At 38.1% G+C, this 144,179-nt stretch overlaps 6 protein-coding genes across 6 annotated transcripts in view; 2 read left to right on the plus strand and 4 right to left on the minus strand.

Moving 5' to 3' along the window:
• Window positions 1-23,767: 23,767 nt before the first annotated feature.
• Window positions 23,768-32,268, plus strand: LOC140242380 (neuronal acetylcholine receptor subunit alpha-10-like). Its single transcript, XM_072322116.1, has 6 exons — window positions 23,768-23,792; window positions 26,116-26,255; window positions 29,370-29,479; window positions 30,066-30,285; window positions 30,798-31,107; window positions 31,883-32,268. Exons 1-6 carry the CDS (start codon window positions 23,768-23,770, stop codon window positions 32,266-32,268), a joined length of 1,191 nt encoding a protein of 396 aa, XP_072178217.1.
• Window positions 32,269-45,782: 13,514 nt separating this feature from the next.
• Window positions 45,783-58,486, minus strand: LOC140242228 (uncharacterized). Its single transcript, XM_072321972.1, has 11 exons — window positions 58,344-58,486; window positions 56,601-56,704; window positions 55,481-55,588; window positions 54,653-54,717; window positions 54,077-54,169; window positions 53,242-53,304; window positions 51,957-52,136; window positions 51,027-51,122; window positions 50,126-50,262; window positions 48,895-49,015; window positions 45,783-45,941 (listed from the first exon to the last, which is right to left on the minus strand). The coding sequence occupies exons 1-11, from the start codon at window positions 58,355-58,357 to the stop codon at window positions 45,891-45,893; spliced, it is 1,032 nt and encodes a 343-aa protein (XP_072178073.1). The 5' UTR covers window positions 58,358-58,486; the 3' UTR covers window positions 45,783-45,890.
• A 5-nt stretch (window positions 58,487-58,491) lies between these two features.
• Window positions 58,492-111,419, plus strand: LOC140242227 (WD repeat-containing protein 3-like). The gene is made up of 25 exons (XM_072321971.1): window positions 58,492-58,502; window positions 60,897-61,080; window positions 64,929-65,138; window positions 66,781-66,899; window positions 67,734-67,812; window positions 68,595-68,690; window positions 70,604-70,741; window positions 71,419-71,520; window positions 89,355-89,452; window positions 90,430-90,534; window positions 91,909-92,139; window positions 93,392-93,485; window positions 93,814-93,915; window positions 95,292-95,380; window positions 95,928-96,069; window positions 96,485-96,541; window positions 101,456-101,668; window positions 102,009-102,062; window positions 103,756-103,884; window positions 105,272-105,433; window positions 106,726-106,776; window positions 107,202-107,245; window positions 107,810-107,938; window positions 109,205-109,298; window positions 110,010-111,419. Exons 2-25 carry the CDS (start codon window positions 60,922-60,924, stop codon window positions 110,163-110,165), a joined length of 2,853 nt encoding a protein of 950 aa, XP_072178072.1. The 5' UTR covers window positions 58,492-58,502; window positions 60,897-60,921; the 3' UTR covers window positions 110,166-111,419.
• A 9,280-nt stretch (window positions 111,420-120,699) lies between these two features.
• LOC140242381 (metabotropic glutamate receptor 1-like) overlaps window positions 120,700-144,179 on the minus strand; it is a 172,351-nt gene continuing 148,871 nt past the window's right edge. Inside the window, exons 6-8 of the mRNA XM_072322117.1 lie at window positions 130,144-130,267; window positions 122,291-123,209; window positions 120,700-121,861 (exon numbers count right to left, since the gene is read on the minus strand). Coding sequence (XP_072178218.1) covers window positions 120,700-121,861; window positions 122,291-123,209; window positions 130,144-130,267 — 2,205 coding nt within the window. The remainder of the gene's footprint in view (window positions 121,862-122,290; window positions 123,210-130,143; window positions 130,268-144,179) is intronic.
• On the minus strand, window positions 138,386-140,770 carry LOC140242993 (uncharacterized). The gene is made up of 3 exons (XM_072322733.1): window positions 140,588-140,770; window positions 139,990-140,118; window positions 138,386-139,177 (listed from the first exon to the last, which is right to left on the minus strand). The coding sequence occupies exons 2-3, from the start codon at window positions 140,114-140,116 to the stop codon at window positions 138,495-138,497; spliced, it is 810 nt and encodes a 269-aa protein (XP_072178834.1). The 5' UTR covers window positions 140,117-140,118; window positions 140,588-140,770; the 3' UTR covers window positions 138,386-138,494.
• On the minus strand, window positions 140,568-143,625 carry LOC140242849 (uncharacterized). The gene is made up of 5 exons (XM_072322600.1): window positions 143,065-143,625; window positions 142,204-142,551; window positions 141,515-141,726; window positions 141,155-141,251; window positions 140,568-140,689 (listed from the first exon to the last, which is right to left on the minus strand). The coding sequence occupies exons 1-5, from the start codon at window positions 143,219-143,221 to the stop codon at window positions 140,568-140,570; spliced, it is 936 nt and encodes a 311-aa protein (XP_072178701.1). The 5' UTR covers window positions 143,222-143,625.

The raw sequence follows: 144,179 nt of genomic DNA on the forward strand, positions 1-144,179 counted from the left end.
CCCACTTTGTTCTTGTTTGAGGATATGAATAGATAAAAGGGAACGATTTTTTTTTTTTTTTTGCCATTCATTCGTGTCTCTCATTGTGTTAAGTGTAGTCTTTTGTTATCATTGCTTGAAGGGCATTTGCAAATGAATGACTACATATCAAATTCCGCATTTTTTCCTTTTGTGCCTTGGAAGACAAAAACGAATGTCTTCACTCATTGTGTGTAAAATTTCGATCCTTTGTATCAACCTACCAGGTGGATAGCGAATTGAATAAACCTTTAATATTATGATATATTATGACACAAAGATTTTTTCATCAATATCTTCTATGAAAAATATGCACTGGAAAAAGTGTTTACTTTCCTTCTTTTTTCTTTTTTTTTTTTTGCTGAGGGCAAAAAACGATTTGTCCTCGTTTACATGTTATATGTGTTTCATGTTTCTCTTCGTTGTTACTGAACTTTCTCGTCTACTTTGTACTGCTCTCTTTTCTTCCCTGTTCGACTTCTTCGCAGCGATCCTCTGCTCATTATGATTTTGACAGAATCCATGTTCTTCGGCTTCTCCAGTGTCTTACCTCACTCTGTTGGTTTCTTATTTTCTCGCAGTATGCACTCGTTCCTGTCATTGAGGCTCGATCGGTAATACAAACTTTCATAGATATGTTCCACATTTATAATGGCTCATTTCCCGAATGCAACGTTTAGTTCTCTTTCAAATAATGACTTTTTTGAGTTATTTAGGCACATAAGGTTTGATTCAGATCCGGTTCGTGGAGTATCTAATTCACGAACAATTTTTTATGACAATGCTGTCGCTGAAAACTTAAATTCATCTGTAAATGATTTGCTTATGATTTTGGTGGAGAGTTTACTGAAAATATGTTGTGTAAATATATTACTGTGAATCAATGTAAAGATATGTACGAAAGTTTTTCTGAAGATACATTTTCTTTGTTGCATTTAAATATCAGGAGTTTGAATAAGCATTTTGATGAGTTAAAATTATTTTTAGAGACTGATGCAAATCACGCATTTTCTGTTATTGGTTTAAGTGAAACCTGGTTAAATTCCAACACTGAAAATTTTTTCAACATTGACGGCTACAATATGTTTGCCAATAACAGACCCGATAAGAGTGGTGGAGGTGTTGCACTCTACATATCGAATGCTTTTGAATGCATTGTTCATGATGATATTTCCAGAATGGATAATATTGTTGAATCATTATTTTTAGAAATTTACATCCCAGGAATTAGGAATATTGTGGTCGGCATTATGTACAGACCTCCAAACTCCAATATCAAGGATTTTTAACTTACCCTTCAGATTTGATAAAATCCCCAGTTTTTAAAAATAAGGATTGTTTCTTCCTCGGCGACTTCAATATTGACTTACTCAAGTTGGAAAATGATACTGCCGCACACGAGTTTCTTCAAACATTTTTGTCCTCTTCTTTTCTTCCGCTTATTTCGAAACCTACGCGTGTCACTGATCACTCTGCTACTCTGATCGACAATATGTTTTGTAATACCCTACCCCTTATTAATTCTTATATAATTCTTTCAGATATGACAGACCATTATCCAATTATGACTCATTTCGCGCTTAAAACCTCAGTTAATAATGTTAATTTTTTTTCATCTCCTTTATTGAGTCGTAGAGTCTCGTCTGAAAAGCTAGCTAGTCTTGATGCGGTTCTCGAAACTGTTGATTGGTCAAGAGCTTTTGAAAGTGATGATATTAATTTGTCTTTTGATTATTTCATGGAAACATTTAATTATCATTTGGATAATGTAATTGCGAAACAAACAAAAAAATAAACCAGATTATAAAAAGACACCTAGGTTGCCGTGGATTACAAAATCAATTCTTCGGTCGATTAACAGGAAAAATCGATTATATTATAGATACAAATTGGAAAAAAATGAGCGATCAAAACGTAAATATACTTCATATAGAAATACTTTAACTATGATTTTACGTTCTGAAAAGAAAAGATACTATTTTAAGCAATTGCAAAGATACAAGTTTGATATGAAAAATACTTGGAATGTGTTAAAGCAAGCTATGAATGTTTCGAGTAAAAAAATCTGGTTTCGACAACATTAAGTTGAATGATGAAATCATCAGCGACCCTGTTCACGTTGCAAATGATTTCAATTCTTACTTTTCAAAGATAGGTGAAAATTACGCCCAAAATATTCCTGCGTCAGAGCATCATTTTACTGAATATTTAGGCCAGCGCAATTCCAATTCTGTTTATTTTACTCCAACTAATAGACATGAGATTATTGATATTGTATCTTCTTTTAAGAACAGGAGGAGTTCTGGGTATGATGATATAGATAATTTCATTCTTAAAGGTGTTATATCTTCAGTTGCTGATCCACTTGTTCATATATTCAATTTGTCAATTTCTAACGGTGTGTTTCCTGACAAGATGAAACTGGCCAAAGTAATTCCATTGTTTAAGAAGGGTAATAAATCCGATGTCAGTAATTATCGTCCAATTTCATTATTATCATCGTTGTCCAAAGTTTTAGAGAAACTCATTTATAAGAGAACTATTGGTTTTTTGAAGTTGCATAATATTTGTACTAATTCGCAATTTTCGAGAGAAGCATATAGTACAACTCATGCTCTTTTATATCTTATTGATAAAGTGGCTCACGCAAATAAATCATTCTCATTTAATTAGTATTTTCTTGGACTTCTCCAAGGCCTTCGACACTGTTGATCACGATATTCTACTCCACAAATTATCACATTACGGAATACGTGGGAAGGCCTTGGAGTGGTTCAAGAGATATTTGGAAAATAGAAGACAGTTTGTTATAATCAAAGATAATTGTTCAGTAATAAGAGAAGTAAATTGTGGTGTTCCGCAGGGAAGTTTATTAGGGCCACTGTTATTTATTGCTTATATCAATGATTTTTGTCAGGCATCTGAAGTACTTTCTTTCATCCATTTTGCTGACGATACCAATGTATTTTTTTGCCCACAGTGATGCTAATTTTCTTGTTCAAAAAGTTAATTCTGAATTACAAAAAGTGAGTGATTGGGTAAGAGCCAACAGATTATCCTTGAATGCCCAAAAAACGAAATACATGATTTTCAGTAATACTGTTGATACTCTGAGTACAGCTATAGTTTTGAATGATATTCAGTTAGAAAGAGTTTCACATCTTAAATTTCTTGGAATAATTGTTGACGACAAACTTTCCTGGAAATTACATATTGATTATATATCCAACACAATCTCGCGTAATATAGGCGTTATAAATAGAATGAATTCGTATATTCCACAAAAATCATTACTTATGTTATATTCTTCATTGATATTGCCTTATCTTAATTATGGTGTTTTAGTATGGGGTAACACTCATCAGAATCTACTGGATAGAGTGTTCCTTCTACAAAAGAAAGCTCTCCGTGTCATCTGTTATCCTTCCATACCCTCCCACTCAAATTTGTTATTTTCCTCCAATAAGCTATTAAAAATTAAAGATTTGTTTTTATATAATTTGGAGCAATTTATGTACATGTACAGCAACGACTCACTCCCGTCCATTTTTGCTTCGATGTTTCAAAGAAATCAATCATTCCATGAATATCCCACTCGACGCTCCAATGAATTTCATTTACCTCTTTTACGAACGATGTTTGCTAAGAACACACTTATTTAGACTGGCCCATCTTACTGGAATTCCCTGAATAATGATATAAAAAAATTCCCCTCTATATATTCATTTAAAAGAAGATTAAAGTTTTCTTTATTGCAATTTTATGATCCCACAGAATTGAATTAGCCTGTTGGCTTATTTCAATTCCTTTTCTAAGAACTTGGCTTACAAGTGATATACCGTATTTTCTCGTCTCTCTTGTCCTGAGACACCTACAGAGTAGGTTTGATTTCATTTATATTATTTCTGCATCTATTTCTCTATACTTTTCTATATAATGGTATCCTTTTCACGCATTCCATCATTTTTTTTCAATGAATTCTGTCGAGGATCACTGGATCTGTTCTGTCTTTCTGTCCGTTGTATTTTCTTCCTGTTATATTAGTCTTGTCTCGTTCTGTCTTGTCTATGAGTCCCCCGTTATTAGTTTCGTCGTCCCAGTTTCGTTTTATGTTTACTCGCCTGAGTATGTATGTCTGTTTGATACTCTATCTTCCTAGTGGGCTTCCTGACTTTTTTTCTTTTTTACTTTATTCCCAGTCTTTCTTCCCCTTTTTGCATCAGTTCAATTTCTATTGACATTCTGTACTTGAGGGGCCCACATTCTACAAGCATTGTCTTTTTATTGGTTCCCTCCATTTTTCGATGTCTTACGTATTATGTCGTCTTTATCACTTCAGTCAATTTTCATTACAACGTATTTCTTATTCCAAGGTTCCTCAATTATATTTTTCTCAACTTACTTTGTTTTGACTATGCAACCTTATTCTCTGTTACCAAAGAAAGTGAAATGTTTATGTTCTTTTCGAAAAATGAAATAAAGCATGAATTGAATTGAATTGAATATATGATGGCAATGATGACGATGGACGACAGCGACATAACAATAAACATACAATTTCGAGGATATGAATAATGATAAATGTAATAATAGTGGAGAAAAAGACGACGAAGATGATGATGATGACACTTTTCAAGGTATACTTTAATTATACTAATTATACTAATTATACTAATTTAATCGATCAGAACCCGAATTCACAAAACAGTATTCTAACATAGTGACCGGTCCAATATTTTAGCAGTCGCAATGAATTTGCAAGACAGCTGGTTTTAACCTACTAAGTGACTGTGTTAAATTTTTCATATGGATAGGACAGAATGTTAGCGCTGTGTGAATCTATAATGTTAATAAATTCAGTTCAATTCAATTCAATTTTCATTACAACGTATTTGTTACCCCAAGGTTCCACAATTATATTTTTCTCAATTTACTTTGTTTTGATTATGCATCCTTATTCTCTGTTACCAAAGAAAGTAAAATGTTTATGTTCTTTTCGAAAAATGAAATAAAGTTTGAATTGAATTGAATTGAAAAAAAAAAATCATTGACCCCTGACCCAATCACGATCACTACCCATGACCCCCCCCCCCCTCCAGCCTCCCTCCTCTGAAACTCGTTCCACGGCCCCTAGTGATACACATGCTCGGTATTCTTCTGTTCGTCCTCACCATCGGTTTCATTAGGTGATCCGAGTATCCTCTCGGATCACCTTTTGTTTCTGTACAATTCTTTCTTCTTCTTTTTCTTATTTCTGCTCAAAAGTTGTGCAGAGGTCAGCTCAGAAAGTCCTCTGCCTATCAATTTCAAACTCATACCATATATGTATCATGTCCCAAAGACGACATATCTAATAAAATCAGAGTGATCAGTCGACCGTGACGTCACGGTGACGTCATTATATGAAATCACATTTTCATTCATATCTCATTAATGGAATGGAATTTTTCAATGAAATTTACGTCTCATATAATTCAAGTCAAGGTCATCCTACTCATATTCTCAAATTTCATCTCTACCCTTAAAACGTGCGCGTACGCGGGCGTTGAAAAATTTACATGTTTTAATCGAGCTTAAATTTTTTTCGCACACGTTTCAGACCATTTGGAGCATTTTTTTTTTTATTGAAAAACATTGGACGGACGCGTGCGCGCGCGCGCATATACACACGCACAGCTCATATGCAATAGAAATTTCCCGTTGTTTTACTTGGATCGGATGTCTGAAATGGCAAGGAATATTTCTACCAAGTTTCGAGTCAATCCGACTCAACATGACGTTATACGGGCCCGTCAAATTTGAAATTCCGCGCCCGCGTCAATGGCGATACAGTGCAACTATGCCAAAAACCGCCAATTTTAAATCCGATTTTACTCGTCGGGATGGACGGTGACCCCCCCCCCCCCCCCCATTTTCTTTACATATTCTGAAAGCTGATGAGTTGTACATGTCATTTAATGGGTTGGCGATGCTGGAAAATGATTAAAAGATATCAAATTTCTTAATAGAATTAAAAAAGTAAATTTTCAGAATGACGTCATCAAATTTCAAGTTCACTCGAACGTATCTTACTTATCCTTTGCCGATTTCCACCCAGATTTCAGTATGTTGTAGCTTATTAAATGTTTTTTCATAAGTGTATTACAAAATTTTGATTGAATGACGGCATCACCTCGTAAAAATGGATTGAAAGTAACCATGTCAAATTTGACCAGTTTACGTGTTATGTCTATGGGAGTGCAGTTTTTCTGGAAATGAGAATTGACATGGCTATCTTTTTCGCGCACTAGCTCACTTATCCTTCGGTGAATTTCTCCCAGATTTTAATATGTTGTAGCTGAGACTCTGGGCTATCGAAATTGTGCTCTCAGTTTTTTTCATACGACGTCGGCATCACGTCGAAAAACTTGGTTAAAATTGGCACTTGGCTTCGATGCAGCGTCATTTTGCTTAATACACAGGGCCTATGGAGGATGAAATAGGTCAGTCCATAGCGCATCCGACTTGTAATCCTAAGGTCCCCGGTTCGAGGCTCACCCCTGCCATTTTTTTTTTTTTTTTTTGCTTTTGTTTTAAACACTTTTTTCTTCTTTTTTATAGTTATATTCTCCCTTCCTAACTTTATCTATTTCTGATTTTTTTTATGCTTCTCCTTCAAATTTCTATACAATAACTTAATTTTTTCTTTATTTTTCTTTCTTTCTTCCACTTTCTGTGCAATAGATCAACAACATCAATGGCTATCAACCCCATGTTTTGCACATGTTTAGTTCATGTCACGAACATCATTTCGCAAAATAACAACTACTTCCTCCGACACCATCTTGGGTAGGTAAATTAGGGTCAAAGGTCAAAAGTGTTTAATCCTGTATCTTGGCAAATACACGTCGTATATATTTTTCTCACATTTTGCACATGTAAGGAACATGTTGCAAGAATCATTTCACGAAATAACAACCTTTTGCTCAGATGCCACCTTGGCTGTGTAAAATGTGGTCAAAGGTCAAATATACTTTATTCTGTATCTTCGTTATAGTGTATACGGAATTTGGTACCAAAGATGGCAGATCTGACTCCCTTTTCTAAATGAGAATCCAAACATCACAAGGCCAATGTCCCTAAACACAGATGAAACCTGTATGGTCATGCCTATTGTGATCAGGACTCAAATCATTGATTTCCGAATAGATCGGATCACCTAATTTGTCAGTGTTGACAAATTCCAAGTCTAGTTTTCATCTTTTGTTGCTACTGAAGGTTTCTGTAAATAGTTTCGCTCTCTGGAGGTCTTCTTCTGGTGACAGTAGTGAAAATTCTACCTAGTGCGCTGTCATTTCTAGCTGAAATCAGGTAATTTCTGCTCATAAGTTATAGCCTCTCCCTCGTTCTAGTATATGTATTATTTTTTAATAAACCATAGCAGAGTTTATATCCACTTTGCGTGGTTCATTTTCAGTGTGTTGATGTTCAGAAGCTTAATTATCCGCTCTCTGAAAATAACCGCATCGTTCATACAGATGGCTCTGTATCAAACTCAAACAGAATGAATGGTGGAGGTGGAGGTGAAGGATTAGCTCGTCAAGAATGATTGAAGTTGTGGCATCTTAAAAAAAAAAGATTTGACGGTTACAAATGTTTATGTGAAATTTTATTTCTTGAACTTGATCTTTCAGGTAACAAAAATATTGTAAGTGTATGTATTGGATGAAAACAAAGCCGAGAAAAGTATTTGTAAATGTTTCAACAGCTAATCGATGCACTAAAAGGAAACCCAAACCCAAACATAAATGCGGTTTGAGGAAAAACAGCAATATTAGTAGAACACATCAGCGAAAGTTTGACAAAAAATCGGACAATCTTTAATCTATAAAGGAAGTATATGGAGAATTCCTCAAAATTTTACTTTTCACGAAAAGTACACACTCCATCGACTTGTTACTGACACAATTATTGTTAAGAGCAATAATATTCCCCCTGCTGTCTGAAAGAGGTGAGTCAAGAGCCATTATCAGTTCTATTATGCTAAAAAGTGAAAACATGTTGAAGTTTTTTATATTTTCTTTATATTGCTGTCCATAATTACATCATGAAGTGTAATAGTCTCTATATCCAGCAATGACACTATAAACTTCATAACTTTTGAATAGATTGTCTAATTTACTGAAACTTACACTGATGTGTTCTACTAATGTTGCTTCTTTAAATCAATAGGGCCTACACAATTACATTCCATGGGCTTTGGTTGCCTTTAATACTGAAAGTAAGGTAGTATAATTATGCCATGGACGATTGTGGCGTAAATTTATTGAATACTAGTAATTCAGAAAAATATGCATATGATTGTAAACACATAGATTAATATTAATTAATTTCATCTCATTATAAACAACACATTCTCCTCAGCAAATAGCATCATTAACTGGCAATATTACTAGAAGTGATATACATGTACGCGTATAGTTAAACGTAGATATATGAAGAGTTTGTTTGCAAAAATCGATAAGTCCAAAATTGTCAAATGGAGATATTTGCGGTTAAAGGTCAAGAAAAATAAAGAGAATAATAAGAAAATTTTTGCTTCTTTTGACCATAACTTCAAAAATGTACCTTTATATGTAGTGACCAATATGTTATTTAAAAGGTATTATTTTGTACTTTATGACAGAGACCGTACTTCAAAATCTTCAAAAATGGACTTATCGGTTTTTGCAAACAAACTCTTCATATGCACATGGATTAATAAATATATATGTACAGTTGTATATACATGTGTATATTTGAAATATACGAATCATATATGTGTATGTATATATATATATATATATATATATATATATATATATATATATATATTAATTATATGGGTGTGTTTGTGTGTAATATTCACCCCGTATGATATCCCGGTACAAATTACTCCGATGTATACAGATCGTGTTCCTATGTCTTCAATTCGCTCATTCAAATTTCAGTATTGTTCTCAGAATATACACGTGTACTACTTTTTTTGATATCTTTAACGTTTATGCAACATTTCACTTGTGGTAACATTTACTTTTACGCTGATGAATTTGATTTAGTGATTTCCCATTCTGATTCATGTGATTTGAACAAAATGTTAATGACAAGTTGCTTAAATTATCAACGTGGTTTTCGCGATAACAGATTTATTCTAAACGTCTATCATCTAATATGTACTTTTGGAAGAAGATTTCAGATGAATTAAATTTTGTGGTGTACAGATTGATAATGTCAAACTTTCTGTAGTATATGCTATGTTGCGTTTAAGTGTTTATGTTGATTATACTGATTTAATTTGAACTGGAAAAGCAAAAAGCCATGATAAATAAGGGAATTTACAGACTAGACTGATTTACACGAAAATCCCTAGTGCTTATAGGGATCGTATAGTTTTGGTTGAGACCTAATTTCAGGTTTCTAACATTTTGGTGAGATAATGAGAAACCTCTTATGAAATATTAAAGAGCATGTAATTCTATGAGGAATTCAACGTTTATTTGATGAAAATTGGTTTTGAAATGGCTGAGATATCCAAAAAGAGCGATTCTAATAAAGTGTGGGACACACACTTTATTACGATCGCTTTGTTTTACTTTGTTTTTGGATGTTTCAGTCATTCCAAACCCGATTTTCATCAAATGAACTTTGAATTCCTCTTAAAATGGTACGCTCTGTAATATATCATAAGTGTTTTCTTGGTTTCTCGCAAAAAGTTAAAACCCAATTCTCATCTCCACCAATACTGTACCATCCTTATGCACACATACAAAAGTGTATAAACAAAGACAACGGACACCATGACGCGAAAACAGCAATGATTCCGATGAAAACAATTATATACAATAAAATTTTAATGTACAAAAGTATATTATGCTCCATTCATTGAATGGGAAATAATAGTGACAAAACAATTCAAGCTCTATATTGCATGAGGAAACAGGCCATAAGAATCAACACATGTACCATTAAGTAAAAAAAAAAAAAAAGAACTCATTCCATGTAGAAGTAACACGCCCTCACAAATACTGGGAAAATCCATCCAATGTTTGAGTAGACCAAGATAAATAGAGCAATGTTTGACTAGGCTTTGATAAATGGAGTAAACTCAAAATAAATAATATGGTGTCAAAACCAGAATTCTTTTTAAGGAACAAATTTAAGTATCACATCTGTAACCAAAATGCCCAGATTGATCGGATGATGTCATTTCTCCCCCCCCCCCCCCCAAACACACACACCCACACACACAAACATACTTTAGATTTTTCAAAAAGAGGGAAAAAAAAGTTGACTAAAAATGATTAAAAATCATAACAATCGTAACTTTCTGAAAGTTCCGCCCGGAGAATTGTCCCATCGAAGAAGGGAAAAGGGATGGCGATACAATCAAATAACCTTTGACCTAATCACAAGTACTACCCTTAATCCTCCCCCCCCCCCCTAACACACTTAATACACACACACATATTAAAAAATAGTAATAATAATAATAAAATTCTACAGCCACTGGAACAGTGTACGGTGGAAACTCAATTTAACGAGATCCCTGGGACCAAGACGATTTGATCTTTATATCAGATAGGTTGTTAAATCAGCAGTTAATAAACAATACAAATTAAAGGAAATAAATTCCTTGGGACCAGGGAAACTTGTTTATTATCAGGTATTTTGTTACAGCAGATCTCTTTATATCGAGAGTCCACTGAACATGAACATGACACCTTGCCCTGCCAGGAGGGGAAAAAATAAACTCTTCAAACGGTGCCAGTATTCAAATAAATATTTCACAGCGCTGACAGCAGTGAAATGAGCCCTGAAAGTTGATTTATTGAGGAGACCTAAAAATCATTTACCAAATTTATGAGGGAGCAAGAACTTTGTACTCGACCTACAGTACAAGCATCTTGTCATGCTTATTTGACAAGTTCATTTGGAGGGTACAATGAAGGTACTAAAATTCAGAAGACTCACAGTGAATAGATGATCAATGTACACGAGTAATAAAATAGTCCAAATATTTACACTATACGTTTGATTGCACTGTAACAGTACAACATTCTTTTCTTTTCTTTTTTGTAAAGACATAATACAGATGTCTAACATACAAGTACACGTAATCTTGGATGCAGTGAAAAAATCCCATGTAAAACACGCACCATTTGCAGCACAGATGATTACAGAGATACCAACCTTGTATTAAATCAGCATTGCAGTCTTCTGAGGGCTGAACTGTCATATTTTTGGTAGAAAAATAATATTTTTTTCATTCCTGGTTCAGACATGTGAAGTAATATAATTTTGGAAAAGCAGTATTTTTTTAATGAATCCTGCAGTATTTTGGCATAAACACACACAAAAAAACCAACAAATCGAAACATAAGACCTATACAAAAGAATGCAACAAATGGAACAGTTGGCATCTCCGTGACTACACTGGATATGGCACAATCAAATACTTGACATGATGATGCACACTTCAATAGAAAGGGTTACTCAGTTGAAGCGCTTACATTATGTAGAACAAGAACTTTGCAGTAGCTGAGTATTTTGGGGGTCGATGAAAAACAATGTACACAGATGTTATTCTAATCAGGAGATATACACAAGGCCACTTCACTGAAAAAGATGAAAGTCATGAATAATATTGAAATATGTTGCCACGGTAATGAGTGATGAGTGTTGGATCTCTACACCTTTTTTAAGCATACCAGTCATATTAAAGTAGGATCACTCGTTCTACCAATTATGTCTCAGCGCCATTTCTTGTCTGGATCAGTCTTAATAAGTGTATGTGATGCAAGCGTTCATACCAACGAAGAAGAACATATTAAAATATTTATATGGTGGTTGTGCACGCAAAAGAAAATGACAACATCACGAGCCATTACATTTTAATCCCCAGAGACTACTGCTTTTTAAACGTAATGCTTGACATTCATTGGCAGTCTGCACATGCTGGCTAAAAGATGGAGGCATAAAAATTTGGTGGATAGAAAAAAAAAAGATAAGAGACCAGGTTTTGGGTTTTGTTTTTGTTTTTGTTTTTGTTTTTGCTTTCTGCGGCAATGTAGTTTCACGCTTTCCATACAGATCCATTCCGAAAAAGTAACAGTCAGCATGACAGTTGAGACAGATACTAAAAACCAGGAAGTGTGTATCAGATTGGTTGATACAATTGTGCAGTCTTGATATTAAAGTAATTTTGCAAAGAATTTAAAAGACAACATAATTATTAAAGATAACTGTGATATGCACTCATTCAATCTGTACGTCTGTGCAATGAGAGTAACGACACAGCTACATACCCTAAGATAGGAAATTAACATTGACTCAAAAATATTTGCCCTCCCTGCATGGTTTGGGCATTGGAAGAGATTAATTCTATATATGTGGAGAACTTGTAAACTTTATAAGCTACGTTCAACTCTGGACAAAGAATCCACATCTACTTCAGTGTTGAAATACACTTATTTACAATCCATAACATGAACTAAAAAGAAATCAATTGTTCTTATTAAACATCTAATATACCTTTTATATTCCCCTCATAACATGCATACCAAACCACCATTACTAACAATCAAGGAAAATCAATGTTGAAAATAATTCATCAACACAGTGGACTATCCTTGTAAAGAATACTGATGTGACTAACACTTGTAATAACATACACTGTAAGTGCTGTTTCCTGTTGATTTTTTTTTTTTTTGTTTTTAACCCCAGTACAATGAAATGTTGATATATCAAAGCAATTTCACTGGTTCCAATGAAGTATGTCATAGCAAGAGTATGCTGTAAAATATCAATCAAAACATTCCCCCCCCCCAAAAAAAAAAAAATAATAATAATAACAATAATTAAAAAAAAAATATATATATATATATATATATATATATATATATTATAGGAGAATGCTAATTGCCTTTAAAAATCTAACGCATTGATTCACTCACAAACACCTTCCTTGGCTTTGCAAAATACCTTTGAATGTCAATACAGCATTATAAAGTTAAAACAGGACTTGTTACACATGACATTGTACTGTGTCGCAGTGCAAAATATTAGCTAAAGACAAATCCCAATTAATAGAATCAATTAAAAATATACTGTGTAAGTGATATATCTTGGAATCCTGCACAAAATTCCAGATTGGCATCAAATCTGTAGTGTATTCAAACACGGTGGCTGGGAAAAATAACACCTCATGATAATAATTCAGTTCCTCATTTGTTTTACCTTTTCGAGGGGAACAGCGAAGGATGCTGGCTACCAAATCGACTTCTATCATTTTACGGAGATTTAGAAGTCGATAACTTTAAAACTATATTGGCAGTGATCTACAATGTACATTTTGTTACTTGAAAATTGCTTAAAAGCAAAGGAAGATACACATGCTTCATTGATTAAAGAAAAAAATAACACTTCAAGGCTGAGAGTACATGTGTTTAGATACACAGGATTGTTTTTTGCCCTTATAAATTGCAAATTTCAATAATCATGAAATTCTGAAATGGCTAAGCAAACCTGAGAGAATTATCTCATAGCATGTGAAATTTAATCATTTTCTCTATCAAGAACAAGCAGAACAAATCTTGTGGAAGTTTTGATGTAGAAATCACTACCATGTCATTATTACGTACATTGGTGTCTATGAATCTTATAAAAGTTGAACAAATTTTAAACAGGCCTCAACATAAGGCCAAAAAAAAAAAATTGTTGCATTGGCGTAACCCGCCCGACCCTAAAAATTCCGCCGACCCCATGTTTTTTTATTATTTTTTTTTTGCTATCGATATCAAATATCTTGTTGATTGCGATCGCGATCGCACAAACCCGGAAGTGGAAACGGCTCTGGGGATATCGGATGTACGAGGGAGAGATCTAGCGCCTCGCATAAGCCTTCCTTGATCAGTACGTCATCTGTTTCCAACTATGGAAGCAGGAGCCCGTCAAAAACACGGATATACGTCGCGTAGCAATTCGAATTACTACGCGACGTAAATAATTACGTCGCGTCGTAATTCGAATTACTACGCGACGTAATTATTTACGTCGCGTAGTAATTCGAATTGCTACGCGACGTAATTCCGAATTACTGCTCAACGACTTAACGTCACGACATTAAATGAATCAGTGTCGTGTTGCAATTCCCAATGCTACACAACGTAAATAATTACGTCGCGTAGTAATTCCAATTACGACGCGACGCAAATAATTACGTTGTGTTGTAAATAATTGCAACACGACGTAATTCCGAATTACTGCTCAACGACTAACGCAGCGAATTAACGTAGCGACGTTAAATCAACCAATGGGATCGTTCGTAATAGCGTGTGAAAAAACAGGTAGTGAAGCGCATGCAATCCGCTCACTGCGTGCTGGTGAAAACCGGAGCTGACTATACAGCAGGGAGGTGGAAGTTCCTTTCCACCTCCCTGCTATACAGCGAGCCATATGCCATTTCGTTGACAGTACAATCCTATGAAATGTTTATAACCTAAATTATTGGGCCTACATTGTATCAGAAATATATGTATTCAAGGTATACCAGCTAACCAAGTACTCTGCACTGACAAACATGCTGTAGGAAAATGAGTGTCTAGCCCTTTGGCACGTGCACCGTGATGCATCACTGAGCAAATAACGAACGATTTCATTGGTTGATTTAACGTCGCTACGTTAATTCGCTGCGTTAGTCGTTGAGCAGTAATTCGGAATTACGTCGCGTTGTAATTATTTACAACACAACGTAATTATTTGCGTCACGTCGTAATTGGAATTACTACGCGACGTAATTATTTACGTTGCGTAGCATTAGGAATTACAACACGACACTAATTCATTTAATGTCGTGACGTTAAGTCGTTGAGCAGTAATTTGGAATTACGTCGCGTAGCAATTCGAATTACTACGCGACGTAAATAATTACGTCGCGTATTAATTCCAGTTAACGACGCGTAGTAATTCGAATAACGACACGACGTAATTATTTACGTACGTCGCGTAGCAATTCGAATTACTACGCGACGCATATCCGTGTTTTTGACGGGCTCCTGCTTCCATATCCAACACGGACACGTACTCTAACAAGATTTATTCAGTGTATACGTAGCATTCAGACTGCGATGTATTGTGCACAGTTTTGCCATAGGTTTCTTATGTGGAGAACCTACACGAATCTGTATATGTGGGATTGTAATAGAGATCGCCGTGTGCGATGAAAGATCTACATATGGGTCAATTTGCATCTATCTTATATAAGTCAAAATAGTAAAATATGAAGTGAAAACATTCAGGATAGGGATTTCAACATCTTTAAATTCTGTGAAGGGGTATAATTCCAGTAATATCGGCCTCATAAATGATTTGTAGAATAGATGAACACAGCACATTCGGTGCAGCAGTTGTAACTGTTTACTGAGCTGAGCACGAGTTTTACACGTAAAATGCAGGTAGCAAAAAAAAAAAAAAAAAAAAAAGTCCGCCCGACCGACCCTATTTGAAAATCTCATGTTACGCCAATGCAACAATTTTTTTTTTTTTTTTTGGCCTAAGTGGTAGTCTGGGCTCCGTCCCCTTTTCCTTGGTGCGACCAAGAGAGGGCGCAAATTTTCTGATTGCGATAAAATCGAGAGACTGCGCGCCCAACCTCGGCGTATCGCAATCCTCAGGTGTCACGCCCTCATACGGCTTGTCGCGTACACTGAATCACCCCTACGAGTAAAAAGAGTCCAGAAGCTAGACTAGGCCCCAGACAGTAGCCCCAAAGTGACCCACCCCCTATAAGTCCTACGTGCAAACACACACACACACACACACACACACACACACACACACACATTGACTTTATTCAACTGATAAGAGCAACGGTCAATTTCATTTGCAATGAAAGTAGTACCCATCAGAGATATACAAAACACCAAAGCCAGGTATTTTATCCTGTACGGGGCCCCAGACAGTAGCCCCAAAGTGCCCCCCCCCCCCCCTACACACATACTCACACAATAGTTTCATTCAGCTGAAAAGGGTCACGGCTAATTTCTTTTTCAATGGAAGTAGTACCCATCAGAGAAATCCAAAATAACAAAGCCAGTTATTTTATCCTAGCTGCACGGGGCCCCAGACAGTTGCCCCAAATTGCCCTTACCCCCTCCCCCCTCCCCCCCCCCCCCCTCCCACACACACACATTGATTTTATTCAGCTGAAAAGGGTCACGGCTACTTTCTTTTGCAATCGGAAGTAGTACTCATCAGAGATATCCAAAGCACTAAAGCCAGTTATTTTATCCTGTACGGGGCCCCAGACAGTAGCCCCAAGGTGCCCCCCCACACACACAAACACACACACACACACACACACACACACACACACACATATTGGTTTCATTCAGCCGAAAAGGGTCATGGCTAATTTCTTTTACAATGGAAGTAGTACGTCCATCGGATATCCAAAATACCAAAGTCAGATATTTTATCCTGCACGGGGCCCCAGACAGTATAGCTCAATTTAAGTGTTTTGCTTTATTCTCTTTATTGTCTGCATCTCTTCTTCTTCTTAAATATGCGCTCCTTCGTCTTCATTTTCGCGACAACGATAACGTCCTCATCATCATCATCAGTTTTCCTATTCTGGCAAACATTTTCCAGCGTATCGGCTACGTTCGATTTTAGAGCGGCGAGAGCTGAAGACATGCATAATGTAATTGAGTCTGGGAAAGCGTAGGAACAGCGTAGCTAAAGCGGCCACAGCGTTATCGAAGCAGGAATGAAGCGTCGTAGGAACAGGCCTTGATTTTATACGAGAGTAGAGAACTTAGTGAGAGCATCGTTAAAGCGGGAAAGTCGTGCTTTGATCAAGAAAGCGGCGCAGCAGCGGGACCATGTCGTCGGTGTCTAGTTTAGACTACTTCCCGTTCTTGTGCCGCTGATACTACGGTCAGAAAAACCTGGAATATAATTATATTACGCTCATCCCGCGGTATTTACACTGTCACTGCTCTCTCCCCGTTTGAGCTACGATTCAGAATAGGTCAATCTTGATGGGGAGATGGGGAAGAAATTTTGAACCAGTTCAAAATTTCTTCCCGATCTGTAAAATTGCCAGATCCAACCCCATCACCCAAACGCTGCTGCTACGATGCTCCCGGTCCCCGTACACTTTTGCCGCTCTCTCCCGATCTGACAGATTGAATAGATCGGGATGCAGATCTTGATAGTGGTATTACATGTGGGGACACTTTAGAAACACTCCGTGTGGGGCCCCGTACAGCTATATAACTGGTTTCGGTGTTGTTGATACCTCGTTGAGTACTACTTCCATTGCAAAAGAAATTATAGCAGTGATTCTTTTCGCTTGAAATGAAATAATACGGGAGCACTTTTCAGCTACTGGCTGGGGGCCCCTTAAAGAATAAAAATGACTGGATGGGTTTGTGTTTTACGTATCTAAGCTGTTAATTCCACTGCCAAGGAAAATAGGCATACGTGACTCTTTGCACCTAAAAACACTCAATTCATATGGGGTGGGAATACCTTGGGGCTATACCTGTCAAGGGCCCTGCATCCATGCCAATTTTGCACCTCTTTTAATCGAATTCTTTAATGTTGAATTAAATTTAGCAAAAATTTCGCCTAGATGACATGGTAGTTCAATGTCATAATCTCTTCATTCAAATTCATTTTGAAACATTCACATAACCTCTAACCTTATTCTAAATAACACTTTTTTTCAACTGAAATCCATATAAAAGACAAGCACCATTCCACTATCCGTTTATTCATAAATTCATAATGATATAGTCAGTGATCACATGCTGCGCTCGTTCATTCAAATTGATTTCTAGCCATCCAATTTAACATGTTCTGCAGTCAATTAAACATATATGTTCATGCTTGACCTCCTTCCTTATTTTCTTTCATCGTAGTTATTGTTTTGTAAGCATCATAACATTTCATGTTTTCGTATTCGTTTAAGAGACTTTGACACCAGGTTTTTTTTGGGTTTTTTTTTTTTTTTGGTTTTTTTTACGTACTTTTTGAATCCGAAGAAGTTACGAGCGCTTTATTACGAGCGGTCGGCCAGTTCCAGGAAGTCAAGGTTATGATCCTCAAATCTTTTTTTTTAATAATTCTTTCTACGTCTTCTAGAGATATACGTCTGTATCTATTGTGCTGTCATAACTATAAAAAATGAAGTTAATCTGCATTACTGGTACACGTATAGACCTATAATGACATGTGAAAGAGAAGGAGCGTTACAGAACAACCAAATTCAGTTATACTAGATATTAAGAAATATGACACTTTTACTGCCTTATAACAGTAATTTATAGATGAAACGAAAACACACGTAGAAAGACACGTTAAATGATTAAAAAAAAAAAAGAAATAGCATGATTTGAATTTGAATGAACACGTTTGGAATTTGACTGTCTTTCGCGAAATTTAATGACTGAAATACCCTTTTCGGCAAGTCAAGGCGAATTTGAATGAACGTAGGGTACCAGCCAACTTGAATACCCATTTTACGAATTCGAACCTTCTATCAAATGAACCGACAAAAGTGCGAAATTTGGTGGGAAAACCTAACTGGCTTTGATGTTTTGGGTATCTATGATGTAAACTAAGACCTACTTCGATTGTTAAAGAAAAACAACTATGACTCTTTTCAGCTAAATGATGTCATAATATTTATGTGGGGGAGGGGCACTTTATGGCTACTGTACTGGGCCCAGTACAGGGTGAAATGACTGGTTTTCGTAATATGGTCATCTCGGTTGTGCACTATACAAAAGTATGCTTCCTTTGCAAATTTCTTGGGTGTTTTGCTATACTGTAACCTATAGGATCCCGTATACAGGATAAGATGACTTGCTTTGATGTTTGTGATATCTCTGTTCAGTAGGCCGTGATATTTACGTTACAAAAGCATTTGTAAGACCATTTTCAGCTGATTCACAGTACATGCCATTGTATAATGGATAGGACACTGTGGAGCTACTGTCTGGGGCTCTGTACAGAATAAAATAACTGGCCTTGGTGTGTTGAATATCTCTGATACGTACTTTTTCCAGTGCAAAAGAAATTACCCGTGTTTGGGGCTATACTGTCTTGGGCTCCGTACAGGATAAAATAACTGGCTTTGGTACTTTGGATATCTCTGGTGGGTAATACCTCCATTGCAAAAGAAACTAGCTGTGACCCTTTTCAGCTGAATGAAACTAATGTGTGTGTGTGTGTGTGTGTGTGTGTGCGTGTGTGTGTCTGTGTGTGTGTGTGTATGTGTGTGTATGTGGAGACTAAGGGGAGGGGCACTTTGGGGCTACTGTCTGGGGCCCTGTACACGATAAAATAACTGGCTTTGGTGCTTTGGATATCTCTGATGGGTAATACATCCATTGCAAAAGAAATTAGCCGTGACCCTTTTTGGCTGAATGAAACTAATGTGTGTGTTGTGTGTGTGCAGGGGTGCACTTTGGGGCTACTGTCTGGGGCCCCATACAGGATAAAATAGCTGGCTTTGGTGTTTTGGATATCTCTGATGAGTATAGTACTACTTAAATTGCAAAAGAAATAAGCCGTGACCCTTTTCAGCTGAATAAAATCAATGTGTGTGGGGGTTGGGGGAGGGGGCATTTTCGGCTAGGCACTGTCTGGGGCCCCGTGCAGGATAAAATAACTGGCTTTGGTATTTTGGATTTACTTCCATTGCAAAAGAAATTAGCCGTGACCCTTTTCAGCTGAATGAAACTAATGTGTGTGTGTGTGTGCCGGGGGGGGGGGGGGGGGGGGGGACTCCTTTGGGGCAACTGTCCGGGGCCTCGTACTGGATAGAATGACTGGCTTTGGTGTTTTTGATATCTGTAATGGGATCTCCTTCCATTGCAAAAGAAATTAGCCGTGACTCTTCTCAGCTGCACGAATAAAATCAATGTTTGTGTGTGTTTGTACGTATGGCCTATGGGGGGCCCTTTGGGGCTACTGTCTGGGGCCCCGTACATGATAAAATAGCTGGCATTGGTGTTTTGGATATCTCTGATGGGAACTACTTCCACTGCAAAAGAAATTACCCGTGACCCTTGTCAGCTGAAAAACACCATATTTGTGGGGCCCTTTGGGGCTACTGTCTGGGACCCCGTACCGGATAAAATAGCTGGCATTGCTTTTTTCATGATATTAGTACACCCAAAGGAACAATATCCACCAACTTTTGTCCGTGACCCCCTTCGGCTGAATAAATCCATTTTCGGGGTCCCTTTTTGTGGTCCCTAGGCTTACGGTACAGGATGTGACTTGCCAGCAATTCATTTTATTGACCCTTGGCCACATCCTTATACGATGAGACCATTAAAAAGTGTGACCCTTTTCAGCTGAATAAATCTTCTGGGCCCCCGGTCTATAGGCCAGGGTCAAGAAACAGGTGTTTTTATACAAAGATGCACAGGATAGAGTGTGTTAGTGAAGGTGCGGCGCGCTCGAGAGTATTGACAGTGGTGCGACATGCACGAGGCGCAGCCGAGTGCATGTTTGCAACCGTTGTCAATACTCGAGAGTGCGCCGCACCTTCACTAACGCCACGAAATAATCCTGTGCATCATTTGTTTTATGAAATGGGTCGAAAACTAACAGCATTATTCACGTACCTTTGTGGGTCAATACCAGTTAGCTACATGTAGCACTCGCTCAAAAGTCAAGATGTCCGAAGATGTTCGTCCCAAACATTTACGCACGTCGCAGTGTCGCACTCGGAAATCCCGCACATAAGTACTGTACGTACGTATAAGAGTATACGTACGCCATGCGCCACGTGTTATGCACAAGAAAGGCCGCCGGCTGTTGTGGCAGCCCGCGGCCCGAACTAGAAGTTGTTTACAGGATTGACAGCGCGTATATAGCGCGTGACGCACTTGTAACAAGTGATTGAGTGCGCACTGCTAGTGTAAACATTGTGACGCACGTCAGGCCAGGGAGGTGGAAGAGAGATTCTTCTTAAATAGTGCATTTACTAAGAAATTAATGCACGCACACGTGACTCATTTCAGCGCTTCCAATTGGCTACATTCTTGAACCCATTTTATAACTTTGGTTTTTAAGTCATTGATTGCCAAGATATACACTGGCATTATTTACGGGGGTGTAGCCTCTTCAAACGAGAGATTTGCGTCATGCGCCTGCGCGTACTACGCTAGCTAGCCCCAAGCGCACACGCTAAAACCTTAAGCGCAATGTACGCTGGGTAACAACATGGCGTCCAATTAGTTGGCCAGTATACAAATGATGCACAGGATAGAGTGCATTAGTGTAGGCGTAGTGCACTCGAGGGTATTTACAATTGTGAAACATGCACGAGGCGAAGCCGAGTGCATGTTGCACTACATTGTAAATACCCGAGAGTGAGCTACGCCTACACTAACGCCACGAAATAATCCTGTGCATCATTTGTTTTATAAAATGGGTCGAAAATTCGAAAACTAACATCATTTTTCAGCGTTTTTCACGTACCTTTGTGGGTCAAGACGTCCGAAGATGTTCGTCCCAAACTTTTACGCACGTCGCACTCGCGGAAGTCCCGCACATACAGTATAAGTATAATGGGGGGTTGGGTTTCCGGACACCCGCATGAAAACTTACTTATTTTACATAGAATATGCACCCTTTACCTTAAAGACTTGATATAGACTCCTCATATAGGCCTACTAGACAACATACTCTGAAAACGGCGTGAGAATTAACCTGCTAAATCGTTGGATTTGCTCTTCAAAGTGACTCCATGTACGCGTCCGGTCCCATAACCCTTGGTCTACTGTACTGTACAAAGTGTACGTATATGTATAGTATAGTACAGTATACGTACGTACGCCACATATGTTATGCACAAGGGAAGACAGGCCGGCCGGCCGGCAGCCCGAACTAGAAGTTGTTTACAGGATTGACAGCGCGTACGCGTATGCATGCAATTCATCATAGGAGCCGCCGCGCGCACAGACGATCGGCAATCTACCATAGGATTACAGGCAGTGCAATAGTACTGAAGTAAAGGAAGGAGGTGTGTCTCATTTCAGAGCTTCCTATTGGCTACATTCTTGAACCCATTTTATAAACTCTCTTATACGGCACTGACATTGTCTATACTACTGACAGAACTTCTATAGGCCTACAGCTCTATAGAAAGAGTCTCATTCAAGAAGTCACCTCATCATAGCTTTTCCTATTCTTTTATGAATTTGATTTGTTTATTTGCGTCATTTTCCTTCTGAGAAGATGGCTGGATAGCCCATATTCAACTGCACTATGCTGATCTTCCATTGGATCAAGCAGGACGTATTTAGGGGGACTGCTTTACCGCCGGGTAATGTACCCCACTCTTTGCGATTAATGAATGAATAAAGCTCGGGATCTTTTATGTGCATGAGTTGTAATTCTCTCTCACATGCAAACTTCTTTTATGCCCTATCCATGCAGGAACATAGTGTTTTGTCTCTTACAAGAGGGAACAGTATGTGGTTATATATATACGGCATTGCTCAGGTGTCGACGTGCTAAATCTCCATTGTCAATACATCATACATTTCACTCAATTCAAAAACCCTTGTTCCGCACACATTTATTAGATATCAAGGTTTGGACGTCTGGAACGCTCTATCCGATTCGTTAAGATTACTCTCATTTCTGAACTCCTATAAAGCTCACACAAAGAAAAATATGTTTTGACAACAGGGCCCTGATTTATGAAGAGTTAAAGTTGATTAGAAAGTTGATTTCAACTATAAGTTTATGGCAGACTGTGTAGTAAGGAAATTTATAACTGATTTTATCTTTTGATAAAGCGGGGCCCAGAACCACTAAAGTCCCAGAAATTACAGCAATTAAAAAAGATATTCAGGTCATGTGTATATACTATTACTTATCAAAAACAGACAAACAAACAAACAAACAAAAAAGTGACGAATATTATGTATACAGAGTGTATAGATAATGACGTATGATGTATCATTATCTTTCTTGCATGTTTGTTGGCTTAACGTGAATAGAAGAACAGCTGCTATTTATTGGTGATATGATACAAAAGGGCAGGGGGTTTTAAATAACTTTATTACTTTCATATCTTATCCCTCATCGATTGGGAGACAACCGTGATAATTCCTTGCCGAATGTCAAGAAACTCCCTGTATTGTGGTGCAATATAACCATTTCGCAACAAGATTACCTAAACTTCTGCAGTCTATCAGCAAATAATGTCAAATTCGAAGCCAAATTTGAAGTCTATAATCCTCTTACTCGAGTCAAGGTCTTCATTTAATACTATCCATTATTTTGCTCCCGGAGACCAATTCGGAAGTCAGTTATTGTATTTAATTCGTTAACAAGTGTTTCAAAACATTGGAATGTGAGTCAGAATAACTGGGTTGGTTCTAGGAGGTTTTATTATGCATAGATCACGTACAAACAAGATTAAAACCCGTTGGGGACGAGTCCCGGGTTTGCTCGGGCGAATGTCTATCAACGTCTGAGGAAAATATCTGCCTGTCCTCAACGGATTAAGCCGTAGTTTCCCTATGAAAAGAATGGTTATTATCTACAGATCTGTCCAGTAGGCCTACCAATGAAAGGGCGAAATCGTCATTTGAAAGCTGAGGTTGCTTCACGCAAGAGCTAGCAGAGACACTTTCAGTTTTGACAGAGCAGTGCATTCCATTGTTGTACTTTGCAGCGTGCAGTAATGTAGATCATGATGATACCCAGACCCACCATTTTACGTAAGTCGACCGAACTGCACAAGACCGTTTGGACAGGCACATTCTATAGTGATGGGTCACTCCTATGGGATTGCATGTTATCTGAGGATCCCAAAGTCCTCATCAGTTGTGATTTTCATGGCCTCGCTTCTTTCTATCTTTTCAAAGACAACGGGAAACGGCACTTTCAAAAATGTCTCTCATCAAGGCAATAATTGTGAGTAAACCAACGAAGAGTATGAGTTAACCAAATTCTACTTCGTAAGACCTCTTCTATCCGGACATGTCGGGACCAGCGCTCACCCAGATAAAGGATTTGGCCAGATATGAGAGACTCAATATTTGATACACGTAGCTGCCTACTCATTGGTAGCTACATGTGTACATGTACCAATTTTGCTTGAACATGTCACATCCTTATCAGCTGGTCTCCGTTCAGAATTCTCTGATAGTTTTCTCAGTGAACAATCCCCTGTACCGTGCCCTGGTTTAATGAAAAGTTTTCGGTCCATGTTCCTGTTAGGGATAGTGAATGTCTATGAATGCACGTATTCTAATAGATGAAAATTAGATGTGAATGTATGTTAGTTATATTGGGAACATTATGTCATTTATATGAGTTTGTGTAGGAATTTGTTTTAGTTTGAAAACCCCCTTTTCCCCGTAAAAATTAGATTAACAACAAAAAAAAAAATAAGCAAACAAACAAACAAACAAAAGCACGAAAAGATCGCATCCGGATAAACGGAGGTTGAATAGTAGAGGTCAGACTGTACTTTAATACTCTTTTGGACACAAAGAGAGCGTTATAAGATGCATGTATTTTTCTGGGTACTGCAATAAAATTTTCCGGCCCTTTTCATCTCTCACTCAACATCATTAAGCTTTATATCCAAGTTGATTTACTAACACCGTCAGATCAGCGCAATAAGTATAACTGTTGATGATTTTTGTTTCTCAACGCGTTACTGCATTCGGTAACGAAACCTCTGTACAAAATGTATTATCAGCAGGATTTATCAATTTTTCCACATCTTCAAATTCATGACATTCTCCAGTCGAGTTATTTTTGTTTCAACTGAATGACAAATTGCCCAACATAGACGTAACTGTGAGCTCTGTATCAATAAGTGTTTTGAGTAGTATAGCCATATGGCACGGAAGAATTTTCAGCACTAGCTGTCGAGCGGAAGTTTGTTGGTCTGATGAATGGATAAGACGCCTGTCCGGAGATCAGGAGGTCGTCAATCTCAATTTTATTTTCTGAAAGAGCATTTCTTCAATGTACTTCTTAAATTTCGGTTTTAAAAAAATGGGAAATTGCATTTTTAGCATTTTTTTTAAACAGATTACATTTTTCTAGAATAGTGTGAGTAGGTTTTTCTTAGAGACCCCTTTTCATTCCATGAAATCGTTTTACGCATTTAGATCTAGAGTTCTCGTAGACACATCCAGAAATTGTATTTACCTGTGACAGTTTCGACGATGGGCTAGCATCTTTTTCAAACTATGTCTAATCAGCAACTGAAAAATTAGAATTGTCGAAACTGTCACAGGTGAATACAACTTCTGGATGTGTCTAGAGAACTGTTTATCTAGTACATTTATCAACCATCTTTATGAACTTATCTCGCGTTTTAAGCATTGCTCATTTTCCACTCTGATAACTTTTCAAAGGATAGTGATACTGCATGCAAAGTTGGTATCCGTCATGAATAGGATGTGATTAATATATGTGGAAAATCTTAGCTTAATTGAGAATTCCAACATTGTGGTTATTGCAGAGTTTCACAATTTTTTTTTTGTCTCATTCTTGGCACAAAACACAAACTGAAAGCCTCTTTTTTTCCAATAAACGCTTTTCAAAACAGGTATGTAAGCCTATATTCTTTCTATGTTTAGACCGGTTAGGAAGATGCAATTGAATTGAGTAACACATAATTTCAAAGCTTATTACAGTCTGCTGTTTCTAGCATATCTGCCTTCAACTAAAAATACATTTTTGGCGACTTTTCTTGTATTTGTTGTAGGTCACAAATCATATTTGTCTTTTAGACGCAATCGGAGTTTACAAACATGATCGCCGTATTTGACAAGTTACGAAAACATAACAAAATCAAACCTTAGTTTTTGTTCGTATATGTAATACAATCTAGAATATATCCAGATTACAAGCAACATAAGGTCCCTTTCTCCACAAGCAAAAGAAAACAACAACAACAACAACAACAAACATACAAAAAAAAAACAAGGCAAAAGGGGCTTGCAAACAACATACATTGACTAAACAGTTTTGACATAATAATATTGCATAGGCCTACTTGGGGTTCTTGTCGGTTATCAGCCAACAGGGGATCGGAATACAACCAGTTGGTGAGAGACCTGCTGTCGGACTACGGCCTGCCAAGCAAGAGACCAGTCGCCAACACCTCTCAGACAGTAGACGTTTATTTCAGAACGCTGATTGTGCAGGTCATCGAATTCGTAAGTGCAATTAATATCGCATCAACTCTTGTCGATTTAATTCAAGTTTACTTCATATTTGACTCGATTATATTGGACAGAGTGAAATGAAACAAACAGAAGATTTTAAAGTAAGGATTTCATGGAAAGTTATTCATGTTTTCGCGAACTAATTTTATACAATCCGTTTCACATAAGTATAATAGAAAACTTACGAATAATGACCTGACATTATCCTCACAAGCATATCACCCTTTTATTTTCCTCCTTTTCATCGTATGGACATTGAAAATGGCATGTTTTATTCATATGTTCACGAATTGTAACAACTAAAAGATAAATGTCACGTCACGTCATTAGCATATTGACTGCATTATCTTTTAATAATCCCATTCTCATTTTAACTGATTGACAAATTGCCCTACATCGACGTAAATCAATCAGTTGCAATGAAAACATTTCGTCGGAAGAATTCATAAATTTGAAGACATTCCCATTTTTTCTTCATATTTCCCTCGCAGAACGAAATATCTCAGACGATTTCATTAAACGGATGGACTGCGTCTGTAAGTACATCTATTCTCTGTTGAAAGAATACTTCGATATAATACAAGAGTGATGGCATATCTTACGTCTAACACAAAAACAAACAAACATCAAATCCGACAAAATAAAACTCTTGGAACGTAGACAAGTATTATGATTGAGGACTGCTGGAAGCCTGTGTGCTACATGAGTTTAACATTTGTTAAAGGGATCGTATAGTTTTGGTTGAGAACTAACTTCAGGTTTCTAACATTGTGTGTGTGTGTGTGTGTGTGTGTGTGTGTGTGTGTGTGTGATACTGAGAAACATCTTATCAAATATAAAAGAGCATGTAATTCCAACAGGGATTCAACGTTTATTTGATGAACAATTTGTTTGATATGACTGAGATATGCAAAACAGAGCAATCCTAATAAAAGGTGGATGGGACCCATCTGTTATTAGCATCGCTTTATTGTTTGTTTTTGGATGTCTCAGCCATTCCAAAACCGATTTTCATCTACTCAACGTTGAATTTCTCTTTAGGTATGATCTATGCTATTTCAAAAGTGGTTTCTTGGTTCACTTTGTATCTCACAAAAACTCAAAAGGCCAATCTTCATATCCACCGATTCTATACTATCCCTTTATGTCTTAAGATGACGATACATTATCAGTTGCTCCACTGTAATAGTTGCAAATGGTTACGTCTTAATAACCTTAAGACAGACAAACATAATTTTAAGAAAGCAAGCTTTGAAATGGTACATAATGATGAAATCAACCGGTCGGGTTGTTCAAAACCCAACAGTCTGATCGACATGAAAGGTCTAAAGATATTCAAATAATTCGAAATTCGGGTTGTGATGGAGGGAATTAAACTCGAGCAGACTTCACAGCCGTTATTAACGGCCTAGGCCCCTCCGATATGCAGGCAGTAGAGTCCGATGCTTACCAACATAGGAACCTCAATTGGTCCGATTCAAAACCAAACAAAAACAAACAAACAATGTTAATAGAATGAAAATATATATAATAATCCCAAATAGATTCTCATGAGTAAAGTAAGCAATCTCTGGGCTGTGGTGCGCATGAATTGCCTCTTCAGAATACCTCGTGGCAGAATTATTACAGATTATACATTCATAACATGCATACAAGATTATCTAAAATCTCTGTGATCTTCATATAACACTCTGAGCTCTTTGGTATAATGAGTTCGATGAAGTTGGTAACCTTTGAATGCTGTTGAATCTGGGACAAACCTAAGAAAATGTTCAACTGTTTCTGGGACGTTACAATATTCACACGTACCCGACGCATGTTGGTTTATTTTAAACAAATTGTCATACCAACCTAAGTTTTCCATCCTGAGGTAATACAATCGTCTCAGCCCGTCTGTCATTCAAAGTGCATGAATAGGTCTGAGAAACCTTGATCGGGGGCCCGTTTCATAAACTTGTCATCAGTGACAAGTTGTCATAGATGTGACAAGCTACTGAAATCCTTGCATCTGATTGGCTGAGAGCAAATTTGTCATAGAAATGTGGCAGTTGTCACTGATAACAAGTTTTATGAAACGGGCCCCTGATCTATACGTTGATAGGATCTATACGTTGCGGTTGATCGGATCTGTACGTAGCCTTTTGTCAAGGCACTGTCACCCAGCCGAGCGCGACCGGGCCCCCACTCGGCTGCTCTCTTCACCATGTACAGCGAGAGAGCCTTGACAAAAGGCTAATCTATATCCGCTGCATTTAATACTAGATTAGAGACAGATTTAATATTAGAGTTCCGGCATTCAGGTAGCTTCATGGAGGTTTAGTTTTCATCATTAGGCTGTGGTTCAACGGAATGCATGAATCAACCCATCGATTTACTGTGGTGGCTTCAGATCGTATCGTCATACATTTTGTATACCTCTGATTGTAACTGCGTAGAGAGAGAGAGAGAGAGAGTGAAATAGTTGACTCAAAAAAGTAACAAATTTGCTAATTCGAGACAGGAACATTGACGTCAATCTTCAGAAACGTGTCGCGTATTCAAAGACCAGTTACAAATTTGGCGACTGAAAGGCCTTTAATTGGATTCTAAATAACCAAAAATGTATAGAAGAGCTAAAACCATGCGTTTCTTTGTTTTTCTCTTTACGAAATATCATAAAGGGATACTAAAACTAATCAAAACGAGGAGCCAACCAGGGACATGTGATTTATGTTATTCGATGGGTAAAAATAGGAACCACAACGATCTGAATGGAGTCAAATATCTTCGGATTGTGCTTAATAACAGAAGGGATGTATTGAATGGTGTTTAAATGGATATAACAGAGCAGATTAATTGTTGAACAACGTTGTGTGTAACCAGAAAGCTTTTAATTTACCACGATCTCGAGTTAACAAGGACATAACTTCCACGTCAAATAGGGGCTAACATTGCATGCGAAACCAAATGAAACAGATAAATGATAATAATGAAAAAAAAAACTGGTCAATTGATTATAACAGTTTTGTAGACCCGTTACCGAAGAACAATTGCGAGATATCTCAACAACGAGCAATTTTCTCATTGGAACCTTTTTTTTTTTCATTTGCCCGTTGTATAACTTAGGAGTGGAAAGATGAATTTTTGAAATGGGACCCTGCTGATTACGGTGACATCGACCACATCGTAGTGGACAGTAGTTTAATATGGAAACCGGATCTAAACCTCGTGGAAAAGTAAGCATTTCTATTATTTCATAATTCTTGCTATTACCATCTACAAACTGCTAAGGAATACTTTTAATGTGTCTTTGGGTTTACTTCTTTGTGTGTGTTAGTGTATTAATGACTGCGCGTGTGTGTGTGAAACTGCGTATCATGTATTTCAATCCTCAAGAGCTGATTATAAAATAAATTCAGAGTAAAATGCAAAATCTTATTTGAGAACAAATTTGCAATTCAAAACAACTCCGTATATTTCTTGAATAGCCAGGACTCAACATTATTATCATTTTTTTTTTCCTGGCGACAAGTTCTCTGCGGGCCACTATAATCTTTGAATTTGAAATTTGTCGGCCCGAGTAAGAAATGTATGCCGTCCGAAAGAAAAAAAAAATGAATCTTACCTGCCCAATAGGGACACAATTAACTTTTTTGATCTTTGGTGGCCCGACATCAATTTCTATAGAAGTCCCGGACCACCGGGCCAACGCCAATGTACATCCCTGATTTATCACTATGAATCCTTGTCCTATTGCGATTAGTTAGTGACAGAAATCCTAAATGTCCGTTGATCTTGACGCGATTCCTTTGTCTATGACAGTGTATCTCCCGGCTTCATTCAGCAAAATGATCAGCCTGTCTATATCTACAGCGACGGGACGGCCATGTGGTACGTGCCGACGATCACGACCACGTCTTGTCGTGTCAATGTTCGTTACTTTCCCTTCGATTTTCAATCCTGCACTCTGACGTTCTCCTCCTGGCTGTACGACAGCAGAGGTTTAAATCTCCTCTTCTTGAATGACACGGGAGATTCGGAGGTAATAATAATCATTATGCACTGCTTTAACTTACGTACAACATGATTATGAGTGTTTCATGATATCCAGCGAGGCGGCTACCCACGGGGTCTAGAATCCCGTTTTTCAGTTATTAATGAAGTCTTTCTTAAAGTTTATTAGCAATAACAGTTATAATTACGTGTATAGTATTCATAAGATTCGTGATTCCGAGGATTCGATTTTAGGCACGCTCCTTCTGTTTTCGAATCCACGAACCGTATTTTCTTTTCGGTTTAAGGTACCTTCGGAATATAGGAACCATAAGGAATCATAAGGAACCATATTTCATTTTTGACATTAAATTAAACCTAACGTTATACGTGTATTCAAGTAAACGACGGAACCAACGCTTTAGAGCCAGTAACGAATGTTTAATTTACATTGTACCATAACTGGACACGTTGCGACTATTCTTCTCTGTTGTTGATTGTTTTTCTCGTTATGACGGCATATGGATTGTATGTTTGTTTTTGTTCTTATCGTTGGATCAGTTCTTCGAAAATGGTGTCTGGTCCATAAGCATGACAGCCAAAGCTCAGGACAGGTATTACCCGTGCTGCATCCACCCGTACCGGCTCATAGTTTACACCGTTCACCTCCATCGCCATTACCAGCATTACCTCTTCAACATGGTGATACCCGCTGGGCTTCTCTCCTTCCTCAACGTCGCCGTGTTCCTCGTCCCCCCTGAGTCCGGGGAGAAGATTTCATTTGCTGTGGCCAATCTTCTATCCGCCATCTTATTCCAGCAGCTCGTCAGCGAGTTCATGCCTCCCCTCGGATCGTCCATACCTCTCCTCGGTGAGTCCACTAGAAATCTGGATCTAGTTTACCAGGGGACATTTCATCAAGCGTTTTGTCAGATTTCCTTTCTGACAAACTATAAGCTACTGAAATCCTTGCATCCTAATGGCTGAGAGCAAATTTTTCAGAAAAAATTCTGACCAAACCCTTGATGAAATGCCCCCAGGTCCTCAACAGAGACGTAGTTATTTTGTATGGCTATCAATTCTTTATGATAGTAGTAGACCTAGTACACTATTATGATAATGATATGATATGACATTATAGTATTATGATAATAGTACTTATGATAATGATAATATAATGTATTATCATCATTATTAGTAATATATTAGTCATTATCATATAGTAATACAGCAATCTTTATCCAGTGTAGCTAGCCTTTACAGGTACCCGTTAAAACATCTGGGTCGAGAGGGGCATGCACGGTAGGTAGACACATCTTGTCCACGGACTGAAGAAGGTAAAGCATTTGACGGGATTCGAACGCGGGACCTGACCGATTGAAAGTCAGTTTTTTTCCCCAGTGCCATTTAAGATATGCCCCCTTTCAATGTGCCGAGACGCATACGAGACATTGTGTTACATCGTTTTACGTTTAGGCGTGTTATGTTTAAAAGAAAGTATACTTATATTCTCATCAGCTCATCGTATAAGTTGTGCAAAAAAAAAAAAAAAAAAACCAAACAAACTCGCCTAAGATGAATAACGCGTTTTGTTGTTGTTGTTGTTGTTGAAAATAGAAACATGAAAATTGAAACACTTTTCACAGGTATCTACTTCATGTTCAGCGTTATGGCGAGCTATTTCTCTCTCATCGTTGCCATGGTCGTGCTCCGTGTTTACCACACAGAAGAATCATATCCAATGCCGCGGATACTGCGCATGTTCACCGGTATTGCATCATCGCCGAAAAATAATTCTGACCCTGTGACAATTAAGCAAGACGTCGTCACGAATGTTGCCGTCGCGGATGCATCGTGCAGTTGCAACGGAACAGAGACGGACCTCGTGGTGGAGAACGGAAGAAGCAGCGTCGAACCCAAGGAATGGCAGCGGCTTGCTCATCGCATAGACCGCTGTCTGTGTGTGGTTGTCTGTATTTGTACTGTAGCGGTAGATGTTTATGTGGTCGTCATGTATCTTGTGCAAGTATAAAGAGAAAACAAGAAGAGACAGGATTTTTTTTTTTTTTTGAGATTAAAAAAAAAAAAATCTGTCAAAGTTTTGAGCAGTATACAGATCAACCGCTCACGTCATTGTTGTGGGGTTTTGTTTGTTGTTGTTTTAGGGGTTTTTTGTTGTTGTTGTTGTTCTTTTGGGGTTTCGTTTGATGTCATAAGTGTAGTTGCAGGCCAGTTGAAGTGATCAATATGTATCGAATCCGTTCCTTTCAAAAGATTAATCTTTTAAGAAATTGATCCTAACAACGTAGCCCTAGTACGCAGGTAAACCATGGGACGGGTGGGGGCTCTTTGTTCCCCACACTTTTGACTTGTCAAAAATTAAAAGAAGAAAAAGGAACCATGACTTTACGACGATCGATGTACACACAGTAACAAAAGGAAAGCAAACATTTTTCAACTCATATTTCTCATAGAGTATTAGGCTAAACATTGATATTTATATACCAAGTGAAAGGCAATTTAATTGGCTATTAACATATTATAATTGTAGGTCAAGAAAAGGAGATACTTTAAGCATGAGTGAACACATTCATTTTTCTCTTCCAAGGCACAATAGTAAAAATTGCAAAAATGGACAAGTTCTCATTCATGCGCTTATGCTCTCCCGTATAACAATGAGAACAAAAAGACAAATCCATCAATGCAAGGAGAAACATAAATTAATTTGGAAAAAATACTTATTGATCTCTACAATGTATTTGTAGCCCCAAAGGTAAAGAAAGGCACATATAATCTGGAAAACAAAGACTCTTCTATCAAATCCAAATTCGAATGACTTTAGAAAAGAGGCAATTTGCACAAAATCTGTAGAAATTTAGAATGTTATTTGTTAATGAAGCACATTGAAAGTGATAACTGGTCCTTGAATTTGTTTCATGATTTCTTAAATTTCGAATTCATAAGAATGAAATAAAAAAAACAACTTTACATTAATAACAAAATTTGCAGATTACTGCCTATGTCGTTTGAATTTGAGTTGACAGAAAATTCTTACTTGCCCCCTTTAGTTTCCCACTTTGTTCTTGTTTGAGGATATGAATAGATAAAAGGGAACGAAAACTTGGGTTTTTTTTTTTTTTGCCATTCATTCGTGTCTCTCATTGTGTTAAATTAGTCTTTTGTTATCATTGCTTGAAGGGCATTTGCAAATGAATGACTACATGTCAAATTCCGCAATTTTTCCTTTTGTGCCTTGGAAGACAAAAACGAATGTCTTCACTCATGTGTAAAATTTCGATCCTTTGTATCAACCTATGTATAGAAAGGGTACACAGGTAGCACATATAGAAAGGGTAGCACATATAGAAAGGGTACACATATAGAAAGGGTACACAGGTAGCACATAGATACACATCCTATGGAAATATACTAATGATAAGATTCCTGTACCACCAGTATTTCTGTCTTCCTTTTTTATTGCCTATGTGGATTTTCAAGACGCCATTGCCCGTTTTACTCGCAGTAAATTTGCTACCGATGTGTATACTAGTCATTTGTGTGTATATAGCTATGTTTTTATTACTTTTGTTACGTCACTATGCCATAAATCTGGCTTTTTCAGTTTTCATACACTCATTTCTTTCTCTTCTATTATGCTCCGCCGAACATTTTGTGTACGTTTATCTTTTTATTTTTTATCGGAAGCCCACCGAGACATTCGAATCTTCGCTCACAATTCCTTGTTCTTCTCTCTCATCGTTACTGACCCTTCTAGCTCAACTTATCCTGCATTCTTTTATTCCCAGTTCCCTTCCTTCGCAACGATCCTCTATTAAAATTCAGGTTTTTATGCAACCCATGCACATTGCTATGTGCATCGATTATTTCCCGTGCTTTGTCACATTCCGTCTGCTGGTTATTCTCCCATTGCATATATTGGCACTTCCCCATTACACCTATACTGTTAATGCAGGTCTATATTTTAGGCAATCTCGTCTTTTGTTATGGCTGATCTCTCAAATGCACCCTTTCATTCCGTGCCAAATGATGATTTTTTTTTAATTGTGTAGGCTCACAACGTCCGAATCCGATGAGGCACCAATTACTCTAACAACTCCTTATGACAACTTAGTTGCCGATAATCTTAATTCAGCGGTAAATGAACTGCCTTATGATTTTACTAATGATTTAAATTTGAATATGTCATGTAATTACGTAACAGTAAATCAATGTAAAGATATATATTTTAGTTTCTCTAAAGACACATTTTCTTTGCTGCATTTAAACATAAGAAGTTTGAATAAGCATTTCGATGAGTTAAAGTTTTTATTAGAATCCGATGCTAGCCAATCACTTTCTGTCATTGGACTTAGCGAAACCTGGTTGACTTCCACTACGGAAGATTTCTTTGCAATTGACGGATACAATATGTATGTCAGTAATAGATCGGACAGAAGTGGAGGCGGTGTGGCATTTTACGTATCAAGTATTTACAAATGTATTGTTCATAACGACATTTCTAGAATGGATAACACTGTTGAATCTCTTTTTGTAGAAATTTATATCCCAGGATGTAGGAATGTGTTATTGGGCATACAGACCTCCAAATTCAAATATTTTAGATTTTGTGACTTATCTTTCAGACGTGTTAAAAAACCCAGTTTTTCGAAATAAGAATTGCTTTCTTCTTGGTGATTATAATATTGATTTGCTGAAAGCTGGAAATGATCATATCCCCAACGAGTTTCTCGAAACACTTTTGTCTTCATCCTTTCTGCCACTAATTTCCAAACCGACTCGCATCACGGATCACTCTGCTACTTTAATTGACAATTTGTTTTGCAATATCTTACCCCTTCCCGAATCTTTTATAGTCCTTTCAGATGTGACCGACCATTATCCAATCATGACCCACTTTACTTTGAAAACTTTAGTCAATGACGCAAAACCTTCATCTCCTTTATTCAAACGCAAAATTTCATGTGAAAAATTAGCCAGGTTTGATGCTGCTCTTGAAAATGCTGATTGGTCACGAGTGTATGAAAGTGATGGTGTTAATGAGTCTTTTGATAATTTTATGGAAATGTTTAATTTCCTTTTGGATGTTATTATTCCAAAGCAAAAAAGTAAAATGAATTATAAAAAGACACCTAGGTTACCATGGATTTCCAAATCAATTCTCCGTTCAATAAACAGAAAAAATCGATTGTATTATAAATACAAAATGGAAAAAACTGAACGAACAAAGAACAAATATACATCATAAAAAAACACATTAACCAGGATTTTACGTTTAGAAAAGAAAAGGTATTATTCTCAGCAGCTGTTGAGATACAAGTCTGATATTAAGAATACCTGGAAAGTTTTAAAACAGGCTATGAATATTCCGAATAAAAATGCAGAAATTGGTGAAATAAAGTGGGATGATGAAATAATTGATGACCCTGTTGATATTGCAAATATTTCTAATTCTTATTTTTCAAAAATAGGTGAAACGCTCGCTCATGGTATTCCGGCTACAGAACAGAATTTCACTGAATTTTTAGGCCAGAATAACCCAAATTCTATTTTTTTTAACTCCAACAAATAGACATGAGATTATCGACATTGTATCCTCTTTAACAAATAAACGAAGTTCCGGTTATGATGATATAGATAATTGTATCCTTAAAGGTGTCATATCCTCAGTTGCAGATCCCTTGGCCCACATTTTTAATCTGTCAATTTCTAATGGTATTTTTCCTGATGAAATGAAATTGGCTAAAGTAATTCCAATATTTAAGAAAGGTAATAATCTGGATGTCAGCAATTATCGTCCAATCTCTTTTTTTATTATTATCTTCATTGTCGAAAGTTTTAGAAAAAATAATATACACCAGAATTATTAATTTTTTTAATGTGCACAAAATATTCACAAATTGCCAGTTTGGTTTTCGAGAGAGACACAGTACCATCCACGCAGTTCTTCATTTTATTGATAAAGTTGTTAATGCAACCGACAACCATTCTCATTTAATTAGTATATTCTTGGACTTCTCCAAGGCCTTCGATACGATTAATCATAACATTTTGCTCCATAAGTTATCGCACTATGGAATACGCGGGAAGGCCTTGGAGTGGTTCAAGACTTATTTAGCTAACAGAAAACAGTTTGTTTCAATCAAAGATAATCATTCAGTTATAAGAGATGTTAAGTGTGGCGTTCCACAGGGAAGTCTTTTAGGGCCGCTGTTATTCATGATTTATATCAATGATTTCTCCACTGTTTCAGAGCTACTTTCTTTTATACATTTTGCTGATGATACCAGTGTTTTTCTTGCCCATAACGATATCGATGTTCTTGTTCAACAAGTAAATACGGAATTGAAAAAAGTAACCAACTGGGTCAGAGCTAACAAGTTATCTTTGAATGTTCAAAAAACAAAATATATGCTTTTCAGCAATACTGTTGATTCTTTGAATTCAGAAATAGTTCTGAATGATTGTAATTTAGAAAGTGTGTCATGTTTTAAATTTCTTGGTATTTTTGTAGATGATAAACTTTCTTGGAAAATACATATTGATCATATCTGCAAAATTATTTCTCGCAATATAGGTGTTATGAATAGACTTAAATTCTATATTCCTGAAAAGACCCTATTAGTGTTATACTCCTCTTTGATACTCCCTTACCTTAATTATGGAATTTTAGCTTGGGGCAATACTCATCAGACACTGCTGAATAGAGTGTTATTATTGCAAAAGAAAGCCCTCCGTATTATTTCTAATTCTCCGACACGTTCACATACAAATGCATTGTTTGACTGTTATAAGCTATTAAAAATCAACGAATTATTCTTATTCAACTTAGGTCAATTCATGTATATGTATGATAACAATTTACTCCCACCTATCTTTGGTTCTATGTTTCAAAAAAAAAAAAAATCAATCATTCCATAATTACCCCACCCGGCGTTCTAACGAGTTTCATTTACCACTTCTTCGAACGATTTTAGCAAAGAATACACTTATTTACACTTGACCAAATTATTGGAATTCCCTGAATCATGATTTAAAATCTGCTCCATCTATATACTCCTATAAAAGGAGATTAAAGTCTTTTCTTTTACAATCTTATAATGACGACTCGCAGAATCAGATTAGTTAATAGGCTTACTTTGTTACTCATCCGCAATATCGGCATTGCCGTTCTCTTTATTATTCTAGCTATTGCCCAAGCCATGATTATAAGATTTTCTTTAACCTATACTTCGCAGTTGAAGGGTTTGTTCTATATTCTTTTTTCTTCTTCTCTTTCTTCCTCAAACCTCCGAGGATCGTTGTCTGTGTTGCATATTCCTTTCTATTCTGTTACCTCTTTATCACGCTATAGTCTTGTTTCCTCTTGTGTCGTCAAGTCTGTTTGTTTCTTGTTTTTCCTTCTACAAGTAGTCTTGTTGCTGTCCCAGTCCTGTTACATGTTCATAACTCTGTTTGTTGTTGTTTTATGTATAACTGTTTGTTCGTCTGTCTCTTAGTGGGCTCCCAAACTTTTTTTTTTTGTTTGTGACGAACTTTTTGTGCGGATTTTTTTTTCTGTTTTCAATTCAATTTTTACATCGGGCTTCTAATACAAGAGGGGCCCACACTCTACAAGCTCTGTCTTTTTAGTGGGTCCCTCCGTTTTTTTCACACAGTGCATATATTGAAAACCATTTCACTTTCGTTATCTTAGCACCTATTGCAATGTATCGCTACTGTTAGTTTTTTTCCTATTATTGTTGTCTTCTCTGTACAATTGTATGCATTGTTTTTGTCACTTAAGAAAGTGAGATTTATGTTTGTATATTGTGGAAAAAACGAATAAATATGAACTTGAACTTGAACCTACCAGGTGGATAGCGAATTGAATAACCTTTGATATTATATATTATGATATGATATGATATATTATGATATGATATATTATGACACAAAGATTTTTCATCAATATCTTCTATGAAAAATATGCACTGGAAAAAGTGTTTACTTTCTTTCTTTCTTTCTTTCTTTCTTTTTTTTTTTTTTTTTGCTGAGGGCAAATCATTGACCCCTGACCCAATCACGACCACTACCCATGACCCCCTCCCCCTCCCCCTCAGCCTCCCTCCACTGAAACTCGTTCCACGGCCCCTAGTGATACACATGCTCGGTATTCTTCTGTTCGTCCTCACCATCAGTTTCATTTTCATCTTTTGTTGCTACTGAAGGTTTCTGTTAATCGTTTCGCTCTATGGAGATCTTCTTATGGTGAAAGTAGTGAAAATTCTACCTAGTGCGCTGTCATTTCTAGCTGAAATCAGGTAATTTCTGTTCATAAGTTATAGCCTCTCCCTCGTTCTAGTATATGTATTTTTTTAAATAAACCATAGCAGAGTTTATATCCACTTTGCATGGTTCATTTTCAGTGTGTTGATGTTCAGAAGCTTAATTATCCACTCTCTGAAAATAACCGCATCGTTCACACAGATGGCTCTGTATCAAACTCAAGCAGAATGAATTGTGGAGGTGGAGGTGAAGGATTAGCTCGTCAAGAATGATTGAAGTTGTGGCATCTTTAAAAAAAAAAGATTTAATGGTTACAAATGTTTATGTGAACTTTTATTTCTTGAACTTGATCTTTCAAATAACAAAAATATTGTAACTGTATGTATTGTATGAAAACAAAGCCGAGAAAGTATTTGTAAATGTTTCAACAGCTAATCGATGCACTGAAAGGAAACCCAAACCCAAACATAAATGCGGTTTGAGTAAAAACAGCAATATTAGTAGAACACATCAGCGAAAGTTTGACAAAAAATCGGACAATCTTTAATCTATAAAGGAAGTATATGGAGAATTCCTCAAAATTTTACTTTTCACGAAAAGTACACTCTCCATCGACTTGTTACTGACACAATTATTGTTAAGAGCAATAATATTCCCCCTGCTGTCTGAAAGAGGTGAGTCAAGAGCCATTATCAGTTTTATTATGCTAAAAAGTGAAAACATGTTGAAGTTTTTTATATTTTCTTTATATTGTTGTCCATAATTACATCATGAAGTGTAATAGTCTCTATATCCAGCAATGACACTATAAACTTCATAACTTTTGAATAGATTGTCAAATTTACTGAAACTTACACTGATGTGTTCTACTAGTATTGCTTCTTTAAATCAATAGGGCCTACACATTTACATTCCATGGGCTTTGGTTGCCTTTAATACTGAAAGTAAGGTAGTTATGCCATGGACGATTGTGGCGTAAATTTATTGAATACTAGCAATTCAGAAAAAATTTGCACATGATTGTAAACACATAGATTAATATTAATTAATTTCATCTCATTATAAACAACACATTCTCCTCAGCAAATAGCATCATTAACTGGCAATATTACTAGAAGTGATATACATGTACGCGTATAGTTAAACGTAGATATATGCACATGGATTAATAAATATATATGTACAGTTGTATATACATGTGTATATTTAAAATATACGAATCATATATGTGTATGTATATGTATGTATATATATATATATATATACATATATGGGTGTGTTTGTGTGTAATATTCACCCCGTATGATATCCCGGTACAAATTACTTCGATGTATACAGATCGTGTTCCTATGTCTTCAATTCGCTTACTCAAATTTCAGTATTGTTCTCAGAATATACACGTGTACTACTTGTCTTTTTTGATATCTTTAACGTTTATGCAACATTTCACTTGTGGTAACATTTACTTTTATGCTGATGAATTTAATTCAGTGATTTCCCATTCTGATTCATGTGATTTGAACAAAATGTTAATGACAAGTTGCTTAAATTATCAACGTGGTTTTCGCGATAACAGATTTATTCTAAACGTCTATAATCTAATATGTACTTTGGGAAGAAGATTTCAGATGAATTAAATTTTGTGGTGTACAGACTGATAATGTCAAACTTTCTGTAGTATATGCTATGTTGCGTTTAAGTGTTTACAGTATGTTGATTATACTGATTTAATTTGAACTGGAAAAGCAAAAAGCCATGATAAATAAGGGAATTTACAGACTAGACTGATTTACACGAAAATCCCTAGTGCTTATAGGGATCGTATAGTTTTGGTTGAGACCTAATTTCAGGTTTCTAACATTTTTGGTGAGATAATGAGACACCTCTTATGAAATATTAAAGAGCATGTAATTCTATGAGGAATTCAACGTTTATTTGATGAAAAGTGGTTTTGAAATGGCTGAGATATCCCAAAAAGAGCGATTCTAATAAAGTGTGGGACCCACACTTTATTACGATCGCTTTGTTTTACTTTGTTTTTGGATGTTTCAGTCATTCCAAACCCGATTTTCATCAAATAAACTTTGAATTCCTCTTAAAATGGTACGCTCTGTAATATATCATAAGTGTTTTCTTGGTTTCTCGCAAAAAGTTAAAACCCAATTCTCATCTCCACCAATACTGTACCATCCTTATGCACACATACAAAAGTGTATAAACAAAGACAACGGACACCATGACGCGAAAACAGCAATGATTCCGATGAAAACAATTATATACAATAAAATTTTAATGTACAAAAGTATATTCTTCTCCATTCATTGAATGGGAAATAATAGTGACAAAACAATTCAAGCTCTATATTGCATGAGGAAACAGGCCACAAGAATCAACACATGTACCATTAAGTAAAAAAAAAAAGAAAAAAAGAACTCATTCCAAGTAGAAGTAACATGCCCTCACAAATACTGGGAAAATCCATCCAATGTTTGAGTAGACCAAGATAAATAGAGCAATGTTTGACTAGGCTTTGATAAATGGAGTAAACTCAAACTAGATATGGTGTCAAAACCGGAATTCTTTTTAAGGAACAAATTTAAGGATCACATCTGTCCCCAAAATGCCCAGATTGATCGGATGATGTCATTTCTCTCCCCCCCCCCCCCCAACACACACACCCACACACACAAACATACTTTAGGTTTTTCAAAATAAAGGGAAAAAAGTTGACTAAAAATGATTAAAAATCATAACAATCGTAACTTTCTGAAAGTTCCGCCCGGAGAATTGTCCCATCGAAGAAGGGAAAAGGGATGGCGATACAATCAAATAACCTTTAACCTAATCACAAGTACATGTACTACCCTTAATCCTCCCCCCCCCCACCCTACACACTTAATACACACACACATATTAAAAAATAATAATAATAATAAAAAAATTCTACAGCCACTGGAACAGTGTACGGTGGAAACTCAATTTAACGAGATCCCTGGGACCAAGACAATTTGATCTTTATATCAGATATGTTGTTAAATCGGCAGTTAATAAACAATACAAATCAAAGGAAATAAATTCCTTGGGACCAGAGAAACTTGTTTATTATCAGGTATTTTGTAACAGCAGATCTCTTTTATCGAGAGTCCACTGAACATGAACATGACACCTTGCCCTGCCAGGAAAAATAAACTCTTTCAAACGGTGCCAGTATTCAAATAAATATTTCACAGTGCTGACAGCAGTGAAATGAGCCCTCAAAATTGATTTATTGAGGAGACCTAAAAATCATTTACCAAACTTATGAGGGAGCAAGAACTTTGTACTTGACCTACAGTACAAGCATCTTGTCATGCTTATTTGACAAGTTCATATGGAGGGTACAATGAAGGTACTAAAATTCAGAAGACTCACAGTGAATAGATGATCAATGTACACGAGTAATAAAATAGTCCAATTATTTACACTATACGTTTGATTGCACTGTAACAGTACAACATTCTTTTCTTTTTTGTAAAGACATAATACAGATGTCTAACATACAAGTACACGTAATCTTGGATGCAGTGAAAAAATCCCATGTAAAACACGCACCATTTGCAGCACAGATGATTACAGAGATACCAACCTTGTATTAAATCAGCATTGCAGTCTTCTGAGGGCTGAAATGTCATACAGTATTTTTGGTAGAAAAATAATATTTTCATCTTTCCTGGTTCAGACATGTGAAGTAATATAATTTTGGAAAAGCAGTATTTTTTAATGAATCCTGCAGTATTTTGGCATAAACACACACACAAAAAAACCCAACAAATCAAAACATAAGACCTATACAAAAGAATGCAACAAATGGAACAGTTGGCATCTCCGTGACTACACTGGATATGGCACAATCAAATACTTGACATGATGATGCACACTTCAATAGAAAGGGTTACTCAGTTGAACCGCTTACATTATGTAGAACAAGAACTTTGCAGTAGCTGAGTATTTTGGGGGTCGATGAAAAACAATGTACACAGATGTTATTCTAATCAGGAGATATACACAAGGTCACTTCACTGAAATAAATGAAAGTCGTGAATAATATTGAAATATGTTGCCACGGTAATGAGTGATGAGTGTTGGATCTCTACACCTTTTTTAAGCATACCAGTCATATTAAAGTAGGATCACTCGTTCTACCAATTATGTCTCAGCGCCATTTCTTGTCTGGATCAGTCTTAATAAGTGTATGTGTTGCAAGCGTTCATACCACCGAAGAAGAACATATTAAAGTATTTGTATGGTGGTTGTGCACGCAAAAGAAAATGACAACATCACGAGCCATTACATTTTAATACCCAGAGACTACTGCTTTTTAAACATAATGCTTGACATTCATTGGCAGTCTGCACATGCTGGCTAAAAGATGAAGGCATAACAATTTGGTGGATAGAAAAAAAAAAGATAAGAGACCAGGTTTTGTTTTTTGTTTTTGTTTTCGTTTTTGTTTTTGCTTTCTGCGGCAATGTAGTTTCACGCTTTCCATACAGATCCATTCCGAAAAAGCAACAGTCAGCATGACAGTTGAGACACATAATAAAAACCAGGAAGTGTGTATCAGATTGGTTGATACAATTGTGCAGTCTTGAAGTAATTTTGCAAAGAATTTAAAAGACAACATAATTACTAAAGATAACTGTGATATGCACTCATTCAATTTGTACGTCTGTGCAATGAGAGTGACGACACAGCTACATACCCTAAGATAGAAAATTAACATTGAATCAAAAATATTTGCCCTCCCTGCATGGTTTGGACATTGGGAGAGATTAATTCTACGTGGAGAACTTGTAAACTTTATAAGCTACGTTCAACTCTGGACAAAGAATCCACATCTATTTCAGTGTTGATATACACTTATTTACAATCCATAACATGAACTAAAAAGAAATAAATTGTTCTTTACATTAAACATCTAATATACCTTTAATATTCCCCTCATAACATGCATACCAAACCACCATTACTAACAAGGAAAATCAATGTTGAAAATAATTCATCAACACAGTGGACTATCCTTGTAAAGAATACTGATGTGACAAACACTTGTAATAACATACACTGTAAGTGCTGTTTCCTGTTGATTTTTTTTTTTTTTTTTGAACCCCAGTACAATGAAATGTTGATATATCAAAGCAATTTCACTGGTTCCAATGAAGTATGTCATAGCAAGAGTATGCTGTAAAATGTCAATCAAAACATCCCCCCCCCCCAAAAAAAAAAAAAAAATAGAATAAAAAGAAAAAAAATATATATATATATAAATTAAAAAAAAAATAGGAGAATGCTAATTGCCTTTAAAAATCTAACGCATTGATTCACTCACAAACATCTTCCTTGGCTTTGCAAAATACCTTTGAATGTCAATACAGTATTATAAAGTTTAAACAGGACTTGTTACACATGACATTGTACTGTGTCGCAGTGCAAAATATTAGCCAAAAACAAATCCCAATTAATAGAATCAATTAAAAAAAATACTGTGTAAGTGATATGTCTTGGAATCGTGCACAAAATCCCAGATTAGCATCAAATCTGTAGTGTATTCAAACACGGTGGCTGGGAAAAATAACACCTCATGAAAATAATTCAGTTCCTCATTTGTTTTACCTTTTCGAGGGGAACAGCGAAGGATGCTGGCTACCAAATTGACTTCTATCATTTTAGGGAGATTTAAAAGTCAATAACTTTAAAACTATATTGGCAGTGATCTACAATGTACATTTTGTTACTTGAAAATATCAAATTTGCTTAAAAGCAAAGGAAGATACACATGCTTCATTGATTAAAAAAAAAAACAAAACAAAAACACTTCAAGGTTGAGAGTACATGTGTTTATATACACAGGATTGTTTTCTGCCCTTATAAATTGCAAATTTCAATAATCATGAAATTCTGAAATGGCTAAGCAAACCTGAGAGAATTATCTCATAGCATGTGAAATTTCATTATTTTCTCCATTAATGAAGTCAATTTCGAAGCCATCATAAAATTGTATTTTTCACTCATTATAAAGAGATGGAAGATTAAAGTATTTGGATTAACAAAACAAGCAAACATATTAAATAGTGGAAATACATAAAATCTTTGAAAATAATCAAATACCCATTAAAAACAAAATCCAGTCAATAGGCAAATGTAAATTCTGCAGATTATCTGGCGATTTGTATCATGTAACATGCAAAAGCCTGGGAAAGCACATGAGAGTCATAAAGAAAAAGAATAAACAAACACTAAATACCACCACTAATATCATAGATGATGTGGCCCTACTGCAGGCTATTTATCCATCTGCTTCACTGTAGTCAACTTCAAGTGATCAAACATGCAAATAAAATGCATCAGATAGGTGGAATGGATACAGGGTCTACTGCACATCATAAACAAATCAAAGTCATGGAGTTCGATAGGTAAAATAAGGTTAATCATGATCAATTGTGTCGCTGAAACACTTAACCAGAGTTCAAACTGAAGGGGGAAAAATATCGCAGAAGTTTGGATTAATTGCACCCCTAAATGGCCCAGTGATTAGGCACAGCAAATGCCATGCATACAGTAATGTACATATGTGTAGATTTGGATTCCAACTTCCCACTTATTCTGAAGTACAGAACACTCTAATTTTCCATCACCAGCATTCTAGTCTTTATATTTCTGATTATACGTGCTTGTAAAAATGAGAAAGAGAAAGAGTGAAAGAGATGTGCATGAACAATACAGTTGGCTCAAGCACACATAAATCATACTCTGGAAAAATAAAGCACAAAATATAATCATATATATAATACAATGTATCTTCACAATATAAAAGCTAGACAGGCTCTTCGGCTGATAGCAAAGTACCATAGCCACTCCAGCTATTGACTGACAATAATGATCGATTTTATGTTTACTTGACAGCCCACTGTTGATGGGACATGATATAGATGGTGTTTGCATTGTACCTTCTGCTGTGCAGAATTCTCTCTCTCAGTCTTACTTTTACCTTTGGATTTGAAGAGTGACCACGGGTGCTTAACAGAAGAATTAAAAAGAAAGTGAAGAAAGTTGATCACAAATACTTGCATGAAATGTCCAGCACAGGTCTCTGAGTGTATATTCCAACAAACCAGCTGACCCAAGAAGAAGCCAGTTTTCAAATGTTTTCTTCGAGAGTGCACATGTGTTCACAAGATGAGACAGTGAGCGTGAAACAGGTGTTTCATGCGTAATCTAGTGCACTGCTACGTACATCACCAGGACACCGTCTGTTGCGTAATCTGAGGATTTCACCCTGCAGCAACGGTGTCAAAGGTCGTTGATCTTTCCTTTCCGCCAGCAGCACCCTCACCACAGAGCATTCTCACTCTTGCTTGCTCTGGCCTGCTCCAGAAGTGCCTGCACGATGTGAAATGTAAACATCATATATCATGTTGGTTTTTTTTTTGTTTTTTTTTTTGAGAGAGAGAAATGTCTGTGGACTAAGCAAGCATTTCACTCAATAACACACCTGCCAACTGTTCTGCTGTATACGCCATAAATAGCAAGTCTAAATTTTCGCAAATCGGGACTTCCCCAAGATTTAGCGAGTGTTTAATTCGTGGAGTACTGTACTTAACAGAGAAATGTATACATGTGCGTCACATTCATATCGGGCTCAGAGTCATTATTTTCGTGTGCTATTTTGCAATAAGTGCTATTTTGCAAATAGCACCTGACTTGCGAAATTTGCAAAAAATAAAAACATCAAGAAATATTCGGCATACACAGTATTTCATAGGAATATTTCCATTTTTTTTTTTTCAGGCAAGAAGAAGCTTCATGAAATGTTGTGTTTCTGTTTTCATGACCTTTTGTTGATAGTAATATTAGTTTTTTTCATTCCCCCCTCCCAATTGTTCCCATATCTTGAGCAGAATGGTAGGACTGTACATGGCAATCATAAGTCTACCATTCACCGCTACAGGAGAAATCAAAGTAGCCTCAAACAAAAATCTCCTGCCTGCTATAAATTATGATATCCTTTTAAAAAAATAGGCATAAACAGTTGTGTTATTCATAAGGAAAGTAAATTTTCTGCCCTGTATTCAAAAGCTGTCATACAAGAGTCTCTAATAGTAAGAAATACATTTATGTTCAATGAAGCATATTTAATTTATCAATTATAAACAGCTACAATGTATGGCATTGTGACACATGAGGCATACATGGGCCTACATGTACCTTTACTTGGATGCACAACATCTGCTCCTGCTTAGGGTTAGAGTTAGGGTTGTGACAGGGTTTTAGCTTTATATGAGTTTGATGTGAGGATTACCTGGCAGAAATACAGTTTATGGGGCTTTGTTTGTGAGTAGGTTTTATGTCTGGCTTTAAATAACATACAGATATTTTGTGGGAGCAATTGTCACAGGAGCAAATGTCATGGAATCTCCTTACTTATCTATCTCTGTTATACTTTGAATGGAACAATTTACCCATCTTCCTTGAAGTGTGACATTGGGCTACAAGCTATATCAGTTGCACGCCGGAGGTTCAAGACTGCAGTACACACCATACATTGTGTGAATCAGGACTTGCATGACAATCTCGCATGAGGTTAAAGTTGCATCCGAGAGCCAGAGCAAGGCAATGAGAAATCCAAACGCAATCAACCTCAGCTACTAAAGCTGACTTTGCACAAGTTAAACAAGTGCCATAATGTGTCTCGCCCATTCGCATACAAGAAATTGTACGCGAATGGGATATAACAGATAAAAAGAGATATAAAGGGGTAAAAATTTATGGCAAAAAAGAAACGTGCCATAAAAACTTAACATTGGGCCCTTAAAGTTCATTGACCCCTGCCTGTGACCTTTGACCTTGTGGTGACCATCCACTCCCCAAGGGACATCTACCAGCCAAGTTTGGTCACAAATGGAGTTATGGATCAAAAGTTATGACCCATAATAGAAACGCGCCATAAAAACGTAACATTGGGCCCTAAAGCTCATTGACCCCTAAAGTTCATTGACCCCTGCCTGTGAGTTTTGACCTTGAGGTGACCTTCATATATGGTAAGATGTGAAACTTTGTATGACCCCTCTTCCCTCGAAGTTTGATTGCAATTGAAGCCCAGAGTAAAGAGTTATTGAAGTTTTTGTAGCGTTACGGACAGACGGACGGACGACGGACGGACAGACGACCGATGGACAGACGCCGCAGGCGATCCCTTAGTCTCCCCTCACCTCTGGTGGGCTCGACAAAAATTGGTCAAGTTGAAGAAAAATTCTACCTTAGATGGATATAAGCATGAATATCGTAAAAATTGATAATCACATATCAGTCAAAGGATTTTCTTCCAGTCCCTTCAGATTGGACTTGGGTATGGTTGACTGAATCATCCCTTTTTCAAGAAGGAGACTGGGCAAGGTCATGCCATAGAGAATTAAACACTACCAAAAGCAATACATTCAGGCGACTCGCAAAATGCTTGAAAATGGAACCAAGGCTATGCATGTCATACAATCACTGTTAGGGCGACAAATCATTGTATAAAAAAATGCTGAATGTTCAGGACAGCCAAAAAACATGGCAGCCAAATGGTGTTGCATTTTCTTTGACATGCCACGATGGCTTTATTTCTTGGGTAAAAGAGCTAGGATTTGGACAGGACATCACTTACACAATTACTGATTATCTGACAATTAATCCAAACAAGCAATTGTCACCAAACTTTGAGATACAAGGTCTTGCCACCCTAGTGATGATAAGCAGTATTTTAAAGAAAACCAAACCCTAAAGAGAAATGTGGATTGAGTGAAAGCAGCAACATTAGTAGAACACATCAGTGAAAGTTTGAGAAAAATTGGACAATCGATACAAAAGTTATGAATTTTCAAAGTTTTGGTGTTGGAACCATTGGATAAGGACACTACTAGAGGTTATAACATCATGTGTGGACAATAATATAAAAAAAGAATAACGGTAATTCCCCAAAAATTCATTATTCATGAAAATTACACATTCCATCAACTCGATACAACATAATAAAGTTAAGGGTAGTAAGTATCCCCCCTGCTTTCTGAAAGCAGTTAGTCAAGTGCTCTTTCATTATGCTAGAAAAGTGAATTTTTGTGGAATTCCTCTTATATCCTATTTATATTGTTGTCCACACATGACGTCATAACATAACTAAGTAGTCTCCTCATCCAGCAGTTCCAACACGAATATTTTAAAAATTCATAACTTTTGCATCGATTGTCCAATTTTTTCTCAAAATTTCACTGATATGTTCTATTAGTGTTGCTGCTTTCACTTATTCCACATTTCTCTTCGGGTTTTCGTTCCCTTTAAGATGGGAGAATCTTACCTTCATCTTGGCTTGCTCTTTGAGCTGGTACTCGGTCATCTTCATGGTGGCCCTGTGCTCCAGGTCATCCTTCCTCTTCTCTTGTCTAATCCTCCTCCTCTCCATCACCTCGTTGTAGTCTCTGCATCAGGAGAGATATACGAAATTGTGAAGGAGGAAGTAGAAAACATGCTTTCATACAGCTGGCAAAGGAGTCTACACTGGAATAACTGAATTGGGCCTGACACGGTGGGTTATGAACATTGAAGAGCTATCTAAAACAGCCATTAATTTACTGCCAAACAAATGTGTCATCATCATCATGGATTAGCAGCTCGGACACAATGGAACCTTTTTCAAGACTTTTTTTTTGTTTTGTTCGTTGTTGTTGTTTTTTGCACTAATTCAGTAACCTTCACTTGCTCACAATCAAGAAGGTGAGGGTTAAAAGAAAAAAGAACTAATCCACATTGGCACAAATGATGAAATACATAAACAAGCAAGCAAACAGAGAAAAGATACTTGAACAATCAAATTCTCTAAACAATGTAAGATGCAACTGTTTAAAGAACAGTTAATGCTGGTGCCTACTGGGTAAAAAAACACACACATGAAATATATCTGATTTTTGAGTAGTTACATGATACTGCTCCTAGATATCATTACATATACACTATCCTTGCCATTCATATTGTGAGCCGCGCTCCATCATACAGTATACCACTGTGCAGATGATTGTAGATTTACAGTTTATGGACTTACATTTATACACTGTGGAATACACTGCCAGTGGAACTCTGCTCATTAGTATACCCACAGTATCAATTCAATTTAATGATTCTTGCGCCAAGTTGTTTTTATTGCAACTGACTGACAAAAATTGCCCTTCAAGAAACATTAAACTGAATCATATGCAGTATCTGCTGCTATACGTACGAGATCAGAACCATCACTTGCAATTATGGGTGGAAGTTTAGTGTAGTGGATATGAAGCATGCCTAGCAGTTAGGAGGTTGTGGGTTCAATTCCACATGAGTATGTATGCCCAAGACTTTCTAGCTATTACCCACAGTATCTTATATTCATTTTCACAAAGAACCTTTAAGAAGTTCTTATTTTCTTTTACAGTTTTTACTCCAAAATGTTACTACTCTAAACACATACAGCAAATATTCTATAAAATATGTACAAGTGCACAAGACAATCCATTGTTACAGAAACATTGAGAAACTGATTAAACAGTCCAACTTACGCTCCGCCCATAATAGATCTGTCCTCTACACCGAGACCTGGGCTTGACTCCCTCTGCTTTCTCTCAAACTTCCTGGCGTACCTCTTCTCAATCTTTGCCTCGCGTCCTGTGGCCTTGGGTGCCAATTCATCCATCACCTACAGATGCGCAGTGAAAATGGCAACAACATACCAATAAAATCGCACCTACAGACAACTGAATGGAAGGCACACACATAAAATGCGGGCGAGAGTGCAATGTACCTGTCATTAGTGGATATTGGACGATGTTGACATGCAGTTTGACAATAATGAGACTTTCAGACAGCAGAACAAGCAGAACAAATCTTGTTGGAAGTTTTGATGTAGAAATCACTACCATGTCATTATTACGTACATTGGTGCCTATGAACCTTATAAAAGTTGAACAAATTTTAAACAGGGCTCAACATAAGTGGTGGCACAGTGGCCTGTGGCCATAAAAAAAAAAAAAAAAAAAAAAAAAAAAAAAAAAAAAAAAATTGATGTCGGGCCACTGAATTTTGCAAAAGGCTATTTTTGGTAGCCTGATTGGGCAGCTTACATTCAAAATGGGTTTTATACATTTCCTTTTATTTCAGGCCACCAAAATTTAATCTTTAAAGATTTTAGCGGTACGAATGGGTCAAAAAAAAAAAAAGAAGAAATACTGTGGTGCCCTGTATTACATGATGCTGGTTAAATCTGCATAAAATTGAGCAGAAACGTACATAAATTTGCTGAGCATTAGAGAGGAACAGAGAATTAATCCTCTATGAACTTAGAAGAACCTTAGTGTGCACTTTTGATTGATTCTGAAAGAGAGACAGAGTGAGGGAGACACACAGAACGAGAGAAAAACACACAAACAAATGAACGTCTCAACATCCAACACATTCTCTTACCATCTTGTTGTAGCTGTTGAAATCTTTCCGCTCCTTTTGTAACCGTCTCCTTGCCTCTTCCCGGCTGTTCTCCTGCTCAACCTGTGACATGGACGGCTATGTTTGGGAAGTAGAGTTGGAAAAATACACAACCGAGCGCTGAATTTAATCACATTTATTGTTATTGAATTTAGTGATGTGTGCAGGGATGCCGACCTTGTAAAACATCATCGCAGTATTCAAGGGGCTGAAAAGGAATATTTCTGGTGGAAAAAGCAGCATTTCTACCCTTCCTCAATCAGACAATTTCTCCCAATGTAAGAAATTACAATACATTCATTACCTCTGCCAAGGAAGGAGATAATGTTTTCGTCGACATTGGTTTGTTGGTTTGTCTGTCTGTCCTTGTGCAAAATAACTCAAAAAGTTTTGAACGGATTTGGATGAAATTTACATGAAAGGTTGAAAATGACACAAGTAACAGATGGTTAAATTTTTGGTAGTGATTCCCCGATTTTAATGGATTTTATGAAGGATTTTTTATATTTTGGCAGGTAAGGTCAAAGAACTTGGGAGTTCAAGCTGCGCATATCTGAGGTTTGTATGCGTGCACAAAAGTGCGTGCTCAGGGAACTCTAGTTTCTGTTACGCTAGGGCTTGGGCTAGGGCGAGGCGCCGCACAACTGAAAGTTGATTACATAACAAAAGGCTTCTATATTGGGAGAGTGGGCTATTTTCAACAAGCATATGAGTGGAAATCACTGATCTCTATGGAAGAACAAGATCGGTGGTGGAAAAACCTGCTTGGTGAAGGTCTGCGCTTTCAGAGTGCTTTTCTAGTTCAATCTTTAATTAGTGAGGCTCGATCTCTTGGAAAAGGTAATTCATTCTGCAGCTACAATTGAAAGTGAAGCTTGACTTCTATGGCTGGAACAAAATGACTGAACTTACTGGTCTACTGGGTCCGATGAACCGGGCATCAGGCGGGACACTTTTGCTGCCTGCTTCCCGGAAGGAGCCCTTGCCAAACGTCGAGAACTTGGTGGGCTGAGGCGTCTTGAATGGAGACATACTCACGCTCCCGTCAGGACTCCGTAATAGCGTCGACGACGCCGGCAACTTGTCGGCAAACTTGTGGTCAAACGAATTAGAGATAAATATACAATGTATGTTTATTTGGCGGAGTTTTCACTAAGTTCTCTCGAATCAAAACAACCAACTTATTCTATTGTTTTTCTAATTTCTTTGATTAGTATCCCTTTAAGGACAGAATGAGTGAGGCATGGAAGTGATCATGTTGACAAAAACTCACTATTAATAGTTCTATGATTTAAATACGAAAACAACTGCAGAAGTTCGTAGAGTTAATAGACAAGTATGTAGTCTAGGGAACAGCAAGATGTAACATCTACAATTGCAATCAGCACGACATATGTTTCACTTTCATCATTTTTCTCTCCAGAATGTCTATCATGTATGTAAACAACACCACTACAACAATTACATCGTCTGTTGAGAATGAGAAGGGCGTTAAGTTGTCTTGAACACTATGGCCCGAATTCACGAAGGTGGTACAAACAAAACCATGGTCTAAACCATGGACAAAAACCATGGAGCGCCAAGTGTCAAACAGAATATTTCGTTACGAAATTGGTCATTTCGTCGACAAAATGACTGTTTCGTTAACGAAATTATCATTTCGTGGACGAAATGTTCATTTAGTTACAAAATGTTATCATTTCTTTACAAAATAATCATTTCATCGACGAAATGACTGATTTCGTAGCGAAATATCGCATGCAACACTTGGCATTCCATGGTTTTTGTCCATGGTTTAAACCATGGTTTCGTTTGTACCACCTTCGTGAATTCGGGCCTATGGGTTTAGTGACAACTTAACGCCCTTATCATTCTCAACCGACGACATGGTACTGAGACCTTGCCACATTCACAAAACAATTATTTACACATTTCTTCTCTTTAACATACAAAGATTCAGAAAAGGACATGATTCATGGAAAAAAAGGTGAATTGAATATAAAATGGAATGGATAATTGCACTACATACGAAAAAATATTTTGATGTTTGATATTAATTTACATTCATGCTACCACACTACTTTAAGATAATATCTGCAGGTAGGCTATGTGTGCTCATAAGAATGTAGAATTTAGTGCATCCAAATTAATGGTAGAATACATTCTAACACAAAACCTATGAAAGAGCTGTTATTACCTTCCACTTGTACTTTGTGAGTGAAGACTTCTCATCAGCTGCATCGATGCCTTTGTAGAATTTCTGGACAAAGACAAAGTTGGGATTTGTGAGTCAACTAATTTTTCTTGGTATTTCCACTGTTTACAAACTCTTGATCAGGTGTATAGGACTAGCATGCATTTTCTCATTTATTATTAAGGTTAGTGTGGTGCATAAAATCAAAAGTCATTGCCTTCAATTTCATGAAAGGCCGGATCTGTACAGCTGTCTGGAATACTAATCATGATAATATTTACAAAGGACATTTTATATTCTGTGGCTACTATAACAATACACTATACTTTGCAAAGCAAAATTAAAGTCGTAACATACACTGTACATTGTACATAGTTCAGGCTAGCTAGCACATTTAAGAGGATTTGTTTTTAGTCTGGTCTTAAACTCAATACTGTACAAGTCTGCTTTACAAATACATTGTGTAGAGTAAGATTATTCCACTTTATGGGAGCAGGACACACGAATACCTTGTTCATATATGCAGCTGCTGTACGCGAAATGCTAGAAAGATGTAAGGACAAACTATGGCATGCATGTTCGTTGCTTGAATTTTTTTTTAACATGCAAAAAACTTCTTTTCCACTATCATCTACCAAAACAAAAATACAATTTCATACTAATATATGTTGTATGCCAACTATTCCAAGAATGTACTGTAGATTATTTTCAATTCAAAATAGATTGTTACAAATTGTTTCATGAGACACAGCTTGTACAGTAGTTATCCAATTGCAACATGAATCAAAAAGTGAAAGTGATTAAAAGCAGCAAAACAGATTTCAGAGAGAGGTTTAACCTTTGCCAATTTTCCACCATTCCATTTCTTGACAAACTTCTTGAAGTAGGCCTTTGACTTGGTGGATTTCATCTCATCCAACGACTTGTTTTTCTGTGAAGTCAAATAAAGAAGTAAACACACACACACCAGTATAAATGGTACACATTGCATATGCACATCCACTCTTACTATAGACCTTAACTCAAATACTGCACATTTGCCTTTTTTTAAGAAACAGTACCAGGAAGAATAAATTACAATTGTATGTCAATTTTTTGTAAAGCTGCAATAACTTCAATAGCGGTTATGACTTTATGAAGAGAGCCTTTGCCAGTATTTCAAGCCCAACCAACTGGCTTGTTACAGTGGCTAGAGCTGCAAAATGTGACAAAACAAACAGTAAGAACAGAGATCATTAACTAGTCTGTTCTCTTTTTTTTTCCCCAATTGGCCATAAAACGAATGGGCTATCAAAATGAAAGTTCCAATTTTCACCACAATAACACGAAGTCTGTAAAATATGATGTGCAAAACTAAATTTGACCCCTTCTCCGGAATTACATATGATTGTAACACACAGTGATTTGTACTTGCCTCCTCCATAAGCCAAATTCTAAACTCTTTGCTCTTGCTGTAGTAGTCCTCTTTGGAAATCTTATCTGTGTTAATACAAAAAAAAATATTGTTTCCATCACAACAATATTCAACTGAATACAAAACATTGTAAAATAAATATTTCCTGTCCTCATTGTAGACTAACATTTATACTTTTGCTTTCATTCATGAATTTAGTGTACTTGATTTCTGTCTATATCTACGAAAAAAGGAAATACATTATTTTCAGATGAGAATGAACAATTTACAGCTTCATTCAGCAACCACAAATGTCTACCTAATACTGAGAAGGGGATTTTATCTGTTCTTCTTGAATGATGTCATGTCAGACAGATAAATTTGAGTTCTCAGAATCCATGAGATCCATCACAAATTGCAGTGGCATTAGACTAAGCTCAGAGTGAAAAGAGCAAAATGTCAAAGTTCTATATCAACTTTCAACCTCTGCCATTCTACCACACCTTTCTCCAAATTTACCAATCAAATGCCCTATTAAATGTACTTAACTTACATTTTAATATTGAAGATTGATGAATTTACATCTCATAACTCTTGCATTGCTGCATTGATGCTAAAATTTTGCAATTTAATGAACTTCTGTTGTCCAACCACTGACCTTCACAGGCTGGTCAAACCATACAAACTAATGCCACAGTCATTCTCAGTGTAATGCATCCACAGTTCTAAATAAGGAGCAAATTCACCATCACTCTGAAATATGACAATTTTTGAGCTTTTGCTGGCCATTGGTTATTAGCAATAAATATCAGTATGTATCCTCAAACAGGAAGTGCTTATTTTACTCACTTAGGGATTTCTTTTTCTCTTTCTTCTTTGCTTTCTTCTTGTCCTTCTTCTGTTGCTTTTTTGATGAGGCTTCTACCTTTTGTTTCTTTTTAATCTTGTAGTCATCCTCTGTGTGAAAACAAACAAAACAGGTGTAAATCTTTTTCAATACTCCAAGTGCATGAATTACACTTTCCATATTAGAAATTTGCAAATATGTACACATGTATGTACAGTCAATAGCTACAACACAGAAAAAGTATCAACATTTGCTTGCTACAGCAAATTTTCACGACAGAACTTTGTAGTCTTTAAGTGATTTTTGTACTTCACATATTTAAAATTTGGTTTGTTGTACAGTAGTCTCTGAAATAAAACAGCATTTTCATTGTACAACCTGGGAGAAGGCATCGTTTTAGTATTCAAGTTGCAGACTTAAAGCTCACTAACCCTGCACATTTAAGAAAAACTACAGTGCACGCCAAATATGTCACGAGGTTTTTATTTTCGCAAATTTTGCGAGTCCCATGCTATTCTTAACTAAAACTTAAAAACAAGCTAGATATTAACTCTCATCCAGACATGAGTATAGTGCATACGTACATTTCTCCGTTCAGTACTGTAATCCACAATCGTAAATTAAACCACTCATGGAATTATTGGAAATCAGGATTTGCAAAAAATTAGACTTGCTATTAATATGGCATACATGTATACAGTAGCTCAGCAAATAAAGAGGAAAAGATGAACTGTGAGGTAGGAAAAAAGAAGAAGAAGAAGACAGAGAGAAAAAAAAAACAAACAAACAAACAAATGAACAGTGGAACACAGTTCTGTTACCAAGTTCCGAGGGTACCGAGGTGTTTACAGTCTGAGATGTCACACCCTAACAGGGCTAGGGAACCATTCAAAATTTCCTGAAAGCCAGGTGTGCGAGAGTGAAGTGAGCAAGGGGAAGGGGATGGGGGAAGGGCAGGGGGAGAGCGTGAGAGAAGCATAACAGCAACTGAGTGTGCTACAGGCTGTGATGTGACAAAACCTTTCAGTTGTTTGTCAGTCTTTTATGAAAACAAACAAACAAACAAACAAACAAACAAACAAACAAACAAACACAAACAAAAACTGTAGATTGTCTACATACCAGAATCACTTCCTGAGCTGGAGTACGAGTCACTGCCGCTGGAATCGTCATCATAGCTACTGCTGCTGCTCTCATGTCGCCGCTTGGACTTGCTCTTCTTGTCTCTGACAATGTCAATGAGTAGATTCATTTAGTAGTCATTTTACCAGCTTTGTCCGTCAAATTTTTGACCGAGGGGTGCGTCAAAACCCCATCATTGTCGGTCAAATTTTTGACCGAGGGGTGCGTCATGGTACGTCACTTGGCTATGGAAAATAACACGCATTATTCTGAACCGAGGGGTGCGTCACTTGCTATGGAAAACTGCACGCATTTTTGCACGCTACTTATACCGTATACACGTACCGCGAGTGAAATTACAGTGAGCGTTTTACCGCGGCAAGTGAAAGTCAGGAAGCGTTTTGGAATAAGAGGGGAAAATGCTTGCCAGAATCTGGCAAACAAATAATTCAAAAGCCACCCTTTCTCCTCACATTTTCTAAATAATGTTCTGTGGTGACAAAGGCGAATTTTTGACAGTAAAAGAAGTGGCAGCAGAAGAAACTGCCTGCCGCATGCCATTTTCTGCTCGCGGGATTAGCCTGACGAGACGCGCGACACTGCGCTGCAGTATGCATCCACCGGACTAGCAATGGCCGCGTACACACAGCGCATCTGCACACATGTGATTGTCATGTATGGATTGCATGCACAGAATACACACTACAAATGTACGGAATACCCGCTTAGTATCGTAGCATGCAGCAGCGTGATGTACGGTGAATGACGGTACGGTGCTTACAGGGCCAGGGTAAGGGAAACTTGCCGAAACTTTGACAAATTATGTTTAAGAACCAAAAGAAAATGAAATTGCTTGAATAAAACGTATGCAAAAATCGTTTCAGTATTTTCGGGGGTGCGTCAAATGTACCGAGGATGTCCGTCAAAAAAGTGACTGTGGTGTTTGTCACTTTCAACGTGTTGTCCGTCAAAAAAGTGACTGTGGTGTTCGTCACTTGCAGCGTTTTGTCCGTCAAAAAAGTGACTGTGGTGTCCGTCAAAAACCCCGTGTGGTCAGTCAAAAAATGACCATGACGCACCCATGTCCGGGGGTAGTGGGGTGCGTCATTACATTGACAAGTGCATTAATCCAGGTTCAGGTAAATTTACAACATCTTAATTCTTAGCATCTGCTTAGCAGCACCTGCTTAGTGAATGAGCAACATGGATTTCGCCAGAAGCTGTCCACCAACACCCAACTTATCTCAGCAACACACGATTGGGCACATAGGGGGCCTACATGTCATGGGTTCCAATGCAGTTTGATGCAGATGACAGACTGTCTCAGTGTCTGTCATCTGCATTAACCAGGGCCAAGTACCAGCAGTAGGCACCGCTTCGCTTTATGTCTCTGCAATTATTAAACCAATTTAATTTACATCGTAGTAGATCCATCTAGCTAGTCTAACGTTGTTAGATAGATATTTGTACAACTAACACTTAGGCCCTAACTGTTTTAGGCCTTAGTGCCCTTTAGTAGAGATCTAATTATTTTACAGCTCCTAGTGCAGGGGTCTCCCAAAATCCAACACATTTTCAAGCATACGGGACTGAGGCAATGGTCGCATATTCCTAAAACATTACATCCAGCCAGCCCTGAAAGCGAACGATTTTATGAAGATCTTATCAAGAATTCAGAACTTCATAACCCAGTTGAAAGCACCCAACGCTGTTAAGGGACATGAATTTGTTGCGAGTACTCACTTTGCCTTCGGCATAACTAAATATTCATGGATCGGTTTACATGTCACGGTAATTCCAGTTTGAAGATTTCCCTCCCTTCGTCGTCCGCTATGGTATCTGCGAAAACTAAATAAACCACAATTTCATTATCATTTCAACGAACACGTGGGATCTGTATGGGTAAGTGACGTTCGATCGGTGCACGCCAACTTGTTTGGACGGCATCCTACATTTATTGACGCTTCTTGTAGAGTTGGTACGTAATATGTATTTCGTAATGAACTGATACAAGTGCAATTTTGGGTGTTTTATTTCTTATTTACCGTTAGTGCACCAGTTTTCAACAGGACCCAGATTTCGACACCCAGCAGATAATTCTTATAAAATTTTATACTCAATACAAATGTCTGACTTCAGCAATCAACCAAGTTATCAATCACATTTCTAGTCTTATATAAACACCGTTTGTCACTTGTCATCATAATCCGACGGTAGAATATTTAGGAGAAAAGCAACACAGTGTCAGCAGAAATGTTAATGTCAGCCATTTTTAGGGGTTCAAAACAATATGACGCATTTTGTATACATCGTCGTAAAATTAAATTCACCCGTGCCGGTTATCTTGCTTTAGTATCAGTTTGTCTGCCAAATCTTGATGTTTGATTTCATAATCGTCTTTGGTAATTTCATGGCTGAATTCGTGATAAATGAGCAAACTTGTAGAAAGAGTTGGCTTTGAGAATGTGGCACCAGATTTCGACATTCCCATATCAAGACACGTTATAGAGGAAACAACAAGTTCTTGCGCCGGTATGATTGCTACTTTGCGTCCACAATGCAGTGTACGCGTACTGTACGCGCCATGTGATTTCTGTGTGATGCGCGCTGTGATTGTGTCGAAAAATGATGCTGGGTGTCGAAATCTGATGCCAGCGACGGCGTGACGGAAATCGCGTAAATTGAACGCGAGTGCATTCAAATGGGAATTCGTTTAAGGCATATTATTATTGGCCTTTGTAGCTCAACTTCATATCGAAATTCCGAGGTAAAACGGTGCAGTATTGATGGTAAACAAGGAAATGTGCTAAAGTGTCGAAAACCGGTGCCCTTACTGTACCTGTTTTTAGTAGAAGTCAACTTCAACAGAAGTCAAGTGACTGTTAAAGGATAACGTGTTTTGTAACGTGTGGGACCACATGGAATCGTCGTAACACACCATCCTTGCCCTGTAGTCTGCTTACTGCTGCATGCTGCTGCCTGCTAAACTTTTCACCTGTACTACTAGTATTCACCTGTCTTGTCGGGCTTCTGGAAAGACAGAACTAGAAGTCTTGTAATGCCCTCCCACTTTCAGCAAGTTTCCACTGTAGGCCTATGTCAACCTGATGCTTCATCTATATTGCAGTAATGACTGCTAGTGCTACTAATCCATGAGTCATGACCCATGTAAATTATTCGCCTGAGTATGAGAACTTATTGTACTACTTGAACTCTAGTGCTGGAGTATGTAGCCTCCAGCTGGCTGTAATAAAGCTGTGATAAAGCTTGTGGCTGTATGCCCAATGCCCAACCTATTATGATTGTTCAAGTTTATTTTTCATTTGACTTGGGCCTAAATTTACAACAAACAATTCATTAAATTACATTAATCAGACAATAAACATGAACTTGAAGAAAAGAAAAATAAATAGATTTATCATTAGGGGGGCCCTAATTTTATTAGTACAGTTTATGTTCTACACTGCACATGTCTATGGTCCTTGCGTTAGAAGCAGTTATCTTGGAGCATGTACCGCAATTCGTATTTTTAATGTGTGTTTGTGAATATAGAGTAAATTTATTTTCTTTGTCTAGGCCTACATGTGAGTAATATCAGGCAAATTGTGAGATAAATTTTATTTCAAGTTTCTGTTGATAGAAAAACATTAGGCATTTAGGGTGTTGATGAATTGGACACCCAACCATACCACTTTACCAGGTATGAAACATGATCATCATGATGATAATGTACCGGTAGTTTGCGAATTGGTAATGATATGTGTATGATAGTACCTGGCCCTAGCCTAGCATATACGGTATGTAGAAAGTGCTATATGTGAGCATGGTGAGCATATCTCTCTTATCCAGCCAAATCAATTATCCGTATGCCTGCCCCAGTCCTGATTAGGCCGCATAATCGAGGTCCTTGAAGACTGTGTAAGAATGCCGATGTTGTTGCTGATGAGTGATGCCAGGATGGAGTGCAACACTGCATTAAATACTTGTAGCACCAAAAACATTTGCTTTTGTACAATCTTGAACTGATACTAAGTAACATTTTTTTCTATTTTTACCTATATTATTTATTTCATTTTTCTCTTTTGTGAGCAGCTGTACAAAAGAAGCTCATTTCCTGTATCTCATAATAAATCCACATTGACTCTTTAAATTTGATAACTTCTTGTACAGTACAAGAGGAGGGTTACTAGCTTATTTTTCTGTTTTTATTTTGTCATGGTGTGTTAGTGTGTTCTTCTAGTTGTTGTTAATAACTTTCAGTTGTTGTTTGTTTTGGTTTTGGTTTTGGTTCTTCAGAATTTATAGTCCAGTTGAAACAGAGATGGGACTGACAAAGCAGTATCTTCGTTTTGTGCCCAGTGCTGTGTTCGGTGTAGTCGGCACCACCACTGCTAATGTTGTCTTCACGAACAACCACCAGTTTGCAGCTGTTGCAGCTGTTGAGCATGTCTTTATATGGGACCTACGAAAAGGAGAAAAGGTGAGAAGTTGGTGATTCTTAAAGACACCCAGTCGCGAGGATACATGGACATATTTCAGCCGCGGGCGGCAGCACGTAAACTCGCTTCCGAAGTTGCTACGAAGCGAAATGTGTGTGTGCGCAAGACATCCCTAAAGCAATGTATCGCGCTATAGTATCTCGTTTGCTCGCTTGATTGATCTGAGCGCGGGGAGTACGTTTTGTGTAATGTGAATTGAATGTATGGTATACTGTATGTACTGTGTGATGCAATGTTCGCATGAGCTATAGTAGCTAGCTGCCTATACTTCGTACGACTACAGTGTACGCCTTCTCTTCATCGCACCGTCGATCGTCGTCACTCGTTAACTACAGTACGCTGTAATCGTCAGTGTTATATATAGGTAGGGTGGCCATCATGGACGATGACACATCGTCATGGGTAGCGGATATTACCGCCGAGTTGTCCATTCTGAACGCGGACGATTGGGTCGGAGACCCTGTGTCTTGTATGGTAGTCCTACTACATATCGACCACCCTTATTGAAACCGACCGCGTATAATTCGTGCACTGAACACTTAGTACACACTTCTCTGCGCGCAAAGCACATAAAATGGATTGGCTTTGAATGTAGATGAGGATGGTGTGGGAAAACGCGATAATTCATTGTTCATTAATGGTTTTAATCAAGGACAAAATTTCGAATGAATATTTTCACCGAATCGTAATGACAGCACAATGTAATGTCTATGGAAGTTTCTAAAAGGCTTCTAAAAAGCTTCGTACAACACGGTGTTCAATACAACTCGGTTTGCGTGCATTGTCAATGCGAAAACAGCGGTCGATCCTAATAACGCGATTTACCGCGGGGAGCTGAAACGAGGCCACGCAAGTTCGTCGGCGATATTTTTGCACTGAAACTTCGAATCGAAAACGGAACAACGGCATTTGATAGAGCTAGATTTTCTCAATCACGTAGGTCAATTTTTTTTTACGTGAATGTCAGTGTTAAATATTCTTATCAAGCAGATAAACATTAGGCGGTCGATTAGTAGTAGGTCCAACCATACTTGCCCTGGCGTGTGTAAATTCAGGACGGGGAAGCTGTGCCCGTGCAGGGCCAACGGCCACAGTTGCACTGCACAGTGTACCTGTGGCCGTGGTAAAAGGGGGCCGTGCACCAACCGACATACCTTCAAGTCGAAGTAGGGCCTAAACTAGAATCTATTATTGTTAGATCTATCATCTTTGAACCTATAGTTCCCCTGTTTAAACGTTAGAGTTCTACCAGATCTATTGGGTTAGACTACATGTATGATGGAGCTTGCGATAGATCTATTAATTTTTTAAAAATTTATTTGCAAATCCTAAATCATATTCTTTGGGAATTTGCATAACATGATTGATATGAAAAACTTCCCATTTAATGGGACTAATGACATTAAACTGCCCCAGCAAATGTCATTTCAATTACGGCATTATCATAATTTGACATAAATGAGAACTTAGAGAAGTTTTTCGCGGAATTATACATAGAAAAATAGGCCTACTTGTCGATCAAACGCAAATGCCCTAAAGTTACTGATACTAGATTAGAAAAAGTCATTCCACTTCAATCATTGATTCATGTGTAGACTTCTACTTACACATCATCTGGATCTGGATTCCTTGAAGTTGTTGACTTGGCCAGCTGGGGTTGCTTGATTGGCGTAAGCCGTGGCAACACAATTCCACCGTGCATGTCGTAACACGAATCTGCACATTCTAAATAAAAATTCCTGCAAAACTGTTCATGCAACTCCAGCAAGTGGAAAGCAAATTTTTCATCGGCACGCTGACGCTGAAGCCTCCCCCTCTGGTCTCTTACTTGTCCTCCAGCTAAGAACACGTCTCTCTGCGTTCTCCACTCGTCGATAGCGTCAAACAAGTAGATACGTTGCCTCGAGTTGGACGGCTGTTTGATCTCCATTGTGAGGTTTCATTACTAAACCAAAGCCAAGGCTAAGCCGAAACAGTACAGCACTTTTTATTGCAAACAGTACGCGCATACCACACACAATATTGATATTGACATACCGGTACCGACGACTTTCTATCAACTTTGTTATGTTACGATTCGGCCCAACGTACTGTAAGCTGTACGTATAACACATGCAGCTGACGCAGCAGACAACATTGCACGATGAGATCATAACAACCTGCCATATGGCCATATGCATTGCAACTTGCTATACATTCTTCATCAAAACATATTTATAAATATCAAATATCAAACAACGTAATATGTGAATAATTTATGATATTGTTATATAATATTTTCAGACATTTTGAAATATTATTGCTTAGATTGCTGAAATTGGCACCATAGTGCATATAAACAGAGACTGGAGCCAGATACGTACGTACGTACACCCGACAGCTCTCACTATGTTGTGTCGCGGACCGGGAGAGATTTTCATGCGCATGGCTGTTGTGCGGTTTTGTTCATGCACCCATTCGGCCCCATTCGGTAGGTGTTCGGGCGTCCATGTTGAAATTACAGTGGACAGCTCGCACGGCGCTCGTGCCCCATCAGGTTTTCGCTGGTGCGCTGCGTAGCGTCGTGTTCGGCATTCGGTACGTACGGGGGTACAATAACGGGAGGAGCAGCTTGTCGTGCTTTTCTACTGAGCTGCGAATCGCCTGCGACGACCGGCTGCCTTTAACCCAGTAGACTTTAGATGTCATGATATTCATTTAGATAGAGTCTAATTTTTGCGAATCATGGTTTCCCAACACTTTTACAAGTCATTAAATTTGAGAGCAATTGTTGGAGAAATCTGGAAGTGCATGCATCCATTCACACAGCAAGCATTCTAAGACTTGGGCCTATGTATTGCAGAGTGTCATGCACCTTGTTCATGTACTGCGCACCAGTACCAGTACACATACTTGCCAACATTTTCATTTGAGAAAGCGGTAGAATCCAGGATGCCTATGCGAGCAGCGCTAGCTTGAATGCTAATGAAATCATTCAAAAGCGGTAGTCTACCGCCAAATGCGGTAGAGTTGGCAAGTACACTATGAGTACATGTACATGCAGAATTGATCTTTGTATATATGTCTGTCATCACATTGATAGAATATGCATGGACCCGATGACAATATGGTTGGTAACAACATCAAAATTTGTTCAGTGATTGCCATTATTGTAGCCGTATAGGCCTGTACAGCCTGTGATAGCTGGCACTGCTGTACTATTGTGTTGTGATGACAACTTACTATCTAAGTTTCATGGTGAAAGGTATGCCTCTCATTGACTTAATGTAAAATAACCTAGGGATCTTACATCTTGGAGAAATCATCTATTAAACTGGAAATAGTGACAGATGAAATTATAAAATTGGATTTTGTGAAAAGACTGGTGATGCCAAATTTTCTGCTTGTTTTTTTGCGTGCTTTAAAGCAGCAGTGTTAGCTACTTTTGATGCTGTAGTATGTATGGAAACAGAAGGCGTGACTGAATTTATCCTTCAGCCAATCAACCTCCTACAAAAAAAGAAAAGAAAAAAAAAGAAACATTATGCTTGGATTGCATACTTGCCAACTAGTAAGATTTTTATCAGATTCAGTAAGATTTTTTACGTTAAAAATAGCAAAATCAGATTTTCTGTCAGAGAAATCAGATTTTTGAAAAATATTTAGATATAATATACCTTTCATGTGTATTTTCTGAAGATTTGACCGAAAGTAAGATTTTTAACTTCAGTTTGCATATAAAATAAGATTTTTGCAATCCACGAGTAAGATATTTCATCTTGAAATGTTGGCAGGTATGGGATTGCCACTTTATGGTTAAATCTGTATGCGTATCCAAATCTTTACACAGGTCCTAACACTAGAGGGCAGCAAACATGAAGTCACAGCCCTGGCTCGCAGTGAAAACCGGCCTGTGGTTGCCGTTGGTTACGCTGATGGGTCCATAAAGCTCTTCAGCACTGAGGACGGAGAGGTGATGGTGACTTTCAATGGTCACAAGACGGCCGTATCAACACTGCACTTTGATTCCCTTTCCCTACGCCTAGCATCAGGGTCAAAGGTAATAATCCCTACCTTGTCCAAAGTTTTGGAAGAAAGGGAGACATATGTTTGAAGAGTTTTATCGCAAACCGAGCTAACTCCATTCTTTATAAGTTGAGATATTTGCGATTAACCCTAACTAGGCCGGGCTATTTAGGTAGATTATAGAGCCGGGGGGGGGGGGGGGGCCTCCCAGGCCCCCCCTCCAGATCTCGGCCGTTGACCGCGCGATCGCGACGAAAATTGGCACACACATTGCCTATGATGTAATCTAAAGTACTACGAAGTTAGATTTTTAAAAAATTGTCATTTATGCTAAATTATGCTAATTTATGCATAATGATGCATGAAATCGGACAATTTGATATAAATCACTGAATAAAGCTCGAAATGGGCACATTTTTTTGTGTAAATATTCTTTTCAGTGTCCTAAGCAAATATAAGAGAAAAAAATTGAGCTATCCGAAAAAATTTCTTAAGTATTCTATTGTTTTTTAAATTTCTTATGTATTTCTTTGTTTTTTCGACTTTGTTTTTCATTGTTTTTTCGATGAAACTTGTTCGCGACATTGTTCTGAACAAGAAAATATGTTATTAATTGATTTTAATCAACAAAACCCAAAAATAATCATGCTTTATGAAATTTGACTGTAAGCACAGTTTCCATTGAAATTGTACACAAATTCACGTTTTTGAGCAATTTTTGGTCTGACATGCATGTACATATTTATGCGAAACTTCGGAACCGCGCGCCCGGGCATCGCAAATTTGGTGTCAAAAGATGCGGGAGACTCGACAGAAAAAAGTCATAAAACGTCGTGGCGATAGCTTTTCACGTTAGCGATACATCGCGCGGAACGTCGAGGGAGAGGCCTCGGAGGGCCCCCCCCGGCCTAGTTAGGGTTAAAGCTGCTTTAAAAAACAACAAGGAAAATGATAAGAAAATACAGGATATTTTGAATCATGACTTCAAGATATTCCTTGTTGTGTTACAAGTGAGATATCACTGGAAAGGTTTTACTTGTATTTCGCTCCATCTGACAATGGACTTACTTTCATGTTCAATTCATTTTTTTTTTTATTGTACCTTGTAATTTATCTTTTTTTTTTTGTAGTTGTAGTATTTTTGGAAGGAGATGATGTTTTAAAATGTTTTGTGTGTTTGTTTATGCGTTGAATGTCTTCTGTATTTGTAAAATCTGCTTGTTTTTATGAGACCATTTCCAAGAGAAAAATTAGTGTAAAAATTAGAGAGGAATTTAGAATGCTTTGTATTAAAGCTTTTCTGATAATGATATCTGAAAACGCTTGAAAGGGTCAACCACTCAGAGCAAAGATATTTGAAGCATAGTCTCACTTCTAATTTTTTTCTTTTTCTTATTGTAACTGGACAACAGTCACAGTTTAAAGATGGAGATAGAAAAGGCAAAAATGAATGTGAATTTATCTACCACCTTGAAAGAAGAAGATGATGCCTGCTTTCAATAATATGATTTCTGGTTTGAGCTCTGGTCCAGGAGAAGATTAGAGGATTTGGAATGTGCTGCAAAATGTAAAAGCTGCTTTGAACTATGCAGTGATAATGATTGTAATTTTACAGCTGTAGATAGGGATATTGCATTGATATTGTCATCTGCTACCCTTGCTCATCATTTTGACAGGATACTGACCTCATCATCTGGGATGTGGTGAATGAGAGTGGGCTCTACAGGTTGAAAGGTCACCGAGGCATGGTGACAAAGGTTGCGTTCATGTCGCAGCACAACATTGTCGTTTCCAGGTACCCTACCGCATTCTACAAACAAGTGGTTTTAGAATATGTGGTTTGTAATCATATTTGAAATGACCTTGACATCAGATTAACCTGTTGAGGACGGACTGATTTTGCTACAGCACACATTTTCCATAGACACTTGCCCGAGTATACTCGGGACTCATCCTCAACGGGTCAAGAAAGGCTCAAGTTATCTCTGGCAGTGTTCTTGAGAGGGGCATTGCTGTGAAATAGAGGGGCCAAAGTAAAAACAAAAGGACACACACACTCAAAAAAGCCAAAACAAAACAAAACAAAGTTTGAGCAATTTCTGATAAGAACAAGGAAGTTTGCAACAGTTTGAATGTAGGTAAGCCTGTGATGGAAACATTGATAAAGTGATCTTGTTCCTTGTCTTTTGATTGCTTAGGAAAACAATGTAGTCATTTGCTGCGTAGAAGAGATGATGATACAGTCGTTGAATGTCTGAATGAATGAGCTGTACTTCCTGGAAAATTTGTTGTAACATCATTTATTAAGGTGTATATGGAGCAGTTATGAAGAAAATGTCTTTTGCAAGAAATTATGATTTGCACTTCACTTCCCAAACAAAGTGGGAAATACTTTAGTATATATGTAGATTTTGACAGTTATTTTACTATCAAAGGTGACACAATGAATGGCAAGATTAGGCAGTTTACATTCACTTTTTATTGTATCTTTCTTTAGATTTGTCTAAACTTGTCTAAGTATTTCAGTTATTTATGTTTTCTATTTTACTGCTTCCATCGATTGTCATCCTTTTACCTCCATGATTCGTCTTTTCTTTGGATGCTTTTTCCTATTTGAAATATTGTCCAGTTCCAAGGACACATTTGTCAAGTTCTGGGATCTAGACACCCAGCACTGCTTCAAGACACTTGTGGGACATCGGAGCGAGGTAAGAGTTTCATCGTAATTCTCATTTATGTTTGTTCGTTTTTATGTGACCTTGAATCTATATTTAAATATTTTGCCTGACTTTCTATGGGTAATGATGATGGTACTGTATTGTGCTTCTGGTGTGTCTCTAATACAGACTGCTTTATTTTTCCTTTTTGATGTTTTATTGACATCAACGTCTGAGATAAACAAAGATTCTATTCTAGAAATTGTGATTTTAACAGTTTTCACAACTTCCCCATTTCTCATAAGATGTGTATCAGGTATTTCACACCTATACCACAGTGGAGATTGGATGTACAGTGTATCATACGTCATTATGTTCAAGCTGTTTTTTTGCATGGTTTTTGCATGGTGTTATACAGTGTATGAGTACAGGTGTAAGGTTGAGTGTATCATTCAGCAATGTGTTTTATCTAATTTACGCAGGGTAACAAGACACATTACATTTAATACTAATGTGGAGGTGTAATGTCTAATGCAGTGTAGTGTTCCAGCCTATTTACATGGCATTACATAGCAGTGTAGGCAGTGTAGTAGTGTACTAAAGGGGTATAAGTGTAATTCTCAGAAAGTAGCTGCAATTCCATCTTTTCCTGAAATGATGGGTCCCAGTGTCCAAGTTTCGTTATTCAGTCACAAAAATATTGTCTACGACTCCAAGATTTGTACAGACTTATCAATGTTTCAGATGCACCCTGTTACAACCAGACAGTTTTGATGAGAAACATTGCACACCAATGTTGTTGCATGGCAATTCACAACTCATGTTCTTCGCAGGTGTGGGATTTTGCGATCCTACCGGATGATCGAGGGTTGGTGACTGGAACGTCAGGCAGTGATCTCCAGGTGTGGGACATTACTTTCAAAGATGAGGTGAGTTTTTGTTTGTTTGTTCTTTTCCATCTGAGAGGATGGCTAGATAGTCCATATTCAGCTACGTTAAGCTGGTCTTCCATGGGGTCCAGTTGTATGTGAGGTGGGACCACTTCACCGGGTTAAACACCCTGCTCTTGCGATGAATGAATGGAGCGGGATCTTTTACGTGCATGAGTTGTTACTCTCTCACAAACAAGACCTCCATTTGTGACCCTGCACCTCAAAACAAACAAAAAGTCGCCAGACATGATTTTTTAGTTACGACCATATTCTGAAAGAGCAGACTTTAAGCTTTAAAATGATGTATAACTCAAATCAAATGGACTCTCCTAACCTATCTAAATATTGGAAAGAAAGCACAAACTCAGGAAAAGTGTGAACTGAGAAAAGAAGCTCTGAAGTATAGTGTCTATTCAAGCGCTTAATCTTTACCAAACCGTGCTGGCTGTGCGATGAATGGGACAAAAAACAGGAAGTAAACCACCAGAGTAACAACAATGAAGGGATTATCAGATTAGACTGAAATTAAGCATGCCTCATTAACACATTCTGTCCATAATTAATGCCAACTTTCAAAGCAGTAGAGCTATCCTTTTGAAAGTTATTGGAGTTGAAAGTGAAGAGTGTGGACAAGGTTTTTCAGAAATGAAAAAGGGATTCTAAAGACACACCTAATCACACTATTCTACCAAAAATGTTCAAGATAAACTGCTAAAAAAACACACATTCCTGCCCGTTTTATGATACCAAATTTTAGCATAATGTAAAAGAAGACCCGCTCTTTCAGAAAATATGAAAAAGTCAAGTTCAGCTAGGTTGACCCATTTCACTTATTTTCAGTCCTCACGCAAAATCAGTGTGTGCGACTTTATGTTCGTTTTGAGGTGCACGGTCACATTTTATGTCCTATCCGAGGGACAGAGTGTTTTGCCTCTTGCTAGAGGGGACGGTATACTTACACACAACATTGCTCAGTCCAAACTCGGGTTCGAACCCAGGCCGCGTGATCGTGAGGCAGATGCGCTACCGACTGAGCCAACTCACCGCCCTAAAAACTATCAGTTTGTTTGATTGTTTGTTTGTTCTGTTTTTTCTCTCCACAGACATAATAGCATGCAACTCTATAAAGAACTTTTCAGTTTTTACATTCAGATATGTGATTTCATCACATTTTTCTAATTTTGAGATAAGAAGATTGTTGCCAAGTGGTTTAAACCTGTTGAAGACTAGTACCGAGAATACTCGTTCAGGTGTCTATGGGAAATGCATGTTTTAGCAAAATCAGTCTGTCGTCAATGGGTTATTAATGGCAACAGAGTTCTAATTTGCTCAGAATTGAATCGTGAAGAAAGAAGTGGTTAGTTGTTGTTGTTGTTTTTTTAAGTATGCAAAATGTGAGTAGCCCAAAGAAGGTAAACTTTATTTGCCCTGAGGAAATGGGCATGTTGGCTTAAACTCTCTGCAGTGAAAAGGCAAAAGAATTCCAATAATGAATCCTAATAGTTGTATTGCTATACCAAAATATCATGTTCATCACCATCATCATTTTTTTATTTTTTATTTTTTGTAATGGTTGTTTTGATTGGCAGTTGAAGTTGGGAGTCACATTAATTGGAGGTCCAGAAATCATTATAGAAAGGCAATTCCTGTTTGATCGCCTGTTATTGTTTCTCTATTGGCAAAATTTACTTTGACACTAAGTCTCTTTTGTGGACGGATACTGGAGAGCTCTGATTCACAGCAGCATTAAAGCCTGATCGAAATGGTAATTGAAGATAATTATACAGTTGGTGATGGAGGGTCAGCATTTGTGATGGGACTCATTAGTATGCTACAAGTGTGACCATTAAGTTAATGGCAGGAGTTTTTGTGACAGTCCATCTCATGTTTCTTCCTTTTGGACTTTCTAGCGAGACGACGGTCAACTTGAGACGGGTCCCTCTCCGGCCAAGAAGTCGAGGAAACAATTCTCTGACGACGATGGGGGCGATGCCGAGGGAGTTGGCGAAGGGGACGATGATGACGAGGAAGAGACAGGGAATGATGACGTTAGTATACCAGAATGATGTGACACCTCATCAGCAGACCATAAGTGATCATGTTCTCGTAGTGTGTGTTTCAATTCAAATGGGGCTAATTTCACACATACAGCATGCATGTTCTTATGAATAATTATATTGTATTGGAGGGCAATGACTGTGATACCACATATGAAGGAAGTTGGTAACGAGTGCAATATTCCCTGGTATGTTATGAAATAAAGCCATCCAATATGAATATTATTATCTATAACCATTGTCTTGAGAAGGCAAAGCTGTGAAAAGTACACCGTGTAATTACTAGAATTTGAAGTAGACTCTGCCCTAAAAACAGTTAGGGATTTGCACTTGTTGCAAGCATTCATGCACTGAGTACGCAAGTGTTCTTGCAACAGACCCGACAAAAATAATATAGTGTATTGTTGCAATGCCACTTTACTACATTACCTTATGGGGAATTTGTAATGCATTAGCCTGTGTGTTACATTGAATATGCTCTGATATTGCACTTGAAAATCAAACAGACAAAAAGCACACATTTTTCATGCGCCACTAAAATGCCTTATGTTGAGATGAAGTTCAAGTTCATTATGTAGATACATGTAATAATCATATTTGTAGATGCTTCTTGAATGTGGCAATTAAGTGTCACCTGTCCCATCTTCAATGGGCATCTCTCTCCACAGAGCATACTGTCGTGTACCAAGGCAGGGACACTCCTGAGAAAAGGAACAGACAGAGTAGTCTCTCTCCAGACTGACTCCACAGGAAGAATTCTTGGTTGTCATGTGAGTGTGAAAACTTTTTCTTTTAATCCATTGATACACTGTATGTTTGATACCCATGTATAGAGTTGCCCTGACATAATCTTCCCCGTTTGGACCTGAAAGAGCAACAGTCGCAAAATATGTTTTTGTCTAAAAAATGCAGTGTTTGTTTAACCCGTTGAGGACAGGCTGATTTTGCTACAACACACATTTTTCATAGACACTTTCCTGAGTATACTTGGGACTCATCCTCAATGGGTTAATAGGAGAATCAAAAAGCTTGATCCCAACTACCTCCTGTCTAAGTTAAAAAAAAAAAAAAAAAATGGATGCTATAAAAGTCAAATGTTGTTGTTCTTTTTTGTGAGGCATATTATGGTCAGGGATAGTATTGGCATCAACCTACAGTCAGACCATTAAGTTATGTTACTCCCGCACGCACTGCGCACGGGGCTGCTTCGTGCGGCTGCGTGCGGTTTCGCACGGGTGCGTGCGGCTCCGTGCCATTTCATACGGCCTCGTGCGGGTGCGTGCGCTTCTGTACGCCCCCGTGCGACCCCGTGCGACCTCGTGCGCCTCCGTGTGGCTGCGTGCCAGTCAGTGCGCCTCCGTGCGGCTGCGTGCCACCGTCGAGTGCGGACCATCCTCTGGCACGCTACCGTGCGAGGTGTTGGCACGGTACCGTGCGTGGTGCTGGCACGCTACCGTGCGAGTCCGTGCGAATCTAGCATCCTGCTAGTCCCGACACGGGACTCTTATCTTTTTTTCACTCTCTCATACGCCCTCATTGGCGGTATACGAAGGCAGTCTAGGCAGTGGACTAGCATCCTGCGTGCGAATCCATTGGAGGCCGTGCGTGCATGCATTGTAAATAATAATATCCCCTTTGTAAGTGTGTGCTCATGACTATGTGTGCGCCTGCGTGTCCATGTCTGTGGATCCGTGCCCATGCCTGTGTGCCTGCAAGCGATCGCGAGAAGACGATACGATGTACACACTGTACAATGTTCAATGAAAGCCCTTACAAGTCTGTGCAACTGCGTATTACATGTAAACACTCATGCCTGTCCAAAAATGGACGATTTTCTACATTGCAGAGATCACTTGCAATCGTTCTAAGAATATGGAGTACCATCACCGTGTGTACATGTATCTCTCCTTGCAAAGAAATTAGAAAAATTGTGTGGTTGTATGTTTGTCTTTATCACTCGATAACTTGAACAGTGTAGAAATAATTATGGTAATAATGACAATTAACAACAACAGAGAAAAGCTATTGTATAATTACATCAAGGGAACCATTTGTTGATGATGATGATGATGATGATGTTGATGATCACTCAAAAGGTAATAATAAATGTACATTGTAGATGTTCCATATTGTTACATTTATCAGTATGGTGTATTAGTATTTTTACTATTTTTGCCTCTCTTAAAAAAACACACACACACACGCACACATTCTTTGTCCTTTCTGATATTCCCCGAAAGCTTTGAAATATATGTAGAGCTTACACATTGTCGTAAGCAGGAGATAAAAAAAAAAAAACATCGTCGCTGCAGGATAGGTCGGTATATTAACAGTTTCCGTCTCGATAGGTTTGTAATCTTGGCAAAATATATATATACATATACATAGATTAAGAAATATAAATATACATTTATATATACATATATATATATATATATATATATATATATATATATATATATATTATATACATATACACAAATATATATAGATATTGATTGAATCGTTTCTTTATTCAAGAAAATGTTTTACATTACACCACCGGTCTAGTTATCCCAAGGTTTCTTTGAAAATGCTGCAAGCATCAAAATATCAAACATCGTAATTTTTATATACAATTTCCCGTGAATGCTAAGCGTATGAGAGAAAGAGATAGAAAAAAACAAAAAACTTCTGCCATATGTCTTGTTTCTCGCTTTATTGCAGCGTATGTCATTGTCGAAGTATAAATGCTATGATAAATGTTGGTAACAACCACATGAGAACTTGCACATTCGATTCCCAACAACCATTAAATCATTGGGGTCCGTAAAAAAGGTTACATAATACATACGAAGCACCTCATTATAATGTATTCGATGGACCGGTGCAGAAAAACTGGCTGTCTGTAATCGGCCTTTGAACATCTCTATTATGCTCATAATCCCCGACTTTTCAGATGGCGGCTACGAGCGCGTCCAGGGATGTTTTTGTATCAACATTCTGACTATTCATGGAGGTACAATGTAACCTGATACTCTGGCCACCTGGTCTATTCAAAGTATTCTTGCGTAATACACGCGCGTAATTATGTTAGGCTGTGTTTCACCATGATGAATATATAGGACCCCGTAGTAGCAATATCGGCTCTTGCGTTGTATGAATGCTATACAGGGATCCTCCATTTGGTTCGTTGGTCAAGTATATAGATTCTTTTAACGATCTTATAAGCAGGCTGTCATTCATAAGTATGACAGAAAAACAAACAACAACTTCAAGCAACATCGAAGTTGAGTTTCGCGAACTAATCTTCCATTTGAGTTGGTTTCTCGGTTTTGTTTCAACAATTTTTATAATGTTGACAAAAGCCTGATGGGATGTTCAATATTCAATTAAATCATTGCACCTTTCTCGCAATCTTTGACAACTAATGATGACTAAACCTGTGAAATCCACGATTTATTTATTCATTTATCTATTTTTTTTTTTTGTATAGAGACGTTTTCTTTTTGAATTTATCTATCATGACTGCCTCCAGATTTCGACCATAATTATATGTCTTAGGTTTCCATGGGATCAATAAAGGAGATCAACGAGCGCATTTGTAGGTTTCCTGTCGGGTTTAATGTTGCAAAGTTTATGTGCAATCACGATTCACTTACAACCCTATATACACCGTAATGTCGGGATGAGATATTGTTCACTACACATCAAGTGAGATTAAATCTTACACAGTGTACTGTGATATGATATATATGATAAAAGTCATCAGCAAACGGGATAGATTATTGTTTTGTCTATGTGTGTGTGTGTGTGTGTGTGTGTGCGTGTGTGTGTGTGTGTGAGAGAGAGAGAGACATGAGAAAGGGGGGAGAATATATATATATATATATATATATATATATATATATATATTTATATAATTATATATTCACTTACAACTATATGATCTTATAAAACACATGTTCAAGTCAGTTGACGGAACATTTATAAGCTCTTCCGGTCTGCCTATGAAACATCGGAGTCTATGCGATAAGAAGAAAGATTGAGAGATAGAGAGAGAAAAATAAAATAGGCTGGTCTTCTAAATTTTGTTCGATGAATGGTAATCTTAACACACTTTTGCAAACGAAATGAAATATTATACACGGCTAGGTTTGCCTATAATCTGTGTTATGGTGATATCTTATTAGATTATACATAATAATACGGGCAAAGTATCTTGGATAAGTGATCGCCACCATCGATGAGGATATTCAATCTAGACGACTAATTGAAGATGATGAGAATAAAGAAGACATAGTGGATAGCTGGAAAGGAAAGTAATGTGATGCAATGAGATAAAAATGAAGGAGCACGAATCGAGGCAAATGTATTACAAAGGAAGAGAAAATGGCATATTCGAGTGTTCAAAATGGTTTAACATTATGCGAAGATTTCATAGTCATTTTTTTTCTGTGTGTGTGTGTGTGTGTGTACGTTTGTTTTCTAATTTTACAGTTATGTAATTCAAACTCGTCGACAAAATAAAAGAAAAAAAAGATAGCGCCATGAATATGTTCATAATTCAATCTCAGTTTCCTCTCACTATCACTTCAAAAAAACGTATTCAAATTAGAATGCCCGTAGACAATTCAAATTCGTCTCAATGTGAAAGAGCGTCTTTTCAAACAGGGTCGCAGGTGACCATTCCCGAATTCGACGCAGAAGTTAATTCAATTTAGCAACAACAAAAAAAGGCTGGCCATCGCGTATACTCCAGCAGCTGTAGAAGAAGCCGACATGATCATAGAAGTATGACAAGCACAAGCCACACAGGCTTGAAGGCCTAAAATTATTACATCACTTGAGAAAATAAGGAAAAGGCGATATCTTTGTTGAAATAAACAACATTTCTCCTGGCATTCTTCAATCTCTCATAACAGACTGCTAATTTTGCTGAATTGTTCTTCTCTTATGTCATGAGTGTAAATCAATATTTGTTTAATTGTTTATACAGTACCAGTCATCCCCCGATAAAAGACAAGAAAGAAATGAAGAACTAATCTCATTCAATAAGCATAATGTATAAAGGAAATGAGCATTTGCTGCAATCGTTTATGAATATGAAAATGCTGCAATGTGCATGAGTGCGCGAAGTCTAATGGAATGAAAAAATGTAGTCCTACCTAAATGCATATATATCCTTATATATATATATATGTTACGCTGGCACGATAAGTGAATAAACCACTTCAATAGCAGCATGAAAACATTTGATTTCATCGATACATATGAGATAAGACAAGAACATTTCATGCTTTTATTGCCCAAAATACCTTGCTCCTAAACAAAGTGTTCAATTGAAGCGATGGGTTATCACAGGTCCATCTCTCACAAAATTAATCACTCTTCACAAATTTGGAGCGCTTTCTACGAAGGCAAATGCATTCTATGGACCGGTGCAGAAAAAAAGAGACCGTCTGTAATCGGCCTTTGAACTTCTCTATTATGCTCATAATCCCCGACTTTTCTACGAGCGCGTCCAGGAATGTCTTTATATCAACATCCTGTCTATTCAATAAGGTACAATGTAACCTGATACTTTGGCCACCTGGTCTATTCAAAGTATTCTTGCGTAAGACATTCGCATATGTTAGGCTGTGTTTCACCATGATGAAATATATAGGACCCCATAAAGGCAATAACCATCGGATCTTGCGTTGCATGAATGTTATACAGAATATCCTCTATTTGGTTTGTTGGCCAAGTAGATTATTTGAACGACCTGTAAATGACATAATCAGACTGTCATTCATAGGTATGAGAGAAAGAAAAAAAAAAAACAACTTCAAGCAACATCGAAGTTGAGTTTCGCAGACCAATCTTTCATTTGAGTTAGTTTCTCGGTTTTGTTAATGTTGACAAGAGCCTGATGGGATTTTCAATATTCAAATAAATCATTGCATCTTTCTTGCTTTCTTTGACAACTTATGATAACTAAATCTGAAAAAATCCATGCTATTGCGGTACCTGCCATCCACACAGAAGTTTCTTCTCTTTTTTTTTTGTATAAGAAGTTTGCTTTCTGGAATTATCCATTATGTCTGCCTACAGATATGACTTAAGGTTTCCATGGGATTTAATAAAAGAGATCAACGAGCACATTTGTGATTCAACAGTAGGGGTTAAATGCTGCCAATTGTATGTACAATGTTATAATTGACTTAAAACTCTACTGCCAAGAAGTATTGCTCATTACGAATCACATGAAATAAGATTTCACATAGTGATAAGACAGAAGTTATTTGTTATAATATTATTATGATGAAAACTCATCACTAACCGGAAAGACTATTGTTTTGTGGAATTTGTATATTTGATAGAACATTTATGAGGTCTTCCGGTCTTCAGGCGAAACACTGGAATCTATAGCGATGAGAAGAAAGATTGAAAGGGAGAGAAAGAGAGAGGGAGAAAAATAGGCTGGTCTTCTAAATGTTGTTTGATGAATGTACATATATTAGATATTGTTGTATATATATATATATATATATATATATATATATGTATATATATATAAATATATATATAATACAGGCAAAGCATCATCGAGAAGTGATCTTCACTAATGATATTATTCAATCAAAGAATTGGATAACTGGAAAGAGAGGGAGAGAGATCAAAGAGGGTGAGGGGGGAGAAATATGATGGTCTTCTAAATTCTTTTTGATGGATGGTAATCCGATCACACTTTAGCAATCGAAATGTAATGTTACATCCGGTCAGGTTTGCCTATCTATGTTATGGCAATATCTTTTGAGATTGTATATACGGGCAAAATATCTGTATACGTTTGTAGGCGGGAATGAAGTGGATAGCCGGAAAGGAAAGTGATGAAATGTAATGGGAAAGAATAAAGGAGCACTAATCGAAGGAAATGTATCATAAAAGAAAAGTAATGGAAACTTGATTATAAATAATGGCACATTATGCAAAGATTTTGCAGTCGTTTTTCTGTATGTTTTTATTTCAATTTCATAGTTAAGTAATTCATAATCGCCAACAAAAAATAGCTTCCTGAAGATGGCCATTCAGGTTTTGTTTTCCCTTCGCTATATGCTATCCCTTCAAATGTAGCATGAACACACTTCAATTTATAGTCCATGGGCCAAGACCCGAAAAATGGGTTGTTGGTACCACCTGAGGTGGCAAAACCTTTTTGGTGTCAGTTTGTTTGTCGGGCAGAGATATGCTTATCAAGCTATGATAGCATTTCCAAATGAGTAGCTTAGTCATAAATTTTTTTTTTTTTTTAAACCAATTTGGTCTCGTTTTTATATCCCTATACTTCTGAATCGAAACTAACCGCTATAAAAAGAAGAGCACTGTCTTCCGTACGTCCACAGGTGTTCTGTTGTAAACGCGATGCGCTTAGTCTTTATTCAAGGCAGCGAAGGGAATATCCAAAGGGTTATGATGTCCACAGCTGTCACGCGGTGCGCTTATATAGTCTTCATCTGGACCAATGTACCGTTATCATATCTAAAGTTCCTCATATAAGGGATTATCTATACTATTTTTATACCACCCTCTAAACAAATAAATCAATTTTAAACAAAAATCACTCTGTTTATTTACAATATTATTCATTATAATGTATTGTAGTGTACCGGTCCATTGTTTTTGCATTATCCTTTTTTGTTGGATGAAAATAAAGCGACATCGGCGTGGTGTTAGCGTTTTCACACTAGCGTTTTTGCCGGAAAATGATAGATAATTGCAAAATACGGTAAAATTCAAGAGGAATCTTTTTTTTTTTTTGGTTGTTGTTGTTGTTTTAAGATAAAAGGATATACACTGTATCATAAGCTTTGGATATTCCCTTCGCCGTCTAGAATAAAGACTAAGCGCACCGCGTTTACAACAGAATACCTGTGAACATACCATAGAGCTGCATTTTACAGCTCTACGGAACACACAGAAAACAGTACTCCTGTGCTTATTTTTAAGGATGTGCCTCTCTTAATGATTGCGATTGATGTTCAACTATTTCTTTCACGCAAGCTTGAACAGGAAGAAGCTAAAATTCAGGCAAGGAGACGAGTTTTCTTCCATGAGATACAATCATTAAGACATACATTTATTCCCGAAAGTTGTGTGATTGCTTATGTGCTAAAGAATTGTGTCCATTACATGAATCAGGCACTATACAAAACGGTTGAAATCTACTGAAAGTCGAACTTGTTTTTTTTTTTTTTTTTTTTCATTTCCATTTAAAGCGGGGATAGACTAGAAATTTGTTTGTCTATACTGACAGGAGACATTACATTTTTCCAGTACATGCTCCGCATTTAAACAGTCACCATATTTTCGTGGTCAGAATCAGATAATGGACAAATGATATATTATAAAAATGAAAATACGAAACTACGAACACGCCATATGTACAAATATTATGAACTTCAATGAATTAAACTTACTTGTGATATTCTGCATAAAAAAACAAGCACGCCGATTAGATAATTTAATAGAATTAATAGAACACACAGCAATATCATGCATGGCGGATCAAATCAAGTTCAATTGGTGAGAAAGCTACATGAAGTTAAAAAGTTGACTTCTTTTCGTTTCTCTTTCAATTCATGAAGACAGAATTACATTGTATATCTAATGAAGAGGATTGTCTCTGTTGCGAACGATCGCTATATATAGCACTGTTAGTCGTCTGCGCAAATCCTAATCCCTAAATACTTAAATTTTTGCTTGATAATGTAATAACCCTGCTTATAACTTTATAAAGGACTCGCAAATTCAAAGTTTCAAAACGTATACTAAAATATTATATTGCACACGGTGTATTTCAAAAAACATTTTGAATGCGTTGTGTGTAAGCATGTTAATAGCATCAATCTGCCTTTTATTTTCCGTACGTAAAGCGCACAGAAACGTAACCAAACGTTACCAAATACAGTGAAATGCATTGTACGGCGCGGTACTATCATTAGAAGTATATCCCATTCCTTTTTACTTTTATTTGCTAGAAGCAGTCGTCAAACCATGCGTCATTTTCGTAGCGACATCATTTAGGAATTAGAATATATGAAGATAATCGGTACTCATTTATTTTGCGCTACTGACATAGCATTTACATTTTCCAACTTTTATTGACATGCAGTATTATGTTACTGTATGGTTACGATTACGAATGTTGGTTATGAATTCAAAAGACTGGTTTATTAATCGAAATATAAAGGTAATACCTGTCTTGAAAGTAGTTCGATGCAAATTCAAAACGCAATCGAAATCATCGTCATAGGGGGAACTGATAGCTCTAGAAAACTTGTTGAGGCTAGTAAAGATTGCCGTATGCAATCTTTGTAGAAAGTTTTGACTTAGGCCATCTTTCGAATATTTTGAGAAATTATATAAAGAAAATTATTTGTTTTGATTATGTCAAGAATTAGTTTGAACTATGAGAACACAAAGGCGCGGTTACCCAAACAATGTCGTAGTTCGAAAAGACATGATGGGTAAAGTGAATTCATGACTTGACTAATCCTTACTGAATTGATGATCACTACTGTAAACTATCAGTTATGTCTTGCAGATGATACCTCTGTAATCGTAGTCAAAATTCTTTTGAGCGATGAGACGAAAACCAACAAACAAAATGCCGTGTATCATCGCTCGAGATTCCAACATTTGGCGTCACCCGACCAACAATAAGTGACGAATCAAATGGAATATCATGTTGTGGGTTAGCAGACTGTGTTACGATTTTTAAATGTTTCGAGCAGTTGTTTAAAAAAAAAAAGAGAAAATGAGGCAAAGTTCAAAAAATTAGAAAAAAGCACGTAAATGCCGGCGATCATGTTTGATAATCAAAGTAAGAGATTATAATCGGCCGTGCGGATGTATATGATTGCCTTATTTACATGTCTAATTTCTGTAAACTATGTTATATTTAGATGTAAGTTCCCTTTCCTCCTTGATAAAAGTTGTGTTGGGTTTTCGCTATAGGCATTTATTAGGAAACAAACAAACAACAAATGCGTACTATACATCAAGAGATGACCTATACATACATGAAACACAAAAATTTGTGTACGTTCTGATATAATGCAACTGCTTGTTTGTTAGTTAGTTAGTTTGTTTGTTTGTTTGTTTTGAATTACCATGGTCTTTGTTGAGGGAAAGATGAAGAAAAGTAGTAGAGTGTATTACTCTCAAATCCGGATAATTGCGATAAGTGTGTATCCCCGCCCTTTCTATACAGGTAAACGATTTAAGCTTGGTATGCTGTTATAAAAGCCTGCATGTGTCACGCAGAAGAACTGATTCCGCGATCACTTTTAACCTTTCATAAAATTCACGTTTTAAGATAGTAACGACAGCTTGTAGGAGATAGAGTAACTTAGCGTCCCTGACTGTGGTTCTGAAGACAAAAGGGGACTGAAAAATTCTTTTACAAATTAGCAGACATAATGCCGATCCTCCAACACTGTTGCTCCATTCAGTCACTGATTCTGCTATCAATGGCGAAGAAAGAATACTGGTTGCGTCTTTATCCACCCCTTGATAGCAGGAAGTTTACCTTTCATTGTTTAAGGCTTCGTTGATGCGGGGTTTACTCGGATACAAGGCGTGAACAGTGTCGTCCGAGTTCTTTCATTTGAAATTCCTCAGAATACGCAATTCAATGGGCAATTAGCGCTGCTACTTCGCAAAGCTGTTAGCCAAATTCTTTGCAGACTCGACCTCTCACATGTCAGCTACACGCAATACACGACAAACAGCTATCATTACAAACATTCTGATAAAAAAACAAAACAAAATGAAGAAGCACACTTTTGAGTAGCGACACAGCTTTCTGTCCCTTTCTCAGATAGGTCCTACCTCTAAAAAAATACACAGATGACAAGAGTCAGAATATCCTCAAAAGGGAACACGACCTACATTGTATTTGGGCATTAATAATGTTTATCTTCCGATTTCTCTCCATGCCGTCGCGGTCCAAACCATCATAAGAAATAGGGCAATAAGTTTTATTAACCAGGGAAACAATAGTATGCATTACATAAATTTGGCGAATTATCACACGAATTGTCGACTTAATAAAAACGAGAATACATGTAATTGACAACTTATAGGCCCTACTATATCTCCAGAGATGAACTTTAAACAGCAAGGCACATACCAGGGAAAGAAAGTTATGATTATTTGAATGAATTCATTAATGAGGCCAATTAATAACCGTTGTAAAAGTACACACTCGCATACAGAGGTTTCAAGTTCGATTATTATGATCATTGTATTAGCTCATAGATAAAGTATTATAAATTCTGCGTGATCGTTCGTTGGAATTATTTTTTTTCAGCGCGATTTGTGCGTCACATCAATCACCACTTCATGAAATGGAGGGCATGTATCAAACGAAACTCGCTGGTCATCACGTGTGGTCATGCAATCGATAGCCTTGGTCAGCTCACTATTATTGCGTAATTCTAAAGCCCTCACCGCTTGACCGCCGCGCGCACCATGCTTTGTTTTGTCTTCAATGGGGTCAAGAGCAATGCCTCATTAGCATACACCCTAGAAACGGAGGTGGAGTCTCAATCGGGCAAGAACAATAGGTGCGAAACGCAACGCAAAGGCGAGCGTTCGAAAAAAATGTAACCGAAAAAATTGTCTCAGAAGAACTGTGATTTGGGACACTTGTACTCATTTTTACACGCTGAAATTTTCTGTACAAACAGATAAAACATCAAGGAATCAAAATCCGTATAAAAAAATTCGACCCGAGCACTGCTTCCCCTTCATTTGCGGCTCATTACGGGAAAACTCGCCGTGCGACTTATGACTCATTTTGTCGGAGCGCCACACACGTGATGCGCTCCGTCGGAATGAGTCAAAAGTCGCAAAAAATGAGATCCGATGCCTATATGTGAATTCTACAGACACTAAGCTTTACACTGATATGTAATACAACTCATTTGGACATCCCTATGGATCATAGAAACGAATATTATCTACGCTTATGATGTCAGTCCATTTTCTAAATAACGGAGAAAATCGCTCTTAAAGTTCGGGCTATGTTCAAGCTAACAACCTGTTTCTTTCACTATAGACGAAACAATACAACAGTCCTGCTTAGCGACGGCGTTTACGCTCAATCGCACGCACTACCGTATACGGCATAGCTTGGATGTGTAAGATGGCAAATGACCCAATCGCAGGACAGGTCTATCATTAAAGGGAAGGTAAACCCAAAGAGCAATGTGGATTGAGTGAAAGCAGCAACATTAGTAGAACACATCAGTGAAAGTTTGAGAAAAATCGGACAATCGATGCAAAAGTTATGAATTTTTAAAGTTTTGGTGTTGGAACCGCTGGATGAGAAGACTACTAGAGGATATGACGTATGAGTGGACAACAATACAAAGAAAATATAAAGGATATTCAACAAAAATTCACTTTTCTAGAATTATGAAAGAGCAGTGGACCAACCGCTTTCAGAAAGCAGGGGGAATAATTGCTACCCTTAACATAGGCCTATGTCAATATCAAGTTGATGGAATTTGTAATTTTCATGAAAAATGGATTTTTGTAGTATATTCTTTATATTTTCTTGATATTGTAGTCCACTCATACGTCATAACCTCTAGTAGTCTCCTCATCCAGCGGTTCCAACACCAAAACTTTAAAAAATCATAACTTTTGCATCGATTGTCCGATTTTCTTCAAACTTTCACTGATGTGTTTTACTGATGTTGCTGCTTTCACTCAATCCACATTGTTCTTGGGGTTTATCTTCCCTTTAACTATTCTAACCAATACGGCAGCCCGAATGTAAACTGAAGTGCGTTTGTGTCCGTGCCGCTGCCGCCGCATGAATGAGTCGGTAAGCGTTGTGTGTCGGCTGCGGTGACTTAGTTGCCGCAAGTTTTTAACTCACAAACAATAGGAAACAGTAGAAAGAAAGAAAGAAAGGCACGCAATGCGTATTACAACAAACGTCTTTTAGCGAGGGCCTTGATCGCTTCCATTCTCCTCCCATATTGTTGTCAGTGGAAAATAAAGGAGATGCGTTTAGCAAGTACCAATACCTATAGTTCATGGGCCAAGACCCGAAAAATGGGTTGTTGGTACCACTCGAGGTGGCAAAACCTTTTTGGTGTCATTTTGTTTGTCGGACATAGATACGCTTATCAAGCTATGATAGCATTTCCAAATGAGTAGCTTAGTCATAATAAATGAATTTTTAACCAATTTGGTTTCGTTTTTATATCCCTATACTTCTGAATCGAAACTAACCGCTATACAAAGAAGAGCACTGCCTTCTGTATGTCCACAGGTGTTCTGTTGTAAACGCAATGCGCTTAGTCTTTATTCAAGGCAGCGAAGGGAATATCCAAAGGGTTATGATGTCCACAGCTGTCACGCGGTGCAATGCGCTTAGTCTTTATCTAGAACAATGTACCGTTATCATATCTAAAGTTCCTAATAAAAGGGATTATCTATACTGTTTTTATACCACCCTCTCAACAAATACATCAATTATAAACAAAAATCACTCTGTTCATTTACAACATTATCAATTATAATGTATTGTAGTGTACCGGTACAAGGTTTTTGCATAATATTTCATTGTTTGAATGGAAATAAAGCGACATTGGCATGGTATTAGCGTTTTCACCGTAGCGTTTTCAGCGGAAAATGATAAATAATTGCTTTGTTGTTGTTGTTGTTTTTAGATAAAGGGATATACACTGTTTTATAAGCTTTGGATATTCCCTTCGCCGTCTTGAATATTAGACTAAGCGCCGTGGCTATCATAACCCTTGGATATTCCCTTCGCTGCCTTGAATAAAGACTAAGCGCACCGCGTTTACAACAGAACACCTGTGAACAGACAGTACTCTTCTTTGTATAGCGGTTGGTCTCGATTCAGAAGTAGAGGGATATAACAACGAGACCAAATTGGCTTAAAATTAATTTACTATGACTAAGCTACTCATTTGGAAATGCTATCATAGCTTGATAGGCATATCTATGCCCGACAAACAAAATGACACCAAAAAGGTATTGCCACCTCAGATGGTACCAATATCTGGCCTGGCCCATGGACTACTAGAGTGAATAGAACCTGAGAACCCATTGTAGGCGGGGATACAAAAGACAGCATCAATAGAGGAAGTTAATGAAGTTAATTAACGATAGTCGTCTTTTCAGATCGTGTTCTTTGCGTGTACTAAAAACCCTCTAATAATGCACATGGTCGTAATGTTGCAGAGCATCAACGACTGCTTTCGTGCCTGCTCTGCTGCAGCTGTATACAGCCGTAACATTCTGAATTCCCGCCATATTAGGCACATTTCCCTTATAGGCGTTGCGTCCACATTATCTATCGCTTTTATCGCGCTTGCCAAAGCTGCACATAATTTATACTATACGTATCAGAAGCAAATGTTGATGTATAGGCCTAACAGCTTCATGTTGTTGTTTTTTTTTTATAATTATGATTGTATCATATTAATTTGAAATTATAGTGCTTCTTATTCTCGGTCACTTTTATGATACCATAGCATAAAGAACCATTAACTTGTAGCTTAAACCTATTTTAATTTTTGTTTGTTATTTTTATTTTTTTTTTTTACAGAACACCACATTTACAGTTGCAATCTTTCTGCATTTGAGAAGTTGAGTACAGACCGATAGTCATATTTACAATCATATTCGGAATTAATGCTTTAAAGGCCGTCGTTGTATCGTTTTGTATTCACAAATCTTATACTGAAATAAGTGATTGCTTGATTACTTTCGGGTAAAGGAACCACCGGAAAAGGAACGCATTTATCTGTTTATTTTTTTTCTTCTTAACGAACCTAAGCTAATAGCGAACCATATGAATTGTGTGATCTATGAACCTTCAGAATAATCAATAACCCCCCCCCCCCCCCAACAAAAGGAAGCATTTCGTAGTGCGTCTCAGTACTCCTGTGTTTGTTTTTAAGGATGTGGCTTCTCTTTATGATTGCCATTGATGTTCAACTATTTCTTTCCCGCAAGCTTGAAAAAGAAGAAGCTAAAATTCAGGCAAGGAGACGAGTTTTCTTCCATAAGATACAATCATTAAGACATACATTTATTCCCAAAAGTTGTGTGATTGCTTATGCGCTAAAGAATTTTGCCATTATATGTATCAGGCACTAAACAAAACAGTTGAAATCTACTGAAAATTGAACTTCGTTTCCTTTCTTTTTTTTTTTTTTTTTTTTTGGTGTGTAATTTCATTTCCATTTCAAGCGGGGATAGACGACTAGAAATTAGTTTGTCTATACTGGTGGGAGACATTAGTGTTCCAGTACATACTCCGCATTTAAACAGTTGTCATATTTTCGTAGTCATAATCAGATAATGGACACGTGATATATTATAAAAATGAAAATACAAAACAACGAACACGTCATATGTACAAACGTTATTAGCTTCAATGAATTATACTTACCTGAAATATTCTGCATAAAAAAAAACACGTAGTAGATGTGCCAATTAAACAATATCAAATTAAACAATATCATAGAATTAATAGAACACACAGCGATATCATGCACGGCAGATCAAATCAAGTTCAGTTGGTGAGAAAGCTCATTGAAGTTATAAAGTTGACTTATTTACGTTTTCCTTTCTATTTATGAAAACAGAATTACATTGTATATCTATTGAAGCGGATTGTCTCTGTTGCAAACTATTGCCAAAGATAGCATTGTTAATCTTCTGAGCAAATCCGAATCCTTAAAGTACTGTAATTTTTGCTTGAATTGATAATGTAATAACCCATATGACTTTATAAAGGACTCGCAAATTTAAAGTTTCAAACCGAATACTAAAACATTACATTGTACACGGTCTATTTAAAAAAATCATTTGAATGCGTTGTGTTAGCATTTAATAGCATCAATCTGCCTTTTATTTTCCGTACGTAAAGCGCACAAAAACGTAACCGACATTACCAAATACAGTGGAATGCCTTGTACGGCGTGATATTATCATTAGAAGTATATCCCATTCCTTTTACTTTTCTTTGCTTGAAGCAGTAGTCAAACCATGTGTCATTTTCGAAGCGACATCACTTGGGAATTAGAATGTATGAAGATGATCGTTACTCGTGTATTTCGCGCTATTATTATATCATTTGCATTTTCCAACTGTTATTGACAGTATTTTGTTACTGTATGCTTACGATTACGAATGTCGGTTATCAATTCAAAAGACTAGTAACGTTCATCAATCGAACTATAAAGGTAATAGTTGTGTTGAAAGTAGTTCGGTACAAGTTCAAAACGCAGTCGAAGTCATCGTCACAGGGTGAACTAATAGCTCTCTAAAAAACTTGTTTAGGCCGTAAAGATTGGCGTATGCAATCTTTGTAGAAAGTTTTGACTGAGGCCATCTTTTGAGTATTTTGAGAAATTATATGAATTTTTTTTTTGAATTATGTAAAGAATTAGTTTGATTTTGACTATGAGAATAAAAAGGCGCGGTTACCTCAATCATGTCGTAGTTCGATTAGGCATGATGGGTAAAGTGAATTCATGACTTGTTGAGAGAGAGAGAGAGAAGGGAGAGAGAGAGAGAGAGAGGCCAAGCAAGAGGCAATAGGCTACTTGTTCATAATGCCCACCGACAGACACAAACAAGGTATATCACAGCTAGTAGACGCTTATAATTGACCATGTCAGTTACGCCGGGGTCGCTCATAACACACAATGGAACACGTCAATTTCTATATGTGGGACAGTACAATATTTTCGCGATTTCGTGCCGAGTAAAGGAATGATATCCTTATGATTTCTGCTGGCGCGCGCTGCTGACCCATCAAATCATCACGTTACACCTTAGGTATCATCTTATAGCTGGATAATAATTTTCCTTTTACATGGTATGCGTTCGTTAGTGCCCTACAATGAAAAAGAAGACTCTTTGGGGAATTTTAGACGAGTATGTGAACCCATTATTTCCGGGACATCGGTAATGAATTAGCCATGCACGAAGTCGATGACCTTTCATGTCGCTCTTGGAAAATTTAAACAATATTGCATTCAGGTTTTAACCTTAACCTGTCAAATTAAAAAAAAAAAAAATCATGTGAAAACGTAATTCAGTGATCATGATCTGCGGGGTCAACTCGAGGTCACCCGTGCGAGAACTTGGATATTCTAGACGGGTTTTTTCGGCTTGCCGACTTACTGGCAATAAGCAAGCAAGGGTTTGAAGCTCCTTGGCGCAAGTAATAAGCCTTTCGTATTGTCGGGAATCGTCTCATTTCACGCTTGCGCTGAAACTGTCGGCCGGGGAATGGCGCATGGACTCGCACGCGGTATACACCTGATACACACGTACCGTGTAAGCACTGCGGGAACCAGGGAGGTGAGATGGGATCATGCGGGAACCAAGCACTGGCGGCACGGGGCCGTGCGAAATCGCACCCAAAAGCCGCACGGGTCCGTGCGCCCGACCCGCACGGGACCGTGCGCCCGACCCGCACGGGTCCGTGCGACAGCGTGCGAGGGAGTATGGATCCGCACGCAGGCGTGCGGATCTGCACGGGGGCGTGCAGATCCGCACGGAGGTGCACGACTACGCACGGGTGCGTACAGGGGCGCACGGAGCCATACGCTCCCGTGCGAGATCGCACGAACCTGCACGCAGCCGCACGAAGCGACCCCGTGCGCAGTGCGTGCGGGAGTAACATAACATAATGGTCTGACTGTACTGTGTCTCAATGTCTAATCCCCTGCATGCTTCACTATGATATAAAATATAAAGTTGATTTTCTCAGAACTGTGCCTATCTGGTGGCCAGGGTTTCTTATTGGGTATGTATCTTTGGAATCATAGAGGATCAAGTTATATATCACTGGAAAGCTTATAGCCTGGAAAACTGAATAATACCAAAATCCTGAAATTGATATAATATCAATTTTCATGGTGACCGGTCACATGTTTTCACTTTCTTTTAGTTTGTGCATTCATACTTTAATGCTTTTAAAACAAGAATTCCGTATTCCCACATAGCTGATTATTTTTGTCTAGTGCAATACTCTTCAGGTTCTTTTGAATAGATTTAAAAAAAAAAGTGAATGAGAATGCAGAGACTCCAACTCTCCCGTTTTCGACGGGAGATCTCCCGCCGAAAACCCATTTTTGCAAAATCTCCCGTTCTTCTGCTTGAGATTTAATTTCTCCCGCCCTGGCTCTGTGTCTCCCGTTGGAAAGGATTTCTTACTTATTGCTATTGTATGTTGAAAAAATAAGCCGTAGATAGCACCAGAGAGCATCTAGAACCCTAGGAACTTGGCGCTTCGCACACATCAACTTGGAGTCTCCCGTTTACTAGGGGTTTCAGGCGGGAGAATCTCCAGATCAGAAGGTGCTTTTGGTTGGAGTCTCTGAGAATGGATGAATCATTTGCCTGATATTTCAAAGAACAAATGATGGATTATGTCATCGTGGTGTGCATCATCCCATTGTATGAGTTTGACCAATTGCTATTCCCATACACATAACTGCTGAATGTGCTGGTATGCCACTTTGTGTTTCATCTGATTTTGGCTAAAGTGATACATTTTTTGGTGCGACAGGGCCCGAGTGCTGCGCTGGAACTCTTCAAAGTCTGCAACGAGGAGGAGCTGGAGAAGAGGTTACAGAAGAAAGTGAAGAGACTTAGGAAGAGGGCAAGGTGAGAGGTTTGGGGTCAGGTGAAACCCCCACATGATTAACCCCTTTAATATAGCCCATTGAAGACAAGCAGATCTTCCTATCACACGCATTTCCCATCGACACCTGCCCAAGAATGCTCAGGATAAGTCTCCCATGGGTTAAGGGGCAAGTTCAACTTACATGTTGTGTTGCATGGTATAAAAGCAGAAAAAGGAAGCAGAGAAGCAGAACAGTGAAATACGGTATTTATAAAAAGCAACGAAAAAAAATACAATGTTGTGCAAGCCTCAAAAAAACGTGCAGCTTGAACTCCGAAGGTCATCGACCCTACCTGCCAAAATATCGAAAATCCTTCATGAAATCCATGAAAATTCCCAGATCCCTACCAAAATTTTATCATCTGTTCCTTGTGTCATTCTCAACTTTTCCTGTAAGTTTCATCCAAATCCGTTCACATCTTTTTTTTAGTTATTTTGCACACAGATTTTGCCGTCATCTGAAAGGTGATTGATTTTGGAGAATGTTCCTATCATTTAGATAAGCCCCAACACCCATGTTTGATCTGTTTTACTTGTTAAAATGTATTGTGCTTTTAGTGAACTACTGTTATTCTGACAAAGTCTAGAAATCTGGTGCTGGATAGTTAGCATCAATTAGATAAAATGATAATAAATATCATTTATAGAGCACTTATAACTAACATTTCTAAGAGCTACAAGTCTTGTAATGGAGAAGAATTAGAAATGAGAAATTAGGTCATGAAGTAAATAGCAAGATGAAACAAAATACAGATATGTGAATAATGATTGAAATAAATAAAAGAAATGTATGTTTGTAATGATCTCATGATTAGATCATGAAGTAAATAGTAAGATGAAACAAAATACAAAATACTGTTATGTGAATGATGATTTTTTTTTTTTTAATTAAAGAAATGAATGTTTTCAATGATCTCATGAGCCCCATACTCTTGGATCCTTCTGTCATCATAAACAGAGCTGTTGAAGGCAATGGTGCTGAGGTTGATGTTTCCAGTGTGTCGCTGACAGCGGAGGAAAGAATTCGACCGCTGACAACCATCAAGATGTCATCAAAGATCAGGTAGACCTATGGCAGCTCCATTTGGAGCGTGTAGCATATTAAACTCTTTATGTGCCACGTTCGCACGCCCGACTCAGTCGACGGTCTGCCAACTTGGCATATTCTGCTCAAACGCACAAACCCGCCAAAACCGATTGATAAATAGCCAAATGCCACAGTACAATGAAAGCGTTTCTCATGATTCCGTTCCTCTCATATATGGCTTGCAATTTATGTGGTGATTGACCAGCAAGCGGTGTTCCCTGCTTGATTTGCGTGTAAATTACAAGTTTCTGCTTCTGTTTTGTGTGCAGAAGTCATGCCTTTAGAGTAGTGTAGCTATTGGTCATTTGATATTTAAAAAAATTGAAAAATAAAAAAATAAAATAATTGATTTGTCATATTCAATTTACGTCAAAGCAAAGCTTGGCATTTTCTCTTCAACTTTGCTCACTACATGTCAAATTAACAGAAATCTATAAAAGTTACATAGATTTGATAAAAAAAACAACAACATTGTTTTCTCAAAGCATATCCATGTTTGTGTCTCAGAATGATGTGGCACATAGGTTGTTTCCACCATATATGGCAAATAAAGAGCTAAGATGATGTGCTCTAGAATAGCAAATGTACAGAGAGCAGTTGTGAGATTGCAATGAAAACTTTCTATTTTTTATTTCATATTTTTTTATAGCAAGTTTGTGGCCTAAAGCCCGCATAATACTCATTTGCAATATCCAGTCGAGGATCATGACTAGATTTTGATTTGTTATCAATCGATATTGCCCAGTTTGGATACTTTCCCTAGAATTATAAACACAGAGGGTAGTTGTGACAATCTTTTATTTATTTTTTTTTATTTAGGACAAGTTACTTTATATACTCATTTGAAATATATCTGCGGATCATAACATTACATAAACAGTGTTAAACAAGAAGGTCCTGAAAAAAAAGTGGGTTCTACCTTTTTATTAGGATCTCTTTGTTTTTGGGTATCTCAGCCATTTCCAAATAAATTTTCAACAAATAAACTTTTTAATTCTTTGTAGAATGGTAGCTATGCTCTTTAATACTTCAAATAAGTGGTTTCTACATGTAATTATCTTGCAAAAAGTTACAATCCAAATCTTCTATCTCAACCAAAACTATACCATCCTTTTAAAGCTCAGAGCCTGTGCAGATGTAAAAGGGTTGATAACATATTTTCTCCCACTCTCTTTTTCACTCTCTCACACTTTCTCTTCCTATACATCTATATCTCTTTCTGTCTGTCATGTATACTCCCACACTATCTTTCCCCTTCTCTCCCCGACTCTTTCACATTCTCTTTCTTTGAATCTTTCACTCCTTCTCACTATCTTTCCATCTTCTCTCCCCCCTCCCCTCGGTATACAGATCATTTCACTCACTTGTAGACGCAAGTGGAGAGGTGAGACTGGTGGCCTTGTTACATAACAACAGCCTGGAAACTCATCACCTGAGTCTGTCCGTGGACACACCCACAGCGTCCAAGGGAACGGGTGTCAGTCAGCCGGGCCATCGCCACGACGTGCGAACTTTGACCTTCAGCTCGGACAGCACGGCCGTGCTGTCTGGCGGGGGTAACAGCGTCAAGATTTGGAATCGGTGAGGAAAAAACAAACAAAACTAGAAAAGCAGTCTGAGAGTGCAGACCTCTGCCAAGCAGCCAATTCCTGCCCATCACACGTGCTGAATGTCATCCAATTTCCCGCTATAGAAACCTTTGTTTGTGTTATCAGCTTGCAGCTGCGTGGCGCCTCCCACGAGTAGAGCACGCGCTTAGAGCTCAAATGCAAACCTCAAATATGCGCAGCTTGACCCCTCAAGTTCATTGACCCTATCTGCAAAAAGATTTTTAAAAATCCTTCAAAAATCCATAAAAATTCCCAGAGCGCTACCAAAATTTAATCATCTGTTATTTGTGTCATCATCAACTTTTCCTGCAAGTTTTATTCAAGTCCTTTCCCACCTTGTTGAGTTATTTTACAAACAGACAAACCAACACCGATGATCACCTAACCTCCTCCTTCCTTGGCGGAAGTAAAAAACAAACAAACAAACTTCACGAGTTGACTTTTATTGTGTTCATGTACTCTCTGTGCATGCCCTACTGCGTGGATGCACAGAATCATTCAGGCAACAGGTGATGATAGCAATAGAGGGCAGTAGACGTGAAGTACAAAAGAACAAAGCCATCCCATACACAGAGTTTGGGCATCTTGGTTTCAGCTGGGTGAACACAGACACACATTCCTTTATTACATGCTTGCCTAACAAAGCAATCATGCCGCCATTTGTGCAACGCACTGGGGCAAAGTTGGCCAAACACCGTGTTTACAAGATATTCATCACTGAGTATGAAGACCAGGGGCTAAAGCCATGTCATGTCTTGTGTACTGTACGAGCTGAAATTTTCGCGGTGGTTTTATTTTCGCGAATTTCGCGAATCGCCTTTGAACCGCGAAAATAACAACACGCGGAAATAACAACGCGCAAATAGTTACGTTCAGTTAGACCGTCGCAACTGCGAAATTAACAACACGCGCAAATGTCCTCCAAGTAGCAATTCGCGAAAATATCTGTACGCGAAAATTTCAGCTCGTACAGTATAAGATACAACTGTAAGTTAATACAGGATAGCAACACCAAGAATTGTCTTGATAGAGGTGTTGTTGTCCTGGGGGGTATAACTGCCCTGATACGATGTTGTGACGTCTTTCTTTCTGGACAATCTTCCTATCTGTTAGCTCAGCATCCATCATTCTCTCATGTTATGATGGATTTGTTTTCCCCCCTCCTATTCCCTCAAATGGTTGAACCTTGCTTTTTCAAGCACATCTGATTGCTTGTGTTTCAGATCCACGTTGAGGTGCATCCGAACCATGAAGTGTGGCTATGCCGTCTCCTCCATCTTTGCTCCAGGTGATAGGCATTGCATTGTGGGTACCAAGGTGAGGTACTTCAAGGATGGTGTGCAAAATTCTTTTAATATCATGAATGTCACAGTCTCTTTTATTCAGATATGCTAATATTTTTATCTTTAATTTTGAGAAGGTTCTGCATTGTTATGTACACGTAAATGAGGAGTATGATATTTTGTATGTTCAGCTTCCTTTTTTTCTTTTTACAAAAAGAAAAAAAGGATAATTCATAATTGCTTTAGAACCTTCACAGTGTTTCTAAGAGATAGCTACTGACTAGCTTTTGCTTGCCTTGTCAGCCAGTTGCAAGTGAAAATATATTTGATGCAGTTTTTATACTTTTCATTTTAATCCACAGACAGGGCACCTTGAGTTGTTTGACATTGCCTCTGGTACAGAGATTGATTCCTTTGAAGCACACGAGGGCGCTGTTTGGTCCATATGCCTCTCCCCGGACAAGGTAACAAATCTATGTACAGCTATAGCATGAAAATTTGGGAATGGCTTACAGCCAGCGACATGTTCTAAATCATATCATACTGTATGAATGGCTTCAATATCTCCACACAGGGGAAATCAAGCATAATATTAGATAGTTTTCATGCATAGATGCATACATGTGTAGTGAAGAAAAATATCAATACCTTTTGCAAAGTATGATGATTATGTATTCAAAGACCAGGGTGATTGTATAGTATGGAAATTGAGTTTGTGGCAGTGACTAGCTGAGGGGGTTTTCTCTGTACAGTCAGATGTCATAGAACCATTGTACGTACCTTGTGCTGAATATAATGTTAAAGTAACTATGAAGCAATTTATGAATCCAATGATGACTGCTGTCCTGGTAGCAAATTGCAGCTAACTACAGGTTTGATTCAGTTTCAATTCTTTTTTTCTTTTCTTTTTTTTTACTTTATTTTTCAACAGAACACAAGTTAGCGAGGTATGCAAATGAGATGTTGATACAGTGAAATCAATAAACAATTATTTTTCTCTCAATATAAATATGCTTGCAATGACAACAGAAGGATTATCCAACAGGTGGCCATGTTGGAGGTTATGGACCATAAAAAGTAAGAGAAAATCCTAAACACAAACCTGCAGTCATGCAGGCTGGCCTGTTTATTTGACCACTTTCACTGACAGGTCTCATCCATTTCAGTGAGACAGTCAATGTTCCATCATGATATTGCTCAATTTTGGAAAAGGTGCAACTTGTCATTGTTGTCTTTAAAGTAAATGTGCTCAGTCGTGCATGACATTTGTCAACACAATTAGGTATCAGTGGAAAGAGGAAGAGTTCCCCTTTCCTCACAACCCAACATTGTGCTCTCCATAGCTGACAATTATGAAATGGTAGCCTTCTAAGCTTGGATTTCCTTAAGTTCTTTTTTATTATATGTACTGTATCATCTTCTTTATCCAGGGTATGTAGCCTCTACAGTTTTGACACTGTTCTATCAGAGGGCCCCTTCATTATTACCCTTGTGTTACCAGCTACCCCTTATAGACACCTGGGGACCGTTTCATGAAAAGTTGTCAGCTCTGACAATCACTATGGTAACAGTTGGTGACCAGAGCTTCTCAGCCAATCAAATTCACAGATGAATTTTGCTGAAATTGTCAGAGACTCGCAACTTGTCAGCGCTGACTAAATTGATGAAACACCCCCCTGGGCTGAGAGGGACATGGTGGGTAAAAAAACAACAACAAACAAACAAAAAACCAACAACAACAAAAAATTGTCCTGTCAAAGAGCACTGTCAACACAAAAGAGGCTGCTCTGGGTAAAAATGAGTCCTATGCTTTTATTATCATCACTATTGCCACCCACAGAGAGGCTTTGTGACGGGCAGTGCTGATAAGACATTGAAGTTTTGGGACTTTGAATTGGTTAGCTTGGAGAATGAGGATGGGCAGACGAGGTGAGTAGTAGAAGATTTGCACCACTTTTATCTCATTTTCTGTTTATAACATGTGGTGCAGATACACGGTAACGTAGCACAATGTTTAGATTTTCAGCGATTTAAACACCAAGAAAATCCAAGTTTGCACTCAAGCCTAATGGACATTTTATGATAAACCTCTCTCACAAAAAAAAAAAAAAAAATGTTCAGTGTGAGTATTGAAGATTAATGACATTTTGCAATTGTAACTAATTTTGATTGCTGTTGATAATTTTACTGAAGTGTTAGAATGTTGTGTCATAATGTTTGCCAGACAGATTTCTACAACTTAAATAATACCATTTGTCTTTATAAATTGATACAGGAGATGTGATTCTCTACATTAGATTTTTCTTTTAGTAGCTGCATGAATACTAGATACATGTACATGATTTGCAAAGGTCAGCGTGATGAGAGCAGGCATAGTGGATTATCAAGAATGAACACAGCTTTTCCTCCCATTTTACATCATTGCATAAATGTGAGGTGTATCTGATTCCATTCCTGTTGACTTTTTTGTCTACAGTCGCCAGCTTAGCTTCGTTCACACGAGAACACTCAAGATGTCAGATGACGTCCTCTGTGTGAAGTACTCCCCAGACCATCGGCTGATTGCTGCTTCTCTCCTGGACAGCACCGTCAAGGTCTTCTTCGCTGACACCCTGAAAGTGAGATGTGGCTCTTCTCGTTGATCCCATGCAATTAACCATGATAAACAGAAACTCTAGCCCGGTGCATTTTTCAGTAGTTGATGATATAAATCATATTTTTATGCTCAATTTCTGCCCCCATACGTGAAGCTTTATCTATTGAAAATTGACAAGAGAAATTCCTGTTTGCGTATACTCGTTGCTAGCTGGATGCAAACTGAAATTAGGCCAGATGCAAAATTCACCACTAAAAAGTTATTCTGCCAGACCAGAGGGTAGCATTGAATTGGTTGTATCTCCTTGTGAGAAAAAAAAAAAAGAAGAAGATGAAAGAACAGAAACCTCAAACCTGCATTGCTAAAAAGTAAAGCAAACACTCCCCATAGTGTCAATATTGTGATTGTTACTCTTGCCTTTCTCTTCCAATCTGCAGTTCTTCCTTTCTCTGTATGGACACAAGCTACCAGTGCTGACCATGGACATCTCATCAGTAAGTTTGTGATTATATTTTTTCTTCGTATAAGGGAAATGATTTTGCTTTTACAGAGCAATATCACGCCATTTTAAAGTGGCTTGGATGAATAAAGTTTAAGTCAGATGAACATGATGGTTAGAGGTTTATCAAAAGTAGACCAAGAAGAAGAACTTTTTTTTTTAAAGAATTATTATAGCATCTGCAACCAAGTGCACACATTGACTTCACAATTCTCCCACTCATCTGTATATAAATCTTCACTCAATGATATTTAGTGACTTGAAATCAATGAGAATAAGATGTATTCTTACCGTCAAGTTCTTGCAGTCTTTCAATAACCGAGAAATGATAACTTGTAGAGGGAAAGAGTTAGGACTTGTTACATGTATTTAATCGACCAAAAATATAATTTAAATACCTGGGTAACACTTTGTGCACTAACCAGGGGGTAATTATTAAGTTATACCCATCATAGCCTCTTCTGATATTAAACAAAGAATATAGCCATGCTAGACAGCATGTTACTTGGATAAACCAAACATACGTACATTCACTGATTTTGATAACAATCCTATGGTAATGATAAAAAACATTGCCTTGTTCAAAAAAAAGCAAGTGAAACTATAGTCTTAATTTAAGTAAATTCAATATGAAGCCAGCTGCCATGTACAGTACAAACAAAAATGAAATATTGTGGAGCACTGGGCAGAAGAGAGCTGGTACTTCAACTCTTTGAGATTACGTGTAGCTGATTCTGTTGGAACACACAAATTCTAGGGATACCCCAGCTACATACATGTAGGGTATATGAAACTGGTCATTAATGGGTAGTGCCATTTTATATGAAGTAAAAGAAAGATTATCAAAGAAGATGAAGGGAAGAAGATGTGCTATAACAGATTGGTGCGGGCCTATGATGAAATACCTAACTAAATTATTACTCACCGAGTGGCTAACGGGACTTGGAGCTGAAGGCACCACCAGCAGGAATGGTAGGCGACCGTATCAGTAGTGGAATGCACTAGGGCACCAGAAAAGGTGTAAAGTGTCCTTGTAGGTTGTATTGCACTTCCCGAAATAATATGGACTAACTCCGAATGCACTAAGGGTGTCCGAAGACGACAGTGTCCCATAGAAATATGTACAAAATATCCAGCGGCAGCGTGGAGTATCCTCCGAGTGCCGCGGCTAGCACAAGCGAGGGTAGAGTCGATCCACCGCTGGAGCGCTGGATAGAAGAACTGCACGGTCCCTAGCTGGTTGTGGTAGAGTCTGCACACCACAGACCACGCGCTAGCAGGACAGAAGCAGCGATGTGATGGGACGCAGATCGCTTTGAATGCAGCGATGTAACGAGGCGCCGATCGCGTTCAGATCGCGTTGAATGCAGCGATGTAACGAGGCGCCGGTCGCGTTGAATGTAGCGATGTTAAGATCCCCAGGTTGGAGTGTAGCCTGAAGAAAGGGCGAGTCGCGATGAAAAGTAGCGAATGCCGCGAAGTACGAAATCCGGGAAAGTGTAATAATCCGTATTGAGTATAATCCGTATGAAATGCCAGTCCACGGCGCGAGGTATCGTCAGCGCGAGAAGACGTGGGAAGTACATACGGACGTAGTATGCGGACGTGAGTGACTCCAACGATTAGGACGCGCTCTCGGGATGAAAGCTAATCGTGAAGTGAGGAAGCGTGGAAAATGAAACAGCGTGGTCGGAGAAAACATGTCACGGACAGGAGCTTTGAGAGTGGTAATTGGCTGATGAAGATGTGCAGCTCGTCACTAATTGGTAGCTTGTTTCCCTGACAGCAAAACAAGAGGTGTGTTTATGAAAATCCGACTACTGTTGGAATGTGAAATACGCGTACCTCGGCACGATGACAAAAGCGAAGAATGTAGTGCGCACCTGTCATGTGCCGGCGCACAAAGAAAGCTCGCGTGGATGTTGACAAAATACTGTGGCCGCCAGACAGCGTAATTTACAACAGCCAGAGTGCCAGACAATATGATACATAGATATAGAAAACCGCTACATTTAGCCCCCTTCCAGATCGCTAGTAGAAAAGTCAATGAAGTGAAGACTAAAAACAAGCGATCGATATGAATGAAAGGTAAACAAAGTAGAGGTTGAAAATTTCAGGTATCAAAATACATGTATTGAACGTAATGGGCTGGCCAGTGTACGTGCTTACCGCCAGTGCGTGTCGTTCGTGTTGGCTGCTGGAGTGGTGTTGACTGCCGCAGTGTCGTCTGCTGCAGTGTCGTTTCCTGCGGTTGTGTAGGCTGCTGCTGCGGTGTGGTGAGAGGGACGCTCGGTGTGTTCGCCGTGCTCCTGGCAGGGACAGGCGTAGGCTGTTGCCGCGGTGTGGTGAGCGGAATGCTCGTCGTGGTTGTCTCCCTTTTGGCGTTGATCTCCAGAGTGAGATGCTTGGGATCACGCGTGGAGTTGTGTGGACGAGCGGGAGCGTGGGATGTGGTGTTCCGCTTGCGTCGTCGAAGATTGCGACGTGAGCCAAAGTCGGGCGTGAACGAGCACTCTCCGAGAGTGGTGACGGGGGGCTTCACCGCCTGTAAGTGCAGTGCAGGCGGGGGCTTCGTCTTGTTAGAGGGTGAAGGAGGGAGGGCGCTGACTTCAGCTCCGGTGACGGTAGAGGAGTGTGTGCCGTGTTCGACAGCCCGGTGTTGTCGATCCGAAGTGGGAGATCGGCGACCAGTTGTGTCGCTGCCAGAGGGGCTCGTCGCCGCTGGAGTCTGGCTGGGCTGTTTCCCTGGTGCGTTGGAAGTGATTGGTCTCTTTCGCCGCGAGCAGGGTGAGCAGCACTGCCGGGCGGCGTCACCAAACTTCCAATGGAAGTAGCACTCACTGCCAGCATGTCGGATTTGGGAAGGGGTTCGCTTCCGCGGCGCGCTGCGCGGCCCGCCTCCATGGCCGCGGTTGCCGCCTCTGGACCGCTGACGGGGACGAGGACGGTATTTCCGTTGCGAACGGCGTGATGTTCGCTGAGACCGTCGTTCGTCCATGCGTGCTACCAGTATGAACAGCTGCTCTGTTAGCAGCAGGACTTGCGCCGTGAGGTTCGCTATGACGTCTGCCGGAGGGCTGGTGGTAGTTGCGTTAGCCATGATGTTCGTCGAAGTGAAGGATGAAGGACGAAAAGTGATGGATGTAGGATGAGACGTGAAGTTGGCCCTATACGATCACGTCGGGGTCACCAATGTAGGTATTATGGTGCGGGCCTATGATGAAATACCTAACTAAATTATTACTCACCGAGTGGCTAACGGGACTTGGAGCTGAAGGCACCACCAGCAGGAATGGTAGGCGACCGTATCAGTAGTGGAATGCACTAGGGCACCAGAAAAGGTGTAAAGTGTCCTTGTAGGTTGTATTGCACTTCCCGAAATGATATGGACTAACTCCGAATGCACTAAGGGTGTCCGAAGACGACAGTGTCCCATAGAAATATGTACAAAATATCCAGCGGCAGCGTGGAGTATCCTCCGAGTGCCGCGGCTAGCACAAGCGAGGGTAGAGTCGATCCACCGCTGGAGCGCTGGATAGAAGAACTGCACGGTCCCTAGCTGGTTGTGGTAGAGTCTGCACACCACAGACCACGCGCTAGCAGGACAGAAGCAGCGATGTGATGGGACGCAGATCGCTTTGAATGCAGCGATGTAACGAGGCGCCGATCGCGTTCAGATCGCGTTGAATGCAGCGATGTAACGAGGCGCCGGTCGCGTTGAATGTAGCGATGTTAAGATCCCCAGGTTGGAGTGTAGCCTGAAGAAAGGGCGAGTCGCGATGAAAAGTAGCGAATGCCGCGAAGTACGAAATCCGGGAAAGTGTAATAATCCGTATTGAGTATAATCCGTATGAAATGCCAGTCCACGGCGCGAGGTATCGTCAGCGCGAGAAGACGTGGGAAGTACATACGGACGTAGTATGCGGACGTGAGTGACTCCAACGATTAGGACGCGCTCTCGGGATGAAAGCTAATCGTGAAGTGAGGAAGCGTGGAAAATGAAACAGCGTGGTCGGAGAAAACATGTCACGGACAGGAGCTTTGAGAGTGGTAATTGGCTGATGAAGATGTGCAGCTCGTCACTAATTGGTAGCTTGTTTCCCTGACAGCAAAACAAGAGGTGTGTTTATGAAAATCCGACTACTGTTGGAATGTGAAATACGCGTACCTCGGCACGATGACAAAAGCGAAGAATGTAGTGCGCACCTGTCATGTGCCGGCGCACAAAGAAAGCTCGCGTGGATGTTGACAAAATACTGTGGCCGCCAGACAGCGTAATTTACAACAGCCAGAGTGCCAGACAATATGATACATAGATATAGAAAACCGCTACAAGATTTTATTAAATGGCACCTGTTTTTGTTTCTTTCTTCTTTTAGATTGCAACTGCTGATCTACAATTTAAAGGGGATAGCTAGTAACTGATCAGTGGGAATCAGTGGGAATGCTGGGGGATAACTGTTCCAATCCTTGTGGGATTCATTTAAGAGTACATTATACAATCTATTGTTGTGTGAAAATATATTTGCTTCAGAATGGTGTCATATTCAAGTAATGTGCAGTTTAATGTTCCCAGGTTAGCATGCCTGTACAGTGACGGGGCATTTAACTGCACATTACTTGAATATGAGACCATTCTGAAGCAAATAATTTTCACACAATAGATATATGATGTACTCTTAAATGAATCCCACAATGATTGGAACAATCATCCCCAGCATTCCCACTGATTTCCACTGATCAGTTACAAGGATACAGATTTCACCTTTCAAGCTATTATAGCCCTGCTTTATATTTTCATGTGGCTAAAGAGCATTCTGTAATTTGATCACACAGTGCAGTTGTGTATGTTTTCAGCAAGCAAGGTGTAATGGTTAATATATTGACTGTTTATAACCGTATTACACAGGACAGCACCCTCATTGTAACGGGATCGGCCGACAAGAACGTCAAGATCTGGGGCCTGGACTTTGGCGACTGCCACAAGTCGATGTTCGCCCACGAGGACAGTGTGATGTGCGTCCAGTTCTTGCCGGACACTCACCTTTTCTTCACAGGAGGAAAGGACAACAGACTCAAGCAGTGGGATGCTGACCATTTCCAGCAGATTACAACACTCGAGGTATGGTATCTCTAAAGGGAAAATTTCTTTTATAGTGGGTTTTTCCAGTCTACACAACATAGATTTTTATACTTAAAGATTACTTTTTGCTTTTTGTGACTTTGATGAACATGACTAGTTCAACTAGTCTTCTCCCAATCGGAAGACAAGCAGTGAAATTTGATGGTCCTCAATTTCTAGATGTCACAGTATACTTGTAGGTCAAGCATATATGTGCTACTAACAGAGTAACAGATCGATGAAAAATTTCAGTTGACTTCTTGCTGTTTTGTTCTGGCTAGCATCTCAATGACGTGCTTGTAAATGTGAACAATTCTCATTACTTTGTTGCTTGATGTAGGGTCATCATGGTGAGGTGTGGTGCATGGCAATAAGTCCTGATGGAGATTTTGTGGTAAGTACATGTACATCATTCTATCTACAGATGCTATTTTTTTTTACATGTTATGACAATGATTAAATGTGTTGTGGTTGATTTTTTTTGTGTGTGTAGTAATCATAATAACTGAGGACCGTCTTGACTACCAGTGAATGTCTGTGCACCATGTACAGAATTCCCTCTTTGCCTCAGAAATGCCTTGAATGCATGAATAGGAAGAAAACCAAATTGCACAAGAGATTTCAAACTACGTATCACAGCTGTTAATGCACATTTTGTTCCATGCATTACAAGTTTATACCACCACAAGGATATAAGCCCAACAAATCAAGACCACATGTGGTATGAGATAATTGTCAGTCATTGGTTCTTGCACGCGCAACTGTGTGGCAGTGATGAATGCCAAACTGAATCCGCAAATACATTGTAAGGAATGCCAAATGTGGGCATGGAAGGAGTTAAAGGCCCTCTAGTGTGAGGAAATGTGTATACTGTTAAATGAGGAATGTTCGCATGCATTTTTAATTTTGCAAATTTCACGAGGGCCAAGATTTGCGAAATTAAAATGCATGTGAAAGTTCTCGTCTACACCCTACACATTAAATGTTAGAGGCAACTCGCAAAAATTTCATGCCATGAAAAGGCCGTCGGCTCCAAATTGCAAAAATTTCATGCCGCAAAAATATAGGCCCGAATTCACGAAGGTGGTACAAATGAAACCATGGTTTAAACCATGGACAAAAACATGGAGCGCCAATTGTCGCATGGAATGTTTCGTTTTGAAATCAGTCATTTCGTCGATGAAATGAGTATTTTTGTAACAAAAAGACAACATTTTGTAACTAAATGAACATTTTATCCACAAAATGATAATTTTGTTAATGAAACGGTCATTTTGTCGACGAAATGACCAATTTCCTAACGAAATATTCCGTGCGACACTTGGCGCTCCATGGTTTTTGTCCATGGTTTAAACCATGGTTTCATTTGTACCACCTTCGTGAATTCGGGCCATTGTGTTTTACAGTAGTTTGATGGATCTTCATCTTCACTTCAAAGCCACAAATAACATCCAACAGCCATGTGTCAGCAATTACATGTGTGTGCATCTAAGCACATGCTCATCAGTAGCAGTTGACTCCAGTCAAGATGCTTCAGCTATGTCCGCAATTAAAGGTGCATGGTCCCGGTGTTTTAGTCAAATGCGTACGCGGGCGCACGGCGCAACTTTCCTATAGAGACCTATGCTATCGACTCCCCTTTGGCGCTTACGCTGTGGCCCACTTCCCTGAGTCCGAAGAAGTCTGATTCACTGTAGTCAGTGGTCCGATCACAGTTCGGCTCATGATTCGGCTGAGGGGGATGACAGCTTTAGCAAACTTCTTTTGTGATGTCATACTAAGAAGCACATATGCACGCACCCTGGCATTACTACAGACTGCGCGCGATGCGCAGAGAAGACAACGAAGGCAATGTTACTTAGCAACACCTACGCACTTTGCTTTTGATGACAGCTCAGCTTTGGTAGTCTTCATATCAATGCTAACGGTGATCGGCAGTATCATCAACAGCGCCCTCTACACTACCGGGACTATGCACCTTTAAACAGACATCAGTGATAAATCTGTATACAAAAGGTTTTTCTCACTTCACGGTATCCCCACACTATCAGGTCTGTAAAGCTGCTGTTTTGGTTTCCCTCATACAGGTGAGCGGGTCACATGACAAGTCGCTGCGACTGTGGGAAAAGACAGAGGAGCCGTTGGTCCTGGAGGAGGAGCAGGAGATGGAGAGGGAGAAGAGATTTGAGGAGAGTGTGGAACAGGAGGAGCAGCCGGTAAGACGACCATCAATCTGAAATAACCTGTCGAGGATGAATTGATTATGCAGTAACATTTTGCATTCCAAAAGACACCTACCTGAGTGTATTTGGAACTAGTCTCTGTGGTTTGATGATGATTAAATAGTGATTATGGAAATGGTGATGAACATATTTGTACCACCCCAATATTTTTTCCATTCTTTTTTTTCGCCAATTTTGCTAGATAGGTAGATTGTTCCACTTGTTTCATACTTTTTCTCCCACCTTTGCTCGTAACTGCACACATGTTCAGTCTCCCGTTCCTCTGACACAGCGCACTCCCGTTGTAATGAACATGGTTATAACAGAATTCCAGCTACAATGAAGTAAAAATTCAGGCCACAGCAATAGCAGCGCTATTTTTTTTATTGTTTATTTGTTTGGTTATATAGCGAAATTTTGATATTACGAAAAAAAACTGCTGGTCCCAAGGACTTAGTTATAACAGGAGTCCACTGTATTGCAGTCCAAAGACAACTCACCGAGCAGCTACATGTAGTCTTCATGGGTTAATGATGGTTATTTACACTCACATGGTAATAGTTATGATAAGAATAGTGACAATGGTTATCCATTACTGCTATCACCAGTAGTGATGAGGGAAATGGTCAATAATCATATTTGTACTACCCAAAATGTTATTTTTGCCAGTTTTGCTAGATACATGTAGGTACTTCAGTAGATTGTATCACTCTCTGAGTACTTTTTCACTCAACTCGGCTTGTAATTGATTGCACAAGAGCTCAGCTTCCTGTTCCTCTTTGACGGGATGCACCTTTAACCATCAAATCACATGATCGTTCCAGTGAATATTTGGTATGGTGAACCCCTCCCTTCAGCATAGATTTATTGCATTTTCATTAACAACTAGAGAAGCACTCTGAGAGCGCAGACCTCTCCTTAGCAGAAACTAGAGTATGCACTATTAATAGTGTGCGTATGAAAACCTCAAAAATGTGCAGCTTGAGCTCCCAAGTTCATTGACCCTACCTGCCAAATATAAAAAGCCTTCATAAAATCCACATAAAATTCCCAGATCACTACCAAAATTTAATCATCTGTTCCTTGTGTCATTCTCAATTTTTTCTGTATTTAAGTTTCATCCAAATCCGTTCACAACTTTTTGAGTTATTTTTCAAACGGACAAATCAACCAACAAACAAACCAACGCCGATGGGAACATACCCTCCTCTCTTGGTGGAGGTAATAAGTTGTACACAGAGAATATAGAACGGTGCAATACTTTTTATGAGAATCATTTACTGAAGTGAGTGTTGTGTGTCTTGTAGAAGGCCTATTGCATAGTAATTGTGTTTATGCCCTAATTTATTCATGTATTCTGTTTGGTTATCTTTTATGCCAGATTGCGGGCGAGGCCACGGGGGGTGAAGTTTCCATGCCAGAGAAGAGGACCATGGAGACCCTGAGGGGAGCAGAGAGGTTAATGGAGGCCCTCAATCTCTACCAGGAGGAGACCGCCAAGATGGACGACCACGCCCAAAGGTGTAAGGCTTCAAACAAACAGGTGAGCGTGGTTACCACGGTAACCTCTCTGCCTACCTTTCTGGTCCCTGCTCCTGTTTCTATCCGTCAGTTTGTCTTTCTCTCTTTCTCCCTATCTTTGTTTCTTCACATGTGAGGTCTATGTATCAATTGTATTTTTCTCTCTCCTTTTTTTTTTTAACCAGCTTGAGATGTAATCAAATCATAGGATTTAGCTGATTTTAACCTGTTGAGGACGAGTCCCGAGTATACTTGGGCAGGTGTCTATGGGAAATGTGTTTTGTAGCAAAATCAAACCGTCCTCAACGGGTTAAAGGGACTGTACAGTACTAGTTGAGGTGGGGATTCATGTTTTGAACATTCCTAAATGAGATAATGAGAAACGTCTTATGAAATATGAATGAGCATGTAATTTTAAGAAGGTTTCAATGTTTATTTGATGAAAATTGGTTTTCAAATGGCTGAGATATCCAAAAAAGTGATCATAATAAAAGACTACAGGCCATGCCTTTTATTTAATAGGATCTCTTTGTTTCACCTTGTTTTTGGATATGTCAGCCATTTTAAAACCGATTTTCATCAAATAATTTTGGATACCCCTTAAAATTGCATGCTCTTTGACATCTCATGGAGTGGTTTCTGAACATCTCGCAAAATGTTAAAAGCTAAATCCTCACCTCGACCAGAACTGTACACACCCTTTAAATAGCAGGTGATAATATTATCATGACCCACGTGTGCAGATTAACCCAATGTTCAATCATACTGTGACCCAAGGCAAACAACTGGCATTGATATTTATGATCTGTCATTGCTCCATGAATTAATGAGTGTAACCCTCAGTTTTCATGTTTTCAATAAGAGAAGGCTTCTTTGTTTTGCTTGTGTGTGTGTTCTTCATTTGCTGTGATCTAATAGTGATCTGATTGATCAATACATCTAGCAGCATTTGAATGTAGTTTTCATAAAGAGTAAATCTATGTTGGAAACTCACTTCTACCTCTTGTACAAACGGCATTGTCATTGTCGGATCAGCCCCCCTGGGGGCATTTAATGAAGCAGTTTGGTCGGATATTTTGTTGACAAACTGTTACAAGCTATGAAAATCCTTTCATCTCATTGGCTGAGACCAAATTTGTTCGACAACCTTGTCGGACAAATTCATGAAATGCCCCCCAGGTTGCATAATTAGGCATCAATTTTGAGATTGCCTTGTGTCATAGTTTGTTCAGGGACTTAATATTCCCTGTAATTTCATCATTGTTAACCTCTTCATGTTTTTACCACCATGTTGTATTCTCTGTTGATTGACAGCTTCCATTGCCAGACAAGCATCCCATTCTACAGGCATATGGCAACCTCACAGTAAGTGCAGACAAAACAGTCCTCTCCTCTGAGACCTTGAGCAAGTGTTCAATTAGGCGACAACCAAGAGTTGCTAGACATGAATTCACATCAAACCAGCAGAGCTGGCATTTCTGTGGAATTCTAGTGGAGGTTTCCTCCAAATGTGATTGATTTATTATCTCTTTGCGTCCCGACAAGAGAATGAACACTGTACATACCTTTTTAGACCAGCAGTAGCCCCTCTGTGACTGGAGCTTTCTCACTGTACTGGCACAGAAAAGACTTTGCTATTATTTCTTGCAAAAGGTATGACAGCTTCATGTATAAATTGTATGGACGCAGTCTTAGGTTCTCTTTACTGTCCAGGACTGCCATTGTCATTAAATGCAGTCACAATTGGTTCTATATTACACCATTTTATCCTCTTTTTTTTTTCTCTGCAGCCTCTGAAATATGTGGGAGAAGTCCTCAAGAAAATCAAGTCAAGGTGATACCTCATGAATGATTTGTCATTAGTCTATCTATCCATCTGTCAATCCATCTATCATCTATTCACCTCTCTTCCATCTATCTGCCATCTGTTTATCATCTACTGTAAAAGTGGAAATTTTCGCGGTGTTGAAATTTTCGCGCATTTCGCGCAACCAGAAACAAGCGCGAAAATAAAAGCACGCAAATATTTTTGCATGCTGTATGTTCCAGCGGTTGATGTCTTGATTCCGCGGAATTAAAAACATGTGAAACTCTTTTCGTCCGGCCAAGCGCAAAAAATTAGTCACGCGAAAATATCCACTTTTACAGTATCTATCCACTATGTACATATCTACATGTATTTATCTACAATTTGTGCAATATGTTTCTGTGCATTTATCTACCTATTCACCATCTATCCATCCATCTATCTATTCAGCTAATAGTATGTTTTCAACTGTGTCCATCTAAGTTTTTATCTTCTGTGACTGTGTATCTGACTATCCATCTATGTATCTTCCTATCCACGTATATTTCTATATATATGTTGTTGTTGTTTTTTATATATCATATCTTACAGTGAGTTGGAGGAGAGCCTGCTGGTGCTACCCCTAGACTATGCCCTTCGTCTCCTGCCCCTCCTGGAGAGGCTTGTGGATGACTCGTGGGAGGTGGAGCTGGCCTGTCGCTGTCTTCTCTTCCTTCTCAGGTAAGAAATTCAAGCTCATGCTGTAAAATGCATTATTTACCATTTGCAGAAGCCCAGCTTTAGTACTTCAAAATAGTTCTAAAATGCGAGTTAGGGATAGAAACAAACAATGTAAAACTGTTTAGCAGTATAATCAAAGTTAAGTGTTGTAAATATACAAAATCTGAACAATAATTATGATAAACTTGTTTCTTTAATAAATCGTCTACAGTTTATAGAGTTTATTGAGAAAAATAGTGATATCTGTGAAATCAATATCAATAGTGAAAAATAGTGATATCAATATCAATAGTGATATTGAGAAAAATAGTGATATCTTAGGCTTTATTGCAAAATTGTCGTATCGTAGGATGTTTTGCGATACAACTGACCTACACATAGGCATCAAATGTGATAACTCAAACATTTCTCAAATCACTGCTCCCAATGGTAAACAGTGCCTTTAAGATGTTGAAGGCTAGTCCCAAGTATATTCATGTGGATGTCCATGAAAGATATGCGTTACAGCAAAATCAACTCGTCCTTAATGGGGTAAACATGCCCAGTTTATCCTGTGTTATGGTACAAAAGATGTTACTTGCTGCTCAACACAGTGTTACAATGCATCAGTACTGCTGAAAGGGCTTACCTGTCAGAGCCAGGCTTGATTTTAAACCTAACACTGAGAATTAATACTGTGTAGTAGAAATAAGAAATGCCATATTTAGTTGCACTGTGTCTGTCTCATTGTTATAGTTGACCAGCTGTGGTTGCATGGCAACAATTGTCTAGACCGCACACCCCGCCTTGCCTTTGAGCTCTCTGTTTTGTCCAGTTGCTATGTATTATAGATTTTTGTGCATGGTCATACTGCCAAATACAAGTTCGTGATGATGATTATAGTTTAGAGGGAGGAACTAGTAAAATTTTACAATATATATATTTTTTTCTTGTCAAATATGATTTTTGGAAGAATATTTTCCTCAAATTTATTTAGCATGCTTGGTATGAGCAGTTTCATAATTTTGAACCAAAATATGATAATCCTAACTTCAAAATATGTTCGTCATCGTTCAAGAAGAGTCTTTTATTTATTTTTTTTAATCTACAGAGGCAGGAAGCTTTTAAAGTAGTTACATAAGACGAGAAGTAGTGGTACTCATAATGATGCTAAACTGTGATAATTGGAGAAGTGGTGATGATTATGATGATAAGGTCTGCTGTCGGCAGCTTGCAACAACCTCATTCAATTCAATGACGTCGTGGTGTCCTTTTTACATCTTCCAGGGTCCACCATGGACAGATAACATCTAGTCAAAGCCTTCTACCCATGATTGACAGATTGAGGTCAACGACTCTTGATAAGGTCAACGAACTTAAGGTAAGTTGAATTGTTTCAGCTGGTGCACATCTCCACACTGGTTTGGAGAACATCTTTTTTTCTGTTTGTTCATTTTCATTTATACTGATGGTACAGTGTGCAGTATTCCAAGAAAACTTGGTTATGGACAGGAAATGAAATGACCACATGTATTACTGATGTTTTCACAATATTGCTCTCACTTTTTCTTCCCATTTTGAAGTTTTAGCAGAATGCCAGGGTTCTTTTTTTTTAGGAGATAGGGATGATATCTCAAATTATATGTCACATATATATTGGGGGGATTTTATATTGTCGTGATTTATGTTCTTGTTTAATTGCTAGTTATGGCTAGTGTTTGACACAAAGCCTTTTTCTCACAAACAACATGCTTTGCACACAATCAAACTAAAGCTGGAACAAGACAAAGTCATGTTGAGATGCCTCCTTTTCATTCATATGCCATTTTCAATGTTTATCCAGAACAAGTGACTATTTTTGTGTTTTTTACTTTATGATTACTATTCATTAAAAATGTGGAGATACATTTGTTTAGATTAAGTATGCAAAGTTTCAAAATCAGTCTATCATTTTAGAATCTTTTCTTCACCATACATGCGTTTGTTTGTTTGTTTGTTTTCTAAATTGGCATAGTATGTTTTTGCTCTTTAGAGTATGGCAGCCCTACTGATACTTGTTCTCTTCTTTGTCTTTCGAAATTTTATCATGAAGGATACCATAGGATTCAACATGGCCGCATTCCAGTTCCTGAAGGCAAAGATGGAAGCGGAGTCTAGGGTGCAGCTCTTCAGCGATGCGTCAGAAGGCCTGAGGCAGCGGAGGAAGAAGCAGAAGAAGAGGCTACAGAGGGCGCTGCTCAAACTCTGATGTCATCTTTCTCCTTTCATTCTTTTTCCCCTTTTTTTTTTAATTCCCCCGTTTCAAAATCCACGTGCCACCAATGTCCATACCTTGTGAGGCCTATTTTCCATTTCAGGGTTGACAACGTAGAGGTTACCTTGTACAGTATGTACATGTACTAAAGGTAGTAAGGCATACCACAAAGATGTCATCATGACGCAACACTCTCATTAATATGTGCATAAGAATGATATCTAAAATATCATGGTTTTAGTCAAATTATTTTCCGAATAAAGTCAATGGAAGACTTGCGAGTGATGTCATCATTACCGTATCTAATTTTGCATGCAAGGAGTTTGATTGTAAAACGGGTTAACTGTCATTTTTAAATATTTTCATGTAAGCCAGTCCACCATCAGATGTATCAAAATGAAACCTTTCCAATGATATCATACTTTTTACTTTATAACAAGGAATATTCTTGAGAAATTATGGTTTAGAATTTCCCATATTTGCTTGATGTTTTCTTTGTTTTTTCAACATGTCTAACTGCAAATATTTCAAATTGACAAGAATTGAATTAACCTGTTTTGCAATGAAACTCATCATCTATTTTGCTTCAAATATCACTGTTCCATGTACACATGTGGAACTTCTGAAATTCTATTACAGTTTGACCTCGATTATCCAGCCCCCTTTTATCCGGAAATCTCTTTTCATCCAATAATTGAGAAAAAACAGTGACTTTAACATCTTTTCATGGATCTATTTCACTAATTTCATAAGATGTGCATGATAGGTTTCTCAAAATGTAATGAGGTGATTAAAAACATGTATGATTTTCACATAAAGATGAATACTTTATTTTTGTGAAGAAGGGACTACAATTTTGCGCAAGCTAGCATAGATTACACCACCGTTGCAGGGTACATTACCTGCCTAGCTGCCAGTGCACTGGGACGGCAGCTTGGACGGCAGCTATATACATAACATTGTGTTTCCCATATCCGGCCAGTTCGCTTATCCGGATGAGCACCGGTCCAGACATGGCCGGATAATCGAGGTCGAACTGTATTCCCTTTAGCTCCAATTTTAAAGAGACTACATTCCTGCTGTTTACTTTTATTCTACTTTACAAAGTAAACTGGAACGTGGTTGTTGAATAACACTGTGATCTTCAATGCATCCTAAATGATCCTTTTGTCAAGGAATATGTACATGTCTCAAAATGTTAATAAACTTTCAGCAGCTACAAGCTGTTTAAGTGAACTTGCATTTCAATATCCAACTCAAAATATAAGCTTTGTTATCTGTTGTTTTAAAGTGCTGAAATATTGGATGATACTGTCGGTGCTGTTTGAGATTCATGTATTCATGTGTTGTAGTGAGAATATAGTATTTGATGTTACTGCAAATATTTTATAGACCATTACGAAAAGAATGATGAGTGTGTGGGTGTGTGTGTGTGTGTGGGAGTGTGTATGCAATGTATTTATGTTTGTATGTATCATACATGGATGTGTATATGTGTATGTGTGTATGCATGTGTGTTTTTATATAATTATGTATGCTGTAAAGACTGTAGAACCATGAAGAGATCTAGCTTGTGATGGCAAACATGTAAATCAAACCATGGCCACTGCAGAGAGAATCATCGATATGCATTAAAGGGACTGTACAGTACTGGTTGAGATGGGGATTCATGTTTTGAAAATTCCTAAGTGAGATAATGAGAAACCTCTTATGAAATATGAAAGAGCATGTAATTTTAAGAAGGATCAACATTTATTTGATGAAAATTGGTTTTCAAATGGCTGAGATATATCCAAAAAAGGGAAAATAATAAAGGCGACAGGCCACGCCTTTTATTAGGATATCTTTGTTTCACATTGTTTTCGAATATCTCAGCCATTTCAAAACCGATTTTCATCAAATAAACTTTTGATACCCCTTAGAATTGCATGCTCTTTGACATCTCATAGAGTGATTTCTGAATATCTCGCTAAACGATAAAAGCTAAATCCTCACCTCGGCCAGAACTGTACACACCCTTTAATTGGATACCTTCAGAAATTATGATTATCTTTCATATCATGCTCACATAACCACCCACAAATGCCACTTTATCACTCAAAAATCATAAACACATTGAAATCTCCTTTTTTTGTGTTCAGACAACCGATATATAAAGAATTTTTATTGCATAAGTTATAGCCAGTTTCTCTGGTCATGCAATGCACAGAGTTTGTAAAGTCGTCACCCTGAATGACACAGTCCATTACAACTCCTTCATTTCTTTTTTTCTTTTTACAGCGGCAAATGTAACGTATTGATTTATACAAAGAACTAAGAAAGTGTAAAACCGCATGTATGCATACAAGAATCAATGGAATTCAACACTGCCCATCTGGTTGGTTTCTTTGCAGTTCTGTCAAAAAAAAAAAAAAAAATGCAGTCAAAAACAAATAAAACAGATGTGGAAATGAAAGTCAAATGAGATATACTGTATCATATTTTATAAATCTGTAAGCATGCATTTTCTGGTGTGATGTCGCATGAATAGCCTTGTCACATGTACATAACATCACTTTTAGAAGAGCATCAGGCATCAGAATTGCATCGAATCAAAATGAATGTCCCATGATGTGCAATGGCAATAGAGACACATCTCGTATGTGTGACCCTGCACCACAAAACCAACAAAAAGTCGCCAGACATGGATTTTTAGTTAAGGGCAAATTCTAAAAGTGCAGACTCTAAGCTTTAAAATGATGTATAACTTAATTCAAATGGATTCTCCTAACCTATATAAATTTTGGAAAGAAAGCGCACACTCTGGAAAAGTTTGAACTGAGAAAAAGAGGCTGTGAAGTACAAGGTCTATTCATAGACAAGCGCTTAATCTTTTACCAAGCAGCGCTAGCTGTGCGATGAAAGGGACAAAGCACAGGATGTCAACCACCGGAGCAACAGCAATGAAGGGATTATCAGATTAAACTGAAATTGAGCATGTTCTATTAACACATTCTGTCCATGATTAATGCCAAATTTCAAAGCAATAACATCATCCTTTCAAGTTATTAGAGTTGAAAGTGAAGAGTGTGGAAAGGATTTTCAAGAAATGAAAAGGGCCTCTAAGAAAAACTTGATCACACTACTTTACCAAAAAAGGGGTTGTAGAAAACTGCTGAAAAGCCACTTTCCCATTCAGTTTATGATCCCAAACTTATGGATAATGTAGAAGAAGAATAGCTCTTTCAGGAAATATGAAAAACTAAAAATTGACACGGTTGACCCTTTTCACCTTTCTTGAGTTCTCACATAAAATCAAGGGGTACGACTTTTTGTTTGTTTTGTGATGCACGATCACATACACATTGTATGTATTTCTCTCTTGCATCACCATTCCTCTTGACAATGACACAGAATATCACTGCTTTCTGAACTGTAATATGGACCGGTGATCCATCACGTGGGTCTACTCTCACTTCGCCTAATAGCCTTTTAGTCTCAATCCACATGGTATCCTGTTTCATCTACAACCAGTTTTTCTGATGACCATAATAGTCCAATTGCTCATTACCAGTTGGTCTACTTCCAAATGGGCTATGGCCCACTTCGTCTGATACCCTCAAGTTAGCTTGTTAGACAAAATGGGAACAAGTCCAAGGAGACAAAACTGTAATTAGACCATCTGGTCATTAGACTATAATGATAAGTAGCCAAACTGGGCATTAGACCAAGTGAGAAGTAGACGAAATTGATAATAGACCAAGCGAGTTTAGTTGTAGTGGTGTTAGACGAACTAGAAAGTAGACCATCTGATAGTAGACTAAGTGGCAATTTAAAGCCATGTGCACTTGTGAGTTTGCTCTCCTCCTATACTCGATTACCCAGCAGAATTTGTGTACGAACTTTATCAGTACAGTGTTCAAAAACGATTGTTCAGTGCATCTCATCAAGTTCCCACACGTCAATGGGACAATGTATACCGTCTCTGATTGACTGATCTGGACTACCAACACCAATTATTATGACGTCATGCGTATACAAGATTATTGATCTGGACCTGTGACTGTAGGGTACGTATACATACAGTACTCCAAATATGAAAGGAACAGTAATGAGTATGATAAACTGACGATGATTACATTACGTCTCACGTCAACAGAATATTCAGAATGTGTTTTGTGATATGATGTGATACATTGTTCGAAGAGATGGAAGCCTCGAAGGCTTCCTAATGAAGATCCAGGTGATACAATGGAATGAAATGAATAACTGTCAAAGTTCAGAACATCAAAAACTATCAACTAACTTGATTTTGGCTGCCGCATAGAACAGATTTCTTATGCATCGCCACACAAGACCAATGTGCTATATATCTTCTTCATGTTAGGACCCTGTAACGAGCTGATGGATTTATAATAATAATATCCACTGCATACATTTCAATTCTGGAAATGCAATCTCGTTGCATTGGTTGTTGCCACAGGTTAGGCAACTACGGGGAAACCTCGGACAACTTGTCTGGCTATTGGGGATCACCCTTTTTCATAGAGGAGTACTGGAAATGGGAATTAGTTTATAGTAAGTTGTCGATTCGCAATGACACCACCATCGCAGTATGTGTCCATTATGTCTATAAAGTATCAATACGCGTTGTCAGCCCTGTTCGATTATTATATAGCCCTACTTATGATTATGTCCATAGTCGCGATAGAGTAGGCCTACCGAAGTGATAATGCCACAGTCTTTTGTTTTAGCTTGGGTCGGAACGAGGTACGGGCACAGTTACAGCAACAACGTACGGGACAAAGGTTGTACGGAATCAGTTTCCATGGCAATGAATGTCTATGACATCTCACTTTGATACTCTTATGTGCCGGAAGGAAATTCCATTCGTCTGTCTGTCTGTCTCATGTCTGTGCGTCTCGCTATCCCTTTCACTGTCCGTCTGTCAAGTTGTTTGTCCGCCCATCTGTCCGTTCGGATGTTCATTCATATGTTTTTCTTCACCGATTTCATATCCAAACGAAGGCTGTCGAAATTTGAATGAAACAGGGTGATTAGCTAACTTTATTTACAACAGATCGCGACAGTGCAAGGCTCAAAGGCTAGATGTGTAACGTAATGATAATTATTTTAGGCAAACCCCAGTGTGTTCTTCTTTCTAATCTTTTTTTTCTCTTCTTCTTCTTCTTCTTCTTCTTCTTCTTCTTCTTCTTCTTCTTTTCCCTCTTCATTGAATTTTCTTATCATGCCTTCACTTTTGCAAGAAAATGGAGGTGGTTTTCGGATTGTCCGTCCATCCGTCCGCCCTTCAGTCCGTTCGTATGTCCGTTCGTATGTCCGTTCGAGAGGCCTCATTCACTAAAGAGCCCATGTATACGAATTTCAAAAGTATTTTCCATAATAAAGTTTTTTTTTTTTTTTTTTTTTTAGATTCTTGACCTTAGCATGCAACACGTATATGATTTGTAGATGCGCTGATTAGCTCGGGGATGAAGTATCACAGGGTCAAAGGTAGGCCCTAAAAAGTCACTGAAATTTTCCTATGGTTTTTAACAGCTGCGATAGAAGTGTCCTGCTGTAACATGACCGGGTAAGAGTGCAAGATAATGAATTCGATTACTTTCAACAAATAATGGGGCAAAACGTCAAATGTCAAGATCAATAAGTCAACTGAGGTATGGCCGTTAAAACTTTTCATCTCCAGTCACATTTTCAGCTAGGTGATAACATGTATACTACCCAGTAAGTTCAGTGAGAACTGAAGATTATACATTAATGATAATATTGAAGGAGTAATATTGCGTCTTCTTTTTTGTTCTGTTTTGTTTTGTTTTTCTGTTTGTCAAGTAGGCCTAGATATATACTGGTCAGTAACTAGAAATCAGCGGTCAAAATCAATGAAATCTGTCTACGTTTAAAGGACAACTTCACCCTCATAAACATAAGGATTGAGAGAATGTAGCAATATTAGTAGAACACATCATTGAAAGTTTGAGGAAAATCAGACAATCCGTTCAAAAATTATGAATTTTTGAAGTTTTTGTGTAGTCACCGCTGGATGAGAAGACTACTGCAGCGTGCGTACGATGTCACATGAGTACAACAATATAAGGAAAATATAAAGAGAATTTCACAAAATTTCATCTTTTGAAAAAAAAAGTACATATTCCCTTGACTTCTTACTGACATATGTTATGGGTAATATTATTCTCCCTGCCTTTAGAAAGAGGCAGGTCAAGTGCTCTTTTATTATGTGAAAAAAATGAAAATATGTTGAATTTTCTTTATATTTTCTTTATACTGTTGTACGCATATGACATCACAAGCTGTAGTACTCTCCTCATCCAGGAGCTCCAACACAAAAATTTTAAAAATTCATAACTTTTGCATCGATTGTCTAATTTTCCTCAAACTTTCACTGATGTGTTCTACTAACATTGCTGCATTCTCTCAATCCTTATGTTTATGATGGTGAACTTGTCCTTTAAGTTCAGTGATTCCGTGAGAAGTATAGTGTCATCCTATATCCCTATAGATTGGAAGTCGTCGAGTTCACAGGTCTGAAAAATGTCTCCAATGCAACAAACCTTGTTTTGTCTTTCACTACTTTGCGGCTCAGTAGTCCGATGTCGTCCCTCAATGATGAAATAGTATTGAGAGATATCAGAAAGAGGGCGTGTATGAATTCATAAGTCAATAAAGTTCAAAGGTCAGATTTCGTACGGTAGTCGAATGGTCAATTTATGTAATTTCGGACTTTTCATGAAATACGAATTTGGGAGTTTTGGTAAGCCAGTATAGTTTAAAAGGTAAGGTAAACTGTCACAGCATCACGAGAATGTAAAGAGGTTCCCATCATTCAATTCCGCACGTGCAGCCACTACTCTCACAGTTGCACTGTTCTCTTAACCATGCTTACTCCAGTAGGACTAAATGTAGCTTGATACCCGTGTTTAATGATCTGGAATTTTAAGGTGAATATACAAAATGTACTTACGACATGGCCATTTCAATGATCTCGAGTTTTAAGCAGAAGTCCGTGATGAGAACGATCAGACCCTATATAAATTGAGTGTCGTCATGTGATGGAAATATTTGGCATGCGCAGTTCCTTCGGACAAGAATTACACAAGAACAAGAATTACACAAATCAAAATTACCAGATTCGAAACAAGACTACGTTATAACCTTCTACCACATTGCAAATCATTGGAAAATTAATCCCGTCATAAACAATGATTTGGTATTATGAATTGCCTCTGTTTTGTAGTGAAAATTCTGCCATAGCAGTCTCTAAGTTTTTGAATACAAAGACCGGAACTGTTTTGATATCATACATTAATTCCTCCATTGTCTGTAAATTTTTTTTAATCTTCTGTGACGTTGTAGTGAGCAGGAAACAAAATGAAAATACACAACATCGTAACATAATAAATATAATTTTGAATAATAAAACAAAAGCAATTTAAGGTCTCCCCTAAGTAACTACTGCTGTGTCTGTTGGTTTAGGTTAATTTTCCTTTTCGACCTAATTGTAAAATTGGGGTAATGGTTTTCCCACTCCAGTCAGAATTTGCCTGATAACTCACCCCTCCCCCTGATAATGAACAAGAGTGATAAAGAATTTCTTTTTTTTTTTTTACAGAGATGAAGAGGTCAATCATGGTATAGGCCGCATTTATTGGCACAAAGTTTTGTTTGTTCTTTCAAATTTTAGCACCACATAATATCAAAACGGCACGAGAATCGGTAAAACGGAAGAAAATTATTTTCGTTGTGCAAGCAAGACAGTAAAAACAATACTTTGCAACAGTGGAGAAATAGTTAAACACAGCAACTATGTACCATCGGCTGACTATTCGGCACAGTGTATGAAACAATGCTGTATGTGTTTTTTCTTTCATCAGCGTGAAGCAAATTCAAAAGAAAAAAATACGGAGTAAAGATGTATATTCTTTCAATCAAAATCCCTTTATCCATTCATTTTTTCATCTCAATCGAAAGAACGCCAAGACTTCATAAAAATAGTCCCTGTTTTTTTTTTTTTTTCAGTGAAAGGATTTATAGAATTTTGATAGATGTATGCCGAGGTACTTGTTATCTGAATATTGCACTCTTGGATTTTGTCCCTGTTCTTTTTTCTCCACAAAAAAAGAGAAAAAAAAAACAACTCACAATTTGTTGACCTTTTGTCATTTGTAATGGAAACTTTGTGTTTGTTTTGTATTCACATTTGTTAATTTCTTATTTCTGTCGTAAAATATGCGTATTGTTATCAATTTTCTTGACAACGTGTTTATAGTGAATCAACTGTATTTGTGTAAACATGGAATAGATTCAGTTTGAGACGTAGAAAAAAAAACTCACTTTTTTTCTCTTTTCCTCGTATGTGTCCTAAGGATGTCCGCCGATGAGTATGATTGGGAAAAGAGATTTTATAATGCATGTTGTTATTATGTATGCAATATCAACATGATCAAAGTGTGCCTTCAAGTTTCAGCTTTGTGTTGTTGGTTTTTTTCTTCTCTATCTCTTTACAGTGAAGATGAATTGTTTAATTTGTTGTCAAATTTTGATCTGAACCGAATATAGTTAGTCTTCGGACTTTTATTTGGAGTTTTTGATAAAACCGAAATTAAATAGCTGAGGTGACATAGTTAACACTGTAAAAGATACATAATATGAATAAGCAGAACAATAGCTGAATGCTTGGTATTTTTCCGAGTTTTAACTATTTCATTTCATTCATTCATTTATTTAAGCACGACAACATACTTCAGTCCGAGGACTGCTCTTCCGCAGGTCCGTGCATGAATAGTGTTTTCTTCATTTCTGTCTCTCCCCATCTCTCTCTCTATCTCTCCCTCTCTCTCTCTCTCTCTCTCTCCCACTCCCTACCTCCTCATTTTCTTTTATGTAACATTACAAGTTAAATTTCAGTTTTGATACGCTTCTTTCCTCCTGACATCATGTAACATGTTTACTGTTAAATTCAGAATGTTTACTAAAAAAAAAAAAAAATCATTCCAACAGCGAGAAGTGGAAATAATTTATATGTATAAGTTTGCAAATTCAAAGGCGGCACATTTTTAACCTTACCAGAATATAAAACTTGGAGACAGCATTCGACAAAGATGTAGCTAAATGTACATTCATGTATTTTGTAAACGAAATCTCGTGTGGTTTTCGGATATTACTCACGACAAAATCACGGCGTATTCTTAGAAAAAAAGGGTAATGTCTGAACAGCACTTCAATCTGGTGGGTAAATAGAAAAATTTTTCACATAAACACAAGGTAAAAGTCATTAGGGCATAAAGCCTGATTTTCCAGGTGTGCCGATAAGAATTCCATGTGAAATGCGAAAACTCAGTTACCAAAATAAACAAGAGACCCGGGGGTCTCGGCGCTTACTTGAGTATCGCAAGTTCATCTTCCATGCATTCTTGCAGACTCTTATCTGAGAACATTGGGAACTTTAGGGCGGGGGCAGCTTTGAGAGCTGGGGCATGGTGTCCATTGGCATACTTCATCACACTGGTAAGAACACCTGTCGAGTGCACTGTACTTTAAAGTCAGTGGGACTTTGCAGTTTGGAAAAAAAAAGACTTAAAGCTCTATCACTTCTGATTCTAGAGAAGAATATCACTGAATATTCCTTAATTTAGGAGGTTTTAGCCCCCTGGGACCCCAAGGGGAGCATCCCCCTAGGAATGCTGTATATTTGCCACGTTTGGTGAAAATCCATTATGCTGTTTACAAAAAGATGAAAATGTACGATTAAGGCCCGCATTTGGATCTCCCACGAATCCAAGGGCGGGGGGGGGGGGGCACCCCTGGATCTGCAATGAACAAACTTGGAATTACAGTCATCAATGTACTAATTCATGCTATTAACATCCCTTCATCACTTCTGGTTCTAAAGAAGAAGATTTGTAAGTATTCCTTGATTTGGAAGGGGTTGGGTCCCCTAGGGGCCCCCAATGGGACCACGGTGCCCAGTTGAACAAATTAAGATCCTAACCCCCTAGGCATGTTGGCGTGCCAAGTTTTGAGACAATTCATCAAGGGGTTTTAAAGAAGAATATGAACATGTACAATTTAAGTCCCAATTTGGACCAATCCCACCTCCACCCCTGGGTCCCATGGGGACACCCCTGTTTCTGCCATGAGCAAACTTGAAACAGTAGTCATCAATAAACTAACTCATTGTATTAACTTAGCTCTATCACTTCTGGTTCTAGAGAAGATCTTTAAAGATTCATCCCCCACCCCCCCCCCCCCCCCCCCCCGGTGGGGCATGGTGCCCATTTGAAAGAATTGAGATTCTTTCTTCCTAGGGATGCTACCTGCCAAGTTTGGTAAAAATTCATCTTGGGGTTTTTAAGAAGAAGATGAAAATGTAAAAAGTTTACGCACGACGGACGACGCACAACGGACGCCGGACGAAGAGCGATCGCAATAGCTCACTTGGGCCTTCATCTCAGGTGAACTAAAAAAACAACAACATAAACAACATTTTGCTAACGGTATTTTAAGCGTGCCGTTAAACGTCTGATGACTTGATTGTGGTAAGAACCCCGAGAATCTCATTTGGTATCGACACCACGTGATCACCCTCGCCCCAGCGTGCTACCGTGATGTTCTTGGTGGAATCGCGCACACCAGCAGCAATGGGGTTGTCCGAACTGATCGTTCTTTCATCAAAGCGAACACTTCGCTTCACACCTTCCCTGGCGGGATCGGTAGTCCGAGAGCTACGCTGGTCGCCGCCCGTTGGTATTCGTCCATCGATATCCCCAAGTTCTTGGTCTGTCTCCGACGCTGATCCGCGACACCTGTACGCGGCGGACGAATCCTGTGCTTCCGCTGTTGGCAACACCTGTAACAGATCCGGGTAGATCTGGTTATACGAACCGGCGGCGCGCTGCGGTCTCTCGACGCCGAGAAAGCGCGAGTCGCTACCGCTGTTTTTCGAGGAGGAGGAAGGACCGGGCGACGTCTTCTTGTGGATGGTTTCGTCGCTATGGGAACGGCGTACCCTGAGAGGAAGCACACACGCCTGGGGTTTGGAATCGTTTCGTTGCCGCGTCGCGCTCTTTGCACCCAGACTCACAGACGTGGAAGAGTTTGAAGGGATTCTAGATAACTGCAAAGACGAATGCTCGTCTATATTCTGTGTCCTTGCCACGGGCTGACTAGGCTTAATTATTGATTTCTGACCTCTACCCTGAGAACCGCTGCAGCCAGCTGCAGGTGCTTCGATATCAACGTTCACGGAAGAATGCGGGGAGTACGTCTCTACCCTTGAGACTGTTCTCGATGGTTTAAGGCAGCCCATCGCTCGCGAAGCCTCCTCAGCCCTGGTAGTGTGTTCTCCCATTGATCGCTCCGCGCTGCTGTCCGCTTCCTCCACTGGGGATGGCTGAGAGGGCAGGGGTGTCGACGAGTTCCCGTACCGGTACACCGGCTGTTTCCGCTTCGACAGCAGCCTGTCGCGCTGCACCGCCTTCATGTGCTTGGTGTTCATCGGTCGCTTGCGTCTCCTGAGAGCTGAGAAGAACCCTGCGTTTCCGAAGCTGGTCACCTTCTCGCGATTCTTTTCGCGAGACTTTTCGCGCGCAGCCGACGACGAAGTCGATGACGGCTGCTTCTTTCGGCCCGACTTGAGGGTGTGGCCTTGCCGATCGCTTCCCAGAAGTTTTTCACTGTGTTGAAGAGACAAACAAAACAAGAGGTATATGCATATTAATATGGTTTTTATGCTGCTAAATAAAATCAACACCTACATGGCATCCTCTCCATAGTGATGAAATTCATAGCTGCTATTAAAAGTGTTCTGCTTTCTCAAACATGATTATCACAAAATAACCGCAACATGTAATACTTTCAGTATTTTCCCAATAATCTAGTACATGAACAGATATTAACGTCTTTCTGTGAAGCTAAAGGTCACACTCAGGTTCCAGGAATAGTAAATTGGTAATAAGCACTGTCAGAAATCTTAATCTTCACCAAATCGTTGTGAATCTAATTCAATTTTGAGGGAACAAAACTATATTTAACCTATTGCAAAAGAAACCCAACCCAAAGTCGGAAATACCATTCTGCAAAGTCTGAAACGGTTGTATACGTACTTGCATCCGTCTGTGGTCCCATTACTGCTACTGTTGCTCCTATTGGGTGCTAGCTCGCTAAAACTCCCGACGTGCATTCGAACAAGGTTCGACGTCGTCATCGAGCTGCGCCGGTTTCTCTCCGGCTTCAGCAGAATGATGTACGTCTTCGGGAAGAACAGGCAAGCCAGGGTGACGGTGGCGCTCAGGCTGACGGCGAAGCAGACGACGATCTCCTTCAGCTCGCTGCCGAAGTAGAGGGGAATGAACGCCAGCCACACCACACAGGTTGTGTACATCGTGAAGGCGATGTACTTGGCCTCGTTGAAGTTTTCGGGTAGGTTGCGCGTCTTGAAGGCGTACAGCGTGCAGAGTGCGACGAGCAGCGAGTCGTAGCCCAGAGGCGCCACGAACCCGAAGGTCGTCGTGTTGCATATGAGGCGCACCTGGTTCAGGGCCGGGTAGTCATAGATAGCGGCCGGTCTCTCCAGGATAAGCATGGCAACGATGATACCGACCTCGATGCTGATGACGCCGAACGTCATGACGACCTGAGCGGTGCCTCCGAGGAAGCGTGGTTTCCTCGTCAGGATTTTCTTCTTGGAGCCAGCCAGGATGCGTGCCATGCGGTTGGTGCGGACCACCAGCGCCGCGTAGCAGATGCAGAAGCTGAGCCCGAGGCCGATTCGGCGGAAGTAGCAGACCTCGGTTGACGGCTTGGCGATGTACGGGAAGGTGACGAGAAAGCACATGTAGATGCCGGCGAGCAAGATGTAGCTGTTCTCGCGGCTCGAGGCCTTAACCAGGGCCGTGTCGTTGTGGCGGATGAAGGTGACGGTGACGAACACGGTGAGGAGGATGCCGAAACAAGAGAAGCAGACGGCTGCAATGGCCTGGCCCTCATACCACTTCATGTACTCTGCCTCGATCTGATAACAGTCTGAAGAAGACATAGATGAGAACATGGAAAATTAATCTTATTTGCAGGAAACACCTCTTCAGTTTATGAAACTTAAAAATTGGCCGGCTTTTCACAATTTCTCTTTCTTTTATTTCTTTTTTCAGACAAAGATCCTTCTGAAGTTCTGGTGTTCAACTCATATTCGTTTATCTATTCATTTGAGGCTCATGTATTAGTTCCAAGATAAGTGATTGACTGGGAAACAAGAAGAAATTTGCATGTCAGTTTGGGAATAACGAGCTGTGATGCACGATCCTGTTAGCGATGGTGAACACGGTAAAGATAAGGATTTCAATGATCAGAATGATGATGACAACGAAGATGTGTATAGTTGATAATGTGTCTATTAAAAGGGTTTTTTTCCTGTCAATACAACAAAGCGGAGAGCAGATTCGTGCTTCCCTAAAATGATACTAATGAATAATAGTAATAGTAATAGTAATAATAGTAATAATAATAATAATAATAATAATAATAATAACAATGATAATTAACAGTGCTTATATGATCAGGATCTGGCCAACGTAATTTGGAAAGGGGCAGGTAATGATAACCGTGTCCGATCATCAGCGCACAGTGACTGGCAGTGGTTAGATTCATACGTTCTTGGGAACGATGGATTTCGTCATTCACAGGTACGGTTTTTTTTTTCTTTTTTCTTTTTTTTTTTTTTTGGAGGTATGATGTCATTCCATCTGGTATTATTGTTAAGCTGTACGTGAATGTGCGTCTCAGCCGTTAAACCAATGCGCACGTGTGGTGCAAAACGAAATAACTGGTGGAAATCAGGCCAAGCGTTTCACCTTCAACCAGGCTCGAGCGAGGGGCGACCTTCAATTCAATAATGGATCAAGGATATTTTCGGTAGAGTATAACCACACCACAAGAAGGATTATAAGGACAATACTTATTGCGATACCAGACGCAGATTGGGGGGCATCAAAAAACACCTGGAGATATCACTAGCGAATAATGAAGGTGAGAAATGCTGATTGACAGGCATGATTTACTATCCGCGTAGGTGTATAGGAATCTATTCTATCGTCATCCCTATAATGGGACCTTTTAATGCAGGTAAAAATAGCATGACATTCATAAAGGACGTACAACTTAAGTTTCATGTTCATATATATACACACACACACGCTTACACATATTTATACTATACATATATATATATATATATATATATATTTTATTCATGTTCCATAATTCCACATTTCATACAAGTTTTATATTCCATTTGATTTGAAGCAGAAATGTTTTTCACACAATGGTCAGTTTGAACCAATAATGCACAAATGTATGAGGACATATAATTGGCTTGTAATATGAGGAACCCACTAAAAAGCAAAGCTTGCAGGATGTGGGCTCCAAAAATATAACATAGGTTTTAGTACAGTATATCAATGTCAGAAGTGACGTAACATGCAAAATTCAAAATATCGAGAATATTACAATGTTTACGGGATGTACAAAGTATAGTATATAATGTTTATGATTAACTTATGGTATAAATGCTAAGAAAAGTAGCAAGTTGATCAAACGAATGAAGTCATCCGAGCGAGGCATCATTTGAGTATATGCAAAAAAAAAAAAACAATTCAAGTGATTACGGCAAAATAATTAAACATAGGATTTTAGAAAATTGGCTTTGACATTTTTCTTAAAGGAGCTTAAAGAACTTGAGTGCAACCGAACCGAATCTAACTCATTCCAGAAAGAAGGGTCGGTCGATGTAATTGTCTTAAGGGCTAAAACTGTACGAACAGGGGAAAAATGATAGGATTCACTGTGTCTTGTAGGGTAAGTATGAATATCACTGTTTTTCACAAACATTGAGGAAAATATACTAGGAAGGTCACCAGTATTCAACTTATACATGAAAATTCCAACATGATATAAATACAAATCAGAAATTTTTAACAATTTACTTGAAACAAACAATTCATCAATGTGATAAAAAAAATTGTGCTCGATTTATAATCCGCAAGGCCTTTTTCTGAACCAAAAATAACGAATCAATTTTAGTCTTTGAGCAATTCCCCCAGGCTAATATTCCGTAATTCAAGTAAGGTAATAATAAAGTTGTATAAAGAGAATGCAATATTGGCTTTGGGAAGAGATATTTAAGTTTGTGAATAATTCCAACATTCTTGCACAACAATTTACATAAAAGTAATGATCAACATGTACCTTCCATGAAAGGTTACTCTCAATATAAATACCTAAAATTTTTGTTGAATCTATTTGATTTAACTGTAAACCGTTCATTAAAACTAAACCTGGAAGAGATTTTATTGTGTTACTGAAAACCATAATTGGTCTCATTTATGTTAAGTGACAATTTATTTGCCTGAATCCACTCAAACACAAACTTAGGTTCATTATTCAAAGAATCGAGCAAAACATAAGGATCTGAGTGAGAATAAAAGAGACTTGTATCATCTGCGAACAGAAGAAAAGACAGCAGAGAGGATGAGTTCAGGAAGTCATTGATGTATAAAATGAATAAAAGAGGACCTAAGAGGGAGCCCTGTGGAACACCACAACAAATCGAGTTTATATCAGATTCATGATTGTTTACGGAAACAAATTGAGTTCGACCGGTAAGATAACTTCTGAACCACTCCAAGGCCTTTCCACGAATACCGTAATGATTTAGTTTATACAAAAGAATTTCGTGATCTATTGTGTCAAAGGCCTTGGAGTAGTCCAGAAACAGACCGACTGTATGCGACTTTGTGTCTATAGCTCTTACAACTTTCTCAACCAGTAGTAATATAACATGGGTGGTTGCATGTTTTTTCCGGAACCCGAATTGATTATCAGCTAAAATATCACATTCGTTTACAAATTTGATTAAACGATTATAAATCACCTTCTCAAGTTAATAGAAAAGGATGACAGAAGTGATATTGGTCGATAATTTCCTATCTCATCCTCTCTGCCTTTCTTATAGATTGGAATAACTTTAGCAATTTTCATTTTAATGGGCACAATACCAGTTAATAAAGATAAATTCAAAATGTGAACTAATGGTAATAGTATTTCGTTTACAATACATTTCATGAGGTGATTAGAAATCCCATCATGACCTGTACTCTTCTTGGGGCTGAAAGAATTGACAATATCTAAGACCTCTGTTTCAAGTACTGGGAGAAAAAATAAAGACTGTGGATTGGAATTTAGTAGGTAGGAATGAAAGGGTCTGTGTACAGATGAAATATTGCGGGCCAGATTCGGACCAATATTAACAAAAAAAGATTTGAATGCTTCCGCAATTTCCACATCATCTGTTAAATTCTTCCCTTCACAAAGGATATTATCAATAATACCCTTATTTACACGTTTATGAATAACACTATTTATTACATGCCAGGAAGATTTTGCATCTGACTTGTGCTGCTCAAACAAAGAACAAAAATAATCTTTTTTTGCTTTACGCAACAGGGACGTAAGAGTATTCCGATATTTAATGTACTTTTCATTTATTCAAAGCTGTATTACGTGATTTATATCTGCAAAATAAAGTATTTTTTCTGTTTATGGATCTAAGTAAAGTTTTTGTTATCCAGGGTGAGCGCGGAACTGTTTTGTAGTTTCCTCTTTGATTTCTGAAACGGAAATGCAAGTGATATAAAGGTACCAAAATATTCATAAATCTGTCGTACGCGTCATTCGGATCAGTGGAGTTTAAAACCTCATTCCAATCAATTTCGGATAAACTTTGTTTGAACAGCTGGATATTATGATCGGAGAACACTCGTGATTGCGATAAATTTTTACAGACCTTTTGTTTATGCGACTCAGGTATAGTAGAAATGGAAGAAACTATAACGGGAAAATGATCTGATATGTCCGTAATAGCGATACATTGATCATCATAATCATGGCTGTTTAAAAATATGTTATCGATCAGTGTTGCGAAGGCTCCAAATAATCTTGTAGGCTTGGTGATACAAGGAGTGAAAGAGGATGATACCATTGTATCAAAAAAATCACGTGTTTGTGGATTACCATAATCAAGTAAGTCTAAGTTAAAATCTCCCATTATGTACACGTGTTTGTTGCGGAGATAGGGCGAAGCTAAAATAATTTCTAAGGTTGAGATGAAGTCAGAATGATTACAGTTTGGGGCTTGTAAATTTCTCCTATCAATACTTTTTTACCACCTGGCATACTTATGTCAATGAAAATACTTTCAATTGAATCAGACATATAATTTAGCTGGGTTATCATTTCAAATTTCAAATTATTCTTCACATAAAATGCCACACCTCCACCTCGTTTACAAACTCTGTTATTTGTTACCAGTGTGTAACCATCTAATTGTACAAGTGAAGTGAAATTTTCAGTCATCCAAGTTTCACATAATCCCAAAACTGAAAGTTTTACATTCAAAGTGTCAAGAAATAATTGTAACTGGTCAAAATTTGTGATCAAAAAATATATATATACATTTATACACTCATACATGCATGCTTGTGTGTGTGTAAGAAAAACCCTGCATCACAAAACCGCCAAAAAGGGTGGGGGGGGGGGGAGGTCGGACATGTAACTTTTAGCATTAGATTTTCAGCATAAAACTCATTAAAATTGGACGCTCTTACGCATCAAAAGCAACGATGGAATGTCAAGCGCGGAGGAACAAAAGGTGTATAGAGAGGATATCACCTGATATTCGAATAAATAACAATCATGGGTGTTGGCATGTAGCCTAGGCCTACAAGTGAAATCAAAACTCCATTTCAACACACTGTGAAGGGATTAGCAGCTAAGCCTCAAATTGAGACAGTCGTTACCAACACTGTGTCAATGTTAATGTTATACTATCGAAGCTGCTGCCCACATTTTTTTTTTTCATATTTCTATAGGATTTTCATTCCCAATTTTACGTACCTGATAGATGAAAGATCGATTTGAGGAATATTGTTGAAGGTGTACGGAAATACTTCTTGTACTATCTTTTATATGCCTCATAGATGAGGGTAAAAAGACTAAAGCTGTCAGGCTGACTGGAAAATCACCCCATTTAGTGTTTTCTTTTTTAAATGCAAGATCACGACACAAGCACAAGAAAGCGACCATTGCCCCCCCCCCCCCCCCTCACTCTCATGCATACACACTTTCTCTGTCCACTCAGGACGGGTGAACCAACCGGTATGTGAAAATTGTGCATTTTATAAGACAAGAATCAAATTTTGCTACTAATGGCTGTTAATAGAGTGTGCTGTCTTAATCGCTGCCTGACCACAGAATTTTTCCACCGTTAGGTTTTCACCGCGAAGTAATTTTGCATCGTTTTTGTATCTTGCTCCTAACTCATTCACATTTCATCATTATCATCATCCTCTTGTCATGGTAACGCGGCAGAAAAAAAAAAAAACTCAGTAAGAAGCGAGTTGGGTGTGACAGCAATGTCGACATGTCGCGGGTGGCGGCGTCTTTGGCTTGATGACCACGCAGCCTTGAGAAGCCCCCGGCAGAGAATCTCTGATCAATGCGATAGGTGGCCCGCCGGACGCTAAACTATCTTGGCATTTGCCGGTCGGCTTCCTCTCAGCTGAACCCGGTAAATGGCCAGACATAAGAAATACGGCGGCAGGCGACCTCACGTTTACTCTGTTTATCACCCCATCCATTTGAACATCATACAGTCTACCGACTCGTAGCCTCTCCTGTAGCAAGGATTTCACGCTACATAATTCTTCGTGTACTAATCTCCCACCCCTTTCCCCTTGCAACCGGTTTCACGGCTATAGTCTCGAAGTAAGTATGCTAAAAAAAGAAAAGAAAAAATCCCAAGCCGCAGACTACAGGCAACAAAGAAAAAAAAAGCAATAAAAGGTAAAGGTAGTTGGCATGGTAACAGTCGCTAAGAATGAATAGCGCCCGCAGTGTTCGATGTGAGAGACCGAAGGCCATTGATCCTGCCGATAGCCATAATACTTGCCCATCAAGCTTCAGGATGTTACAAATGAGCACGTCTGGTTCGAAAGGTCGTAACCATCCTTCGTGCGCCACCCGCGGAGTTAAATCTAGAGAGAAACATGTTCCCCCCCCCCCCCCTCTCTCTCTCTCTCTCTCTCTTTGCTTTTTTTTTCAGGGGTAATGGGGTCAGAATTTGCAGTTGTTCAAGCTATAAATAGTAAGGCCCTTGGTATAACAGTAAATATTTGGGAAAAATCGAATTTCGCACTGTTTTCTCATAATTATGTCAAAGTATGTTACCATCTACCCTAGATAAGTCCATGTCAATGTACATGTTAACATCTATACCTAATCAAGTGTAGAAAACATACTTCTGATTACATCAAATTTATAACTTCTTAGAGTGCGTATTGATGCCATAATTAGAATAGCAGAGCCAAGATGTTGCCACAAAATGTGAAGTGAATACTATTGAGATAGTGGGATTTGCGAAGGGTTTCGATGCAGTATGTTATTGCTTGATGGTGGTAAAATCGTCAGTAGTTTTCTTTTTCTACCTCCCCCTCCCTTTATTCATTCAGAGTTCCACTATAGCATTTCAGAAAGTCATATTCACTGTGTCATTATGAAGGGATATTAGCTTTCATTTTCATCAATATAGTTTTGTGCTGGATGAGAAGTAGAAGCAATATTACTCGAAGTGTTGGCGAACGTAATTACGGTAGAATGGGTGTAATAGAATAAGTGCATTAAGTGCATTGTAAATTAACGACACTAACATAATACGTCACGAAAGGTTTATTAGTAGTCAAATTTTAGCAGTGTATTAATTGTCAGAGACATAGATAATACATATCAATACGATGGTACTCTTTAACATGAATAAATGAGTGGAAACACATACGGCAGTCATCAGAGGCGGAGGCCTGGCAGGGATTAAAAAGCAGGTAGAAAAAGAAATGCTGTAAACTAGTCTTACCGTCCAGCTCCTCCGTTGGCCACCATCCCTGATGGCAGGCGACACACGTGTACTCGTTCAGCATGTATTCGTTTTCTTGGCAGGGTACACAAGCCCAGCAGCACTCAACGTTGTCACGGATATCCTGCGGTGTAGAAAAGAAGAAAAAATAAAAACATACGCGAGAGTGAAAATTGATGTCATTTTTTATTCAAATCACCACTCGATGGGGTCTTTATACAGGTAGTGATGGATTACCAATAGAAAACAAGGACATTATGATAATGGGCGTCTTTACACACACATTGCATTCCATTGAGATCCCAGTATACAGACACTGTGTGATTGTGCAAAATGTAGAGTGTAATACCACCAGAGTATCCATAGCGGGAACACGTGAATAAAGTGTGGTGCGTATCTTTTTTATTAGTTTGATAGAGAGATTGTAACTCCTATTATAGACTTTGAGTTTACTTCAATTAAACCGTGTTATGAACGTACGGATGAGAACCCTTGGAGTTGGTAGAATGATAGCGGGTTTGTTTGTACTAGGTACGATCAATTAGGACAGTTATTATAATTACAAGGGCAACAGTGTGATGTTAATACTGATGACATGTGAACTCTGATGGTGATCAATGCTATGTAGTAATAAAAAATAGCAACATTGATACATGTAGGGGCGCTGTGACATAGTGGATAAGACTCCCGACTCCCGATCGAAGGACCCCGAGTTCGATTCCCGCCCAGTGCTTACGTCCTTGGACAAGATATTTTACCCACCATGTCCCTCTCGACCCAGGAGTATAAACAGGTATCTAGCTAGGGTAGTGATAATGGCAGGGCCCTCTGGTAGAGCAGTGGCAACACTGAAGAGGCTACCCTGGGTAAATAAGACCTTTAATATTACTACTATTATTATCATCATTATTACAAGTGTGTTTCTGGCGTTAAGTCATTTTGTAAGTGGTGTTATGATCCTGCACAGATTCATTCTGTGAGGAAGGGGGGAATGATCGTTGATGATAAACGATACTGCCCTTATAAAGTCACAGCATTCCTTTATGAGATATACACAGTCAAACTGTCTACTCCGGCTATTTCTGTGAAGGATAACCCGTTGCCACCGATCCCCACATCTTCAATAGTGCATGGAGAGTCTGAATACAGTCGTTTGCGTTAATTAACTTCATCAATAAAGGCACTGGTAGTGAGTGGTTCTTACCCGATCCATCACACAAGCTTCATCAAACGGAACCCGAAGTATTCATCTTGAGAAGGTAGAGGTTGAAAGAAACCTGCCCTAGCTGACCTACGCTAATTATACGACAAACTTTATCACTGACCGATAGCTTATCGCAGTGTTGTTTGACTGGAAGACGTGACGTCTATCGGGGTGTTTAGATTTAAGGCTGACTTCTGCTTTTTTTAAACTAAATGTAGCGTAGTTATAATAGGGGTTGTCAGTTTGTGTGCATATTATGAATAATTGTGTGTGTGTGTGTGTGTGTGTGTGTGTGTGTGTGTGTGTGTGTCTGTCTGTCTGTCTGTCTGTGTGTCTGTCTGTTTGTGTGTTTATAGTGCCTCTCCACGCGGTGTTAAAGGGCATACCTTGCAAGATATCGATACCCCTATCAAACATGCACATAGGCCCACGAGACCGACATTACATCCCGGGGCTTAATGTGTTGATCTCGTGAGCCTTCCCTCCCCCCCCCCCCCCTTTTTTTTTCCTTTTTGTTTAGTGTCGAACTCGTGGGCCTTGTTTGCCTGGTGTGGGACTCACGAGCAATGTTTACCTAGCGTTGGACTCATGGGCCTTATTTGCCTGGTGACGAGCTCATGGGATGTATGACTCGTGGGCGTCGAACCCTGACATGCACACTGAAATATTTGGTATGCTTTATGTATGCTTACCACAACAACGCATACCAGATGTTTCAATGTTTATAAGATTAAGATTGAATGTTGATAGTTTCTGTTGTCTGTCACAAAATTTAGGATAGATTATGGAGGTAAATTGAAATTGAAATAAAAAAATGGGGAAAAAAATAAAACGATACCAATTGATTCAACCCCACCATGTTTCGATTTCCTTAAAGTTGATGTCGAGGTTTTATGCGAAATTATCTTTGTCTCATTATGCCGTTGTTCCAAGAATTAACCCATTAGTCGCTGTACCGATCGAAAATGCCCGTCCACTTTCTCATAGTTTTATGCTTTACTATCTTTATTGTTTTCATATAGAATATATATAATTACGTAATTTGAAAGAGGTCATAGGTCAACTAAAATATTCAAGAATTATTTCTGTGATACACAAGTCGCTTGGTAAAGTCTTACTAGGCTTTCAAATAAACATAACTTATAATAGACAAAAATAAACATGCAGTGATCTATTTTGCATAATTCAGAAAGTTGTCAAAATGAGAGTAATAGTGCTGTAACTTCCAGGGAATAGACCATTATTTACGGAATCTTCAGTTGCTAAAGGGTTGATATGAAATATATGCGTATATATATATATATATATATATCATAATACTGTACCACTCGACAAAAAGTCAAATTGAATGACTTTTAATTTTCCAGAATTAATTCTAAATCTTCTCTCAACTTTATTCTGTACTTTTTAATCCGTTGCATTTTCTTATTCTCAGTTTATCTTTTTCTCTCTTCTTCTCTCTCTAAATATATATATATATATATATATATATATATATATATATATATATATATTCGTATATATTCATTGTATTTTATACAGTTGTCAGAGGAGAGAGTTATGAGTGATGCTCTAAAGGCGAGCAATCTGCAGCAAAAGCGTGGCTGCATTACCGCTGTCTTCTATTCATTCATATGTCACGTGCCTAGCGTAATCTCAATGTAGCCTTGATCGAGAAGGCGATTGAGTGGATAATCAGGTATCGCCGTATCGTGATTTATGACGTCATGGAGCAGTGTAGTCCGTTTACGGATACAGCTTCGATGCAATAACGATATAATACGTAGCAGCGAGCACGATTGCATATAGTTCAATAGACTATCAAACGAGAAATGGGCCAAAAGCACGAGGGCAGGAATTGCTGAAATAGTGAAGTAAACTGTCTTGCAGCAGTGGATGTGTAGCGGCAATGCTCCTCCTCTCCTTTCAGAGTAGGATTTTCAAATTTCTTATCTACCTAGAAGTATCAAACTACGGCATTTGATCAAGGGTAACATGCCATATAATACTCATGTAGAAATCGAGAGGGAAAAAACAGACTTTCTTGGAGTTTATTTCAGTATAGTAAGAGTATAGCAGCACAGCACTCCCTTGCATTTTTTTTCCACTATATAACGCACTAAAATAATGATATAATAATAGATAAATGACAGTAATAAAAGATAATAATAAAAGTAAATACAATAAAAAAAAAACCTTTTGTGAGAGGCAAAGGAATTTAGCTACATTCCCAATGAAGCCATCGGCTCAGTTAAGCCATGCTTACTGCTGACCGTCTCCTGTTTCCTTGTTGAATCAAATGTACTTTTTTTCTGTATTTGTACGCGACCATCAATGTTTCACAATGATTTTGTTACGCATGTAGTATAAACTGCACTTTTGTATTGTTCCTTCGTCATTTGGTTATGTTTTGCTTAAATTCATTTTGATTTGATTTGACAAGGAGAATAAATACGAACGAACGAACGAAAACGAACATTAGGGTTGCAGTATCCGAAGCCCAGGCAATACCATTATCAAAACTGTTCCTTCACATAAAATTATTTCATGGCGGATCGCGAATAAAATCAATCACATTGGAGAGTTTGGAGAGGCCTTGTAACGGGTTAAGGTTCCAACACTATTGTCTTGTCCTATTGTATAAATCTTTTGTTGATCTTCATGTCGACTTTGTTTATTTCGTTAATGTTTATATATTCAAGTTTTTGACGCAAAGTATAGGAAGTTTGCTCGGGGGCCAATTATTCTAAGTACCTGAGTACACTGGCACAATCAAGCCCCCTTTTCGTGACTCCTTAAGAACTCGGATGGGGTGATGATCTTTGACGCTAGTTCACTTCTTATTAACTTTTTATTCCTGGTATTTAAACTCAGCGTTTATTGTGTGTCGCCGAGCAGGATTTATTGCGTTTAATTTTGGGAGGTATAAGTATGAAACATCCGACGAGCTCAAAATGTCTGGAAAATGTATTTAAGTTCATTGATTGTTAAAGTCGGTACCGCGCTACGCGATTAAAATTTTGATTCAATTATGTTCCGGAGGCGCCACACTTAATTCCCATCTTTTTGATACTCTTTCTATGGGTAATTTGCATGTTAATGCCCCCCTATCCGCCTGGTAGACCTTGAAGCATTGAGTACTCTTTCTCTAGACGTTTTTCTTAACAGGCCCCTTTCTTCATTATACTTGACTTTTTGACTTTTTTTTTTATCAATTCGATGTTATATGTAAGGAGAGTTGTTGTTTATATGTAGTCAAGATGTACCCATGCTGTGTGTGTGTGTGAAAAAAAAAACATTTTCCATACCATGTTTTTATATATAGTTTGGAAAAAATAAAGAAAGGAATAAGATTATTGCAGCGAATATATATAAATATATATATATACATCCATTACATAATTTACAATAAACTTTCTCTTCTCTTTTCGTGTAGACGATTGACATCAGTTTATACCTACTAAAAATTGGATTTCTGACACATTAATGTTATAACATTCAATTCTATCATATACTACTGTTGGACTATTGTAATTTAACGTCGTATCTATTATGGACAGTAACAGATGTATATCGTCGCCTCAATGGAAGAAGGGGTTAACGCATCCGAGCTACGCGGGGCTGCGCGAAAAAAGTTTTCGAGATAATCGACTTTAAAGGTTTTTTGGCTTCAAAATTGGGTTAAATCAAGGTTGATTCCTTCATTTCTTATATATAGTGTAGATTAACGATTAATTACTTTACAAGCGTACTTTCAGCGATAATCCTCATTAAATCTTTGAGTAATTACAATTTTTCCATTAGTAACCTTAATACAGCCATATCTTCGCGTGCTTTTGAATGGCAAAAAGGGGTTAACGCTAAAGCGCGCGTCGATAACCCCTTCTTGCCATTTAACATCGCACGAACTGACGGTGTTGAAAGGGTACTGTCACTCCATAACATGTGTGCATTAAGTTTGTCTGTACCCAATAGTGATTTTAACGTAACTGCTAGGCTTTATCAGTCGTGTCTTTTATATACTGTAGTGGGGACTTATCCCCATTTTATTACTGGAAAATTCTAAATTATAGGATTCAATATATTGTATTTGTGAGAAATGCATTAACCCCATGCATACCAGACCACATTCCTAAGAGGACATCAATCGCTTTTTAGTATTAAAATTAGCAACATAAATTTCTTCATTTCTAAGTCAATTCTATGAAAATGTACGCTTTGTGTATACAATATGGCATAAAAACATGTGGCAATCCTTTCCAATCGAAAAAGTTGCCAATTTGCACCTACAACAGTGTATAGAATTATGTTGCCAATTTAAGGATTTGCGGCTTATTTTGCCTTTAAATAATTCCAGCAAGCTATTTCAACATATTTTGCCCGTGACAAAAGGGGATAATATTTTACAGCATTGGTTATTTCATTTGGTACATAATTCATAATTTTTAAAGAAAAAAATAATCAAGAGTTACGCATAGATAATACATGTATATTGTACGAGAAAATTTTAAATGTGGTCTGGTACTAAGCACAGAGATAGTTTTGGGAATGAAAAACAGAAAATAAAATAGAACTTGCTCTTTATATCTTAAGACATTCTCGCAAGTGTTTCTAAATAATTTTCACGCTTTGAACAAATATTAGATTAACGATTTATTCATAGTTACACCTTGTAAACTATAGCTGATAATGTGCATGTATTCATTCGAATGCCCTCGAGACCATTCTTAAATAACTCACATAAATTATTTAGAAATTAATGAAGAAATTTAGAGCAATTACTACTGCTCAATGACTTGGCACAATGATCATGATCAAAATTAATACTACGATTTTTTTGAGAAGTATTTTTCAAAGGTTTTCAGATTTATCAAAGCTATCTTTGTGCTTTAATGGTCTAATGTAGCTGACCAATGAAATACCAACAATGAAATCAAATCAAACACCATGTATGTTCAAATGAGTTTATTATATATATATATATATATATATATATATATACAGCCAATTAACATTTAAATTGCGGCATCGGTCTACCTGACATGACACTTTTAAGCTATATATTCAAAATTTGAAGTCGATAAGTCACGCGAAATTCAAATAATACACATAAACAATACATGATTGATAGTTCTTGCTCAGACAATTGACATGTTTATTTGTTGAAATAATAGGTTTCTGTGTATAATTTCAAAAAAAAAAAACAAATGTTGAACATATTATTCATTATTGTAGAAGATATTTTGGAAAATATTGTAATAATATGGTAAAAATAAGGACTTCACACATCATTACATAATTACAAATAGGGACTGTAATACAGACTAATATTTGTTTCGAGGTATGAAAAAAGGTCGTTTGAAATTTAACGGCATAATGTTTTGCGTGTATACATCAAGATTCCAAACGTGAAAGCTTCAGATTGTCTAAAAGTACATTTTAATCAACTTACGATGTTGCATAGCTATTCAAGGAACGAACCATCTTTAAGGCAGTTAATACAATAAAATTCATTTTATTTATTTTCTCAAAGTTACCTCATTTTTCCACAAAATGACCTCTGTGACCTTTGACCTTTAACCCAATGACCCCAAAATCGAACCAAAGTATTATCCCCCCCCCCCCGATATACCCTCATACTAAGTTTGATGTCAAACCATCACGGTTCTTGAGATATTGAAAAAAGCAAAATGGGACGGACATACGTACGGATGGACGACCCGAAAACATAACGCCTGCGGCCACTTCGTTGGCGGAGGCATAAAATATGAAACAATGCTAAATATCAAAATATTATTCACTTTTTTGTTCATGCTGTGCAGATATAGTTACGAAAGTGAAATCGACAATTAGATTAATACATTTCGAATAATACACAGTGTTGCATTTACGCAGGACTTGTGATGACATTCTGCCAGGTATATACTCGCGTCTCTAACTATGATACTTTTTCTAAACTTGTTGACATTTTTTTTACTGTTCTTGCCTTTATTTACATTAATATGAATTCATGCTCTCCTTGCTGTCATTGCATCGCAGAATATCGAAATGCTAATCACAATTATTAGTTATGTTGTGAAAGTAGTCTAAGAAAGTGAAATCGTGGCATTTCAAATTGCAACTTAGAAATCAATTTTCAAACAACACATTTGTAATTTTGCAGGGCATGTCACATTCTTCCAATACTTACATTTCAAAAAATAAAGATAATGGTGTAAATTAAGCATAAATTTTCTTCACTTTGGGCGAAAAACCCCAAATCTCATCAAGTTCATCGGAATATTTTGAAATACAAGAAGACATGTATTCAAATTTCCCAAGGTTTGAGGATTTGCAGATTCGATTCAATTCGTTTTGTAATTTATTATGATACAATTGTCACACAAGCACACATTATACCAGGTATTTCTGTAATTATTGTTAGTGTCCTTATTTGCACTTAATTTTGAATATTTCGAATTACCAATGGAAAAACAGAATTCCTAGAATACATTTTAATTCATCCAAAAATGTGTACATACTTACTGTATTTTCTAAGTACATGCCTACGTGTTCAATCTAAGTAATGTCCAAGTCCAAGTCATTGCATTCTCCCTTCAATGTGGTGCCCTAGTTGGGCAAAACGAAGTAAGCGACAAAAGTGATACTCCTTGTAAAGACCAAAATGTGTCTCAAATTTGCAAGGACATCAATGGAATATCACAATGTATAACCTATTATTTCTCTGAGCAAGGTGAGTGTTTGTGCATTAAATTTGACTTTGAAGAAGAGCACATTAGGTGTAATATAAAAACGTCAATTACTCAAATTTGGATGGTATGTCTCTTGATTCCTTTTACCAAAGTAAGGCAGTATGAAATCCAAAGTTCCATTCCATATGCTAATAGGCTCTAATGCAGTAATTTTACATCAGGTTGGCTCATGTTATATACTGTATGTTTATCTCCGCCTTAAGGTTAGAAAGTCCTTTTGCAGACTTCCCTAAATACACCAAACACCGTATACAACTAGTGATACTAGTATTTGGATCATGTCTGTGAAATGTCGAAGTCGCAAGATGTGTAGAATTTAAACGATGCACAAAAGTACTATATGTATTTGTACTGTCGTCTGTGTTCAAGCCACAACAGTAGGCCTACAATATGATTCACTGTTCGGATGTTTGATGCATGTGTCCATCATTTTCCTCCTCCTCGGATTCATCACTCTGAGACTGTTGTACCTCTGTCGTGAGGTTTTCATAGTAGCTGTGATACATCGATGGGATAATGTTGTCCTTGCACAAACTAAGCAAATCTTGCTTCTTTTCCCTTGAGAGGGCGAGATGTTGCTTGTACAACAGAGGCAGACGCATGTCATTTCTTCGACTTGAGCCCGAGACGCGAACTTCTACGAAGTCTTCGTTGAAATCATACTTTATTTTGATGACAGAGGGGTCTGTCCTCTGTACGCGGATCTGACGAATTTTCAACCAGTTGACGGGATTGCCAGCCCTGTCTTTCTTCATGTACTTCACACAGGGTGTTGTCAACTGACGCAGATCAAGGAAGTCCTCTTTCATCATGTGGGTAACTTCATACCGATTCCTGTTCCTTGCTGTTTGAATAACTGGTATCCACTGGTCGGGGTGATGGATTGTCACTCCCCTTTTGTTCCTTTCGATGCAGGAATGCATCGCGTCACATTCCATTTGAGTATGTCCGCTGATCAATTCTGGTAGAGATGACTCATCTCCACCATCCTCGTCATTAGTATCTGTTCCCACCGCTTCCTCAATAGAGTCTCCAGAAAATTGCATGGGCTCAGTGGCCTGGTAAATGTGGTCCATTCCTTTAAAAAAATGTTACAGAAAACTCTAGCATTTAGTTCATGTTTCCTTTTCAACAAATTATGATAAAAGCATTTGGATAGGTTTCACGAAGTGCTAGCAATTTGTTATCATACGCACTGCTGCCAATTAAGGGGCTTTCACAATCGGTCATGTGATCGCTTGCGATTGCTTGCGATCCTGTACAAAGTATACTATCAAGAAATAATGGCAATAGCGATCGCACAACCAATTGTGAAAGCCTCTTTCCCCAGACAAAAGGGGTAGCCATCGAAAAATTACATGTGCCACTTATTTCCTTTCATTGTCTTTCAAAATGTGAACAATATTTTGTTGGTGATATCATAACCATGTGATATTTATTCCAACTGTAAGAACGTATACATGAATTCTTTATCGTGTCTGCTTGGCTATCTTGCTCCTTAATTCAGTTTCCAGACTCCATACAATAATCACATTTATATCACTAGGGTTTGCAGATTTGACATCGAATGGATCCTCATAAATGGAATCTAACAAAATTGTAGATGAATTACCCGAACTTGTGTCAATTATATTTTCTTGTCAGGACATATACTGTCATACAGGCCTATTTGTAAATGAAATAGATATATAATTTCTATTCAAGCAGCCTGACAAGTTGAATTCAAGCCATTTACATTTATCTAATTCCCGGAACTCTGGCATATGCTTGTGAAACGGTTGTGCTTCTGTCAATAATAATTTCTTAACATCATATATCCACTCTTAATCTCTCATTCAGGCTATTCGCAAGTTATATGTTGGTTAACATTTTTTAATCTTAATTGAGTACCTTTTGGGGTCAATTCTGGTAGAGGTGACTCATCTCCACCATCCTTGTCATTGGCTGTTCCCACTGATTTCTCAATTGAGTCTTCAGAAAGTTGCATGGGCTCAGTGGCCTGGTTAATGTCATCCATTCCTTAAAAAAAAAAATGTTACAGAAAACTCTAGCATTTAGTTCATGTTTCCTCTTAAGTATATTATAATACAAGCAATTGGATAGGTTTGACCAAGTGCTAGTCATTTGTTATCTAATTATAATTATGTCACAGGAAGACATTAGAATACGCAGTAGAATACTATAATGAACCTGTCCCTAAAAGTATTTTAAATAATGCAGATAAATTCTCACGCTCATTTAAATTTATGTGTGTGCTAATTTATATTTATATAAACACACTTTGTTCAGTCAATTCTGCCAAGGGCAGCTCGTCAGCATTACGGTAGTTGGTTATGTTCATTTTTATCATATTTCATTGACCAGAATGACTCAAATCCAGACCTGCACTTTGTTGTGATCAACATCCATGGAAGAATTAAGCTAGGCAATTACAAATTGGTATAGTGCAATGTGTTTTAATTTTTATTTTAAATTTTCCTTTCCATACCTGGCTTAATCAATTCTGCTAGTAGGGGCAAGTCGTCGTCGTCGTCACCACTGTCGTCTTTGTCACTACCATGTTGTCTGGGCTGGGTTATGTGGTTCTTTCCTGAAAGAGTATGCAACAAATCACTCGAAAACAATGGCAATTTTTAGAATGTTTTCTTCCAGCAAATCATAATACAAGCAGTTCGATAGGTTTGACCAAGCTCTAGTCTTTTATCATAATTATGCTCAGGAAGACTTTAGAATACGCAGTAGAATACTATAATGAACCTGTCCCTAAAAGTATTTTAAATAATGCAGATAAATTCTCACGCTCATTTAAATTTATGTGTGTGCTAATTTATATTTATATAAACACACTTTGTTCAGTCAATTCTGCCAAGGGCAGCTCGTCAGCATTACGGTAGTTGGTTATGTTCATTTTTATCATATTTCATTGACCAGAATGACTCAAATCTAGACCTGCACTTTGTTGTTATCAACATCCATGGAAGAATTAAGCTAGGCAATTACAAATTGGTATAGTGCAATGTGTTTTAACTTTTATTTTAAATTTTCCTTTCCATACCTGGCTTAATCAATTCTGCTAGTAGGGGCAAGTCGTCGTCGTCGTCACCACTGTCGTCTTTGTCACTATCATGTTGTCTGGGCTGGGTTATGTGGTTCTTTCCTGAAAGAGTATGCAACAAATCACTCGAAAACAATGGCAATTTTTAGAATGTTTTCTTCCAGCAAATCATAATACAAGCAGTTCGATAGGTTTGACCAAGCTCTAGTCCTTTATCATAATTATGCTCTGGAAGAACTTCAGAATATGCAGTCAAAATAGTATAATGAACTTGTCCCTGATAATGTAGAGTTGTAAAAATGGAATTGAATATCTGTCAAAGATTTTTTTTTTTTTTTTTTTTTTAAAGAGGGAAATTACAAGCACGTTACTCTCTACCACTTTACCGTAGCTGGGTTTTTTTCTGTATATACCTGGCTTAATCAATACTGCTAGGGGCAAGTCATCGTTGTCGTCACTGCTGTCGTCTTTGTCACCACGATGAAGCACTGATTCATTCTTGGCATCGGTAGTAGAAAGTTCCTTAAGTGGGCCTTCGAAAAGTTGTCTGGGCTGGGCTGTGTGGTTCATTTCTGAAAGAGTATATCAGAAGAGAAGTGTGTAAATAAATATTGGCAGAGTAGCACAACGTTAACCAAGGTACACAGACCATACGTGTTCTAATTGTTCAGGAAATTATTGCACTCGGTCCTTACACATGTTATTGTTCGAACTATACAATTCTGGTTTTAACAATCAACTTTTTTGGATTCTTATTAAATTTCTTGTTCTACCATTTCAAATCTTATCTTTACTTAACACTGGCTGATGACTTTTGTTTTGAACATATTAATTGTAATACTCACTTTACTCTCCTTATCAAGCTGTGACAACATCTCAGTCTCAGCTAGTTGTATTTCAAATTATGACAATCACATCAACACACCGAAGGTGACTGAGATTAGTTCCATTAATATTGAATCCTTTGTTTTCGTTATCCTATCATTTTAAAGAAATACATTGGTTGATATGGGATGCCCCAATACAATCTCGCACAAATCATTACAAACCTTGTTGGGTTGAATTAGCACGAGGAGACTCCTCTTCTTTTTCGATGTAGGAGCTGGTACTTGGGGCTTCATCATCACTGCAGTCATCATCATAAATTTCCTCAGTGTCTATAATTGTCGCCTTCCAGATGTCCTTCCTCCTTTTACCACATTTCATTTCTATTGTATTCCCTGGTAGAGGAAGTCCGATACATTTCACCTCAGTCAGTTTGACGACATTGCGGGATTTATCTCTTTTCCATTCCACATACATCAAGAGGTCAGTTTCAGGTCCAGGGTGAACACCACTGTCACCACTGACGTCTTTGTCACTACCATGTTGTCTGGGCTGGGTTATGTGGTTCTTTCCTGAAAGAGTATGCAACAAATCACTAAAAACACTGGCAATTTTTAGAATGTTTTGTTTCAGCAAATTATAATACAAGCAGTTCGACAGGTTTGACCAAGCTCTAGTCCTTTATTTTAATCATGCTCAGGAAGACTTTAGAATATGCAGTAATAATGGTGTAATGAACTTGTCCCTGATAATGTAGATTAAATGAACTTTCAATTTCACGCTCACTTATCTCTACATAAGTGCTAATTTATGTATATTACACACCCTGTTTAGTAAATTCTACCAAAGGGCAACTCATCAGCATTACGGAAGTTGGCTATGTTTATTTATACATTAAATCTTAATTGACCAGATCGACTCCAATCCTGCAATTCGTTGTAATCAACATACCTTGAAGAATTAAGCTAGGTAATTTAAAAATGGAATTGCATATCTGTCAATGATTTTTTTTTTTTTTAAGAGGGAATTTACAAACACGTTACTCTCTACCACTTTACCGTAGCTGGGTTTTTTTCTGTACATACCTGGCTTAATCAATACTGCTAGGGGCAAGTCATCGTCGTCGTCACTGCTGTCGTCTTTGTCACCACGATGAAGCACTGATTCATTCTTGGCATCGGTAGTACAAGGTTCCTTAAGTGGGCCTTCGAAAAGTTGGCTGGGCTGGGCTGTGTGGTTCATTTCTGAAAGAATATGCAATAAATCACTAAAAACACTGGCAATATTTAGAATGTTTTCTCTCAGCAAGTTATAATACAAGCAGTTTGATAGGTTTCACCAAGCTCTAGTCCTTTATTATAATTATGCTCAGGAAGACTTGAGAATGTGCGAGTAAAAATAGCGGGATTTATTACTTTTCCATTCAACATACATCAACAAGTCAGTTTCAGGTCCAGGGTGAACTGGATGAGTGAAACATACAAGTATTTGAGTACTTTTAGAGTACGGTAATTGGGTTAATAGTTTCTGCCAAACTTCATTTCAGTTATTTGCTCTAAAATTAATAGATATTAATCTGCATTCATGCCAAGGAATAAACACATAGATATTCCGTTTAACTTTAAATTACATTTAGCCACTTAGCTGCATACTAAAGTACATCACAAATGTTATAAATATTACAAAATTATTACAAATGAAAAGACGGAGCGAATAGCATTCTTACACATCATGACATGGAAATGTCATATAACATTCCCCTCCCCTAACATTTGAAATTGAATATATCCGGCAACAAACGATGGATCAATTTTAAATGGCATTTTCACCCTTACCATCAGACTTGTTCTCCAGAGGCCCTTCCATGCTGACGTCTATATGATTGTACTGTGAGGCTTCCAGTAACAGTTAAATGGTGTCCTAAAATGATTTAAGAGGATACAGATACAGAAGATTTACATATATTTGATATTTTATATGGACTTCACGAGCCCACTGTAAATCTGAAAATGGTATAAGGGTTGTCCAAAAGGTCAAGTAAAGAGGGTAGTTTTCAGGGCAGCTGGACATGTCATGTACGCAACGTGAATACTGAAAACGGTATGAAATTCAGTCATAATGGCTATCCAAAAAATTGTATATTTTGTGCTGTTACGTACTTACGGTCCACTCCAGTGTCATTTTTTGTTTTGTTAAATGC

The sequence above is a fragment of the Diadema setosum genome, chromosome 19 (genome assembly GCF_964275005.1).
Source record: "Diadema setosum chromosome 19, eeDiaSeto1, whole genome shotgun sequence".
NCBI classification, from domain to species: Eukaryota; Metazoa; Echinodermata; class Echinoidea; order Diadematoida; family Diadematidae; genus Diadema; species Diadema setosum.

Bases quoted from the DNA above. Each gene is read 5' to 3' on its own strand.
- LOC140242380 (XM_072322116.1), top strand. From the start codon at position 23,768: ATGATACCCAGACCCACCATTTTAC. The intron at 29,480-30,065 runs GTAAGCATTTCT...TGTCTATGACAG, and splicing joins GATCTAAACCTCGTGGAAAA to TGTATCTCCCGGCTTCATTC. The intron at 30,286-30,797 runs GTAATAATAATC...TCGTTGGATCAG, and splicing joins ATGACACGGGAGATTCGGAG to TTCTTCGAAAATGGTGTCTG.
- LOC140242228 (XM_072321972.1), bottom strand. The intron at 54,170-54,652 runs GCAAGTACAAAT...TTGACTTCACAG, and splicing joins GAATTTGGCTTATGGAGGAG to AAAAACAAGTCGTTGGATGA. The intron at 51,123-51,956 runs GTAAGTTCAGTC...TCCCAAACATAG, and splicing joins TCATCGGACCCAGTAGACCA to CCGTCCATGTCACAGGTTGA.
- LOC140242227 (XM_072321971.1), top strand. From the start codon at position 60,922: ATGGGACTGACAAAGCAGTATCTTCGTTTTGTGCCCAGTGCTGTGTTC. The intron at 93,486-93,813 runs GTGAGGTACTTC...TTTAATCCACAG, and splicing joins ATTGCATTGTGGGTACCAAG to ACAGGGCACCTTGAGTTGTT. The intron at 96,070-96,484 runs GTGAGATGTGGC...TCCAATCTGCAG, and splicing joins TCTTCGCTGACACCCTGAAA to TTCTTCCTTTCTCTGTATGG.
- LOC140242993 (XM_072322733.1), bottom strand. From the start codon at position 140,116: ATGGATGACATTAACCAGGCCACTGAGCCCATGCAACTTTCTGAAGAC. The intron at 139,178-139,989 runs GTACTCAATTAA...ATTTTTTTAAAG, and splicing joins ACCAGAATTGACCCCAAAAG to GAATGGACCACATTTACCAG.
- LOC140242849 (XM_072322600.1), bottom strand. From the start codon at position 143,221: ATGAACCACACAGCCCAGCCCAGCCAACTTTTCGAAGGCCCACTTAAG. The intron at 141,252-141,514 runs GTAATTTCCCTC...CTTTCAGGAAAG, and splicing joins TGGTAGAGAGTAACGTGCTT to AACCACATAACCCAGCCCAG. The intron at 140,690-141,154 runs GTATGGAAAGGA...ATACTCTTTCAG, and splicing joins AGCAGAATTGATTAAGCCAG to GAAAGAACCACATAACCCAG.